Genomic DNA, 144,179 nt, shown 5'->3' with positions numbered 1-144,179 from the left:
AGATAAAGCAAAATTTGAAAAAAAAGCATATGGACTATACCTTTTTGGCTACCTTCTTTCTCGAATTGATCTTCTCACACCTAGAGTTTGTGGCTCTTCATCTTCTGATTCCTCCTCTATTGTAGAGTCTGATTCTTCCTCCTTAAGCTCAAACTCTATATTCTAAGGTTCCTTTCGTTGAACTTCATGTTTAATAACATCTTTCAACTCTCTGAACACCACATCTTGGATGTACACTACCTTCCTTGTTACTGGGTTCCAAAGCTTATAACCCTTTAAACCATCCCTATACCCAATAAAGATGCACTTTTCAGATTTACTATCCAACTTGGTTCATTTCTCCTTTGGAACATGTACATATGCATCACATCCAAATACCCTCATATGTGAAAGAGACGGTTTCTTACCAGTCCATACCTCTTGTGGAGTTTTATCCTCCAACGCTGATGAAAGTGATCTGTTGACCAGGTAACATGTTGTCTCCACCGCCTCTGCCCAGAATTCATGTCCTAACCCGGCACCACTGAGCATCCTTCTTGCCCTTTCCATCAACGTCTTGTTCATTCTTTCTACAACTCCATTTTGTTGAGGTGTATATGGAGTATTCTTCTGTCATGCTATACCACACTTCTTGCAGAATTCTTCAAATTCCTTACGACAAAACTCTCCACCGTTATTTGTCCTTAGCACCTTTATCTTCTTCTCTATCTGATTTCCACTAGAGCTTTAAATTCTTTAAACCTGTCAAAGACTTCATATTTCTTCTAAAGGAAATATATCCATGTATTCCTTGAGAAGTCATCTATAAATGATACATAGTACACAGACTTACCCAGTGATGGAACCTTCACAGGTCCAAACACATCACTGTGCACAAGCTCTAATATCTGTTTCGCCCTCTTACCAACAGAGGGGAAACTCACATGATTCTACTTCCCATATACACAATTTCACGAAAATCAAAATGCAGAGAACTATTACTCATACCTTCTACCATACCTTTGCCATGAAGTATTCGAAGGCCCTTCTCTCCAATATGTCAAGCCTTTGATGCCACAGCATGGTCTTCTCTCCAGAGACCACTAGATTTTCTACTCCATTTTCAGGAACCACAGAACTGTTGCACCCATCAACAACAGTGCTACCTTGTAGCTTGTACAGAGTTCCAATCCGAACTCCCCGCATCAATACGAGTACTCCCCGAACCATCTTGCAGGTATCCTTCTCAAACACTATTTTTACACCTGCATCATCCAACTTGCTTACAGAAATCAGATTTCTGGCCAATGCAGGAATATGCAGAACACCAAGAAGTGTTCTAACCGTTCCACCTTGCAACTTCAACTTTACTTTTCCGCAACCAACGATTCTAGCCTTCCTATCATCCCCTAAGAAGACATCACCACCATCATATTTCTCATACTCACAGAACCACTCTCTATGGGGAGTGAAGTGAAAGGATGCACCTGAGTCAATTCACCATTCCTCATGATCTACATGTGTACTTGAAGAAGCCAAGTACACATCCCCACCTTCATCTGAGGTGGTTTTCGCCTCTGCAGAAGGAGCATCATCAGATGCCTTTCCTTTATCAGGAGCTTTAGATTTACAGTCCCTTTTGTAGTGCCCTTCCTTTACGCATTTCCAGCACACCACCTTTACAGGTTTTCCTGGAGATTGAGATCTCCCTCTAGATTTAGATCTCCCACTCGATGACTTATTTTTGCTTCTATTCTGGGACCGTCCTCGTACAGACAAGGCATCACCATTCTAGCTCTCCATATTTTTCCGTTTCATCTCCTCCATTAGCAAGGATGAGACTATTTCATCAAACTGCTAGGCAGTTGCATTACTACCTATTGCAATAAGCAGACTATCCCATGAATCTGGTAGAGAACACAACAAACTGATGCACTTATCTTCATCTAAAATTTTAATATCAACAGATAATAACTGACTTACCACAGTATTAAATGCGTTCAGATGCTCTGTCACCGAGTCTCCATCTTTCATCCTCAAGTTATCCAGCTTTTTCTGCAGGAACAGTTTATTCACTAGAGACTTAGATTGGTACAAAGTCCCTAACTTCTCCCACAAAGCCTTCGTCGTAGCTTACCCTGATACATTCAACAATACAGATCATGGTTCCGACCCCCTCTATGCACTGCTCAGGGTTTCACCTACATAGAACTATGTGTCCGCTCCTCCCCCTCCTCGGCACACTGTGCAAAAAGGTTCAAATATGTTTTGGTGGGTGGAGTACACAAGAAGCACCGTTGGTGCATTGGTAAATTTGGAAAAATTGTTGAGGAGGGGTCAAGGGATCAAATCCCGCCACTCACTTTTTTTGACATGGAATGGTTCTATATTATATTAATGGGAGACTGATCCACTGGTTTAGTGGCCCGCTCCCCTAACCTCCACCACGATTTCAGTTGGTATGAGGGTGAGGTGGAAGGGTGGCAGGGTTGACAACCCGCACCCCACCACGTTTATGTGTTATAGTTGTGAGGCTTCAGGGGTGGCTGGGTCATGGCCTTCCACTCCTAATTTTAAATGTTGTTCAATGGTTGAGGGAGGGCCGGCAGGGGTCATGGCCCATTGGCCCATAATTAATATATTTTATACCAACCCCGCCACCCCAAATTATATTTTTTTGTTTCATTTAAACAAAAATTAGTCATTTTTGAAAATTCGAAAAATGACCGAAGGAGAAAAATTAAACAGGCCATAAATTCTCTCAGAATCTAGCCTAGTTTGGCCAAAATCCAATGGCCAGATTTTGTCCAAATTGTTGCCGCCTTAAGCCTACCTAGTCACCAAAGTCAACCCTGAACTTTGACTGCTCCCAACTTTCGCATACGGACTCGGTTTGACGAACCGTTCACACCACTGCAATCACGACGACAAGATCTTAAACATGAACCCACTTCGAGCACAATCCAAACACTTTGATTTTTGACCCTTCCTGAGTCCTCTTGGACTTCTGTATGTGTCTGGAGCCACCTGGATCATTGGTGATGCCCTAAGTTAAACATATGCAAGGAGACATATTTTTTATGTGTGGGTAGAATTGATGAAGCCTTAGTTCAATGATTTGATGGTGCAAAAGATTGATAAGAGCGAAGATTTGAAAGTCCTAAAGAGTAATGATGTTGGAGGAGCCATATCAGTGGTAGAGGGGAGCTTTGGTGAACACCCTAAGAGGTGATGATCTTGCATTTGACATGGCTCTTTTGACATCACGCTCTTTGGGAATTTCAAATATGCCCTCTTATCAGTGATTTTCACCATCAAATCACTGAACTAGAGCTTCATCAAATCTTCCCACACATCAATAATATGTCTCCTTGCATTTGTTGAACTTAGGGCATCACCAACAAGCCACACACAAAGGTAATGATCTTAGAGGAGCAGGAGAGTAGCTAGAAGGCATTTTGGTTAAGCCTATGTTCAGTCATCTTGGAGCAGCTGAGAGGGTTGATAGTGATAGATTGAATGAATGGAGATGCAATAATTTTGAAGTTGCAAAAGTTACAACGATCAAAAGAAGAGGAGGCAAAGTACCTACCTGATGTGTTCAAGGTACGTGGGTTGAAAGGACTGTAGTGTGCACCTTCAACGAGTAGGTCAAGTGCACTTTGTTTAGGGGCAAATTGCTAGTTATAGTTGTTGACTCCAAGACCTAGTTGTGTCTTGTATCAGGGTTATATGTAAGGGCCATGATCCTAAGTACGGGAGCCCTACATTTGTTGTATTAAGATTTGTAATATAAAAAGTTTTGGGTTAAAAATTGTCTTGTGTGCGAGATTGATTCACTGCGATATGTTTTCCCCTGTGAAAAGTGCTAGCATTGTGGCATTTAAGTGTGTTTTGGATCGTGATCTTAGACTCAAACCCAATTTTTTTAGTGCCGTGGAAAAATCAACACTCTCATCACTTTGTGCATCTTGTCACTAATCCTCATCAGTTACCCTCTACTCTGTCTCATGCTACATCATTTCATCCTAACAGCCCCTTGAATCCCCTGTACAATTGACATTAGGTAAATTTCATGCATCTACTCTGCTTGTACACTTCCCTTCTGAGGCCACCTCGTCTCATACTTGTTCTGGCATCCTTACAATTGAATGAGGAGGGAATTTCCTTTATTGATATGCATTGGGAGATACAAGGAGAGTGACAAAAGGAGGAAAAGAGACCCTCCTATGTGGCTGGTCCAAGCAGATATATGGAGTTGACTTCAACTTTTCTGTGTCGTCATGGATTTTTACTTTATTTTACATGCAACTATTTCATATTTTGATGTTAGCCTATTTTTGGGATAACACTTTATTTTTATGATGGTATATTGTTTTTGATGATGTTATATTTCATGGTGGGAACAAGGTGATATAATATGCTTGATTATACATATTATGGATGATGGATCACTTTACACATGATTATCATGATGGTGGTGTTATTGACGATGTCATATTTTATATGTTTTTTATGGAGTTACAAGGTTAATTTGAATATTTTATGGACATTGTCGGGGACCCCAACTACTTCATAAAATTAAATCACTTAAAAATGATCCCTCCTATAAGCCTTCTCCTGATAAAAAAAGGATATTTATCATAATACACAATTAGATAATAGATAGTTTTACCTTCCAACTACTTAAGGGAGGTATAAAATTGAATAGAAGGTAAGGAAGGGAAAATGGAAAATGCTAGTGAGGAGAGGTATGCATAAGTTCTGAAAGTTGTCAATTTTCCTCTGATTCATTATCTCTAGAGTACTAGAGCTTCCCTATTTTGATGACAACAGAAATGCTGTCAGGAGTGACAAGGAGAAAAGCGAGCTCATCTTATTTATGGTTCTTTCTTAAAGGTTGTCATTTATTTCTTGCATCAATTGCTACTGATTAGAAGGTCTAATATTTATTGTATATTAGTGCTAACTGGTATGATTCTGACAGAAATCATTGGTGTCCAATCTCATCAAAAGAGCCCATGTTGTCGGACATTTCATATTGCTTTATTATTTGTCATTATGGATGTCTATTGTATGAATTATGTTATATCTTATACATTTTTTAGTGATTTTTGGTTCTCGTTTTCACATAATCAAGCCAAAAAAATATGTTGTGCTCTCATTTTGTCAATAAAACCAATAATTTTTATAGTTGATATTTTTAACATATTTTCTCCAATGAATTTGTTATATATTTTTGAGTTTTTAGAGCATATTTCTCTAATATCAATAGTAGAAATATATTATTAAATTTGTATCAAATTTTACATATATACCTGTGTAGTCTTATGGCTGACATGACATGATTTTTTAGAAATCTTCCCGAAATTAATTCATTATTTTGTTGTTAGTTTGTCTTGATTTCAGTTTAACAACTTTTAGTAGTGTACATGATCACACATTCAGTTTTCTTTTCACTTATTTAATCACTATAAACAAATTTATTTATTTTATTTTATTTTTTATTATTTTAATTTTTTTGTCGGTTGTAAAAATCTACTAAATAACTTCCTCCACTTCATTGTAAAAATCCATTGTAAATAAATTGTATTATAATTTTGGGCATTAAACCTTAGGGCTAGTCCCATTATCTCACTAGCCTAGTGAGATTCGAGGGTGTCAGCAATAAAGCATAAAACTTTGCTCATTGACATACTTTTAGCAACCATATTGGGGAGCTAATTCATAGATCCCTAGTTATATCAATCTTTCTATTTACAATGACCATTCAAACTATAAATTAGCCAAATCTTCCAAACAAGTCAAATGATCAAAGGAGTATTTCACATTCATTTGTAGAAATTAGGATGTAGATTTGCAACTGCTTATTAAATTTTAATCTAAATCACAAGACATAAACCTACTCTATTGCTCTACGAAAATAAATTCACAATTTAGAACACCAATCACAAACATGCAATGGGAAATAACACATATGCACACAATATTTTTCCAGGGGAAAGCAATATGCTAAAAACCCCTTTGCTTGCTTGCATTAAGCCGATGAATAGAAATGTATTACATTTGCTTTGCTCAACTAAGTAGAACCTACGAGCGAATAACCTATCTCTCTGCTCGCTGAGAAGCTTTTGCCCATACTTAGTCAATTTCTACCTCTATTCGAGTCCCTATTTCCTTGCCCAGTTCCTGAGGAAATTGGGCCCCTATTATTTAGGAAATTCCTCCAAAATGCTTGTGCAATTCCTAAGGTTGATCATTTGACTGCATGCAACACTTGTACACTCGAGAGTAGTCTACAACTGATGTTACATTGCCTTGGAATCTCCACCATAGCTGGGGAACTTGAATTATCTGCATGCACTAGCTATTTTGGACTAATTTATCAGTTAACTGGATGATCAGCGAGTTTGACTAAAGTCCCACTGCACAATTGACCTTCCACTAGTTCCTCCAACAGTTAGAATTAGTTTAACTGAAAACAACTTGAAATAACTGACCTTGATTGCTACAAATTAGCAATCACACATGCTTAATTGAACTCTAACTCCTTCTAACTCGAATTTGCTAAGCTAACTAAGTGGCAAGAGCCATGTCACACAAATTAACTGCATCCAAGTTGTCCACTGATGTGGAAATTCAAAATTTTCCAATTTGACCAAGGCAAAATCAAATTGAGAATTTATTGCTACATTTTTCAACATCATTACTCAATTTCATTCTCAACAACGCTCACACTCTTGCTAAATAAGAACAAACTTGGTTTGTTATAGCTCGAGACATCAAATTGCAAGAAAGAAGAGTAGCCATAGAAATGCATCTTAGAGATCGTGTCAATCACAAGTAGTTGGCTTATGACTAGCGAGCCTCATGCTATGAGAAATAATTATGGATTAAGTGTTAGGCCCCTATACTACTAGTGTAACCCCTTATTGTCATTAGTACAACCCCCTTATTATATTGTTGTACCCATGTAGTCCCCATATTGTTACTATTGTGCCCCATAGAAGGCCACTATTGTTATTATTGTTATGTCGGCTCTGATTATATTATGACTCCTTAGACTCCTATATATAGAAAGGAGGTCTTGTCATTTGTATCATCGAAGAATTGTTCATTTATGTAATGTAAAGGAGGTTGTCCCCTTGAAGAGGTTGAATTCTAAAGGTGTTGATCTATCTTTTCTATCTTTTTGTGAGTTGGTTTCATAACATTTGGTATCAGAGTTTTGGATTCTAGGGTTTCTCTACTCCAAATAGGTCATCGTGGCATTTTCACTATAACTACTTCTCTCTTTTTTTTCTTTTTCTTTTTCTTTTTTTCTTTTTTTTTGCGACGTTTTAGAAGGGAGAAAAAAAAAAAAAAAACCCATTTGAGACAAAATCGCACTAAACCTCGAGTTCGAATTTCAAAGGTTTTCACGCTATATTTGCTGAGCTATGATCTGAGGAAGTTGGTCTTTCTACAGAATCCAGAATTACATTCCAAACAGGTGACCTGGGTAAAATTGTCATAACTTTATCTCTGAGCATTGAATTGAAATTTCGTAAGAAGGTACAAAAAGAGGATGGACTGTAGTTTCTTGTATATATTTTTCAGAGCCAAAGGTCGAAATAGGGACACATGGCATGTCGTACAAGTTTGCTCTACTGAACTAGTCTATAATCAAGTCACTGTGGGAGATTTGGCATAACTCTTCCTTGGAGAATCCAAATTGGATAAGACTGGTGGTATTGGAAAGAGGACACAGAGGGCTACTGTAGGTTGCAATTTCAGAACTAGAAGAACCGAAACTACAGAGTTATAGTTGTTTCAAGATCAAGCTCCTAAAATCAAGAAGAGGCGATATGAGGAAGTTTGATGGCAAGGATCCGGTAAATTAGATACTTCAGATGGAGCAATATTTTGATCTACATGGTGTACCACTGTTACAAAAGGTATGTATTGCATCTTCATATTTAGAACCGGATCAATTTTTATGGTATAAAGGGCTTTGTTCTCGTAAACAACTTGTTACGTGGTCAATTTTCACAGAGAAAATGATAGCACATTATGAGGAAACAAAGAGCAACACCTTCTTTAGAGAAACACCACAACAATTGGAAAGAGTAAAAGAGATTTGTTACATAGTGGAAAGTAAAATTATGGCAATAAGGAAGTCTACCCCTTACAACTATAATAATGGAAGTGTTGTTTCTCCTAGCCTTCCACAACCGACAAGGGTTACACCACAACAATTGGAAGAGAAAAGTGAATAGCAAATGCACTAAAGGTCATAAGTATGTTGAGAAGAAATTATTTTACATAGATTATGAAGAGGAGGAAGAAAAGGATCAAGAAACATCAAAAGGAGAGTATATACACCAGGAACCAACACCAGAGAAAGAAGAAATGAATCTGACCATATCTTGTAAAGCATTGGCAAGAATTACCACTCCTCAAACTCTCAATATAGAAGGACATATCAAGAAGAAAAAGGTTCAAGAAGTGAAATATCACGTTGAGAAAGAAGAAATGAATCCAACCATATCTTGTAATGCATTGGCTGGAATTACCACTCCTCAAATTATCAAGATAGAATGACATATCAAGAAGAAAAAGGTTCAAGAAGTGAAAGATCACATCAAGAAAGAAGAAATGAATCCAACCATATCTTGTAATGCATTGGCCGAAATTACCACTCCTCAAATTATCAATATAGAAGGACATATCAAGAAGAAAAATGTTCAAGAAGTGAAAGATCACATCGAGCATCAACAACAATTTCTCCAACTTTTAAAGGATAACACCACTTTGGTGCAAAATCGAATGAAACAAAAAGTAGATCAACATTGTAGTGAAAAATGTTTTCATGTAGGTGACTGGGTATTTTTACTGCTACATCTCAAGCAAGCTACTTATGAGAAGGAAATGTTGGAAATACTACATGCACTTAAGAAATGGCGACCTTACCGAATGGGAAGATGCTTCAAGGTAAAAATGGATCATGATAATCTTAAATACTTTTTAGAACAAATATTATCTATAGAAGAACAGAAAAAAAGGGTCACAAATATATTGGGTTATGAGTTTGACATCATCTATAGAAAAGGGAAGCAAAATTTTGTTGTAGATGCACTCTCAAGAAAGGATGAGGATGTGGAAGCATTGTTTTGTGCTATTTCTATTATCCAACCATATTGGATAAATGAAGCAAGGGATGAATGGAAGAAGGATGAAGAAGTGTGGCCACTCATTCAAAAGTTGCAGAAGATCCCAATTCAAATAATATTGCTAGAACTTGAAGAGGAAGGAAAGATCATATTGGAACCTGGAGCAGCCACAGAAACAAGAACTCGACAGCTACGAAATCAATCAATTTCAGAGTATCTCATCAAGTGGAAGAACTTACCTACTAAAGATTCCACATGGGAGGACAAGAATATGCTACAAAAGCATCAAGAACTACTCAAGCGTTGAGGACAACACTTTTTGAAGGAGAGGGGCATGTTAGGCCCCTATACTACTAGTGTAACCCCTTATTGTTATTAGTACAGCCCCCTTATTATATTGTTGTACCCATGTAGTCCCCATATTGTTACTATTGTGCCCCATAGAAGCCCACTATTGTTATTATTGTGCCCTTACATTATTATTATTATGTCGGCTCTGATTATATTATGACTCCTTAGACTCCTATATATAGAAAGGAGGTCTTGTCATTTGTATCATCGAAGAATTGTTCATTTATGTAATGTAAAGGAGGTTGCCCCCTCGAAGAGGCTGAATTCTAAGGTGTTGATCTATCTTTTCTATCTTTTTGTGAGCTGGTTTCATAACATTAAGCCACGAGTATAAACCCTTGGATGAAGCCTAATTGCAAAAGACAATCCTCGCCACCCAAGCTTGGCTTCAATTTTATCAAGAACGCAAGTGTCCTCTCGATCTACTCCCTCCTCCTCGCAGTCTTCATCAATTGCATCATCTTCTATTCAAACTGATAATCTTTATTCATCATTTAATCCAGTTCAATCAAAAACATACCCTACCAATGTAATCATTGTTGAAATATGGCAACAAGGATATTCCAATTTAATTTGTCCTTGAATTAAATTGTGAATTAAAATTGAATTTAGTCTTAACACCTACTTGGAAATAATTCATTTATTTATTTTAAATTAATTAGTTGGAGAAATTCAAGTTAGAAGTCTTTATGAAGTCATGCAAGAGTTATCCCTTAAATTAAGGAGATAAGATTGAGTTATATTTGAGTTGTAATTAGTTAACTCAGTTTACTGAGTTAAGTCCAGTTAAATTAGTTCCAAACTGTTTGAGGAACTAATAATGAGTTAATAGTCAGTTGATGCATTAATGCACTCAACTAGTGCTACTCCAGTTAACTGAAGATTCCCTCATCAGAAACACATGCATGTCTATTCTAAGAAAGACCTAGTTGAGATAAATGTTCAAGGACAATGTACTATCAATTGCATGTGTTTTCTCATGGAGAAAACTCATGCATGTAGTCAAGGATTTATCCTTGAGGATTACGCAGTTTTTGAAGGGAATCATCCACAAGGAACAACGCAAGGAAATATGAGCTTGGAGGGCAGAGAGGAAGGTTGGAGAGAAGCCAAGATTGCCTGTGAGCATCTGTGAGGATTGTACTGAGAGCAGGCTAGCTGTGAGAGCTAAGGCTTTATATAATTCCTATGTATTTCCACCATGTTTGATAATACAATAGTGTGGGGTTTTTAGCTGAGGCTTTCCCCAGAGTATTTTCATGCGTATTGTGCCATTGATTCTTCCTCTTCTGGTTATATTATTTAGCTCGATCTTTAAACTTCCACAAATTGATAGTAGAAGCAGGTTATAGTATTCTGCTTTGATTTATATTGCATTATCGAGTTAACCTATCATAGATTTTCTACATGGTATCGAAGCTGTGAACAGTATACTGAGAAGAGAATTCGAAGTTTGAAGTTCGGGGTTGCAGGTGCAAATTGAATTCATATCATACTTCAAGGTTGGCCAATGGTGTTCTATGGCTTGAGACTCGAGTATGCCTTGGAAGGTAGCTCAAATTACATAACATGGAAAGATAGAATGGAGGTTGTATTAGAAGACAATGGCTTGAAGGAATTCATTGATCAAGAAATCCCAAAGCCAGCTTCAACTAATGCACAAGAGTTGGCTAAGTGGAAAAAGTGTGTGGCGAAGGCGAGACAGATCATCCTTGAGGGAGTTCGAGACCATATTGTCTCGAGTTTCCATGGGAAGGGTACTCCATTTTCAACGTGGAAGACATTGAAGGACCTCTACCAGAACAATAGCGGCTTGAGGAAATTGGCACTCAAGGATAAGCTTCGAAGAATCAAGATGGAGAAGGGCGATACTATTTCCACATATCTGAACAAGCTCACCACCTGCAGAGATGGGCTTGGTAGTGTGGGAATAACTACTACCGATGATGATATGGTGAGCCTCACTCTCCTTGGCCTTCCAAAGAGTGGAATAGCTACTAGGACTTTGTAAATGGAAGGGAGAAACTGTTGGATTGGGAACGACTGTGGTCGGATCTTATGCAGGAGGAGATGAGGAGGAGCACATGATATAGTTCTTCATCTAAGAATGATGATGAAGAAAATATGGCCTTAACAAGTAAGGCAAGGAAAGGGAAGGGGAAGGCATCCCATTTCAAACCGAATTCTTCTCATGGAGGGAAGAAGGGTGACATGTATAAAGTAAGATGCTTTAACTGTCACAAGATGGGACATTATGCGACTAATTTCCCATTGAAGAAGTCCAAGAAGGGATCCTCGAAAGGATCGGAAGGTGAGGCATTAGCCTCTTAGTTCAAAATGGACTTTACCCTCATCGCATGCATGGTGTCATCGATGATGGGTTGTGTCTGGTATCTTGACAATGGAGCCTCATTCCACATGACCAGTGATAAAAATTTATTCAGTGCCTTGGAGGAGAAAGACCTCAAGATGCGCATAGAGATGGGTGACAACGGAAGGTATAGTGTTTCAAGAGTGGGCACGGTTGCTTTTGAGAGGGAGCATGGAGCTCCTTTCACCTTGACAGATGTGATGTATGTGCTTGGACTGAAGAAGAACTTGGTATCGGTCATGATGTTGGAGGACAAAGGCTACGATGTTGTCTTCAGTAAAGGAAAGGCATTCCTAAGACACATAGCCACGGGTCAGACCAAGAGGATAGGGATTCGAGTGAAGAATCTCTATAAACTAGAGATAGATGATTGTGTAGCATTGAATACGAAAGAAGAATTGGTGCAAAGCCAAGACATTGGCGAGTTGTGGCATAGGCGGTTGGGCCATTTGCATCATGGGGCTTTGAAGATAATGTAGCAGATATCTACAGGACTTCCCAAAGGTAAACTTGAGCAAGTTGACACATGTAAAGGTTGTACCTTGGGAAATTACACCAATTCTTCCTTTCATGATCGAGACAACCAAGCAAAGGCTATCTTAGAGCGAGTTTGTACTGATTTGTGTGGACCATTCTCGATGGCATCCACAACGAAGCAAAGGTATTATGTGATTTTCATTGATGACTATTCTCATAAATGTCGGATTTATTTCATGCAGAAGAAGGACCAAACTTTCACAAAGTTTTGTGATTTCAAAGCTTTGGTCGAGAAAGAGTTAGGGAAGAAGATCAAGGCCTTGAGAAGTGAAAACAGTGGAGAATATGTCTCTCGAGAGTTTAAGGACTTATGTGCAGCGGAAGGAATTAAACGAGAGTTGACGACACCTCATAACCCACGACAAAATGGGGTGGCCGAGAGGAACAACAGAACTATTGTAGGGGCAACATGGGCAATGTTGCATGACCAAGGCCTACCACTTCACTTGTGGGATGAGGCATGCAACACAATGGTCTATTTGCAGAATAGAAGCCCGCATTGTATACTTTGGATGAAGACACCAAAGGAAGCTTTCTCCGCTAAGAGACCAGATATGGGTCACTTCGGAATCTTTGGCTCATTGGTATATTGCCATCTGACAAAGGATGCACGGAAGAAGCTTGAGCTGACAACAGAATTGGGGATATTTGTGGGGTACACTGATACACCTCACAACTATCAGGTGTACTTGCTTACCAGTCGGAGGACAGTGGTTCACAAAGATCTCAAGTTTGATGAGCAGAAGGCCATGCGAGTTTCTCTTGAGGGGTAGCTCCAACTACAGGCTGTGGAGGAACTGTTGGTTCCTAAGGAGGAGGAGCCTCAGACTGATGCAGAGTAGTTGCATGCACAGGTTCCAGGAGTGGAGACATCCACTTAAGTAGAGTCTTCCAAAGATGGATGAAAGTGCACAAGAGAAGCTGACAGATTGTTGGAGGATGCAAGAGAGAATGTGGGAGCACCATCTTCTCAGCGCAGACAGCGGAGGTTAGGTCTGAGAGGTACACTGGATACATGGCCCTTGTTGGGAATGTGTTGAGATCGAGCCATCTTCCTTTGAGGAAGCAGTGCAACAACCAATTTGGGTTGATGCTACGATGGAGGAGTATGACTCCATAGTTCGTAACAGTGTTTGGGATGTGGTTCCAAGATCGGAGAACAAGTCAGTTGTGAGTTCCTGTTGGCTTTACAAGGTAAAGCAAGCTGCTGATGGTAGTGTGGAGAGGCATAAGGCAAGATTTGTTGCCCGTGGCTTTTCACAGGTCGAGAGGATCATGTTGTTGTAGTATATTTTGACAGAGGAGCAAGATGCTGACATTTTGACAAAGGCATTGTCAAAGTGTAAAATTGAGTTCCATAGAGACAAGATCAGGGTGGCAGATAATCTCTTTCTTGTTGAGAGGGAGTGTTGAAACATGGGAACAAGAATACTCCAATTTAATTTGTCCTTGAATTAAATTGTGAATTAAAATTGAATTTAGTCTTAACATTTACTTGGAAATAATTAATTAATTTATTTTAGATTAATTAGTTGGAGAAATTCAAGTTAGAAGTCTTTATGAAGTCATGCAAGAGTTATCCCTTAAATTAAGAAGACAAGGTTGAGTTATATTTAAGTTGTAATTAGTTAACTCAGTTTACTGAGTTAAGTCCAGTTAAATTAGTTCCAAACTGTTTGAGGAACTAATAGTGAGTTAATAGTCAGTTGATGCATTGATGCACTCAACTAGTGCTACGCTAGTTAACTGAAGATTCCCTCATCACAAACTCATGCATGCCTATTTTGAGAAAGATCTAGTTGAGATAAATGTTCAAGGAAAGTGTACTACCAGTTGCATGTGTTTTCTCATAGAGAAAACTCATGCATGCAGTCAAGGATTTATCCTTGAGGATTGTGCAGTTTTTGAAGAGAATTATCCACAAGGAACAACGCAAGGAAATAGGAGCTTGGAGGGCAGAGAGGAAGGTTGGAGAGAAGCCAAGATTGCCTGTGAGCATCTGTGAGGATTGTACTGAGCGCTGGCTAGTTGTGAGAGCTAAGGCTTTGTATAATTCCTATGTATTTGCACCATGTGTGATAATACAATAGTGTGGGGTTTTTAGCTGAGGCTTTCCCCGAAGTATTTTCATGTGTAATGTGCCATTGATTCTTCTTCTTCTAGTTATATTGTTCAGCTTTATCTTTAAGCTTCCGTAAATTGATAGTAGAAGTAGGTTATAGTATTCTGCTTTGATTTATATTGCATTATCGGGTTAACCTATCACAGATTTTCTACAATCATAAAGTACAATTATTTCAATTTGAGGAGGACCTAAATGCCACTCCTTGGCATGTGGCTTCTCCCCTAAATCTAACTACTTTCATGGATACACTTGCATTCTTGAAGACAAGTTTGTTCCATATGTAATGGACTCTCCATTTTACCATTATGTCAAAAGTCTCACTCTTATAGCACCTGATAGGATGTCTTTTAACCAAATGGAGGTGGATTACATTTCTAGTGACAAGTGGAAGCATGGTGGGTCGCCCCTTTTATAAAAGTATTAATGACCGACAATGGTGCAAATCATGTTTTTTAGGTTCACAAGAAAAAAATCCATAATGCATTATTTTTTCATGTCTTTCCTAAAAGAAGGAGGGTCCCCTTATGTTCGATAGGACCTCATAGGATGATCCAGATCTTGGGGGTGGGGGCAAGATCTGAAAAAATTTGAGCACCGAGAGAGAATAAAAACATAGACAAATAAACTTTTCCTTTTTATTAAAATAAGGGAAACAATTACAACTACATTGTGGTGGATGAATCTATCCTTTGCAAGGTGATGCATGTTATTTATAGGATTTATGGTGCCTTCTTGAGTGTAAATACCATCCCACTTTCCATTTCGACCAATTCTACCCCCTTAGAAAGCAATGGTCCCCATTGCTCAAGTCCCCTCCTAAGAATCTTTCGTTGAATATGTGCCAATGAGGAGAAGGTTTTTGTGTGGTTGAACCATAATTGTGGGTTTGTGGATGACCCAAAACCAAATGTTGTTGAAGACAAATATTTTGTGGGGTTAATCCATAACCATGGGTTTGTGGATGACTCATTACTACGATGAACAAAGGTCCGAGGATAGAGGTACCTTGTAATGTTTGTGTGTCAATTGTGATATTGATAGCGTATGGGCTAGCAAATGGAATTCAATGTTAAGTGTTTTGTGTGGTTGAATCATAACCATGGGTTTGTGGGTGACCCATAGCCATGATGAATGAAGGTTCAAGGATAGAGATACCTTGAAATTCTTGTGGGCCAACTATGAGACTGGCATTGCATGGCCTAACATATGGACTTCGAGATAATTCACTTACCGGTGTGCAAACATATGGTAGAAATCTGGTGACTTATCTTTGTAAATTCTCACTATCTATTTATATGTTGTAAAGGATTCCTCTATATACTCAAGTCTTCCTATTTCAATTCCTTAGGTTTGATCCCACCTAGTAGGCCTGCCATACTCAATGCCAAGCTCCCCGAATATGTAGTTGCATAATTTATGCATATGACAATTTAACACTTTCACCGCTGCACTTGTGTCAACACAATACTCTATATTAATAAGACAATTGGACTTCTCTTTCTGTGAAAAGGATATACATATTTCAAGCTATTCAGACATATCCTAGTTCAACTTTTCCACATGGGCAGAGGAATCATTTTTTATGGCGCAGACTCAAGAGACACACCATCATCCAACCCACAGTTGGTTTGTAGAGTAGTAAAGACAAATTGGGTACAACGTCCCCCAATTGTTGGGATTTGTATTGGGTAAAGTGGCTATGCAAGCCTCGTATATGAGTTAGTTTCAGATTTAGATATATGTGAGGGTACATGTAGTACAACATTGTGCTTATTCTTTTTGTAGACTCCATTTATTGGTAGAGTCTCCATGTTCATTTTTGGTCCTACATTGAAAGAACCTCCATGTGGAAAAGTTGAACCACGATATGTCTGAATAGCTTGAAATATGTATATCCTTGTCATAGAAAGAGAAGTCTAATTGTCTGAGTTCATTTATAGGGATTATCTTTGATATTATAGATTATAAACACATAGGATTTGCTTGATTTTCCTTCAAATTTCTTTAGAAATGCTTCAACCCCAAATTTCACATCCATATAAGATAAATTAGAGTAAAATGTGTATCAAAGAAGACTCTCTTCTTTTTCAATAACATAATTTACTACTTTATAGTTGTTATGAGACCAAAACATGCTTTCTATCCTTCATTAATCATTTTATCAACACTATAGTTCTAGTTAAGTTTGCAAAAGGTTAAACTTTAAGATACTTATACACATTAACTTCCTCTAATTGTTATATCATATACAAAATCAAGGTAGCTAGTATTATTGGATTCAAGGAGGATAAACTGTCATATCAATATTTATTGATACATTAAAACTATAATTGCTTTGTAAATTCTTAGTTTCTTGTAAAGATTAGAGAGACACTTAAAAAAAAGAACGATTTCATAAATATAAGAAAGAAAGAATGATGATAATTATTATCTCTATCGCATGTAGTAGATATTGCATTAGATTTATGGTCAAACCATATTAATTTACCTTTGACCAAAAAATCAATGCAGTTTTTCTATAGTTAAACATTGGAAATTAAAATTTATTGTTTTTTTAATAATTTAATTTATTTATGCTCAATGTATTTGAATATCAAATTGAACATGTTATTGCTCCATGCTTTGGAAATTGTGTGATGCATTTAAAACATTTATATTGAGTTGTCAGTTTGTTTTGTTGGTCCCGGTACTTGGGCTAGTGATCCTGGTACTTGGGTTGAATGCATTGAGGCTGAATGCATCTATGGATCGATTGCAATCTATGTACAAACCTTACAGACTTACTGTTCGACACCTAATCCTCAAGTCGGTTAGTGTGGAAGTCGAACGGATAAAAGGAGTCCAAGAGACCTTGGGATCTGAAACCCAACGGTCAGATATTGTACTATAAATGTATATCTCATGTTAATAAAATGGTATTGCATGTTTTATCTTTTATATCTCTTGCTGTCCATGTGAGTTTAACATGGTATCAGAGCAGGCGTATTCCTGCCCTGCAAAATTAATGTGAGCCATTTGTCTTATGGCCTTTCTGTGCAGTCATTTCTGCCATCAATTCTGCATCGAATATTTTCTCACGAATATTTCTTCAGCTAAATGTTAGCTGCTCCTGGCGTTGTCCAGCACTGTCCTTGTACCTGCGCTTCTGTTGTGCTGTCATCCTGACATTGAAACGCCTGTCCTTGTACCTGCGCTTCTGTTGTGCTGTCATCTTGACATTGAAACGCCTGAGCGTTGTCATAACCTGAGCGCTGCCCTGACATATTCATATGAATGCGCTCATACTCCAAAACCGTTTCATATTCTCTGCGCTGCTTCCCCTCTGTCCTGATGATGGCCTGTCCGAGCTCATTTCGCTCTCTGCGCTGCAAATCTCATTAAAACGCTCCTGCCATTATTCTTTGTGGTATAAGTTCATCAAATCACTGCTCCTGCTCGTGTAACTCTTATTTACTTAGCATTATTCTCTGCTGCATCCTCTCTCTGCCCTGCGTACATTAAACGTTGCGTTAACCACAACTACTCTCAAAATTCCTACTTTGAATTAAAGAATGCGACTTTCAAGAAAAACGAGAAACAAAACCCTCTCCCCATGACAAACTTGATGCTCAGTCGATTGGATTTCCATGGATTAGAAGTCTTCATTTGGTGCGGTGGTTTGAAGGTTGTGTTGGAAGATGATAACTCTGGTGCATTAAACAGTCTTGAAACTTTGTTGGTGAGTTTCTCATGGATATTCCCGATAAAGCGCTGAAAAAAATCTAAATGAATGAAGATTGTGCGTTGGTATGGACGGTTACACAGATTCATATCATATGTTACGAGTTCCTTTTTTTAATGGCGCTACATTGAACGCCGACAGAGAACCGTTGTGAACGCTGCCTGAATTGAAATTTGGAGAGAGATGGTGCACGATTGTACGTTAAATGCGCTGCGAGCTGATCAGATTTACACAACTTACAAGGAAATGGAAAGAAGGATTAGTGAAGCTCAGAAGGAGTGAAGGATTAATGATGCGGAAAATAGAGCGCTCCTATCTCTTTGCCATAATCCTCCGACGGTTTTCTCACCGACATTATTTATTATATCGGCTTTCATTCCATTAATCTTCATCGTTCCAGCTATCTGGAAAATTCCCGGCGATTTGAGGCTCCCTGTGAAGTCTGAGATTGGTAGTGCTGGTGATCGAGGCGGAATTGTTGACAATTTTCCGCTATTCAGTGAAGGATCTGGCTATTCTCGTGGCAGAGACAAGCTGTTGATTAGGTTTCGGAGGCGTATCAATATTGCAGAATTGCGTGAGCGAGAACGGTGGAACACCTAGCACTCTTCCTGGCATCTCTGTCATTTTCTTGCCTGAGCAGAAACGCCTCTATATCTCTCCAGACTTGGCAATCTTGTGCCTTGTCTGCTACAGTTGTCAACAACTTCTCTGGTCACTCGAATTTGAATACTACGGGCTCGTTCACCTGTTTCGCATTTGGTGAACCCGATGTGAAAGTTGATGAAAAACATGGTGGCGATATACCTTCTTCACGTATTTTGAAAACTTGGCGCCGTCTAGAGATCGAAGCTCGAGGCCCAGCCCGCATACAACGAAATACTCGAAAATTCTACTTTGCCGCTCACCCATTTTTCCTGCAAAGCTAAAGCTGAGAATATAAGTTTTGTCTGTTTACTGTCCACGGCTTGATGGAAAGGAAGAACAACTGCTTCTTTCCGGATCTGATCCGTGTCCCCTGTTTGCACTGCTCTTAACGTACCGACGATGGTTCTGATAGAAGTTATCAAGCTAGTAATAAACAAAAATTGGATGTTTCATATGCTTCGACACTTTTAATGTTGTATTGCAGACTTTTGAAACATTACTTTTTATGTAAGCCACCTTGCTATCCTTACTAGCCCTGTATTGCGGAGGCAGGCACTCTGTCTCATACTGGTGCACGACTTCGACAACTCTATGTGATGCAACCAGAGAAATAACTCCAATGGGGATGAAGAGCGCACCAACCAACATGAATGTTGTTATGACCCATCCTAGAGTCAAAAGTGGCTTACATGCAGGAAGCTCCTGTTGAGTGAACCTAGAATATTTTGGTTGCTTTGATTGCCTTCTGGGTGCCGCTGAATTGCTGTGGTGTTCACTTTTGTATTATGATTGCTAATGTGCTCTTTATATCTAAGTTGAAGCCCAAAGAAACGAGTTGAAGCAATCTTGGTATGTATGTTGACTCCAAGCATTGATCTATTCCCTGTGTATGTGCTTCTCATTATACGCTGAGACTCCTGATTATAAATTCCTATTGTAAGCCTCAATTATCATGTGTGGGCTGTGGTGAAAGTCGTGGAATTTTGTTGAACAGTTTAAACCTATGTTGAATGAGGCATTGAAGTGTTTGTAAGGGTGGCAAATGTGTTCCTGAATATCTCGTGTGGAAAATGTCCATGCTAAGAACGCTTTTCTAGCTACAGGAGGAACATGACCAGAGATATGTGCTCCACAATCTGAGTTTGAATTGGAATTATTCTCCATTGGTTTCTTTAACTGTACTTGCAATAGCTGGAGGTGGAAGACCTACTTCAGCTTTAGAAGGAACTGCTTGAGAGACATTGCTGCGGTTTTTGATACTCTATAAAACTTATATTCAAGAGACAGTGTTGATGAGCTAACGAAATTGGGTGCTATTACTGAGATTATATGTCTATATCAAGTGTTGAGATATAAAAGTTTTCAATAAGAACGAATCTGCATTATCTAGTTTGTTGACTCCTTGCAAATTTTGAGAAAGAAAGAATTACAGTTGCTTTCTGGTATTCCGGTTTCAGCATCTTCAAATTCTACCTGTTGCTTCTTGTTGCACACTGATCATTTGTTGCACACTTATAAGGATATTGTTGTGTACTGTGAGTGGGTATTACTTTCTGCATTAAGTAGTAGTTTTGATCAGTTTTTAACGCATAAATGGCCAGAATCAGTGAAGTATTAGAGTTCATGAAAACTCTTATACAATCTACTGTTGATGACACATTACAAATCAGCAAAGGATCTCTCTCAGAAATTCAGACATGCTTATATAATGCACAGGAAAAGATTGATTTTTTGCAGATTGAATCACAGCTACAGCAAGAAGAGCTACATCAAAATAGACATCATTCTGAACCTGTTTTTGTTCAGAACATTGAGACAACCACCCATCAGCAGCAAGTCAATAATGTTACTGTTCATTCAAATAAAGCAGCAGTTGTACATGCAGATGTAGAAACTCAGTCTGCACTTCCCAAGCCCATCATCAGACCTTGGGAACAGCTTGTCCACAACAAGCACAAAACTGGCCTTGGATATGACAAGGACTTGTCCTTTCATATTCCAGACTACGCCAAGCCCATTCAGTTTCAGAGTGCTGGATTCATTCATGACAGTTCACCTGCTCCTTATGACAGTTCAGCTTCAGCTGTTCTAGATTCTGCCCCTCTTCCACAGCAACAACAACAACAACAACAACAGATCGTGAAATGCCAACACTGTGACCGAGTTGGCCATCTGAAAGATCACTGTTTTGATCTTCATCCATGTAAGCACTGTCATAAAACCAGCCATTCTTCACACAAATGCTTAAAAAACAAACGTCCTGCAAGAAAAAAGATTCATCTTGGATGGATCGCTTCTTGGCAATGGGCATCAACAGCCAAGAAGATATTCCAAACACATGTCAGAACTTGTTCTAGAGTATTGAACAATCTTGCAGTTGAGTTTTCTCCATCATCTCACCTTGTATCTGACAGGGGGGGAAATGATGGTCATCTACAAGCTTCAAAGTCACATCAAGCGAGCCTGAGCCACAACCTGCCACACCAGTTTCAGAGTTGTAGCCAGAGACAAAGATGCCCGTGAACATGCCTTCAGTTGGCAATCTGGGACACTTCCTCTAGCAGAAGACTTCAACTTCTTGCCAGTTTTGGCTGCATTCCAGGAACAAAATTGAGAACACTTCCTCTAGCAGAAGACACCAGCTTCTTGCCAGCTTTGGAAGAGTTCCAGGAATTGCATTAAGCATTTCAGAGTTGTTGGTCATCCTTAAACCATCACAGGTTGAGACTTCCCTTTTCAGGTTGAAGTTTTACCTTTTATGCGGGGTGAGACCTCCCTTTTATGGTTGAAGGTTTCCCTCTTTAAAACAATAGGATCACTTCCTCTAGCAGAAAACTTCAGTTTCTTGCCAGCTTTGGAAGAGTTCCGGGAACTGCACTAAGCGTTCCAGTGTTGGTGGTCATCCTTAAACCACCGCCCTTTATACCAACATTTCATAGAGCACATTCAGCCTAGTGCTGCCATGCATATTTGCACATTTTGTATTACAGCTCTCTTCTTGGACTCATACATAACCCTTCGGATTAAGGGGGGGAATGTTGGACACCTAATCCTCAAGTCGGTTAGTGTGGAAGTCGAATGGATAAAAGGAGTCCAAGAGACCTTGGGATCTGAAACCCAATGGTCAGATATTGTACTATAAATGTATATCTCATGTTAATAAAATGGTATTGCATGTTTTATCTTTTATATCTCTTGCTGTCGATGTGAGTTTAACACTTACGATTTTTTTTAACCGTGCGAATTAATCACAAGTGGAACTTGGCTCTGCGCACATTTATAACAAATTGACTGGTAAGTCAGTCAGCTGGCCACCACCATTTTGTATGGGATAAGCACCTTCCAGTAATTTGAACATATCATTTTTCAAAGCAGTTTGGACATATAGTTTTTATGGTAACTGCATGTGGTTTGATTTTTTGTTTTTGATTTTGATTTTTAAATATTTAAATTATACAAAAATTTATACTTAAATTTCCTATTCAAATAAATATTTATAAAATATATTAAAAAACAAACCCTAAAACATTTAAATTACAATGATAAAAAGTATGGGTTGTTTTTACACCGAGAGTCGTCTTACATTACCAACTTTGAGATTCATATAAAACTTTGGCTCATTCATAGCATTTTCAATGTTTTATGATTCTTTTATTATTATCCGAACATAGCTCACTGCATTGCCCTTTTTAGTTGAGCTAAGAAGTAATATTTTTTTATTACTATATATTTCTTAAAAAAACAGCATTGCCTTTTATTTTTAATTTTCTATATTACAAAGATTAAATATTTTGAAATTAAAGAAGTAATATTTTTAAACACTGATGATCTATATTTAATATCTGTTATTTTAGCAAATGTTACTTATAATGCAATAAGGTATTGATTGATTTATTATTTTTATTTTTATTTTTTTAATATATGTTTTTATTTTATTTTATCTTATAGATAAGTAATTAATACTATGACTTATTAATAACACATGCCCAAAAACCATAACTCATTTTAAAATCAAAATATTTTATAAATATTTAACATAATAGTTACCATATAACAAGATTTTTGACCATGGATATTTACCCCATTTTACTATGGACACTATTAATATGTAAATAGACTTGGTTACAATACCATGGACCAGTGAACATTATTTCTTAACTTGCCATTACTAAGACCTCTATTCAAACCCTACAAGTCACCAATGTAATAGTATGAGGCTCACTAACCATATCATTGTCCCATGATATATTTGGGAGATAGTCTAATAATATTGTGTTTAAAGAAAGTTTAGAGCAAACAATAATTAATTTATTATTCTCAATTTATTGATAATTTTTAAAAATAATTCATGTAAAATATTATTGATTCTCAACAAAAAAATTCTAAATTAGTGACTAGTTGAAGTGCTTGTATTATTTAGCTTTCATCAAATTTGTAATATATCTATCTAACTAAATGATGAAATGTTTATTTCTTCATTGCTCTAGTCTAGTTTAACTATATTAAATCTAAGGAAACATGTGAATAGCTTTAGAAATTGTGCAATCAATATTATGACATCATTCATAAATATATGTTAATATAAGGTGCAAGCAATTTTCAATAGGATATGGGATGTCTAGGAATGAACATTTTACAACTATATTTAGAAAGCACAATAACTAATTCTTTTAATACATAGCACAATGATCACATAATTTTACTATCTTTTACTAAGGGGCAGAGAAAAGCTACAAGGCCACATAGAAAAGCTACTACATAACACTTGTTATACTCAAAACAATGCCAACGCATTATGCCTCTTCTAAACATACATATAACTTATCTATATAAATATTAAAAAGAATTAACATAACTAAAACAACATAATATTAAGAAAAAAATGTTTAACACTACAAAAAAATCAAATTTAATTAAACAAAACCACACAAGCAATGGTTAAAAAAGGGAAGGGAATATATATATATATATATTAAAAGAAAAACCTAAAGATTAAATATATATATATATATATATATATTTTAAAAGAAAAACCTAAAGATTAAACTTTTTTAATATGTAAATGTTGTTGTCACTCAATTTCATATTATGTATTAAGAAATTTAATCATTTTAAATATTTTATAAATTTGGGTATAAGATAAATACTTAGTTATTTTAAATGTTATTTCATATAATAATATAATAATTTAATCTTTTAGGTCACAACCATGTTAGACATAGAATTGGGTATTTGGTTTTTTTTGTTTGTGAAATAAGAAACTTGATTTTACCTAATTATTTGACTAGTAAAGTATATAAAGGTGTACATAAAACTTCATGCCACCTCTCTACAACCATTTCACTGTTAAAATATACAAAGGTGTATATACTCTACTTAAATTCCTTTAAAACAATGAAAAATCTTTTACAAGACTATACTTTGTAATAGTCGTGGTGAAAATTCCATGTAATAAAAGTTAATAAAGGCAAAATAATAATCATAGTTATGGGACACTTATTCCAAGTTGAATGTTGTGCAAGACATCCTAGTGTGGGTGTTAATTTGGTTTATTATGGCTAAGGAAATTAACAAAGACAATGACTAAGGCTTTGGAAAGACAAAATGGTATTTTTGGCAATTTATTAACGAAAATAAAAGAAATTAGGAGAAAATAAAGGTGAAAGGTCAAAGGTTGCATGTGAGGAGGAAAATGAAGGAAAATAGTGGAAAAATGAAGAAAATAGATACCACATTAACAAAAAGGCTCATGAGCATCAGTTGCTACCTTTTGTTAGTTTAATTTCAGAGTTCTCTCTCTATTCTCTCTCTCACACTCTTGGACACTTAGAGTTTTCTTAGAGCACTTCAACATTGGATCAAGGAAGGCAAAGAAGAGAAAGAGGAAGCAAAAAATCAAGCAATGAAGAACATGATTAAGCAGCTATAGCGAGATTATTTGCAGGTGTGACAATGTTCTTCATCATTGCCTTGCCATTTCTAGATGGCCATGGTGAGATGGGGTTCTCATGTTTTGGTTGATGTGGATTGTTGGATGGATTCGAAGCTAAGTGAGGTGGATCTTCGAATGAAGAACACATGGCCTAGTGATCCCTGAACTGAACTGTGGATTGAGGTAAAGCCATTGAGCTAGTGACCCCCAAACTAGACTGTGGGTTGCGATAAAACTATGTATTGTGTGCCTCGGTGGGCCTAGGAATCCTTGACCGGTGAATGACAAGATATATGGTAAAGCCTAGAGGTGGTTGCCCTTGATCAGGCCTAGGAATCCTTGCCAGTGAATGATAGGATATACGGTAAAGCCTGGAGGGTGGTGTCTCGATTATGGCCTAGTGACCCTTAGATCAGACTGTTGGTTGTGGTAAAGCCTAGAGACTAGGGGACATGAAAATTCCTCATGGTGTAGGTGAAGAAATCTAGTGGCATCCATGCTTGTTTATGGCCTAGTGATCCGGTGATGATTGCGGTAAAGCCTAACTCTATTGATGAGGGTGAGGTGTTTTAGCCTCGGGAAGCCTGACTCTATTGATGAGGGTGAGGTGGTTTAGCCTTGGGAAACTCTGGTTGGTTCTTTTCGTTGGAGTCCCACATTCATGCTTGAAATATGGCACGGGGGTGATTGGCTAAAGAGAGACTTGGCTCAGCCAATCTACGGTCGGGTGGAACGTGGTAGTCCCATACCAAGTTGGCTTTTGCATTCATCAATCATAGTTTCTTTCCTTGGTATTTTATGAGCAAATGTACTGGATTATATGTGGCATTTATGGCTATTGTATCCTCATTATTTCTGTTATTTATATGCTGTTTATGAATACGTTTTATGATAATGAAAATGTATTGTTCTCATCATATCTTGATTTGTAAGTGATTGAACAATGAATTTATGACCTAATAGACGATAATGCAACTAATGTGATAAGGAACTAATGCTTCTTAGCGATTCTCAGATAAGTATGAAATCCCTCTGCTCAGATCTGTTGTTTAAACCTGTAGAATGCATAATTATGATATGTTTGATGAAATGTTTGTCATGGCTAGTAGGGGTCCAATCTAGTCCTTGTTTAAGAATTTGCATTGGCATCATTGTCTCTATGTTTTTTTTTTTCAATTTCTGTGAATTCCATGGAGTTTTGGGCAATGGCTAGGTCCTAGCCTTGGAATTTAGCCATAAATCTCGCAGTCGTTGGCATATCACTAGTAGAAAAAAGGTTACAATCACACTCAAACAAGCTCATGGGAGCCACTGGGACTCTCAGTTGCTTGGAGGGCTTGGCAAGAGAGCGACTGGGCCTCTAGGTCCTTGAATTGTTGAGTTTCCTTAGGGGTTGGTCACCTGGAAAGGTGGGGTAGCTCCTAAAGGTTCTGTTGGATGTGTGGATGGTCAGTTTGAGCGTGTTTTGTCGGTTCCACTTCCTTAAAGTAACCCAGGAGGTTGAATCAGATCATAGTAGCTTCTCGTCACATGTTTATCCTGGTTGACCAGTTACTTGGATAGATATAAGAGAAAAGTGTTACATACTTATTATAAACTTAACATGTCACATCCAAGAATTAAACCTATATAAAAAAGATAACAATTTTTTTTCCAATCACCTAAATTACATTAGATTAACAAAACCACTTAATTATATATATCTATCTATGAACCAAATATCATAAAACAACTATCGAAACTATAAAATACCTCTATGCTCTCCATGCAAAACCACAAATCACTATTTAATATTAAAAACACCTGAAATTAAAAACCAACCTCATAACCCAACAAATCACTATTTAATATAAAAAACACCTGAAATTAAAAACCAACCTCATAACCCAAGAAAAATCAAATTTCTACTTCATGTCTAAAAAACCCAAACTCTGAGATAAAAGAACGAGCATCAAATCTCCCTTTGAACATCGACATAGTGCGTTATAAAAACTAACACCTAATTTAAATAAACATATATCCCGTTGAAAAGTTTAATAGGTAAGCGCAACCTATATGAGAGTATAGAGTGGTTTCTATTAATAGAGAGCTGAGACCAAGGTAGGGTAATTTCATCAGCAATGGCAGCACAGCAAGCTCGATCCCTTGCTCAGGTTCTCCGCCTTTCATCATCTCACACACAATGTGTATCCACCCGGGCTTCTCAGCTGCAGACAAGTCGCACGTTTTCAGCAGGTAAAGTGTGTATATATGTTTCGTTATTTTTACTCCAGGGTTTATCGTTTGTATGAATTATGCCGGTGTTCTCCGCTATTCATATGCATTCCTGAATGAACTATGGAGTTTCGCTTTGTCTCGGGATGTTTTGGAGTTGCTTCTGTAATTTGTAGGGTTTGATTAGATTTCAGATTTAGGGCACATGCAGGATCCCACAAACTTTATGTTTTAATAATATTATCAATTGATGTGAAGCGATTGAATGCTGTGTCCGTTGAATGATCCCTCTTCTATTCATGAAATGTACCTATTTGAGGGAAATAAGGCTTTAGTTCAGGGGCATTAGTCGTACTTGTTCGATAAGGCATTTCGTATAAATTGTATTAGTGTTCGGTAGGGTTACAACTTACGATACCGTGTTCACATTTTCGAATATTTATTTGTTGGATTTCTTTCATTCTATTGATTGATGGAATTGAGAGTGCTTTGAAATACAGTCATCCACTTTTGACCTGCCATTTGGCTGGGTTAGATCCCATAAAAAACGGAACTTGGTAGATTTCTTTTTAACCAGTCAACCTTACTAGTAATCCAAGGTCCTGTTGGCATTTTCAACGTGCGGGTGCAAGCACGTGTAAACCTTGAACCTTGAGGTATTGATACCCAGGCTTTCCTATTTATTCACCGCACACAATTTATCTATGTGTCAAAAGAGTACCCCAAATGATTTTTCCATGATGTTTAATATACCAAATTACCTATGATTTTTTGATTGGAGATCATTACCAGTTCTTGCGATCTATGTGGATATTGGTGGCCAGGTACCTACTAATCCACGGGCTCAAGGCACAGTTCTGTTCTCCATCTTCTCCATCTTGGCAGTTTTTCTACAGTTTAGCACAGTTCTCCATCTTCAGTTTTTCTACAGTTTTTCGGATCCATGTAGGTCCCTGCCTTATCAAAAACATCATTTAGGCCTCAAAATGGCCCAGAAGTTTAGGACCCAGAAAACCGTATAAAAAACTGCCAAGATGAAGAACCGTGCTTGGAACCAGTGGTGTAGCCTGATGGCCACAAACATTCATCTGCATCATCCTGCTGATAATGTTCCCATAAATTACTTGAATTTTTCATTTTGAGGGCAAGGTTTACATATTACATCGAGAATGGTTTGCAATTTGTTCAAATTGTTACTGAATTATAGGTGATAACTTTTTCTCGCAAGACACTAATCTAGAAGGCTATTTGTCTAGGGAATACAATAGATTTTCATTGATTGTCATAGTCACTATACTCGATTTGAGACAAGACTCGTTTTGTCTGCACAGTCAAACTTGACAGGACTTTGCCAGGCTCCTGAGTCAACCTGGCAAAGTTTCCACACAATTTCAAATCGTAAATATAGAGTTGTAAAAGCAATGGGAGATTTTTAGGATTATATGAGAGATTAAACTAGTTACAATACAAATACATCGAATGTAATGCAAAAATAACATCTCCAAAACATACCCTGGTAGAAAGGTGAAAAACAGCTGAAAAGTCAAAGTCCTAGATGCTGTTCAAAACCCTAGATGCTGTGCCATACTCGGAAAACTGAAGGAGAGGTGAGCAAGAATGTTGAAAATGACTCAGCAGGTCCACGTTGCCTCGGTAGTGCTGTGGGTTGACTCTGCGGTTCTGCAGGTTGATTCGGTGGGTCTGGGCAGGGGAATCCAGGTCTAGGTCAAACCGATCTGTTTTGACTGTTGTTTGGGAAAATTAATAGTCCCGGGTGGACTTGGTGGGCCCTGTAACTATGGTGATTGCTTAGAGCTGAAGTTGCAAGAAGAAACTATTAAAACTTTTAACTCCTGCTGACAGTTATGAGAAATGTTATTAAAATGCCCCAGATTAATTGATTTTAGGCAGTTGATATTCTGGTATATAAAGCACATTTTTCTGTAATGTGGTTGGTGTATTTTTTGGTTTCTACATTGGTTAGCTTTCGCAACTGCCACATCTCTTGTGCCTGGTAACTATGACTTAAACAGCTAGAAGAAATGGTTTTTTTTTTTAACCATAACCGTGAATCTGCATTTGGACAAGCAGAGGTACATCAAAGGAGCAACATTTGAATTTCTGGCTCTATAGACTCTCTAGTTTCATGATGAGTCAGTCATGTCACAAAATTGTCAACTATATATAATTTTACCAAACTAGAGTACCTGCAAGTGTATATTTTCCAGTATGTACCTAAAATACTTACAAAAGTTGACCTCCATGGATTATTGTGTTAAATATTTGTGCCTGTGCCTGCTGGGTTGTGCTTTATTGCTTGAGCCACTGGTTCATTCAAATCTGTCTGTCTGCCATTCTCCTTGTTCATTTAATTGTCTGTGTTGCAAGAATCGTGGTGGCCCTGAGCCAATTTCAATTGCATTTCTGCCATTTGATTTCTTATACTCCCCAATTCATCCTCCATTCGGTGCATCTGCATTTTGTGCTCAATTATCTACTTCATAACTGTGGATAAGCTAGATTTTGTGCTCAGATATCTCCTCCCCATTCATGATAATTCTCCTCATAAAATTTGGCATGTTCCTGGCACTTATGATCAATGTGTCTCCCACTGTGTTAGCCCTGAGCACTAGCCTGGGCATAACCACTCCACTCAGCCCCATATTACTTGTTTGCAACCTCTTTTTGCATTCTGCGGCTTCTCATACACTTGGTCTTAGTTCATGCATCTTAATGCCTCTAATGTGCATGCCTGACATCTTTAAGGAATAGGAAAGTATAATTTGCATTCGTTGAGCACAAGTTCACCTTGTTGCATCCTTGTTCCACAATTTGCTTGATAATCTGCCTCAGTGTTGTTCTGTCTTAGAACATGAAATACCTCATCCTTCAAATTTGTGTAATAAACCACAAATTCTCGAAAGAAGGATGTTGAGTCTAATGTCTTCAGGACGCAAACCAAGTTTGAGATGATGGATTAAAATATGGAAATCCTCCGGCATTAGTATGGGGGCAGAGCCTAGTCCCCATGAGTAAGAAACTTCTAGTTGTTCTCTAGGGTAAAAAGACCACCTCCACCTCTCCTGCCACCTCGAACAGCTAGAAAAAATGTTACTGCAAAGTCGTTGGTCATCTTCATTCAACAAAGTTCTGCCAGTACTTTTAACTGTGCATACAGGGCCCAGGCATACTTCTAAATATTTTCTTCCAAGTATTTTTAGTAACCAGACTTTTCCTCTTTATCATTGGGTGCATCTCCCATGTCTCTTGTACCTGGCAGTATGCCTACAAATACAAATGTGATCCAGAAACCAAAATTTGTCTGGTAATTTGTTTGAAGCAAAAATGTAATTTTGGGTCACTTTTTTATAAGGTAGAAGCCTCAGAGAAGTTTTCTGGAAAAATGACTCTTCCATTCAAGAAATCAATAGGCAATGATTATGCAGGAGAAATGATTGAGAAAATTTAACTCCAAGTTTTCTAGACACAATGTGAATGCAATCACTGTCAGCATTGGTTGCAAGAATCTGGCTAAAGCCAGAATTCAATGGAACCGTGTCAGAAATAATTGACCAGACCATTGCAATATTAGATACTTACCCCAAAAGTAAAGGTTACATGCACTGAAAAAATGCAACAAGAACAAAACTGTCCTTACCACTAGAAATTTTCTGTCCAATAAGTACTGGAAAACAAATTACATTGTTATTATGTTCATACTAGATGAGTTTGGTGCAGTGTCTAGTAAATATCGAAAATTTAATGATGATCAAACATGTTTTCCCACCAGTATGAGAGTATTATTTTTGATCAGTCACTAAGTGTGAGAATGTGATTGTGAACTATGGGACTATTGATGGAACATGTTGACCACTCTGTGTCAATTACCCTATAGCAGTACACATTTTCGCAAAGGAATTCCAACACATTTGAGGAGTCAGTACACATTTTCGCAAAGGAATTCCAACACGTTTGAGGAGTCAGATACCCATGAATCATCATCATCAGTTGTCAGTTTATCAGAGTTGTAAACCCATTCTGCAAAATTTTAATGTAAATGATGCTAGTAAGACCATATATGTTTGTAACAATATAGGTAAGCCTATTATTTTGGCGACAATTTTCCATATTAGGAGGTTTTTTGTCTCACTGAATCGTCTGTGTTTCTAAACAGAGATGATCGACGGAGTTTTTCCCTTTAGTCTCCAAAACTAGGGCAGAAATAATTTTATAGCAACATAAAATATTCCTTTATTTTGTTGGTTTGTTGTCCAACTGTCACAGCTGCTTTCCTCGAAATATGTTAATCTTTGGAATATCTTTCCCTGCCATGCTTATACCATAGAGCATTTTCTTAAAAATTAGAATCATCAATACATGCATCTCCATATAGCTTTTTTTTTAAAAATTTACGATGGAAGACTGTTAGCAGAGAAGAATTTTGCATCTGGCAATTAGGTTTCTAACTTCCAATTTTCAGATTCTATAATAGTTTTCTATAAATCATTTTTTTGATTTTTCCAATGTATGTGACTTGCAAGATTTCTAAGTTTGGAGTTTGATACCTCTTTCAATTGTTGCTGCAGTTTGTTTCATTGTCGATCATAATTTTATAATTCTATTTGCAGAAATAATTTTATAGCAACATAAAATATTCCTTTATTTTGTTGGTTTGTTGTCCAACTGTCACAGCTGCTTTCCTCGAAATATGTTAATCTTTGGAATATCTTTCCCTGCCATGCTTATAACATAGAGCATTTTCTTAAAAATTAGAATCATCAATACATGCATATACCATATAGCATTTTCTTAAAAATTTACGATGGAAGACTGTTAGCAGAGAATAATTTTGCATCTGGCAATTAGGTTTCTAACTTCCAATTTTCAGATTCTATAATAGTTTTCTATAAATCATTTTTTTGGTTTTTCCAATGTATGTGACTTGCAAGATTTCTAAGTTTGGAGTTTGATACCTCTTTCATTGTTGCTGCAGTTTGTTTCATTGTTGATCATAATCTTTGACACCTCTTTCATGTGCCGCAAATGGCTCAAAGATAGTTTGGCAAGAATGCTATTTTTTGTTGCTTTGGTACCTAATAAATGGCAAGAAAACGTTCTGAATGTTATTGTTTTGTAGTTAACCATTATTAGAGAGTTATAATTTCATGATATTTGATGATTGCATCCCCACATTGAAAATATTGGAAATATATCGGAATTTTTTGTTTTGCTTATACTCTCCACAGTTGACATTGTTTAGACTATGGAGTTACTACCAAGAGTATTAATATTCTTAGGTGATACTAATGGAAAAAATAAGAGAAGGGAAATAAGAAACCAGTCAGGCATTTTCAGTCCCTGCTCTTTCCAACCAGCAGCAATAGAAATCCACCTTAAGGCTGAATGCTTGCTTTTAGTTAGAAAATGTCGATTGTTCTTGGTTTCTGCCGATATCTGTTGCGAGCTGCCATTAATAGTTTACTTCAGACTATGGGAAGTGGATTGCACCAATGCTTGGCAGGGGTCTCTCTTATAAAATATTACCTAACTTGGTAAGTTTGTTTTAACTTTGTAGTTAACATTGTTTTGGAAATTTCTGTTTTCCCTGTTACCATTGTTGTATGAAAACCATCTGTATTTCATGAAATACTGAAATTCTGCAGCTAGGCGTGATAGATGCTAAAGGGATATATGCTTATGGATATGGATACAGACCAGTGTTGTGAAAAGCGCGATCGGGATTAAATCGGCGTGGGGAACGAATCGGAAAAAATTGGAAAAATCGGGAAAAAATCGGAAAAAATCGGAAAAAATTCATTTGGTACAAAAATATTCATTTTTTTTTTCATTTTTTTTCAATTTTTTTAATATCTAAACCATCTACAACATAAAATAAATACATTGACACATAAATATGATAAAGAAACTAATATATAAGATGTTTAATATCATTTCTAGCGCTAAAATCACACATAACATTGAATCATGTCCTGAATAGTAAGTCCTGACTCCTGAGTCCCAACTCAGCCTCAAAATATCAACAAAAAATATGATAATGTATCTCATCATGTCATAATGTCATATACAATAAAATGAAAGTCTAATCCTATTGATTTCCTCTGCCCCTCTTGTGAGAAAATGACACAGCTTTCCCTTTCCCTCTAGATGTAGATGCTGGTGCCCGTGCTGGTGGAAATGGCAGTGGAGTCTGATGTGCTCTAAAAGCTGAAGAACTAGAAGTAGGAGCTATAGGAGTAGACCACGTCCTCTACTGGTGGCAGTGGTAGCCCGGGCAGGTGGTTCCCATAGTCATACCAAGTTACCCATTCCAAATCAATGAAGAAATACAATTTTTTTTAAAACAATGAAAAGTTGAAAACAAAAGAAAATGGTGCCCATACCAAGTTTCCCAACAAAAAACAATGAAAAACATACAAAAACAATGTTTTTAAACAATGAAAACAAAAAAAAAATAATCCTCATACTGTTTCTATGGAGAAATCAATGGTCTCCTCTTGATTTTCTCCTCTAAGCACTTAGATTTGGCTAAATAGTAAAAACCCTCTTCTCCAAGAGCTCCTCTTCCCTCCGCGCGAGCCACTGTCCAAATGAGCAACTGAAAAACCAAAAAAAAGTTTATAAAATCGTGCTGCCCCGACCCCGCACGATTTTTTCAGCGCGATTTTTTGAAAAGAGCGCGATTTTTTTTCAGTAAAAATCGGCAAAAAAAGTAGGCGATTTTTTCGTATAAAAATCGCGATTTGATTGGCAAGCTGAAACAATCGCGATTTAATCCCGATTTTCACAACACTGATACAGACGACCTAAAAGGGCTTGGTTTGGTTTCATTTGACATATTTAGCATGGAGTATGGTTTCTGTAGCATCTAGATAATACCCTTCGGTTATGTTTAGGAATACCTTACCATCTAGGTTTAGAATCATTATTTTTTTTGTTGTCTTTAAATTTTTTATTAGTTAATTTTTTTTTTCCAAAATGGCCTTTGTAGGCATTTCTCCTTTGGGCAGGTTCAGGAATGGCGTTCTTCTCTGTTTAGATTAACAAAATCACAGAATAAAAGAGTAGCTTTGTTATCCATACCAAAAACTAGTCTGTAGCACATCATTGAAAAATTAGGTGCTCAGGAATGATTTTTGTTGGGGTATTGAACTGTAATAAAATGTCAGGGTTATTTGCTTATTTCTATTTTTGTAATTTAACTTTTTATTTATTTTTGTGTTTTTAAATATGGCTTTTGATGGCATTTAATTATTTGGTGGATCTGGAACCCTGCTCTATACTGGTTCATTTCCAATAAATCTATAATAAGAGGACCTTTACTGGATTCTCTTTAGCTGGTATTCTACTAGGGCAGCTTTTTAGTTTTTCTTCTTCTGACTTGGATCTCTCTTTTTTCTAGAGCCTTGGTTCTCTCATATGAAGTCTCTTATTCCTTTTCCTGTAAGTTTCCCTTTTGTTCCAGTCTTCTGTATTTGTGGACAACTTGTAACATGATACATAGCAATGGTATATTTTGACATTTTTAAAATTAAAAAGTTAATCCATTTGACCTTGTCCCTGCTAAGCTGTACTTATAGTTCTCATATGCCAATGCAACTACCATCTATAGGGGGAGATGTAAAAAAACAACGTTTTTGTGTGAATGCAGGAAAATAGCTACAATATTCATCTTAACATAGATATGCAGATACTTTTTACTGAAAATCAGCAGGCAGGACAATTTACTGTTGAGTTTTTAAAGGTAAACCAAATAGTTTTCCCATCCAACAAGTCGTTCCCTTGAATGAGTGTTAGCTCAAAATTGATTGGATCCAGTATGAATTTTGGAGTTTTTGAGGCCATGACTGATGATATATGTGTCAAACTTTGTTCAGACTGAACTCCTTCAATAGCACTAATAGTTCCTTGGATATCATGGTGGGCAGTTGGAACTTATGGTCTGCCATTCTCTATGAAAACACACGGACTTGACCAAGATCAACAAATACCAACCTGCATCCACTATTCAGCAATCTATGACACCAGCTTGAAACTCTCTCTTCTATCTTTCTATATAGCCATAACCAATCTGAATATTTGTAGTCATTTGATTTTAATTGAAAGTCCAAATACTTTACACCTTTGTCCGGAGGGAAGTAATTCATAGGAAAAATCTGAGCTATCAGCTGCTCCATACTTTCTTCTACGGTTCCACACCATTGAAAAGCATTGATGATTTTTGCATATTTATTCCCATGCCTGTTGCTTTACAATAAAGCTCCACGATACATTGGAATGATTCATCTCCCCAAAAGGGTTATGCCCAAATATCATGATGTGAGCAATTGATCCTGCTATCCTAATTCCTCTTATATGCCCCCTTCTCATTTATTCTTTGAAGTCAATCTACTAAATCCCTCTGCCACTAATAAAAACTAAAAGGGTGACAATGGCAACCTTGTCTTATTCCTGTTGGGGCATAAGAAAGAAGCCTGAAAGGGATTCATTTGTAGCGATGGCAAAAGAAGCTAAAAAAAGACAATCCAATCAGAGCTAAACTTGTCATATGATTGCCTAGATCAATTTTTCATTATGGCCACTAGCAATTTGTCCCATCCAAGGTTACTTGGGAGCAGGAGCGGATGGGGGGAGTGGAAGCGAGAGCAGGGAGCGGCATTTTCAAAAGCTCTAGGGTTGGGAGCGAATTCTTATATAATATATATTTTTATATATTTTGATGCATATATGTGAACAAAAACATGTAGAATGATGAATTTGATATAAAAAGCATAAAAACATTGATTAAACTATATAACATCAATCATTTAGAAGTTATAATCTTCATCAACCACGTCCACAAGTTACAAGTTCTCATTTATATAGCATGTAAGGGCGCACATAACCAAAATAGCATCGAGTGCAATCCATCTTTGAACTGAAAATATATCAACAAATAGGCTCTAGATGGCCTCTAACATCCAAAAAAATCATCAAAATCAATGCCTATTTTGGGATCTTTGTCATTAATATCACCCTCTAAGCAATTAACATAAGATAGAAAAATTGTAGCATGTCAAAGTCAAGATTTTGTTTGAGTGATGGGTACATTTTTAGTAGGGTCATAATAGAGGAGTTCGACGACCAATGTCACTAAAACATAGAGGGCGCTCTTGATTAAATACGAGTACCATACCCTAGTACATGACAAAATCTAGTGGAAACATTGCAATCCCCCCAATCCTGAAAAACTGATAAGTTTGTTGGATTTTGAGTGAGATCTAAAATTCTACTTTCTCCATATGAAATTCAATGAGGTTGGAAGTTCCAGTGTTGCACGAAATGACCCCGCTTGATCAAAACCTCGAAATGCGACCCGTATGGATCTGTGGGTGATCCGCCCCTGAAACTCGTCCCGAAAATTCTGAAATGCGGATTGGGCCTGTGGGAACCATTTGGCTTGATCCGCGTTTCGGAATTGCCGGGATGCGTTTTGGGGGGTAGATCACCTGGCCGAAACGATACGGATCGAGGTTGCTTCTTTATGGATCGTGACTGACTTTGTGGGCTGCCGACCGGTTTCGTCGTGTGGCCTCACTAAATCGCTTTTATTTTTTTATTTTTGTGGCCACACTAATTCGCTTTTTTTGTTAACTAGTGGTTGGGGGTGGGTCTAAGTTGGGTTAGGGAAGGGAATGAAGGGATTAAAAGGCTCTTTCTCCTCTCATTTGCTCACTCTTGTATTTTTGGAGAGCTTGGAGAAGAGAGGAGAAGAGAGGAGAAAGAGAGGAGAGACTTGAGGAGAGTTTGGAGGAGTGAAGAAGGAGGAACTAGGAGAAGGAGGAAGAACTTGGAGGAGTAAAGAAGGGCTTCCATCTACAAGAGCTAAAGAGGTAAGTGCAAACTCCAAACTCTTTCATTTTTTTGTCATTGTTTTTTGTATTTTCCTCCTCCCTCTCTTACTCTTTCCCATTATTTCTTCTTGCTCATGTAATTGCAGGTTGTCCACCACCTATATTCATATTCCAGGATGGTGTTTTTTTGGCGTCTATGTATCATTCCACTTTTGGTTTTCATGATGGCAAGTGAGATTAAGAATAGAAGGGAAGATGAACAAGAGGATAGTGGTCCCCATATGAGTGACCCAATGGATGATGAAGAGGAAGGGTTTGAAGAGAAAGGCGATGAACCTAAAGGCAACACTGAAACACTAGGGGGGAAAGCTGCATTGACACCCTTGTGGAACCATGTGACCAAACTTGAAGGGGGAAAAGGTGGTGGAAGCTACAAACTTTTGTGCCCTCATGGTTGTCATGGAGGAAAACCATTTAGTGGTTCATATACCCGTGTGGGGAGACATCTTTGCGGGGTGATGGACAGTGATGAGAAAAAGGCTGTTGTGGGGATACAAATTTGCCCAAACATTTCAACTGAACAAAGAAGAAAATACATACAAATAGAGGAGGTTGCACAACAAAAAAGCAAGAAACAAAATGCTCTGTCTGAATCAAGTGCAACCTCTAGATTTGGTAGCTCATCTCCTCGTGGTACTTTTGCAAGCTTTGGAGGTAGAACAATAGGGGATTTCCTTAATGTTACTGGGAGGGATGATGTGGATGGAAAGATAGTCCGATTTCTTTGTGCTTGCGGTGTACCATTCAATGTGCTTCGCTCTCCTTGTTGGCATGATATGGTTAAGGCCATCAATGAAGCCCCAAAATGACACAAAAGCCCCAACTATGAGAAATCTAGAACAATGTTATTAGAAAGAGAAAAAACAAAGGTTCAAAGAGCTTTGACACGTTTTACAAATGAGTGGGTGGATTGTGGGGTATCCATTGTATCAGATGAGTGGACAAATATTAGAAACCAACATTTGATAAATGTTCTTGGTGTTTCTTCTAGTGGTGTAGTATTTATTACATGTCATGACTCCTCCTCCATAAGTGCAACTTACCAAAACATTGCAGATCTCCTATTGCAATCAATCAAAGATGTTGGTCCTAATAATGTGGTTGAAGTGATCATTGATAATGCAACATGAAAAGTTATTGAGTGTACTCATCCACGCGTCTTTTGGTCTGGGTGCTTGGTGCACGCATTGAACTTTTTGATGCATGATATTGTGAAGTATAAAGAATGTGGATGGATTAATGAGCTTTACAAGAGAGGGAAGCAACTCATTAATTTTATCACAGGGCATACAAGGGTAAACTACTTTTACGACACTTACTCCAAGTTGCAGTTGCTTAAACTTGCAAAAACAAGATTTGCAAGTTATTACCTCACCTTAGGTGGCTAGTGAAGGTGAGACAAACTTTAACTAATATGGTGACCTCTGAATCATGGGAGGAAATTTACAATGATAGAGATGGGGCTAATGTATCCAAGGACACTATTCTTGACATGTTCTTTTGGTCACAGATTAAATATGTTTTCCAATTCACCAAACCAATTTATTACATGATCAAGTTTGCAGATTCAGATCGACCAACAATTGGGGAGGTGTATGAGCAAATGGATAACATGTTGGGGCAGATTAAAGACATTGTTGAGCCTAGAGATATCACCTTATACAATTATATTTGTTGCAGAGGTGGAAAACCGATGGGATATGCTAAACATTCCATTGCAAGCCCTAGCATATGTTCTGACACCTAAATACTCTCATCCATCATGGCTTTCAACACCAACACCTGGGGGGTGGGGAGCAAGAGAAAACCACACCTAGATCCAGAGGTTCTAGAGGCTTATATGAGAGCATTGGTTAAATTAGTCCTTGATGAGGAGGAGTCTGCCATGGTACGGAAACAGTGGAGCAATTATATGCTTAGCATTGGTCCATTTGGGAGCATGCATGCAATTAGAGATTGAGAGACTTTTTCTTCTACCGAGTAGTGGAACATGCATGGAGGTGCTACTCCACTTCTATAGACTTTGGCATTGCGGGTGCTATTACATGTGGTAAACACTTCTTTTACAGAGAGGTGTTGGAGCTCTTATTATTTCATCCACACTGTTGAAAGGAATAAGTTGAGTTTAGACCCGGTAGAGAGCTTGGTTTATGTAACCTACAACTTGTGATTGTTGTCCCATTATTGTGGTGATGCAGAGACTAATAAATACCTTAAGGTTTGGGACAAAAATATAGAGGAGCCCACTTCGGAGGATGGAGTGTTGCGATTAGAGCAATTAGAGGGTGCCCTTATCTATGATGATGATGATCGAGTTGAGATGCCACCCCCATCTAGTACCTTGGTTCCCAGGTTCCACATTTCAACACCAACAACATGGGCTTCATCTTCATCAGTTTCAGTGCCAGAACTTACACATGCACCATCTTCTTCATTGCCACCACGTGGAGGCCCACCGCCACGTACTGTTCGTGGTGGAAGGAGGAGAGATTAGTAGATATATTCACAATTTACTACTTTTGTTGTAGATTAATCATTAGACTTGTAGGCTTGTTGTGAATATGAACTTTTTTGTCTTACTCTTCCTAGTTCAGTGTGTACTTGAGTCTTGGTGATGGTCAAGCATCCCATTTTGTAAACATTATTATTTGAATTTTGGACATGACTCTTGTTGATAGTTGCTCACTTGCTAGATAAGTTACTTGAATGTTTGATGATTTTATCTTCTAAATGTTTTATGTTTTATGTTATGCTTAAAAGCTTGATGTATGTTTGTAATTGCTAGAATCTAGATGGTTGATTCTCGAATAATTAATCATTGATGTACAATGGAATCTTGGATGCCATATCTATTTTGATTTATGTAAAAATATGTGTGTTTTCATGTCTTCTACAACTAATTTGGTATTTGGGATGTCTTTTTTGAATATAAATGCAAACATATATATATATTAGATGCTTGCGAGACGCTTCACTTCCTAGATTTTTGGGAAATGACGATTATGCGTCCCTGCTTCCAAAAAACGTCCTTGGGAAATGACGATTATGCGTCCCTGTTTCCAAAAAACGTCCTTGTTTCATCCCTGCTTCTTGCAACGTTGGTTGGAACCACGCTCAAACATCCTGAGTCATTTCATGGTAATATTAAAAATTTAAGTAACTTTAGAATTTAACATTATCATAAATTGCATATCGATACTAGGGCCATAAGCTTGAATATTAGGCTGCCCTATTCAAAAACTCTTGTTTCTTTGAGCAAAATTTGTGTTTGGAACATCTCTGTGACAATTTTTTTGTGAAAAAACCAGGGAGTGATTTTTGTTTGTTTGTTTGTGCGGGAGCACTCTCCTGGTTCTCTCTCGCTCGTAGCGTGCTCTGGGTGCGATTTGAAGGGGGGGAGGGGGAGCCGCTCCCTTGCAACCCCGGTCCCATCTTGATAGTGTGCATCCCTGATTTGGTTGTCCCAAATGCATCAAGAATCTTTTTTTTAAAAAGAAAACCAAACTGGTCTCCTCGTGGGATGACTGAGTGGTTGGTTTCAAATCCCATGAGGGGACATCTTTAGTCCATTGTGAATCGTGATAAGGCTCAAGGAGTAGGCTCCTGCACCCTCGTGGAGTCTCGGCTCTTGCTAAGTCAAATTCCTGGTATAACTGGCTTATGGGATGTTGGATATACATTTGGTGTTATAGTGACATTCCCTAAGTTTTGTCTTGGGCCTTGCCCATATTACTGCAACAAGTTACTGATTCACCATGGTAAAAGAAGAAAAAAAGAAAAAAAGAAAGAAAACCAAACTTTTCATCCGTGGTAACGTTTGATAAAATGTATTTCTGGTGGTTAACTCATAACAGCTCCTCCTCCAACAGATCATAAAAGTCCAAATATAACTCAACTGTCCAGCCATCAGAACCTGGATTTTTGGCCTTCTTGAAGGAATTTGGGTCTGCTTTCAAGTCATCTTTCCACATTTCTGTTTCCAACTCCTCATTTATTCCTGGTATATCTGGCTTATGGGATTTTGGATATACATTTGGTGTTATAGTGACATTTCCTAGGTTTTATCTTAGGCCTTGCCCATATTACTCCAACAAGTTACTGATTCACCATGGCCAAAAAAGAAAAAAAGAAAAAAAGAAAGAAAACCAAACTGTTCATCCATGATAATGTTTGATAAAATGTATTTCTAGTGATTAACGCATAACAGCTCCTCCAACAGATCATAAAAGTCCAAATATAACTCAACTGTCCAGCCATCAGAGCCTGGATTTTTGGCTGCCTTGAAGGAATTTGGGTCTGCTTTCAAGTCATCTTTCCAGATTTCTGTTTCCAACTCATTTATTCCTGGTATATCTGGCTTATGGGATGTTGGATATACATTTGGTGTTATAGTGACATTCCCTAGGTTTTGTCTTGGGCCTTGCCCATATTACTCCAACAAGTTACTGATTCACCATGGTAAAAAAGGAAAAAAAGAAAAAAAAGAAAGAAAACCAAACTGTTCATCCGTGATAACGTTTGATAAAATGTATTTCTGGTGATTAACTCATAACAGCTTCTCCTCCAACAGATCATAAAAGTCCAAGTATAACTCAACTGTCCAGCCATCAGAACCTGGATTTTTGGCCTTCTTGAAGGAATTTGGGTCTGCTTTCAAGTCATCTTTCCAGATTTCTGTTTCCAAATCCTCATTTATTCTATCATCAATAAGCCAGGGAAAGAGTCTTATTACTCAAAATTTCTTCTATATTGGCCCTGTCAGGCTAATGTATGTTAATTTTTTGTTGATGCTATTGGTAACAGCTCAATCGTTTGTGCCGCATGCTACAACCTTTTATGTATGGAAGTTTGTATTTTTAAAAGGTTCTCCAGCTGAAATTTATTGTTCTTTGTTTTTCCTTTTAATTTATATGTCTATCAAAAATCTTATGTTATTTTGTTTAATATATTTGTGCAGAACATCATGGTCCACCTAAGATAAACTTTTGGGAAGATCCAATGAGCCCTTCTAAATGGAAAGAAGAGCATGTGAGTTTTTTTTTTTTTTTAATTATAGGTTTCTTTATTTTCATGTGCCTCCATTTTTCTCAGATTCAAGAATTTATAATTTGCTTAAATTGAACAAAACCTTATTGCATGGTTGTTTGGGATTCTCAATAACTTTTGTTAACTGATTAAAATGGACCTAAATTGTGTCTATAACGTTTGAGATGGTGCTATTTTGGTAAGACTAGTGTAACGTGCCTCTAAATGTCATTTCATTGCACTTTATATCTCCTATGTTAGGATGTGAATCACGAGGGAAGGTTGGGGATGTCTATATAGTTGTTTGTTTTTTCAAAAAAAAATAAAAATCACTTATATCCATTGGGAATGAATATACATGTCACGATCAGCATCAAGCAGTCCAGGCCTGTAATGTTCTTGTGGAAAACATTTACTCCACAGGTTCCTCGTCAAAAAACAAAAGTGAGGATCCTTCTGGGTTTCCTCTGTTCACCAATTGTCTGAAACAAAAATTTACATCCTTGTTTTTTTAGATCAAAAAATACAGAGTAAATGGAAAAATCAGAAATGAAACAACATAGATTCATGCTCATGTCTGTTGAGGAACTCAGTAAGCCCTAAGAAACCCACAGGAAGCTCCAGAGCTTCTTTTGAAAGTGAATCTGCTTTTGTGTTAAGCTTTATCAGGGCATGGTTGAAAGATAACCATTTGAAAGAGCACATTTGTTCCTGTATGTCCAGAAGTAATGACCGAATGGTGAAGAAAAATGTTTTGCACTTAAATATTTTTCTATGCCTAGTCAATGACAAAATTTGAGTCCCCAAATGCCTGTAGTGGTGATGTGTTTGAGAGATGCTACTGACAGGAGAGTTCTAAGAGCTATAAATTTAGCACGGTTGTTGGAGCTTTGCCCTGGAGCATATCTGATATGAAGGAAATAGGAATTGGAAATATGGAGGACAGCTCGAACTCCGCAGAAAGATGGGTGACCCCGAGCAGCGCCATTAAAATAGCCCCATGGAGTGGTCAGATAAATATTAGGGAGAACCAGCCTTACCTTTTTTTTCTTGGGATCAGTTTTGAATGCCTTACAAAGCCTTGTTGGCAGGATTGAAGTGCTGTACTGGGGTACCTTTTGATCGAAAATACTGCTGTTCTGAGCCCACCAGATCCCAAAAATGAAGAGGCACAGAAAACCTTCAAACTGTTTGGCTTTCTGCTGTTTTAGCCATTCCTTCAAACACTTATATAACACTATCTGTGACCAGTTGATCTGGATGTCAAGATCTGCCATCATGTTTGATGCAGCCTGTGCTGAATATGTACAGGAAATGAAAAGATGAGTGATATTTTCCTCAGAAACTTCTCATAATGAACAATGATTTGGACTCATCCAACCTTTTTCCCAAGTGAGTAATGCAGAGTAGCCAAAGTTTTGTATCTATGTAATTGTTTTTTGTCTTGATGTAAGAGCATGAGAGTTTTAATAGTCTTCTCTGTTTCTAGTACGTACGTAAAGTTGACAAAAGCTATGTCTAGAACATTTTGGATGGTGCTGCTTTTGGGAAAAAAATCTTTTAATGCCTCTAAATTTGAATTTGAATTTTAGTTCTCTATATTTTTCACATGTTAGGATGTGAAATATAATAATTGGGGATGTGTCTGGTATTTGTTTGTTGCTTGATGTATTTGCAATATTGCATGTAGCATAAAGTCTATTGCTGTGGCCTAACTGGTTGACATTATAATACAAAAATGAGGTTTACTTTTCAATGCAGTGCAGAGTTCTGAATTTGGAAACAAGATGGCAAGTTATTATTGCTTATCTTATTGAGCACTACTTATACTACTGATTCTATTGTACTGTCTCATGCTAAACTTTTACATTCGAAAAGTTAAAAACTTTGCCCATGTAGAACCTCATCTTGCATTTCCTTGTCGCTCCTCGTTGTCCACTAAGGCATCCTTGCAGTCCTCCAATTCAGCATGTAGAACCATACATGCACCCGTGGCCTCGGCCTTTGAGTCTTGTTCTCCTTTAATTGCATGTAGCCCTAGCCATTTTGGATCTCAGACTTTTGGCCAGATTGAATGAGCAGTACCGACTCTTGACATGTTCATGAATTGCTTAATACTATCAACCCTAGGTTCAAGAAATCTACATATCAATTTTTGCCTCCAATATTTTTGTGCTTTTGCTTTCTCAAAAAATCTTCATATTATATTCTATTCCATATAGTGCATGAGATTCCTTAGAGATTCTAAGCAAGTGCTTGGGTTTTTCTTGGGCCTCAACTAGAATATTATCCACCCACATTTGGTACTAGTGGCACCATTGATAGGTCAAGGTTATTCACCCCTGTGAGCATCACCCGATGCAATGAGTGCTAAGTGAACTATTAAAAAATCATGAGAAATTAGTCAGTTACGACTACCTCTCATGGAAATGGTCATACGTGAATGACTTACTTAACGCAGTTGAATCCCAAAATGATATCTAATATAATGCACTGCGTAAACCCCCATACTTAAATTCAAAAAAGAGTCAAGGGATCTCTACTTGAATGGTTCATGAGGCACAATACTTGCTAAGGTTTTGCAAATGGGGTAGCAAGCTAAGTGGGCTTGATTGTGGGGAAAACTCCACAGTTAAGCGCGCTTGAGCCAGAGGAGTTCTAGGATGGGTGACCTCCTGGGAAGTCCTGGTTACCGGGTGCAAGCCCCGGAAGTGATGATTGATGCTATGTGATTCATTTCACTAGTTTCAATCCCACTTCTTCACCCCTGTGAGCATCACTCGATGCAATGAGTGCTAAGTGAACTATTAAAAAATCATGAGAAATTAGTCAGTTACGACTACCTCTCATGGAAATGGTCATACGTGAATGACTTACTTAACGCAGTTGAATCCCAAAATGATATCTAATATCACTTCCTTCTGTGCCTTGACTGGTCCTTTTTAAAATGCCCCATATATTCATGGACTCTTTCTAGTTCACAGTGCGTACAACAAGTCGGGCACATTTTTGAGGCATGTCGTACATCATTTAATGTTGTTTTATCGCTGGAAAAATTTCTATTTTGGTTGTTTGCTGATTGGCACGATTTTCGACGTAGAGTTCAAGCACAAATATTGAGATAAGTTGTAATTTGTGGTTGCTGGAATTTTTATTGTGTATTTCAGTTTCTCCGTAAAAGCATTTTCAAAAATAAAGAAGAGCTCTCAAACTGGTTTTCCCCAAGAGTTGTAGGGGGTTTTTCCAGGGTCACATTGACCAAAAATCCTGTGTTATCTTTTGTGTGTGGCTGTCATAATTTTGCTGTGTTTTATTTCTGCAATTTTAGCGGTTGTGAAATCTCTAAATTTGTGTTTTCAGAAAATATTGTCATTTCCAGATTTTAGAATTTTTATCATGCTTGGATTTAAAACTAAATGCATGGAGTGATAAGGAAAACTGATAACCGGAGTGATTGTTGAAATTTCTTCATGGTATCAGAGCTTAGATGGATGAAAATTGCAGTTTGGGACAACAAAGTGAAAATTACGTTAAGTTGATTTTTACACAGAAAACAGAAACCTTTACCACAGATTTGAAAATTTCAATTTGGTAGGACAGTGAAACATGTCTTTGGGTTTGAGAGTTGAAGACAGGTTGGATGGGCAGAACAACTACAGTGCATGGAAGAAGAGAATCCAGAGCATCTTTGAGGAAGCAGAAGTCTAGGGCATTATAATAAATACCACACAAAACCCGGTAGTAGTACCTGCGGACACTGTACAGTTGACAGAGTTTAACAAAAAGAATGTGCTAAGGCAAAAAGATTGATTCTGGAATGAATCAAAGACCATGTCATTCCTCATGTGAGAGCAAAGACTTATGCACATGAGATGTGGGCAGACTTGACCAGTCTTTACTGGAGCTCAAATGAAAATAGAAAAATGGTCCTAAAGGAGAAACTAAAGGCCATTAAAATGGCTAAGACTGACAGTGTTACAACATACTTCATAAAGATCACTTCAGTGAGAGATGAGTTGGCAGTCGTAGGTGAGATCATTGCACCCACTGAGTTGGTGAGGATTGCTTTGAATAGTCTTCCCAAGACTTGGGAGAATTTTGTGGATGGCATTGTTGCACGAGAAAACCATCCCGATTGGGAGAGGTTGTGGGATGATTGCATTCAGAATGAGATCAGAAAGAAGTGTCTTGGGGCAGCCTAACAGGTGGAGGAGGATGGCAATGTGGCATTGTTAGCAAGAGGCAAGAAGGGCAGAGCAAAGAAGCAAGTTCCAACAGTGGAGGCAAAGGCAAAGGTTAAGGCAAGCAGCAGAACAAGGAGAAGGACTATTCCAAAGTCAAATGTTGGAATTGTCAAAATTTGGGACACTGTTGTTGTGTGTCCAAAGAAAAAGAACAGGAAAGGGAAAGACAAACCCATGGCAGCTTCTGCAGAGATAGAGAGCTTCTCAGAGAGCTTTGATCGAGAGTTTGGGTTCATAGCTTGTGAGGCCACTAGTGCAGGATCAACTGCCATACAGGTTCAGAAGGAGTGTGCATTCCCCGCTACTCGCAAAGCATCTTCTAGCATTTGGTATGTTGACAGTGGCACTTCCGGCCACATGACAGGAGTCATAGACTACTTCTCAGAGCTTTCAGAGGGTGATACTGATATGGAGGTTGTTGGACACAGATTGTCATTGATGTCAATATGGCAATATTCAAGGAGTGGTGGACCATGCAGGTCAAGAGGAGCACACAGAGTTATCGGAGCCAAGAGGAGGACATAGAGCCACCAGAGGATCAAACAACGCAAAGAGCAGACAGAGCCAATGGAGGCATGCAAATAAGTCATCAGAGAGCTTATATGCATGCAGGTAACAGCTATTAGGAGCCATCGGAGGAGCAATGGATGCATTTAACAGCTATCGGAGCAAGAATGTCAAAAAATGCACTATCGAGAGCTATCGACGGCCAAAAACCCATATATGTGTGCTTTAATACTATCAGCAGCCAAAAACCATATAAATATGCATTTAACGCAAATGGAGGTGGAAGACTTGGATATATATGCAAATACACCATCGGCAGCAAAATCCATGCTTATACGCGTTTAACACTATCGGAGGCGCAAACGGAGGCCACAACATATATATATATATATATAGACTTAACACTATCGGAGGCGGATTGCGGACTTGAAACCTTATACACGAGAGCGCTGAGAAATATGGGGTCTGGTATCTCATATCGCATCGCAAAAATGGAGTGGTCTGCGTTAACGCCAAGTCCTGACCCTGTGCAACTTGCGATCGCCGATAGCGATATTGCATCGGAGCTCTGCCAAGGGCAACCCCCGATTGCGATGAATGTATGCGGACCCGATGGTCCTATTAAATCACACCCTATTGTTATGTCGGATTTGCGGTAATCGCAATAAATAAAGAGCGGTCACCCCCGAACGTGCGATTGTGATTATAACACGGACCCAATGGTCCGACTGTAACACAACTTAATGCTAGATCACATCCACTGGAGGATCGGCCCGTCGGCCATCGGCGATGTCATGGGGTCGATGTATAAAGGACCACCGAGAGTCTTGAACGCCGATTGCGATTGCAAGAGTGGACCCAATGCTATATTGCGATTTGGCTTAATGTCTTATCGCGTCCATCAGCCATCGACCATAGGTTGCGACTGTCGATTGCGATTTCACTGCGAACCCACCATAGGTATAGATACGGGTGCAATGATCCTTGAAGTCCGCTCTTTAGCACTTTCACCTGTTTTTGCTCATATTTCCTGTGTAATTGATATTTGGCCTGCACAAGGTTTGGAGGTAGAAATAAAATACAATAACGCTCCCGATAGTTCAGGAGGCCTGAACTATAGTTCAAGAGGCTGAACGTCAGTTAAATGGGATGATTCAAGCCGATTGCGATTGCGATAGGACGTGGCAGGTCCATTAAATGTAAAGCTCTGTGTATGCCCACAATCATTGTTAAAGGAGCGTTGTTACAATCGTAACCAGTAAGTTGTGTTCTCCGTGGAGTTTTGGACCTCTCAAATGAATCTACGTGTCCTCAGAAAGTCAGTGAACTTGCACAGCGCAAAGGAAGTCGCAGCGACTGAGGAGGAAGCCTAAGAGGCGGTGTAGGCGGAAACGAATGGACAAAGGCATGGGAATGTATAAAACAGTAAAAACAGAGAACTGTTGGTGTTGTTGTTATGGTGAAGAACCAGAATGTGAGGTAGCAGAAGCAGCAAAGGCAAAAGAGGCAACAGAAGCAGCGGAGGCTGTAGAGGTAGCAGAAGCAACAGAGGCAGGAGAGTAGGAGTGAGAGAACCTCAGCTGAATAGAGTGTAGCAACATACCAGTTTATACCAAGGTTGGGTTGGAGCCTCAGAACTGAACAGGACTAAAGTCATTAGGGGTAGGTGCTCCTAAGTGCAGAACCACTGCAAAACAGAGTTGGTGCTCTAGAGGTTGGAGCCTCACTGAAGTCCAAGTTGGAGCTTGGCAACCATTCACAATCAGATATATACTTATATTGTATTTATTTCATTGCACTGTCTTGAGTTTTAATAAAAGCATTAATTCCAGCTGTTGATTTCTATGTCTTGTGTATACATATACATATCTATATATGCTTTTGGCAATCACTAGAACAATTAAAAAAAAAGGTAAGAAATACTGATTCACCCCAACTCTCAGTATTTCCAACAATTGGTATCAGAGCCGGCTTCTTCATACTAGCCTAACAACTTGAAGAAGGATCCGTAGCCATGATGAGAAATCACGAAGCAACAGGAAGCCCTCCTTTGTTCGATGGCACTAACTTTGGTTTCTGGAAGAAAAGAATGACCTACTACTTAATGTCCCTTGGACCTAAAGTCTGGCATTTTGTTCAAAATGAATACCGAACAACTTCCACTCTTCCAATAGACCCAGACGAGAGGATAGCCTACATTGCAAATGCAAAGGCCATGAAATCCATCACTAGTGGAATCACTAATTCCGAGTTTACAAAAGTCATGCACTGTACCTCTGCCAAAGAAATGTGGGAGAAGCTAATTGGCTTGTACGATGGAGACTCAAAAGTAAAAAAGGCAAAGCTTCAAACTCACAGAAAACAATTTGAAAGTTTGAGGATGGAAGATGAAGAAGATATTGCAGCATACCTCCTCCGAGTAACTGAAGTGGTAAATTCCCTGAAAGGATTGGATGAAAAAATTGAAGAAATTACCATTGTTCAAAAGGTATTAAGGTCTCTTCCAGACAAATTTGACTCCAAAATAAGCGCTATAGAAGAAGCAAAGGATCTAGATACCCACAAAATGGATTAACTCCATGGAATTCTCATTGCCTATAAAATGAGGAAAGGTGGCCCAAGCTCCAAAGATGCAACATTCAAGGCCTCAAAGTCAAAGAAGGGGAAAGAAAGGAATGACTATAGTGATGAGTCAGATGTGGAATCCGAATTGGCTCAATTTGTACGAAAGCTGAAGAGAGGATCTAAGCTTAAAGGCAAGTATCCTCTAATCTGTTTTAAATGTGGTAAAATAGGTCATTATGCAGCAAAATGTCCTCATAAACATGACAGTGATGATGAAGGAAATTCTAAAAGAATGGCACACAAAAAGAATGGGTTCAATACGAAAAACTTCTTCTCCAAGCAAGATGAGTATAATGAGGATGAGTTTATGGTCATCAAAAAGAAATCAAATGAGGAAAGTGATCATGATGAAAGCCAAGAAACATTATTCATGGCACTCGCAGATGATGATGACTCAGGACTGGAAGGAAATGTAGATGAACTGTTAATAAGCGCCATTGAAGAAAATGAGAAACTACGGAACAAAATCATTTCTCTCAAAGTGGAAAACGAGGAAATAAGAAGGAGAGAAGATCTCTTGGAAGCAAAGCTTAAAGAAAAAGAAGAGACTTGTGAAGAACGTGAGGCCGAAATAGTGTCTCTGAGAAAGGAGCTGGAGCAAATTAAAAAGGGTTGTAAAAGCTCTCAAATATGCGAGACTATTCTGAAAAATCAAAAACCTCAACATGACAAGTCTGGAATAGGTTTCAAAGGAGAATCCTCAAGCACTAAGAATAGTGCGAAAAGCTATGCCGATGCACTTTCCTGCAATCCAAAGAACGAGGGAGGAGTAATTCCCAGGAAGGAAATCGACTCAAACCGTGGTTGCTTCAACAAGTAAAAAACCATCTTTCTTGGACACTGCTTTCATTGTAAAAACTTCGGTCATCAAGCCAGATATTGTATGGCTTGCAGAAGTGAAAAGACAAATCTAAAGGACCGAATAATCAACTCATATGCCCCCAAAAGGCAGGGACAAATCAAAACCTTCAATTCATTTGATCCCTTGACCAAATTTGATCTGATTTGCTCTTTCTGCTACAATAATGGACACTATGAACAAGATTGCCCACTCAAAGAAAGGAAGACGAGTAGCAAGAACTCTAGCATGGATAAATGCGTCCTAGCTCTATATGCTCAAAATAATGGAAACCATTGGTTTGTGGATAGTGGGTGCTCCAGACACATGACAGGAGACAGAAGGAAGTTTGTCTCACTGAGCAAAAAGGAAGGGAATGTGTCCTTTGGAAGCGGATCTGGCAGAATTGCAAGAAAAGGAACAGTTACTCTGATCAATGGAAAAGGAAAAGCTCAATATGCTCTGCTAGTTGACGGACTCAAACACAACCTCCTGAGTGTCAGCCAAATCTGTGATCAAGGACATAAGGTTGTTTTTAGCACCAAAGACTGTGAAATAAGGAACTCTACCTCAAGGGAACTTGTGGCAAAAGGGGTGAGAACATCAGACAACATTTACATTCTGAACAAGATTCAAGAAAATAAATGCTACTTGAGTCAGACAGATGAGAGTTGGCTGTGGCACAAGCGACTTGGACATACAAGCTTCGAAAATCTGATCAATATCAGCAAGATCAAAGTTGTACGAGACATCCCAAGGCTGTTCAAACCAAATCAAGGAGTATGTGGTCCATGTCAACATGGAAAGCAGACCAGAACCAGCCACAAGACAAAGGAGCTCTCTACATCGAAGCCCTTGGAGATCATCCATGCTGATGTGTGTGGGCCAACTAGAAATCAAGCACTCCAAGGGGAAAGGTACTTTGTGTTATTTGTTGATGATTATACTAGAATGATGTGGATATATTTCATAAAGTATAGATCTGAAACTTTTGAGTGTTTTAAGAATCCGAAAGCCCTTGTAGAAAATGAAAAAGATTCAAAAATTAAGTGCCTCAGAACAGATCGAGGGGGAGAATTCACATCAAACGAATTTAGTGAGTTCTGTAATATTCATGGAATTAAAAGGGAATTCTCTGCTGCCAGAACACCTCAGCAAAATGGGGTAGTTGAAAGAAGAAATCGAACAGTCCAAGAAATGGCAAGAACAATGCTATTAGCAGCAGACTTACAACCTAGATTCTGGAGAGACGCAGTAGGGACAGCTGTCTATACACTGAATCGAACTCAATTAAGACCACATTGTGAAAAAACTCCTTATGAGCTATGGAAAGGAATACCTACTTCGGTGAAGTACTTCAAGATCTATGGAAGCAAGTGCTTCATAGAAATAAATGACGGCTCACCCAGAAAGTTTGATTCTCGGGTTGATGAAGGGATATTTCTTGGATACTCTACACGGAGCAAGGCTTACAAGTGCTACAATTATCGACTGAAGAAAATAGTGGAAAGCATTGATGTAAAGGTTGATGAAGATCTTCCAGAAAAGGAAATTGAAGAACATGAAGATGACTCTCTCATTGAAGAAGAAGAACCTAAAGAAGAAAAAATAGATAAGGAAGAAGAAGAAGAGGAAAGAGAACCACCTAATACCCCTTCAAAGATGAAGTATGTCCAAAGACATCATCTAGAAGAGCAGATCATTGGCGATAGAGATGAAGGTGTGCAGACCCGAAGAAGGATAACAATCACACCCAAGAGAAAAGTCATTGCCCTCCTATCTATGATAGAACCAGAAACATTTGCAGAAGCAAGTAAGGATCCTCATTGGGTAAAAGCCATGGAAGAAGAAATGTCCCAAATTGAGAAGAACAAGACATGGGAACTGGTTCCTCGTCCAAAGGACAAAAACATAATAGGAACCAAATGGGTGTTCAAAAATAAAATGAATGAGGAAGGACAGGTTATCAGAAACAAGGCAAGACTTGTCTGCAAAGGCTATTCACAAATTGAAGGAATTGACTTTGAAGAGACATTTGCACCAGTGGCCCATATGGAAGCTATCAGGATGTTCTTGGCATTTGCTTGCTCAAAAGGATTCAAAATCTATCAAATGGACGTGAAATCAACATTTCTAAATGGGGAACTCAAGGAGGAAGTCTACATGGAGCAGCCAGAAGGTTTTGATCTAACAACAAGAAAGGACTTAGTTTGTAAGTTGAAAAAGGCTTTATATGGGTTGAAACAAGCTCCTAGAGCTTGGTATGCAAGATTGGATCACTACCTACAACAACAAGGCTTCAAAAAGGGAGTGGCTGGAAGTAATCTATACATAAAGACAGATGAAGGTAAGTTACTAGTTGCTCTTGTTTATGTCGATGATCTGATTTTTGCTAGTAATAATGATGAAATGAGCCATGGATTTTCTCAAATCATGTCAAAAGAGTTTGAGATGTCAATGATAGGAGAGTTGTCCCACTTCCTTGGACTTCAAGTATCTCAAACCAGAGTAGGATTGTGTATATCTCAAACCAAATATCTAAAAGACATGCTCAAAAAATATGGAATGGAGGACTGTGCACCCATGAGCACACCTATGACCACAAACTGCAAACTGAGCAAAGATGATGACTCCCCTCTAGTAGATGCAACTCATTACAGGTCAATGATTGGAGCCCTTCTATACTTAACAGCTACACGACCAAACATAATGCAAGCAATAGGAATGGTGGGAAGATTTCAATCTGCTCCCAAACAATCCCATTTATTAGCTGTAAAAAGAATTCAAAGATATCTGAAGGGAACTTCTGATTTCGGTCTTTGGTACCCAAAGAACTCAACACTGATTGTAACTGCATACACCGATGCTGATTGGGCTGGAAGTATAGATGATCGGAAAAGTATTAGTGGAAATGCATTCTTCCTAGGAGACTGTTTGGTACCCTAGCTCAGCAAAAAACAATCATCCATATCATTATCCATAGCCGAAGCCGAGTATATTGTTGCAGCAGGATGTTGTACTCAGATACTATGGATGAAGGAAGCTCTAAAAGATCTCGACATATGTATAGATCAACCAATTACCGTCTATTGTGACAACACAAGTGTTATCAGTCTCAGCAAAAATCATGTGATGCACTCAAGAACCAAACACATACCAATCAAGTATGATTTCCCTCGTGAGAAAGTAGCTGAACGAAACATCGTCCTGAAATATATCAGTACTAAGGAGCAGATAGCTGATATTTTCACAAAACCTCTTCCTCGAGAAGCATTCGAACATTTGCGTCAAAAGATGGGAGTTATTTCTTTATCATCACTCAAATTCATTCATAAGGATGTAACAGGACGGGGGGAGCAAGTTGACAGGGGGAGTCCGTATGCATTCCTTCGCCATTGATGTCAAAGGGGGAGAGAGCAAAAGAATATTGCCATCAATAACAAAGGGGGAGATTGTTGGACACAGATTGTCATTGATGTCAATATGGCAATATTCAAGGAGTGGTGGCCCATGCAGGTCAAGAGGAGCACACAAAGTTATCGAAGCCAAGAGGAGGAGACAGAGCCACCAAAGGAGCAAACAGCGCAAAGAGCAGACAGAGCCAATGGAGGCATGCAAATAAGTCATCAGAGAGCTTATATGCGTGCAGGTAACAGCTATCAGGAGCCATCAGAGGAGCAATGGATGCATTTAACAGCTATCGGGAGCTATTGGAGCAAGAATGTCAAAAAATGCACTATCAAGAGCTATCGACGGCCAAAAACCCATATGTGTTCTTTAACACTATCAGCAGCCAAAAACCATATAAATATGCATTTAACACAAACGGAGGTGGAAGACTTGGTTATATATGCAAATACACCATCGGCAACAAAATCCATGCTTATACGTGTTTAACACTATCGGAGGCGCAAACGGAGGCCACAGCATATATATATAGACTTAACACTATCGGAGGCAAATTGCAGACTTGAAACCTTATACACGGGAGTGTTGAGAAATATCGGGTCTGGTATCTCATATCGCATCGCGAAAATGGAGTGGTTTGTGTTAACGCCAAGTCTTGACCCTGTGCGACTTGCGATCGCCGATAGCGATATCGCATTGGACCTCCGCCAAGGGCAACCCCCGATTGCGATGAATGTATGTGGACCTGATGGTCCTATTATATCGCACCCTATTGTTATGTCGCATCCGCAGTAATCGCAATAAATAAAGAGCGGTCATCCCCAAACATGCGATTGCGATTATAACACGAACCCGATGGTCCGACTGTAACACAACTTAATGCTAGATCGCATCCGCTGGAGGATCGGCCTGTCGGCCATCGGCGATGTCATGGGGTCGATGTATAAAGGACCACCGGAAGTCTTGAACGCCAATTGCGATTACAAGAGCGGACCCAATGCTATATTGCGATTTGGCTTAATGTCTTATCGCATCCATCGGCCATCGACCATATGCTGCAATTGCCGATTGCGATTTCACTGCGGCCCGACATAGGTATAGATACGGGTGCAATGATCCTTGAAGTCCGCCCTTTAGCAAATTCACCTGTTTTTGCTCATATTTCCTGTGTAATTGATATTTGGCCTGCGCGGGGTTTGGAGGTAGAAATGCAATACAATAACGCTCCTGATAGTTCAGGAGGCCTGAATTATAGTTCAAGAGGCTGAACGTCAGTTAAATGGGATGATTCAAGCCGATTGCGATTGCAATAGGACGTGGCAGGTCCATTAAACGTAAAGCTCTGTGTATGCCCACAATCATTGTTAAAGGAGCGTTGTTACAGTCGTAACCAGTAAGTTGTGTTCTCTGTGGAGTTTTGGACCTCTCAAATGAATCTACGTGTCCTCAGAAAGTCAGTGAACTTGCATAGCGCAGAGGAAGCCGCAGTGATTGAGGAGGAAGCCTAAGAGGCAGTGTAAGCGGAAACGAATGGACAAAGGCATGGGAATGTAAAAAACAGTAAAACAGAGAACTGTTGGTGCTGTTGTTATGGTGAAGAACCAGAATGTGAGGTAGCAGAGGCAGAAGAGGCAGCGGAGGCTGTAGAGGTAGCAGAAGCAACAGAGGCAGGAGAGTAGGAGTGAGAGAACCTCAGCTAAATAGAGTGTAGCAGCATACCAGTTTATACCAAGGTTGGGTTGGAGCCCAAGAGGTTGGAGCCTCAGAACTGAACAGGATTAAAGTCATTTGGGGTAGGTGCTCCTAAGTGCAGAACCACTGCAAAACAGAGTTGGTGCTCTGGAGGTTGCAGCCTCACTGAAGTCCAAGTTGGAGCTTGGCAACCATTCACAATCAGATATATACTTATATTGTATTTATTTCATTGCACTGTCTTGAGTTTTAATAAAAGCTTTAATTCCAGCTATTGATTTTTGTGTTCTGTGTATACATATACATATCTATATATGCTTTTGGCAATCACTAGAACAATTAAAAAAAAAGTAAGAAATACTAATTCACCCCCCCTCTCAGTATTTCCAACAGAGGTAGTATTTGGTGATGACAGCATTATTAGAGCAGTCAGTGTGGGGACATTGCCATTTGATAGGGGACCCAAACCTCCCTTGAAAGTGTCAGATGTTCTATGTGCCTGGAATGAAGAACCTGATATCTATCTCAGCACTTGAGGATAGAGGGTATGATCTGTTGTTCAGGAATGGGCAAATGCTTCTTCAGCTAGAGAGATTGGTGTGCGCCATGCCAAGGTGTACAAGTTCTCATTCCAACCCCTAATGGCATTGAGTAGCAACACCCGAGACAGGATCAACAACAGATCTAGCAATTCAAAGTTGTGTGAGATTTGGCACTGCAGGATGGGGCACATGTATCATGGGGCCTTGAGTACATTGCGGGAGATCACCACTGGTGTGCCACACTTCAGTTCTGATCACCTTGATGTATGTAGAGGATGTGCTATGGTGAAGTTTGCTAGATCCCCTTTTTCCAGCAGTGACAGCAAAGCAACCCAGATCCTTGACTTGATTCATACCGATGTGAGTGGTCAAATGTCTCATGTATCCTTGAGTGGCTATGAATACTTTGTTTTATTCATTGATGACCACTCTAGGAAGACCTGGAAGACCAACAGTGAGGTCTTCAAGCGGTTTCAAGAGTTCAAAGCTCTTGTGAAGACCCAGACAGGTAGGAAGGTCAAGGTCCTCAAGTCGAACAATGGAGGGGAGTATACCCTTGGTGAGTTTGTTGATTTTTGTGTTGAGCAAGCATTAGAAGGGAGTTCACAGTTCCTTACAACCCCCAGCAGAATGGGGTTGCAGCGAGGAAGAACGGATCTATTGCAGGGGCTGCCAAAGCCATGCTTCATGATCAAGGGTTACCTTTATTTTTGTGGGCAGAGGCCTGCACACTGCTATGTACTTGCAAAACAGGAGTCCACATCGTGCCTTGGGGAATGTGACTCCGGAGGAGGCTTTTTCTGAGAAGAACCCTGATGTTGGGCACTTTCATATCTTTGGGTGCCTTACATATTCCTATGTCCCAAGGAGAACAGGACCAAGCTAGAGCCCACCACAGGCAAGGGCATCTTTGTGGGTTATAGTGAGACCTCGAAAGCTTATCGAATTTATATTCCTACGCAGAGGGAAGTGGTTGTCAGGCGGGATGTGAAGTTCGAAGAGGAGAGAGCTTTCAGGAGGTCACGGGAGTTAGAGTATTCAGAGTCACCAGACCCTTAGGAGAAGCCAAGTCAGTGACAGGGATCCAGTGGTCAGGGATTAGGAGGTACATCGATTGTAGTGTCAGGTCCATCAGTGAGCAGTGGCTCTCAGAGTTAGGTGGGTGGTTCTTCGGGCAACATGTAGGGCAGTCTGCAGAGCAGTTCACAGGGTAGTCCACTAATGGATAGTTCGCACGGTACTTCAGCATCTACAGGCACAAATTCAGGCATGAGGTCAGTTGGCAAGCCTTCAGGAGTTCAAGCTTTTGATGATGATGAGGATTCTTTCACTCTTGAGGGAGAAGTATGCTCAAGGAAGAGGAAGCCCAAGTGGGTTCAAGATACCTTACGTGAGGCCACATCAGTTGCTGAGCCGAAGAGACAAGTTAGAGAGCGTAAACCACCTGAGAAGTTATGTAGTTACATGGCATTGGTAACAAGCATTGTTGACTCTGAGTCTTCTAGTTATGAGGAGGCAGCCAGCCAATAGGTTTGGAGAGAGGCCACGATGGAGGAGTATTCTTCTATTATGAAGAACGATGTTTGGAAGATAGTGTCGAGGCCTGAAGGTAAATGAGTTGTTACTTCCAAATGGCTCTACAAGATAAAGCATGTTGCAGATGGCAGCATCGAGAAGTTCAAGGCTCGATTTGTGGCGAGAGGGTTCTCACAGGTAGAGTTGACTATGAGGAGATATTCGCTCTCGTAGCTCAGTATACATCTATTCGTTCCATTATATCAACTGTAGCAGAGATGGGTTGGAAGATCCACCAGATGGATGTGAAGACCGCATTTCTCAATGGCTTCATTCAGGAGGAGGTTTATATTGAGCAGTCGCAGGGCTTTGGGGCGCATGGGAAGGAGTCCCATGTATGCAGATTGAAAAAGGCACTCTATGGCCTGAAGTAAGCTCCCATAGCTTGGTACTCGAGGATTGGTACATACTTGCAGCAATTGGGTGTCACAAAAAGTGAGGTTGATCTGAACCTATACTTCATTGTGGTGGGTGAGGAGCCTCTCATTCTGGTGTTGTATGATGATGACTTGATCATCATTGGTGCAGAGAGACTCATTGAGGGCTGCAAGAGAGATCTTGCTTCAGAGTTTGAGATGAAGGAGATAAATGCATTATTTTCTGGGATTGGAGGTGTAGACAAGGGAAGTACATTGTGGATATTCTTAGCAAATTTCAATGGAGGACTGCAAACCCATGTCTACACCTATGATCACTAACTGGAAGAAGCTTCACGCTTCTGATTCCGAGTTGGTGGATCGTACTCTATATAGACAGTTGATTGGTTGTTTGATGTATTTGGTCAACACTCGACCAAATATATGTTTTGCAGTTAACACTGAGTTAGTTCTTGTGTGAACCCAGGAGAGTGCACTCGGTGGCTACAAAACACATTCTTCGTTACTTGCAGGGGACTGTGGATTTTGGTCTGGATTATAAATAGGGTGATGGAGTGAGATTGGCAGGGTACACAGATTCAGATTGCGCAGGTTGTGCTTCGGAGAGGAAGAGTACTTCCAGGTGCTTTTTTGGGTTGGCTTCCGCAGTTGTGTCGTGGATCAGCCAAAAACAACAGTCAGTTGCATTGAGCTCAACTGAGGCAGAGTATATGGCTACTAGTTTGGCTAGTTGTGAGGCCATATGGCTTCGCAAGATGTTGTTTGGTCTATTTTGTCAGGCATTGAGACCTTCAACAATTTACTGAGTCGCATAAAACCCACGAAGAATCTAGTTTTTCATGACAGGTCAAAGCATATTGAGATCAAGTATCACTTCATTAGAGACTATGTCCAAAAGGGAGTTGTCAGGCTTGAGTACATTTCCACAAATGAGCAAGTAGCAGACATTTTCACCAAAGCCTTACCACAGGGCAAGCATGTCTACTTCAGAGACAAGATGGGAGTGGTAAGGAACACTTTCCTCAGTAAGAGGGAGTGTTAAAATTTGGGTACCAGAGGACAAGTGGTTCCCTAAGGCTTTGATCTTTGGCCTAGGGAAAAGTGTCCAAATTTATTTGTACTTTTCTCCTAAAGTGACTTTATAAGTGGTAAAGTCAATTTAATTTAAAAGTGACTTTATAAGTGATAAAGTTACATTCTAATTTAGAAGTGACTTTATAAGTGGTAAAGTTACATTCTAACTTAAAAGTGACTTTATAAGTGGTAAAGTTACATTGTTAAAATTGGAAACCAGGGCAAAACTTCATGTGGGTCATCTTATTCATGGCTAATAATATTTTTATTAGATTCCTCTCGTCGCGAGGTGTAGGATTGATATAAAGATCATCCAATTCTGATAAGTATTCATGGAGATATGAATTTATTTTGATTATGGAATTATTATCAAGCCGACCTACAACTCATGTAGGCTCAGAAGCCCAACAGTCGCATCTATTCACCCATCAACGTTGTGTATAAATATAAGAGGACTTTTCCTCATTTGGACTCACTCATCTCATCACATCTCTCTCTCTCTACTGCGCAGATATGAGTCTCTTCTCTACTGTGCTGAAATGGGTCTCTCTCTCTCACACATGTGAAGCCGGACACTGTTGAATTTGAAACTGCAACTGCAGAAGTAAAGATTGACTTGCGTGGCCTAGAAGATCTCCTCTTTGGAACTGCGCTGTAGGTTCATCTGAACCTCCTTTGAAAGCCGCAACTTTTGGTGGTGGAATGAAGTTAATCCGACGGACGGTTTGCAAGATATCGACTGCCCTAGTTTGAAGCCAGAAATTGCTGAAACTGAAGCTGCAACTGCAGAAGTAAAGATTGACTTGCGTGGCCTAAAAGATCTCCTCATCTGAACTGCGCTGTAGGTTCATCTGAACCTCCTCTGGAAGTCGAAACTTTTGGTGGTGGAATGAAGTCAATCCGACTGTCGGTTTGTGAGATATGGTCTGCCCTAGTTTGATAATGAAGCCGCTAATGCTGATGCTACTGATCTAGGGTTTGCTACTGCTAATATGAATCAGATTTATTGTACTATTTCTCTCTGCTGAATTATTGAAGATAAAAGAAGATTTGATCAAAGGGTTTCCCCACACATTGTGGGGTTTGTCCCTGGCTAGCCCCCACATCTTGTGTCTCTTGTCTTGGCTTGTTTTCTGTCGATCGTTTAATGTTCTATCTGCACTTTACTTTATGTACATGTGATTGCTAATCGGTGGAATATAATAAGAAAAAGAAGTAAACTGTTATAAGCATAGAACATACCATAATTTAACATGGTATCAGAGCTGAGGTGAAGACAAAGCCCGAGCAAGAGCAAGAGCAATCATTGAAGAGAAGATTGGCAAGGCTATCCTAAAAGAACTATGGGGTCCTCAACACTCTTTCCTGCCGAAGACAAGCTCCGTGAGAAAGCTGACTATCACGGATGGAAGATGTCTATCGATCTAACCCTTGAAGATCAAGGAGTGCTGGACCATGTAAGAGGCAATATTGTTGAGCCTCCATCAAATGCATCCGCTGTTGCCTGGAACAAATGAAAAAATGGAGAAGTCAAAACAATAGAAGATCATCCGGGACTCTATCGACAAGCACTTGGTGGCCTACATCTCTGAATTGGACACCTCCAAGGAAATCTACGATAGACTGGTGAGTTTATTTAAAGTTAATGCAAATCAAGTTTTGTTTCTTAGAAATAAGCTGAGGGAAATCAAGAAGGGTAAAGATGAAAGTATGCAATCATGATTCTTAAGAATCACCGAGATCAAGAACGATCTCCTATCTATTGGGGAAACTATTACTGACAGAGAAATGGCACTCACAACTCTTGGAGGATTACCATCCGAATGGTACGTGTTCATGACTACTCTTCTGAACAATCATGCAATTTTTGGTTTCAAGGAATTAATGGCTAGATGCATTCAAGAAGAAACAAGGGTAGAAGAGCAAGAAATGCCCATGCCTAAAGGTCCTCCTGCTGCCTTTCTCATGAAATAATTTCGGGACTAAATCAAAAGGAAAGATTGGACCTAAGGCTGGAAGAAATTGACGATGTTACATTTGCGATAAAGCAAGTCACTATGTATGAGATCATGAGCATCATGATGAATGAGATCATGGACATAAAGGGCATCATGAGATCATGGACATATAGGATAGCATGATGATGATGCACACTAGTTTGAGGAGCATTATGATGGATAAAATCATGGACATGGGCAGCATGATGATAATCATGATTAGAGAAGCATGGTACAGTATGCAGTGGTGCAACTCGAAATCCCTCTGATGGCAATCAAAGGAATGACAAATTCAACAACAAAGGTAAGAGGAGAGCTGGGAATCAAGGAAGAGGACAAGCATTCAAGAAGGCTAGAAATTCTAGGATGTATTAAATGCACCTGACCTCAAAAGGAACCTAGTGTCCATCTTGGCAATGGAAGACAGAGGCTTCAAGGTAACCTTCAGCAATGGCAAGGTATGTATATGGAAAAATAATGTTAAAGATGCCTTTACTCTTGGGTTTAGTGTTGATTCATTATATCAGGTCGATGGAAGTCCGCTAGGTGTCATGTCTTGTGACACAACTCTTTAGTCCGAACTTTGGCATCGGAGGTTTGCCCACCTTCATTACAAAGCTCTACCCGATGTAAGGCAGATGGTAACCTGGATGCCTGAATTCCAAGTAGAGAAAGAAGGTGTATGTCTGGGATGAGCCGAAGGAAAGCTCAAAAGGGGACCATTCCCTTCAAGTCAAAGCAAGACCTCCGATATATTACAACTAGTTCACTCAGACATATCAGGTATGATGCATGTGAACTACTTTTACAGATGATCATTCTCGAAAGACCTGGATATACTTCTTGAAAAAGAAGGATGAAGTGTTCCCTTGGTTCCGACACTTCAAAGCCCTAATCGAGAATCAAACTGAAAAGAACATCAAGATCTTAAGAACTGAAAATGTGACTGTATATGAATCTAATGAGTTCCATGATTTTTGTAAAGAGGCTGGCATCAAAAGGGAGACTACTACACCATATACTCCTGAACAAAATGGTGTGGCAGAAAGGAAGTACCGCACAATTATAGAAGTTGTCCGGGCCATGCTACATGATCAAAGTCTTCCTAAGTTTCTATGGGCTGAAGCTGCAAACACTGCCGTATATGTACAAAATTGATGCCCTCATCAAGCATTGGGTTCCAAGACTCCTGAAGAAAAATTCACCTGTAAGAAACCTGATGTTTCTCATTTTAAAATTTTTGGAAGCCCTGTATACTTTCATGTGCCGAAAGAGAAAAGAAATAAATTGGGAGCATCTGGAAAGAAGGGAATTTTCGTGGGCTATGGTGAAAATACTAAAGGCTATAGAATCTATGTAGCTGGTCAAAGAGAAGTCATAATTAGTCATGATGTCACCTTTAACGAAGATATGGCTCTCAGCAAGGTGATCAATCTTCCGACTTTGAGGAGCTCTCAAGAAGCCAACACCAGGGAACCGAAAGAAAAGGATGATGAATCAATGCCTGATGTAGAAGAACCCATGGATCCGATTGATCCTCCTCCATATGAACCTTCCTCTTCTAGGAAGAGGTCTTCATGGCTTAAGGGGTTACTTGATGATGCTGAAGGACATGCTGCACCCCGAGGAACCTTTCGTGAAAGTAAGAAACTTAACAGGTATCAGGGATACCTGACCATCATGAGCACGATCATACAAAATGAACCTTCATCATTCTCAGATGTCATCAAGCATTAACTATGGAAGGATGCTATGACCGTAGAATATGAGTCTATTATGAAGAATGATGTCTGGGAAGTAGTTCCCAGACCATGGACAAGACAATTGTTACTTCAAAATGGCTTTACAAGATAAAGCATGCAGCAAATGGAAGTATGGAAAAGTATAAGGTTCATTTTGTTGCTCATGGTTTATCCCAGAAGGGAGGTATAGACTATGATATTTGCACCTGTTGCCAAATATACAACCATCCGCTTGATCATAGCCCTTGTGGCTTCACAAGGATGGAACCTACATCAGATGGATGTCAAGACCGCGTTCTTGCATGGTTCTATCAAAGAAGAGGTCTATGTGGAGCAACCTGAAGGATTTGAGATTTATGATTGAAAATCTCATGTATGCAGGTTGAAGAAGGCTCTCTATGGGCTGAGGCAAGCACCCCGAGCATGGTATGAGAGGATTGATAGCTGCTTGATGAAGCTGGGATTCACTAGGAGTGAAGTTGATCCTAACCTTTACTTTAAGGTTGAAGATGACAAGCCTCTCATACTGGTGTTGTATGTGGATGACCTCTTTCTAACAGGTGCAAACCCTCTCATTCACAAATGTAAGAGGGAGATGGCTTCTAAATTTGAAATGAAGGACCAAGGACTAGAAGTGTGGCAGAAGCCAAGGGAAATTTTCTTATCTCAAGGAAAACATGTGGTAAATATATTGGAAAGATTCGGTATGATGGATTGCAAGCTTGTGACTACCTCGAGGATCTTATCTTTTAGAAGTTATATGGTAGTGATGTCGGACCAGACTTGGGAAATGCCTTTGAGTTTCAAAAACTCATTCGCATTGATGTTCTTGGTGACCTCCGTCCGAACATATGTTTTGCAGTTAACTTTGTGAGCTCATATTTGGTTGAGCCTCACTGGATTGATGCCAGGAATCTTCTGAGATGTCTTCAGGACACAATCTCTCATGGATTAAGATACACTGCCGGAGATGTGAGACTACTTGGATATACTAATGTTGATTGGGCAGGCAGTGTGGTGGACCGTAAGAGCACTTCTGGGTACTGTTTCACCTTGGGATCTGCTTCGATATCCTGGATGAGCAGGAAGCAAAAGTCTGTGGCTTTGAGCACCACCGAAGCAGGATATATTGTTGCTAGCATAACCTCGTGTGAGGTAGTCTGGTTGCGAAAGCTCTTCAGTGAGTTGTTTGGATTTACATTGGATACCACTGTGATTCTCTGTAACAACTAGAGGTGGGATTCGATTATTGAGGAATCCCATATTCGTCAATTGCTCCAGCAGATAGACATCATCTGGGATATGGTAAGTCGATGAGCAAGGAAGCTCCATCACATTAAGATGATGTACAGGTTGATACACCTTGTCAAAGCGCCGAGGAAAGATCTAGATTTTCCCAAATGACTTGGAGTCGGCAAGAAACCCTTGTACAAGGGTCCTGCATGTTGCATACATTGAGCTCTGAGAGCTCTGAGGGCTTGCGGTTCCTACTGGAGCAACATATGACCACAGGGTGACTCACCCTCCCCTGGTGGTGCACACTGGAACAAGATGATTCGCTCTCTTGTGGGACAGGATGATTCGCTCTCTTGTGGAACAGGATGATTCGCTCTCATGTGTAGCAGGATGATTAGTTCTCCTGTGAGGTCTGGATTGATGTGTTCTCCATGGCAGCTTGGATTGATGTGTTCTCCACGGCGATTGTAGCAGGATTGATGTGTTCTCCTGTGAGGCCTGGATTGATGTGTTCTCCATGGCAATTGTAGCAGGATTGATGTGTTCTCCTGTGAGGACAGGATTGATTAGTTCTCCTGTCGAGGCATCCTACCCATGCAGTCTGGGACTCATGGGAAGTACCTCTCATCTGATCAATGAGCAGGGAAATGAAGTTAGGGACCATAGTAGTACCGATGGACGCATCGTTGTAACTATCGTACTCCCTACGCTAGGATGACCTCCATTGATCTGAGATCAATGATACTGGTCTGGGACCAGTGGTAGGAGTTGTACCATACTATGACGCTGACTTCGGGTCGGTTGAGACTGGTCTGGGATCAGTGGTACATACTCTGAGACTGACTTTGAGTCAGTGGAGGATGATATTGGTTTGGGACCATTGGAGTTGTACTCACTATGACACTGACTTTGGGTTGGTTGAGACTGGTCTGGGACCAGTGGTACATACTCTGAGACTGACTTTGAGTCAGTATGATACATCCTCGATCATTTCTTCTTCTTCATAATTCAGAAAAAAGCAGAGTAGAACAGAACAATGCAAGAGCAGAGCAGAACAAAACAAAACAGTACAGATCAGTGCAGGGCAGAACAAGACAAAGCAGAACAGGCAAAATAGAGTAGAGCAGGGCAAGGGTCAGGCTGTACAAGGCAGTGCATTTGATGGATGAATAGTAACAACCGATAGACAGATTGCAGATGAAGTTCTCCATGGTTGAGAGGGAGTGTTAAAATTGGCAACCAGGGCAAAACTTCATGTGGGTCATCTTATTCATGGCTAATAATATTTTTATTAGATTCCTCTCGTCGAGAGGTGTAGGATTGATATAAAGATCATCCAATTCTGATAAGTATTCATGGAGATATGAATTTATTTTGATTATGGAATTATTATCAAGCCGACCTACAACTCATGTAGGCTCAGAAGCCCAACAGTCGCATCTATTCACCCACCAACGTTGTGTATAAATATAAGAGGACTTTTCCTCATTTGGACTCACTCATCTCATCACATCTCTCTCTCTCTACTGCGCAGATATGAGTCTCTTCTCTACTGTGCTGAAATGGGTCTCTCTCTCTCACACATGTGAAGCTGGAAGCTGTTGAATTTGAAACTGCAACTGCAGAAGTAAAGATTGACTTGCGTGGCCTAGAAGATCTCCTCTTTGGAACTGCGCTGTAGGTTCATTTGAACCTCCTTTGAAAGCCGCAACTTTTGGTGGTGGAATGAAGTTAATCCGACGAACGGTTTGCAAGATATCGACTGCCCTAGTTTGAAGCCAGAAACTGCTGAAACTGAAGCTGCAACTGCAGAAGTAAAGATTGACTTGCGTGGCCTAGAAGATCTCCTCATCTGAACTGCGCTGTAGGTTCATCTGAACCTCCTTTGGAAGCTGAAACTTTTGGTGGTGGAATGAAGTCAATCCGACTGTCGGTTTGTGAGATATGGTCTGCCCTAGTTTGATAATGAAGCCGCTAATGCTGATGCTACTGATCTAGGGTTTGCTACTGCTGATATGATCAGATTTATTGTACTATTTCACTCTGCTGAATTATTGAAGATAAAAGAAGATTTGATCAAAGGGTTTCCCCACACATTGTGGGGTTTGTCCCTGGCTAGCCGCCACATCTTGTGTCTCTTGTCTTGGCTTGTTTTCTGTCGATCGTTTAATGTTCTATCTGCACTTTACTTTATGTACATGTGATTGCTAATCGGTGGAATATAATAAGAAAAAGAAGTAAACTGTTATAAGCATAGAACATACCATAAAGGTGACTTTATTAAAGTCAACGAAGAATTAGAAAGTGAAAAAGTGACTATGGAAATGAAAGGCTAAGTGGGTCTTTATTTAAGTGGGTGACTTAAAAAATAGAAAGTGAGAATTAAATGCACATTTATTCTCATCCCTAAACCTAAATGAATCTCAGCCATTAGATCTTAGGGTAATCCAAAAGGTCATTTGGAGAGAAAGGAGAAGAGAAGAGAAAAAGATCAATTCATTCTTTCATGAGCATTTGAGAGAAAGAGAAGAGAGAGCAAGGAGAAAATTTATGAGCAATGAGGAAGTGAAGGAGAGCAACAAGAAAACATTTCAACAAATTTGGGCAGCGACATTTATTGGTGTGCATCCCAAGGCAAAATAATACAACAGGAGAAAGGCAGAGAAATCGAGGAAGAGGGACAACAACAATGGCATGAATTTCAAGGCAGATGTGGGCACGATTTTAGAGGCAATCGTACTACTAAAATCCGTACAGTCTATACAGCAAGTTCTAGGCACGTTTTTCGAGGGAGACCATATAGCATTTAATGTTGTTTTATTGCTGGAAAAAATTATGTTTTGGTTGTTTGCTGATTGGCATGATTTTCGAGGCGGAGTTCAAGCACGAAAATTGAGATAAGTTGTAAATTGTGGTTGCTGGAATTTTTACTGTGTATTTTAGTTTCTTTTTAAAAGCATTTTCAAAAATAAAGAAAAGCTCTCAAACTAGTTTACCCCAAGAGTTGTAGGGGGTTTTTCCAGGGTCACATTGACCAAAAATCATTGTGTTATTTTCTGTGTCGTTATCATAATTTTGTTGTGTTTTATTTCTACAATTTCAGCAGTTGTGAAATCTCTAAATTTGTGTTTTCAGAAAATATTGTCATTTCTAGATTTTAGAATTGTTATCATGCTCGGATTTAAAACCAAATGCATGGAGTGATAAGGAAATGATAACCGGAGTGGGGGTTGAAATTTCTTCATTCCCTTCTTTATTTAATAAAGTGAATTTTATTAACTAATCAAAGCCACTTGTAAACCCGGAAAATGCCTAATTCACCTCAATGATCACACTGGCCACACAAAGCCCCTTCTCATCATCCTGCCCTATAGATCTTTTCACCCTAATTCAAACAAGTTATTACACTAAGGTGTTTCTCCAAGTAATCAGCCTAAAACAACACCTTAAACATAATTAATTAAAATATACCCATTAATAACTTTGTTTTACAGAAATCGTCGAAATGTAGCAGAACCAAGATCAAACTGTGAGAAACTAATCTTGATGATCAAAAAGGGGTAAGCGATCCCCATCAACCCCCATAAAACTCCTCAAAACCCTCCACGACCGCTAATAATATAATCTTGCTCCAGTAACTTAGCTGACATAAGCTCTAAAAGCCCCTCCTAATCTCACTACAAGGTAATCCAAAAAATGGGGACACTGCACAAGCTTAAGAAAGCCTTGTATGGACTCAAACAGGCACCCAGGACTTGGTATACCAAGATCCACTGTTATCTACAAGGCATAGAATTCACTAAGAGTGACGCAGATCCCGAACTATACTTCTTGTTGGTTAGATATGAGTCTCTCATTTTGGTGTTGTATGTGGATGTTCTCAATCTCACAGGTGAAAAGAGATTGATTACAAGTTGCAAGGCCGAGATAGCGTCAGAATTTGAGATGAAGGATATCAGGTTGACCGTCGATGCATTGATTTCTGGGACTTGAAGTTTGGCAGCAATTGGGCTAGACCTTCCTCAGACAAGGGATATGTACGCTAAAGAGATCCTCAAGAGATTCACAATGGAGAATAGCAAAAAGATGGCCACTCCGATGGTGATCAACTTGAAGAATATTGATTCTTCAATTTCAGAGTTGGCAGACTCGAGATAGTACAGGCAACTCATTGGCTCATTGATGTAGCTGATCAACACTCGACCAGATATTAGCTTTGTTGTTAACACCCTCAGTCATTTCATTGTGGAACCAAGGGAAGTTCACTGGGTTGCAACAAAGCACGTGCTCATATAGGTGCAAGGCACTATATGATATGGATTGCAATACCTTGGTGGAGACGATGTGATGTTGTAAGGGTACTTAAGTTCAAACTAGGAAGGCAATGATACAAATCAAAAGAGTACCTCTGGGTGTTACATTAGTTTGGGGTCAGTGGTCTTTCCTAGTTCAGCAGGAAGCAAACCTCATTAGCACTGACTTCAGCTAAGGTAGAGTACATGGCAGCCAATGTAGTTAGTTGTGAAGCCATTTGGCTTCGCAAGCTACTCACAAGATTGTTTGGTCAGAAGCTTGAGCCAACAATGATTCACTGTGATAACCAAAGTTGTAACAAACTCTTGGAGAATCCAATGTTCCATGACAGAGCAAACTACATTGAGATCAAAAACCATTTCATCATAGAAAAGGTGCTAAAAGTAGCAATCAAACTCCAATATATTTCTACGAAGGAGCAATTGGTAAACATTTTCACTAATACCTTCCTCGCTAAGAGGAAGTGTTGGTGTTTGTAGCTCAAACAGGTATTTCCATGAAGGTGTCTACTTACGGAAATCATCATTAAAAGTATCCTATGCTTTTTCAGAAGCTCACTTTATAAATTAATTAATAAAGTGGACATTTTTTATTAAAGTGATTTATAATTAATAAAGTGACTAAAGTGGGTCATTTAATAATTTAATTAAAAGAGAGCCATTGATCTCACAGTTAAATCTCAACCATTAAAGATTAGATTTTTGGCTCTTGTCAAAGTTATAAAAGAAAGAGAGGGCAAAGGACAAAGACACACAGAGCATTCATTTCACAAGTCACATGAGTAAAGGAAAAAATCAAAGCTCTGATTTTCAGCCATTGAAGACAATTTCATCCTTATTTTAACAAGGAGAAGGAAACCAGTGTTCAACAAGGACAGACAACGTGTTAGCAATAAGGAAAAGAGTAGCCATACAACCCAACAGAGCAAGTCATACCGCCATCATATGGATTCCATACATTAGTACAAATTTGAGGGCAGGCTACCTTGATTTCCATGCAAACTATAATTTTCCAGTTTGATGTTCATTTGATCAATTTCTTAGAGCCATTTTCCCCTATAAGGGAGCTCCCGTGAGTTCTAAGGATAATTTTGAACGATGAACTAATCTAGAAGGCCAAAAATATTGTGCATTGAGTGTGATTGCTTTTCTCATTTTCCGTTGCATGCAAAAGTTAATATTACTAGCAAGTAACTAGATCTTATATGTTTGCTTAGATAGATGGTTTCAAGATATTTTAACAACAAGAGTTTCATTTAGCTTTTCTAGTTTTCAAAAGTCCTATGTTTAATTTCCCATTTGCCTTACTAGCCTCCATGATTAGCTTAAGTGGTTGTGACCTAGACATGAGAAATTTTCCATAGTTGGGGTCACAACTCAAGTATCTTGATCCCCTTGGGATTAGGGTCTATAATCAAGGCCAATGATTTACCCTAGTTAAACATCATGCATAATAGTGAAGTAATTGGAGGGTTTTCTATCAGGGGTTTTCCTTGTAAAAGTATAGTTCATGCTAATGTATATACTCGACACTGAAGAAAAAGTATCAATATTGTATATTTTAAGATCTGGTGTTGCTTCAACTAAAAGACAAGATTTTATGTATTTCATAAAGAAAACAAATATCAACAATCAAAATACCAAATATAGAAATAAGCTCACCTCCATGGTCATCTAAAACATCTAATGACAATGCACATTCTAACCATCACATCAACACATATGCTTCCATGAGGAAAATACCTTATGAAAATCCTTCTATGATTGGGAAGTCAAGCATGTACAATCATTAGCAAGAACCATGACAACCATAAAGATGAACTATTAACATATATCCAAAAACAAACAAACAAGAGGAAGCAACCCACTACAAAGACCATTGTCCACTTTGCTCCAAACCATTAGGCACATCAAACCAACAAGCTACAACTAGCTAACAAATTCTAGCAACCCGATTTACTCATAGACATGAAAAAATGGAATAAGAGTTTTGCCTTTAACACATAGGTTTTGATCATTGTTTATGGATAGAGCCCTTGACATGAAGTATAAGGTATTTTGTTTACCTTACCTTCAACCTTCAACATTTCTCATTAACCATACAATTAGTAAGCTAGCCTCAAGTAAAATAGAACATTGGAAGGAAATGCTCTGTAAAAATATCTAAATGGTGATTGTCTCAAATGCATTGAAACTACCAACTTATTGAGAATCCCCAATCTGGTGATTAAGCAAAGCTTTAGCTCCAAAACAAAATATCATTGACATTAAACTCTAACTCTTGAAAAAAGATATCAAACTTTTCTATGATCTATTAAAGTGAGATCATGAGAAGAAATCCCAATGGACCGGAAGACTTTTGCCTTACTAGTGAATCTCCAAGAACAATACTAACTATTGATTTGTCTACTCAAGGGGGCATCCCCTCTCCACATGGACATCAAATACCAAAGCCGATGTGGAGGAAAAGGTGGAGTACTCTATAAAACAAGGTTACAATGACAATTTGTTCAAGATCTACTAGACCCTACAACAAGTAATACAAGCAACTCTAAGTAAAGTAGACTACATCCCTAAAATTCAAATGTTTTATTGGGCTACACTGCATCGCAGCATCCTAGCATCAGAGAATTTAGGGGACTAGCTCTGATATGTTAAGGGAAGGAAATTTAGATTCTCTGGAATTAGAATTCGATGTTCCTTACCTAGCAAATACAATATACGAGAAACCTCATCAATAAAGCCATTCTAAAAGAGCTTATAGATCATATCCCCAAATTCTATATTTTGAAAGTTTCGTTGAAGGTATCCCTACCCATGGAAGCAGTGCATGCAATGGATTTAACACAAGAGACAAACTACGCCCCTAGGATTGGAAACATTAACTTAGCAATGTTTTAAGTGGGATAAAATAATAGATAAGGCAGTGTCTATCAAATAGATCACTCATCCCCAAGTTTAAAATAAAAAATTGGCTCAAATTCATGGATTATAGATCAAGCTTCAAGAACAAGGACTTTGACATTAGCAATTACAACAAAATCAGCATGTCCCTTTTTTTACAAAGCCTCAAAAAAGCAACCCAAGTGTGATAGGTGTGGGGATGTTCATATATGATCTTGAAGGAAATGTAAAATATGATTATAGCTACATTCTAGGGATAGCCTCCAATAATGAGACAAAATCCTTGGCTATATGTCAATGTCTATGAATATTGTGTGAATTAGTAATCAAGCATGTTTCAATACCTAGAGAATCCTCAACCATAATTAGTTCCCTCCTCAAATACATGACTTCTCAAACTCCAAGTTTTAGAAGAACTCTCAAAATTCAACGCCTTGCATAGCACTTTCATTCCATCTCCTACTTTCATATATTATGATCATTCAATCATAAGGCAAATCTAGCAAATCTTGGAACATAATTCTAGTAGGGCTAACTAAGTGCAAAAAAAGAGAGCAACCTTACATTATGCGCTCGAACTGTAAATTGTCATGGATATTCCACTGGAGGATTCATCATAACATACCCATTAAATAAATCGTAATGTATACTATGAAGGGTTAATTCCTTTCAAATTCCATATTTATTATTATTTATTTTTGTTGGTTATACATGAAATAGATAAAATAAAGAAAATAGAAAACAATAAAACACAATCCCACACCAACCATAATGAACACCAAGATATGCTCTGGGAAACCCTTAGAAGAGAAACCCAGCAGCCAATTGAATGGTGAGGTTGCTCTACACTCTTTCATCTAGAATGTGTTGATGGTGTTGGACCCACCAACAAAGGGGATCTCCCTGCTGTTTGGTGTAGGAGTCCCATCCGGTACAATGGCCCGGTTGCTATTATCTTAGAGATTTGCCTTAGCTCTTGTTGTTCTGCACGTGAGAGTGTTATGCTTGTAACTTCAAAAAGCGAGGTACGTGTGCCTGGTAAGTGCGTAATGTAACTTGTGTCCGAGTTCTCTTACTGTAAGGGGAGAGAGTAAAGTGAGCCTCTAGATGAGAGGTAGTAGTACCACCCAAGGAGAGACACACGCGAACCAACAAGGGTCTGTCCAGCATCCAGCGGAGTAGTCCACAGCAGATGCGGCAGTCATTAAAACCGAGGTGAAGGGGATAACACGTACACCACCTAGTGAAGTAGTCCACACAGATGTGACGGTCGTTGTAACCAAAAAACAAAGATATCTTGTTGAGTATCCTGCAGAGTAGTCCACAAGGATGTGACAGCAGTGATAGCCAATACACAAAGATGGTCTGTCTAGTATCCCATAGAGTAGTCCACAGGGATGAGACAGCGGTGGTAAACAATACAACACATCTTCAACAATGTAAGTACTAAAATAACCAAAGTAGTTCAATTATCTTAGCACAGGTTAAGAAAACATGCATTACAAACGTTTAAAGAATAGTCTTACAAATGGATACAAAACATGTGTGAAAATGTGTTGGCCTTAATAGGCTTCTGAATTAAGAAAAAGTTCCAAGACACATTTGTACACCATACATCACTAGTCCCAGTAGTGGGATGTTGGAGCCAATGCTCGCTCCTCAAAGAACAGACTACAGACTCTCAAGGCTATGCGGGAGGAGCCAAGGTGAAAAGTCCTTTGCTCATACAATGAGGGGGTATATATAGCCAAGGGTGATGCTTGACCCTTGTGACTCTTAGACTTCCCTCATGACCGTTCAACTTCCTATGTCTTTTCAACTAACGTGACTCTTCAAATTCATATGTGCGTTCGTTGGACTTTCACTTTACATTACATTTAATTACAAGTATGGCCCAAAATAGTGATGTGGTCGAGACTACTCATGACACAACTCGACATGACATCACTGACATGTATTGGCTCACTATGGTGTCCGTGTCAAGTTGATATGTCGCTAAGTGATGGATGTACTCTCAGTGTGTTGCATCTTCACCCCCGCATGGCAAAGTGTCGTGAGGTCATCAATGGTCTTGGTGTTGCTTGATGGTCCCATGCATGTCTTCTTTCACTTGTTGCTTGATGTGTTGTGTACGTCCATCCAACTGCAAGCAAGTCTTCTAGCATGCGCTCCTTCTTCATCTTGTTCGTCATCGCGCCATGTTCCATCAATGTACCTGTTCCTGCAATTCACTCATGACAGGACGACATCAAATCCAAAAATCTCCTAGTCTAGCATGATGCATTGTTTTTGGTTTCGGGTCCAGGTGACTGGGAGAGAGGACAAGACATTGAAACTGCACAGAGCACAGCTTAGGCCGGGATGAGGGGTTCCAGAGTATTGTAGGGAAAAAATGCGCAAAGGTGACTGGGAGGCAAAATTGCGCAACCAAGGTTAGCGAAGCCGGCTGCTAGGTGAAACCTAGCTGGGCAAAATTTGCACAATTCCTGGGAGGAAGACAAGGCAGGGTGTTCGGGGAACTGTTGGATAGTTCTACGCAATTTCTCGAGGGAGACAGAGCAGGGCAACAGGAGGCACTGGCAAGACAATCTTCGCAATTTTCCAAAGCAAGGCATGATCGAGCTTCAGGAAGCTACTGGTCACAACTATGCATTTCTGAGAGACAGTGCAGGATAGACATCCAGAGGAAATTTGTGCATTTTCATGGCTCAGTGCAAGACAGGCAACCCGAGGAACTGCTTGGCAAATCTGCGCATTTCTTAGAGATAGTGCAAGACAGGCAGCACGGGGACTACCTGCCAGTTCTATGCATTTCCTGGGCACAATGTAAGAAAAGCAGCCCGGGGAGTTGTTGGGCAAAGCTGAGCAGGGTAGCAGGAGTCATCTGGGTAACTCTGCGCAATTCTTGGGAATAGTGCAAAGCAAGACTGTAGATGACTAGCTGAGCTGCGCTACGCAGTTCTAGGGAATAGTGCAATCCCAAGTTGGAGTGCAGAGCAGATTTCCAGTAGATCAAAGGGAGGCTTGATAGCTAATCTTGCAAGATGCGCAGATTGGATCAAGCTTGGAGGTTGTTCTGGGAGACAAACAACCTACTCACTTCCAGGATTGCGTAGTGTAGCTGCTTGGGGGCAGCCTCAAGCACTACGCATTTTTGGGCAGCAGAGCAGGGTCATTGAGATCGGGGTCCAGTTGAAGGGGTTTGTCCAGTCGACAAATTTTCAGGAAAAATGGCTAAGTGTGAGAGCAAGTGAACTTGTGTAGACGTGACATTGTGATCATACACTTAGCATATTTTGACGACAAGACAACATAGACCAACAAGACAAAACATGTGCTTAGTGAAACTGTCTTAAAGCTAAGAGCGACAAGTGCGACACTTGAGATAGACCTTCGAACGACCGTGACGACACTTGCGCGATTGTGCTTGCAACTTTGTGTGTGAGTGCGACCGATGTTCATAGAGCGAAGACAACTCATGCACACAAAGACAAACCTTCAAAATCACCAAAACAAGATCGCAAGCATGACAAAGCAATTTGTATGCCAGAAGACAACTGCTGGTGCAACAAGCGAAAGGGAGCAAGACCATACTTACCCTCCAGATGGTTATGCATTCGACAGAGTTTGCATGTGGTCCCGATCTTTTATCATAACGTGGTTCCTTGGTCTTTCTCCTCAACTCCTTGAGAGTCATCTAGCATGTCATCTTTCCTTGTGGTCAATGAGATAGATCTACTTAGTTTTAGCAGGCAGTGACTGCTGCCAGGATGAGGCCTTGGGAGGCACATCTGCACAGTTTCTGAATGCAAGACAAACTGGACAGTTGGGACAATACTGCATAGTTTTGGGATGCAAGACACTGTTGCGGGATGGGGTCCTGGGAGGACAGTTCTGCGCAATTTTCCTGAGCAAGGTTGTCAAACTGCTCTGCGCATTTCTGGAGAGCAGTGTTGGTTGCCTGACTGCTCTGTGCATTTCTGGAGAGAAGTTCTGTATGCCTGTCTTCTCGGGGCATTTCTGCAGAGCAGTGTTGGTTGGGCAGCTGAGAGACAACACTGCGCATTTTTGGAGAGCAGTGTTGGTTGGGCAGCGGAGGGACAACACTGCGCAAATTCTGGAGACAGTGGGTTCCGGCTGAGGGAAGGACACTGGAGGAGACCACTGCGCAATTTTGAATGCCAAGGGAGGTTGGGGTTCCTACGCATTGTGCAGTTCCAGTAGGCAAGGAAAAAAAGCTTGAGGGTTGCAGAAGCAAAGCGTGCATTTCCGAAAAGCTGGATGAGGCTAGGTTGCTCGGGAAACTAGCTAAGTGTGAGATCAGCAAAACTAATGTAAACAGTGATAGAACTTGACTATGATCACACACTAGAACACTTAGTGATACAACATAGACCATCCAGAACATATAAAACATACTTTGCTTGATGCAATGACCTTCGTGACAAGAGTGTGTGAAGTGAGTGTGAAACATGTCTATGTAATGAGAACAACTCAAGTGCACAAAGCTTTCCCCTTGCAGCAGAACAAACTTCCCTTTGCATGACAAACAATAATCCTCGTGCCCAAAGATGACACGTTGTATAAAGATGAGAACATGGACAACTCTTAAGATCAAGGAGGGGGCTTGAGATCATCAGCTTACCAATAAGTGACCAAGGAACACTCAATCACAGGATCCATGGTAGGCTCCGAAAAAAAGCTTGAGGGTTGCAGAAGCAAAGCGTGCATTTCCGAAAAGCTGGATGAGGCTAGGTTGCTCGGGAAACTAGCTGAGTGTGAGATCAGCAAAACTAATGTAAACAGTAATAGAACTTGACTATGATCACACACTAGAACACTTAGTGATACAACATAGACCATCCAGAACATATAAAACATACTTTGCTTGATGCAATGACCTTCGTGACAAGAGTGTGTGAAGTGAGTGTGAAACATGTCTATGTAATGAGAACAACTCATGTGCACAAAGCTTTCCCCTTGCAGCAGAACAAACTTCCCTTTGCATGACAAACAATAATCCTCGTGCCCAAAGATGACACGTTGTATAAAGATGAGAACATGGACAACTCTTAAGATCAAGGAGGGGGCTTGAGATCATCAGCTTACCAATAAGTGACCAAGGAACACTCAATCACAGGATCCATGGTAGGCTCCGAAATTTGGATGCAGGCCAAAATTTTGGAGGGTGTTGGAGCCACTACAACAAAATGGAAACAATGCAAGTACAAAGGAGAAGGCACCATCTATGGAGTTACTTGAGACCATTGGCCTATCGGTTGTTACAAAACACAAACCCCCTATGTTCTACTCTCTCTCTGTATCCACTCCCAGCGATTTTGCTCTATTATTTAACAAAATGCAAGCAAATTGAATGGACCCCTTTTCCTCCTAATAGCTTAGTTCTAACACAAATCAATAGATAACTAGAGGTTAAGTTTGACTGCTTCAACTCTCAAATATGCTTACAACTTTGACCCTTCCAGAGTCTTCTTGATAGTCTTCATGTGGTTAGCCCTTTTTCCAGGAGTAATGGGGGCTACTGTGGCTTCATCTCGAATAATGATGGAAAAACAGGAAAGTCAACAATTGGGTGGCATATCTTTTGCATATAGACCTTGCTTGATGTCCTTCTTGCACCATTGGAAAGGTCTCTGAGTGTAAAACAACGCTAGGGGGGACTAGCACAAGCAAGAGTTTTTGGATCCTAAAAAAACTTCATTTAATGCCTCAAGCTGCCTCCAAAAGGTTTGAGGCCCCAATTCTCTAAACTAGGACCCCCCCCATAAAAATGGCCATGTAAGTTGATTCCTCCAACTTTTCCACTCTGACAAACAGTTAAATGATCCAATCTCAATCATACCTTTCCATTTTGGGAGGCTTTTGGTCCCCAAAAGGTTTACTGAATGAGGTGAGGAAAATTTTTCTCTACCTTCTCCCTAAAGTACCATTTAACCTTGCCAAGAAGTTGTCCTTCCAACACAATCTCCCAAAGGTCATGCTGCCCCTATCTTGTAAAATAGGACCTCGTCTACAAAATTGTATCCTTTGTCAGCTCCGCATGAACATTTAGAGTTAATCCACAACGTAAGGTACCACCAACTCCTCTTCCTAATCCAACATGGAAGGCTCAGCGTGGTTGGGATTTTCAACATTCATCACTAAGTAAATGTGCATGTATGGGGGTAGACATGCTGCCCCTATCTTGTAAAATAGGACCTCGTCTACAAAATTGTATCCTTTGTCAGCTCCGCATGAACATTTAGAGTTAATCCACAACGTAAGGTACCACCAACTCCTCTTCCTAATCCAACATGGAAGGCTCAGCGTGGTTGGGATTTTCAACATTCATCACTAAGTAAATGTGCATGTATGGGGGTAGACTAAGTCTATAAGCACTATCTCCCACCTTTTCCAGTATCTCGAAATGACCATATCATAGAGCCTCAATTTTTTTACCAAGACCTTGTAGCTTCTCCTACAACATAATACATCATTTGCTAATGTCATGAATGTAGTTAGGGCATCACATAAACGATTAAACCAAATGGCATAAGCAACCACTCATGTAAACCTTGTCTGACTTTGAAGGAAATCTTCCAAGTATCTTCTTCTCTAACTCAAACCTGGTGATAGCCTAATTTTAAATCCTACTAGGTGAAGAATTTTGCTTGTTGCATTGGTCCAACAAATCATCAATCCTGGTCCGAGGGTATCTATTCTTTAGCATAATCTTGTTTAACACTTTGTAATCGATCCACATTTGCCAAGTCCCATCCTTATTTTGCACAATTATGACAAGGGACCCACATAGTGAGGTACTTCATTAAAAAACACCCTACTCTAGTTGTTATAATTGCTTCATCACTTCACTTGATTCTAGATGGATTGTTTACACATCCTAATGTTTCACCAATGGAGAATCTGATAATAATTGGATCTCATGCTCCACTTCCCTCATGGTTGGTAGCCCTTTAGGCTCCTAGAACACTCCCCTATATGCATATAGCTACTCTTCCAGTTGTTGTCTTTGTTTCTGTACAACTCACCAAGGATGCCTTAGCCCTTATAGACTCCACAAGACTAATTTTTTCTAATAAACAGTAAAACATATTTCTTGCTAGACCTAATCATTTTCTTAGCTTGGATGGCACTTACAAGTGAAATCTTTGACTTTTCCTCGTTCACGTTGATGATGAAGGATTTTCCATCCTAAATGAGGCGGTACTAGTAGGCTCTTCGCATGAAGATTGCATCCCACATGTACATATACGGAATCCCAGATACAACTCTGCATACATTAAGTGGAACTAGATCAAATTCTAGATGATCAAAAAAAACATTGATAGCAAACTTAATTTTACATTGTTTTGTTACACATTTATCTTTGCCTCATTGTTGACCCATCTCAATGGATATGGGTTAGGATGGTATTGGACCTCCAATCCAAGTTTGTTAACCTACAACCACTACTAAGATTTCCTTATGAACCTAAGTCAAACAGAGCATCAATCTTTCTCTTCTTAGTTTGTATCTTTATATGGACAAGTTTGGTCATCTCCTCTTCATGTTGAAGGAGGTTACTAAGATTCGCCCCTTTTTGCACTGATGTGCGGGCAATCTTCTCATCCATGTCAGAGTTATTTTGCACCCAATTGCTTGAATCTTTGGCTATGAGACTTTTCCTTTTTGTATCATTCTTACAGTTCTTCAAGTTGAGCTCTGGATGTCATTTCTAGCATTTCTCCTCAATGTGACATCAATGTTGCAGTGGTTATAGTAGTTGCTAGGATCTTTGCATTGGTGTGTTGTGGTTGTTGTCTTCTTGTCCTTCCCCCCTTTCCACGTCTTCCCCTCCTTGGAAGCTTGCTAGTCTTCCTTCTACTTTGAACCACTTCAATACCCTTTCTTCTAGCCTATGTTTTCCAAGTACTACACCTGCACAAAAGCATTATCCACCATTCTAGATTTGAATAGCATCACTTGCTTTCACATATGGCTATGTAGACACCCCAAATACTTGAGTACATCTAGGTTCTTGGAGAGATACCTAGCATTATTGACATCTTACTAAATTTTGTAGTGTGCACTCTGTTGTTGTCTCTGCTTAAGTAATGCCACTAGATCCACTAGTCCTCTACGTACCCAATAGAGTAGAAAAGGGCCTGAGTGTTTTAAAATCCTCCCATCTAATTACTGGAGGACCCCCCTCAAGACTAAGTGTTTCCGTGTGGCTTTCCCACTAGGTCAAGGCATGGCTCTAAATTTCAAAAGAGCAAATGAAATTGTTTTTTCCTCATCTATAAAGTAAATCTCTAATTGCTACAACCTGAGATTAGATTTCAAAGAATCAATCTCACATTGATACAACTTGGTGTCCACCTTTGCTTCCATCTTGAAGACGAACTATGAATGGTTCACAGTGCTCGAACTGAATTACTCTTTTTTGAGTTCTTTCTTGGACTCCTCCTTTGGTTCTTCATGATCCCCCAATTTCGCCTCTATACTAACCTCTAAGTTGGAACTGTTGTCTTCTCTGATTCCAAGCTTGTTTGCTAGAGCCATCGTAAGGATGTTCATAATATGATTAATATCTACTCCTTGCACTTCCAGCCCTAATAATGTCTCCTCTACTAGATCTCAAGTGTTATTATAAACACATTCATCATCCATGATCGGGGTTTTACAACTTCCTACGCAAAGTATTTCCTATATCCCCTGCAACTTCCCACAAAATTCCCAAAGAATCCTACTATGATATCGATATGATCTATAAATTGTCGTGAATATTCCACTGGACATTTCATCACAACAAATATATGAAAATAGACCAAAATGTATATGATGAAGGTGAATCCCTTTTAGATTCTAGATTTTTTATTAGTGATTTTGTTGTTTATACATGCAATAGATAAAATGTGGGGAATAACAAACAATAGAACGCAATCACACACCAACCACAATGAACACCAAGATATGCTTTGGGAAACTCTTATGGAAGAAAACCCAGTCAAAAGGTGAGGTTGAACTACTCTCATTTTTCTAGAATGGAAATGATGTAAGTATGAAGTTCTCGAGAAGGCAATTTCTATGGAGCTACCTAAGAACTATGGCCCATAAGCTGCGATAGAACACAACCCCCTTTCTTCTGCTCTCTCTCTCTATCCACTCACACCTAATATGCTCTATTGTGGAACAAAATGCAAGCAAATAGAATGGAACCCCATTTCCTCATAATGGCTTGGTTATAACATAGACCAATAGCCAATTAGAGGTTAAGTTTGACTCCTTCAACTCTCAATTATAGTTACAATGTTGACCCTTCTAGAGTCATCTTCATAGTCTTCATGTGGCTAGCACATTCTCCATCAATAACGAGGGCTAACATGGCATCCTCTCAAACCATGGTAGAAAAAGAGGAATGTCAACTTCCAGGTGGCATAATTTTTGCACAGGGACTCCATTTGACATCTTTCTTGCACCATTGGAAAGGTCTCTGAGCATAGAACAATGCTAAGGGGTCTAGCGCAAGCAAGAGTTCTTGCACCCAAAAATAATCATTCAATGGCTCAAAATGCCTCCAAAAGGTTTTAGACCCCATTAAAACTAGGACCCACCAATAAAAATGGCCCTATAAGTTGATTCCTCTAATTTTTCCACTCTGGAAGCATCAAGATGGATAAAAAATAATATAATGATCCAATCCAGATCAGCCTTCAACTTGATTCATATTGCAAATCCCAAATTCTTATAAAGGTTTTGATAAAGCAAATGGAGGGGACAGGGTGTCTCGTTATAAGCATCTACTCCTCACTTCAAACCAGAGTATTCGACATAACGAATTCATTATTAATCTGGAATCAAGGACATGGCAAGAGTGGCATCTTTAGCAAGGGATTCTATAAGTTGCATATAAGGTTCTTCTCCATGCCATCCTTGACAGATTCATTCCAACAATGTGTGAGCTTTGATGGTGCATAAGGTGAAACAAACTTGGTGTGAAATTTCTCATTTGAAATTGTCTTTTGCATTTTCCATCTCCTCTATGGAACATTGAAGTGTGGGTTTGATGTTCAAGTGTGCTTACCAACAATGGGGAAGAGGCGACACAATGTTGAACTTGACGGTCTACAATGTATGAACTAGCAAAAATCCACAGATAGATGGGGTGTTTGAAAAAGAGCTAGTTGAGACACAATAAGATGTTATAAAGTGTCGGTTTGGTGTTTGAGTCTACTTACCAACATTAGGGAAGAGGCAACACAACGTTGAATTGGATGGTCTACGATGTGTGAGGTCCCTAGTTGCTAATTTTAACAGTCTTGAAGTGTTTTTGTGTGGGGTTCATAGTTAATGTTAGAAACTAATATGCTGTCTAATATCATTCATGTTATCAATTATCAACTGTTAAGCTTCTTATGTTTCACATATTTTTGGGCTTGGGGGACAAGCGGTGAAGCATGGACGGATGCTTGGTATGGGTTGAAGTTTCCCCAAATTTACCAGTGAATGACATAAGGGGATCGAAAAAAACTATATAAGAGAAGTAATGAAAATTCTCAAGGAAAAATCCTAAAAATAAACTAAAACAACTAGGAATTAAAAAAAACTTGAGGAATACATGATAAATAGTAAATACAACAGAGGGGTGTTTTTAAAGTAAAAAGATTAGGGCAGGTGTTTTTTTGTTCAGTATGTTTTTATTTTTTTAATTAAGTTTTGGTTGCAATGCCAAGTTGAGCCCTTTTGGACTCGTACTTGGAGGAGTAACTGCTGAAACAGGCCTATTACAGGCACAGAACATTTGGGATTTTCGCATCTGTTGAGGAACTCATGGGCATTTCTTGATAGGCCAGGAACTTCTAGATGTTCTGTTGCCTATTGAGGGAAGCCAAGACATTCCTTGAAGTCTCAGAATGTCCTACGAACAGCTCCAAATCAGGCTGGGGACTGGTTGGGTATGGTCACAAATTAGAATGCCCTTCATGTTCTCAATTCCATTTTCAGCCAAAACACAATGTCCCTTACCTGTGCTGAAATTCTCTGTGATGCTGGAACCCTGGGTATGTATCCTGTAGGGGTGGGTAAGTCTTCTAGTGCTTAAATGTAATAATGTATTTTAGGCACCCTTGTTCTCACCATGGTTTGGGATGTCTGAATTGGTTGCAATGAGAATTATATACCTCGTTAACGTGTCTAAGCACATACTCCAAACCGCACCTCTCTTTAGAATTGGATCTAAGCTTGTCAGAAAAGTTGGTGAAGGTAAAACACATTAGGTCCTTTTATATTCCCGGAAGAGAGTGTATGGCCTACCCATACATGTCTTGCATTTAATATGTACTTTTAATATTTTTAGAACTTTTGGTTCTAAACCCTTGGGAATTAATTTTCAGTTGATTTTCCATATTTGTTATACCTAATCAATGGTCTGTTAATTGCCTTCTGCATCTCAACATTTTTGTTTGTTTGCATTTGAGTCAATTATCATTTCATTGCTTCCTGCCATTTTGAATCCTATGTTTGTAACAGCTCTCTCTCTCTCCGAGGTAATACTTTAGATGCATTTCAGAAGTTGCCATTTAATCTTGTTGGAAACTTGTTTATTAATCCCTTACTATTTTTGCAGTTTGTACTCTTGTCGCTCTCTGGCTGGGGCCTACTCATTTATAGTGGCTACAAATTTTTCACTGGTGGGAAAAAGGACACAACTGCTGAGGTAATTATTTGCTTTTGAACTCATTTATTTATTTTACTTGCGTTTATACATGATAATTTGTTGGGTCCCCTGCGTACATGGGATTGAAGAGATTTTCTGTAGCTGTGCTGATTATTTACTTCTTGTGTGTGTTTCCACAGGTTGGTGCATAGGTTTAATTTAGCATTAGACATGTGCAATGAAAGAGCTTGTAGCTAATTGCAAACTAAGATGCATAAGATGCCTTTATTTCATTTTTGGTATTCTTTAACTTCGTTTCAAAATAAAATTAACCACTGCAATATTTTTTAAATTTTCATTCTTGCTATATGGTTACGGTGTGTTCTTGAAGCATCATTAGTGGGATACTTCTTTTTTCCTATTCTATTTGATATTAGTAATCACTGAAGTTCTATTGTCAGGTTAAATGGTTTGGTGTGATTAAACATGTTCTAATTCTCTATAACGTTATGCATACAAGCAATAGTTTTAATTGCTTTAAAAACCTTCCTTGTGAAATATTAATTGTTCTGTCGATATTGGACAATGTGTGAAGGTGTGCGGGGAACAATTATTATTTTTTGTTGGAATTATGCTGTGCCTTGAGGCATATTAGCATGGATTTGTTTTCAGACTTCCCTAGACTTTGGATTCTTCCCAGTCTGTAATACAAAAATTGTCGCTTACTTTACATAGTGTGCATGTGTATTGCAACATTTTTTTCAATTCCGAACTAGTTGGGGCATTCCCCATTGTTTTCTATATTTTTTGAAAATATACAAAAGATCATAGAAATTGTATCTCAGATAAATATACCAGATATGCTGAAGCAAGAGCATGTTGCAGGCTGAGTGAAATGGATCAACAGCTAACCTGGAACCATTTCATATTATTAACCATCTAGAACACCATGAATAGCAGTGACAATATCATAAAGAACCACCACAGAACTTGAGTGAAATGGATCAACAGCTAACCTGGAACAATTTCATATTATTTACCATCGAGAACTATGAATGGCAGTGGCAATCTCATAAGAACCACCACAAAACTATGCTAAATAAATGTCAAGTAAGTCATTACCTATGCTTGACCATGATAAGAAGAGCTGGCACACTATTTCTCTTTACATTGCAGACAACTGTCAAAAACCCTTAAGTTCAAAATCAAGCCAATTTAGAGGTTATTTGATTAGCACTGGCTTTGATTGCCAGATCCATAAGAACATAGAGAACTAGACTTGCAAAACTGTGTTGAGGCTTCTTGCTTTTGGTGAGTAGAGACCTCTCATTACTCAGCTCAGCAAATTCTGTAGATTTCAAAGTAGTTTCCCTTCTATGTGAAGATAGCTCACAGGAATGACAAAATGATCAGATTGCAGCCTGGAGAGGCTGTAATACTCTCCTAAACTTATGGATAGAGCAGACTAGGGTAAAAATGCCAACTGCTGCAAACATTGAGCTAACATAGCCATTATGACCATGGATGAAACAACAAAGGCAAGGATATATCTTCAGTTTCTTGGAAAACATCTACTATATTTGAAACCTTCAGAGTGTGCTTTTAGTGATTCAGGAAGTGTGTTGTTTGGGGCATTATCATATCTCACAAGGGTATGAACTATGAAACCGGATTCGTCCAAAACAGGCCACGTGTCCGAATCCCATGAATCCGACATGATTCGATGGGAATTCGAATCCTAAAATGGGACATCACGTGTCCTAATAGGACACCATCGTGTCCCAATTTTGGGATTTGAATCCCAAAAGAGTGAGGGTTTATGAGGTTTAAGAGGGAGGGTTTATGAGGTTTGTGAGGGTTTATGCAGATATTTGAATTTTGTATGTACTATACATGCTATAATGTTACTAACTTACTTTGTAAATAGTAAAACTAACATCTAGATGAAGATTTATGTTTGAAATCAATGAATTTGTATCATCAATGAGAATTTGTGCAAGATATATCTAAGTTTTAATATATATATATATATATTTTAATAAAATAATATATAACGAATCCTACGTGTCCTGTTCTGGGGGGTCAACGTGTCCGAATCTGACACTTGAATGCCCGTATTCTACTAATCCCGAATTCCCGTGTCAGGTGACTTAGGCTATGAAGGTGAGCCTTATCAAAGTTAGCATTATCATATAATGGCCATTTTCCCAAAACTTGAGGAATCTTAGGGGATTCTTAGGATCAATGGCCTATTATTGCAAGTTTGTCAAAAACTATGGTCGAATATTAGCACTGCAAACACTATTATTGAAATAGGATGGCTGCCTTTTCTTGAACTCAAAGCTTTTGAGAAACTTAAGGACGCCATTTGTATCATTCTTGCCTTCACAAGAGCCTTTATGGAGTGCAATGCAACAAGGGAGGTGCCTTGCCGCTGAAAGTCATCAACTAATGAAATAACTTATACAACAATATATGAGAAGGAAATGTTTGCCATTTGTGCAGTTAAGTAATGGTACCCATACATAATAGGAAGGCACTTTAAGATTTAAACAAATACTGATAATTTGAGATACTTCTTGGAATGGTGACTTTCTTTAGAATAACAAAAAATGGGACACAAAGATGCTAGGTTATATTTTTATACTTATCTACAAAATAGTGAAAGTAAATGTGGTATCTGATGCACTTTCATGGAATGATGGGTCATTGAGGTTTTACTGTGCTATTTCAATCTTACATGTTGATTGGAAGGAAGAAGCGAGGATAGAATGGTAGCAACACCATAATAATACATGGAGGCTTATATTGAGTCAGAAATTCCAACTCTAAGAGAAAGTTCTTTTAGAATTGCACAATTCTCTTATGGATGGACACTTGGGGATTTTTTAAAACTTGTCATTAGATAAAGAATGAAAGTTTTTGGGAAGGTCTAAAAACTAATGTTCGAAGATTTGTGGAGTGTTTTGCTTGTCAATAGAACAAAGGAGATGCCTTAGAGTGATTGGAAATGGGGTCGTTAAATATATAGATAAAGCTGAACCGAGGGGTCAGAGTTTTCCTGTGCAAAGATATGTGGAAGTGGACCTGGAGAAAGGGCTCCCAGTTGAAGTCAAATAAGCCCCAGGAGATTGGAATCACGGACAAATTTTGGACTAGGCATTGCCACGAATATGGCCACTTCGCCTGAGATTGCTCGAAGAATCCTTCAGCGTTTGGTTCTAAACATGCTTTGCCTATTGAAGGCCAATGGTAGACGTAGAAGAGAAAGGGGAATAATGGCCTTGTTGGGGAGCTAAAGCCCCAATGAATAAAGAAGATAACATGACAACCGCTTTGACAAATCCCTTTAATGTGTTGGATAAAGAGAAAGCGCTGAGTGAGAATGAGGAAGGTTGGGGAGAAGGCATAAAGACAGTTCATAGTGGGGACAACGAAGAAGAAATGGAGGAGGGATAAATGAAGGAAAGCACTCCCCCAAGGAACGATCCTTTGGTTTCGATGCCCGGAAAAGCAGTGTCGCCCAACCCGAAGACCCCTCTTTAGCAGCAAAGCCCTTCGAATATGGCTAAGGAGATTGTCGAGATTCTCACCAGACATATGGCCCAAAATCTTGTTTGGGCAAATGAAGGCTTTAACAGTCAGGAGACTGACAATTCTCTAAGGAAAGGAAGACCAAAGAATCAAACTGTAAGGGAGAAAGAGGCAGAGCAGAATAAAAAATTGGGAAGTCAGCCCATAATAACAAAGAGATTAAAAAATAAAGGGAATAAAGGCAAAATCAGAAAGGATGGCAGGTCATCACAAACCCCCACTTCGAAATGATTATTTTATCTTGAAATATTAGGGGTTCGGGGAGCCCCGTTAAATCCCTAGCTATAAAAGATCTTGTAAATCAAGAATTTTCTCGGATTATTTTTCTGCAAGACACGAAAATGGAGGAATAGGAGGTCTGCAAGCTAGCTGGAGATTTATGGAGAGAGAGTGTGGGCATTGTACAAACTACTAGAGGTGCATTTGGAGGTCTCTGTACTTACTGGTCCCCTTCCCATTTCTTCTTTGTAGAGAGTGTGAACTGTGAAGCACCCATTTTGGATATTGGTAGTATTAGACAACAAGGTAAGTGGGGAAATAATCACTGTGATAAATATTTACTCTCTCGTTCTATATGGGCAAAAGGTGGAGTTCTGGGACTCTATAGTTGAGATAAGAATGGGAGGGTGGTATCAAAATTGCATAATAGGAGGTAACTTCAACACAATGCTTAGTGCCTCAGCAAAAGAGGGGGATCCGTGGTAGTATTAGACAACAAGGTAAGTGGGAAAATTATCACTGTGATAAATATTTACGCTCTCGTTCTATATGGGTAGAAGGTGGAGTTTTGGGACTTTATAGTTGAGATAAGAATGGGAGGGAGGTATCAAAATTGCATAATAGGGGGCAACTTCAACACAATACTTAGTGCCTCAGAAAAAGAGGGGGATCCGTGGTCCAAGATCTGTTCTGAGATCGTATGGAAGAATTGATAATAGATTGGGATTTGATAGATGTGGTGCCAAATGTGGGTAAATATACCTGGACCAATAAAAGGGCTGGGGAGGCCCATATTGCGATGCGACTCGACTGGTTCCTTGGTCGAAGCAGCTGGCTCCTCAAGGGTCTCGAATGTTGTTCCTCTGTCATATCAAATGGTATTTCAGATCATCATCGAATATCCTTGCAGTTAGACAAACCGGGAAATTATGGACCAATCCCACTTCGATTTAATTTAGCATGGGTGCAAGAAGGTGTGTAGGACCTTATAATAGAAGCATAGAAAATCTCGGTCCAGGGCTCTCCATCTCATACATATGGGAATCAAAACGTCACAATGTTAAAAATGTTCTTAGGAAATGGTTGAAGGAATCATTCAAACCTCCGAGGGAAAAAAGAAAGAACTCCTTGATCAACTGGATATTCATTATAAAATGACAGAAAAGGCGACGATAAAATATTGGCACCTCTGAAAGGAAAGAGAACTAACGAAGGAAACCTTTACAACCAACGGATAAGAGGAAGCTTTGTGACGACTCAAATACAAGAGTCTTTGGCTAAAAGAAGGGGACTTGAACACTTCCTTCTTCCATAAACAAGCGAAAGCAAGGGAAGTCAGAAATAAGGTAAAATAAATTATCCTAGAAGCTAAGCTAAAAATGTCGAACTTTGAGGAAGTTAAGAAAGAAGCTTTCCAACATTTTAAAAATTTATATTCAGAAGAGCAGGTTCCTTGGATCAAGCAAATGACTTTCTAAGTGATCTCCCTTTAGTAATTTCCCATTCTGCAAATTGGATCTAATGAAGCCAATCGTGGAGGATGAGCTTCTAAGGGAAATCAGTTTGCTTAATCCAGATAAAGTACCGGGGCCTGATGGATTCCCTATTTATTTTATTGTGCCTTTTGGTCCTTAATCAAAATTGACCTCCTCAAAATGCTAAATTATGTCTGCGAGAAGAAAAAACTGAGAGGAGGCACAAATTCAGCCTTCCTTGCTCTTATTCCAAAAGATTCAAATCCAGATAATTTTTTCAGGTTCTGACCAATCTCTCTACTTGTAATGCTTTGTACAAAATCTTGACCAAAATTATGGCCAACAGACTGAAACGCCTCCTTCCATCCTTCATCTCGAAGAATCAAGGTGGTTTTGTGCAAGGTAAGAATATAATGGACAATATCATTCTAGTTCAAGAAGCAATTCACTCCGACAAAGAAGCAGGACATGAAGAAATGGTCGTCAAGCTGGATATGGCTAATGCCTTTGATCGGGTAAATCACTTTTTTCTTTTCTTTGTATTTTTCAAGCTTGGGCTTAGTCAAGATTTTGTTCTTTGGATAAAGGCGTGTATTGGACGTCCTTGGATCCTTGACTTAACCAATGGGCGTATGACCCCTTTCTTTTCGGCCTTTCGGGGCTTGAGGCAGGGTTACCCTCTATCCCCTCTCCTTTATATCATTATGGGCGAAAGCTTTAGCAAAAAACTTGAAGCAACAAGGGTGAATTGTCATCTGCCAGGGTTAAGAATAGCTAGGAATATCAAAGATACTAATCACGAGTTTGCAGATGATACACACCTCCTAGGGTTCCCATCCAAAATCATCGCCTCCCGCTTCAAAGAGGTATTGGATTGTTATTTGCGACTATCCAGGGGTCTGGTGAATAAGAAAAAAGCCTTATTCTTGGATGGAATAGTTCTGAAAGCAACTTGATTGAAATCTCGTGTTCTCGGGTTCCCATTAGTAAAGAACTGGAGATCTTTTCCATATCTTGGTCTGCCAATTTCCCTAGGGTCTTCATATGGCGGTGACTGGGAAATGGTTATTCAAAAAACCCAAAAAATAATCCATTCTTGGGGAGCAAGGTGGTTAAATGTTGTAGGGAAAACCATTCTCATAAAATTTGCCTTATCTGCTTTTCCCATATATATTGATTTAGGTCTTCTGGCTCCTAAAAGCATAATGAACAATATCAGTCGCATGATAAGAATATTTTTATAGCAAGGAGGTAGAGACAATGAGAAACAGTTCCACTTGATAAACTGGAACATAATCAAACTAACAAAAAAATTGAGGGGATTAGCAATTAAAGATGAAGAATTCATGAACCTGGCCCAAGGAGCTAAGTTGGTTTTGAGATTACTGCCAGACTCCAAGGAATGGTGGAAGCAAGCCTTACTCAGGAAAGACTTCCATAAGAATCCCCTGCTCAGACCGGAGGAAGAAAGATGGGAAGCAAAGGGAACAAAAATAAGGAAGCTTTGCAAGGCCTCAACTTTGGTGGTTCTGGAAAATCTGGGGTGGCAAGTGGGGAAGGAGCGACGTATCAAAATATGGAAATATGGTATACTCCCTAGGGAAACATTGTGGGAATCAATTGAGATAAAGGAACGGACAAGCTGGATGGAGGTGCAAGGGATACACATATTGGCAGATAACTTTGAGTGGGATAATTTTGGGCAATGGGTTGGTTGGTCCTGCCCAGATCTCCCCCTTCACTTGTTGATGTCCCGAGACAAGGTTGTTAGGGCCGTCAAAGGGTATGTGCCAATTGCCATCGACAGATTGGATCAAAGAATTTGGAAGTGAGGTAAGAGGAGGTACTATATGATAAATAATTGGTATGAAATCTTATTGAATAAACTTCCTTATCCTCAGGCATCAAGAATCTGGGTTAGAGTGCGGAACAAGGATGGCCTCCTGAAAGTAAATACCTTTTGTTGGGAGTTGATTCATGGTAAAATTTTAATAGCAGAGAACTTGTAGAAAAGGTAGATACATGGCCCATCTTGGTGTGTTCTATGTAGAAACAGAGAGGAAGAGATCACCCATGTTTCCTCCACTGCCCCTTCACTTAATGTTTGGAGGGAGGCCTTACAACCGATTTGCCAAATTTGTGCAATCCCAACGAATTGGTCGGAAATGTTCGAAAATTGGTGCTCCCATCCCTTGTGGAACTATGGTCCTTCTTCAACCATTTCTAGATGCTGGAACACTATCCCAAAATACATCTGTTGGGTAGTTTGGTTTGCTAGAAATCATGTGATCTTCAGAGGAAGAGAGCCCAATGCCCGTGCTTCAGCATGGAAAGCGTCCCAACCGCTTTTTGATGTGGTGTCGGTGAAGGGGTTTGACTCTAGTGATATGGATGGATATACAAAGGTAGAGAGAGAATGGATCAAAGTCAAAACTCAAACTGACAGAAAAGGATACTCAAACAAAGGTAAAAAGAAGTCGACATATCTCATTCGTATGCCTGGAGATTAGTTTGAGAAATGGAAGGATGCTCTGGGTCGGTATTAGTTATTCTTTGATGGAGCGGCGAAAGGGAACCCGTTGGAGGCTGGAGCGGGAGGGGTGCTCTTTTGCCTCGATGGAAAAGTTTGGAAAAAGTTTGCTTGGGGATTGGGAATAGCCACAAACAATTAAGCAAAAGCTTACAAATTATGGCAAGGGTTGAGATTGGCAATAGTCGCAAGAATATTCCAATTATCTGTCTTTGGGGACTCCTTCATTACTATTCAAGAATGCATAGATTAGGCCAAAAGCAAGGACCAAGATCTGAATCCAATTATGCAAAGAATTTTACTAAAGTTGGATAAATTTGAATTCATAGAATTTTACTATATAAGGAGGAATAATAATAGGCCCATGGATGATTAAGCAAATTGGGCTCTCTCCTTAGAACAAGGCTATCTCATGGTGGATGAGAGCGCACTAACTAAATGTCACATCCCATGAAGTTATTTAATTAGAGATCCTTGATTGGTAGGAAAAACTTGGATAAGAGCGAATTGGTTGACAAATTGATTATTTTTTTGATGAATACATTTGTACATTTGTTTTGTGGAGGAAGGACTGGAAATTTGCTGGACCCTTCATCCTCCAGATGGAAATTAATGAAGAAGTATGACAAGACCAAGGATAGCTGGAAGATTGCCGGTTGAGATTTAATGTAAAGAGGTTGAAAAGGAGTGACACCTTTTGAGCTCGAGGAAGATTGTTGCAGTTCGTTCGTGTGGGAATTTCTCTTGAAGTGAGAAGCAATGGAATTAAATCTGTCTATCGGAAGAGCATTATTGCAAAACATTGATACAGAAGTGACCTCCAACACTGTCAATTTGGAATTGATTCCGGCTATAAGGTAGTGGTTAGAGAGAGAATACATATTGTGGAATGTTGCTCACCCTCTCTGTGACAAGGCTATGACTTCTCTGTCTGGAAATAGAGCGGGAGACTCCCCAAAGAATTTTGGTGAGTTCGGGAATGCGGTGGAAGCGATGATCTCTTGGATAGGAGGGCAAATATTTAATGAAGCCAAGTCACATTTTTCCCTTGTGATGGGTCAACTAGAAGGCCTGCGTTAGGACATGGAGATTGTTTAGGCAGCTTCGCAGGTAATGATGACGAAGATTGGGAATTTAGACTAGAAGGTGGAGAACTCAGAGGAGAAATATGAAATTGCAGTAGTGTTAGTGCTGAAGCAAGCGTTTGGTGTTGGGGAAGGTGGTGACAATGAGCAAGCTGGGGGCAACCAGTGGGCTCCCTCTTTGGAAATTCAACATGTGGCTGCCTATAGTGATCCTGAGGACATAGGCCAACAAGAGGAGGTTGAAGCGACAAATATGGAAGAAGCAGAACAACACGTACCCAAAGAAGATGCTAGTTAGTATTTATATGTAGTAGTTAGTCTATATATGTAGTTTTTTGATGTTTTGCAAATATGTAAAGTTTAATGGTGTCTTTTGGCGAGCATATAAGCCAAATGTTGTTAGAAATCTAAGTCAGAAACCTTTGAAACCTCTCTTCCTCTGGTTAGAGCTATTTTGGAGGAATATAGAAATGAAACTGCAACTGAATGTATTGGTTCTGGCCAGATTCTAGCTTATTTAATAGAAAATACCTGTTTCTTTAAAAAAAATTAGAACAAAGGAGAGATGATGAAGATCTCAAATTTTCTAAAATTGCTATCTATACCAAGTTAGTTTTGGGAAGAAACCTCAATGGATTTTATCATAAATCTACCAAACTATGCAGGAAGAATGTCTTCATGGTAGTAGTGCTGGATGGACTCCCGAAGTTTGCCCATTTTAGTAGAAAATCCACGAAATTTTGATTTGCTAATATAAACTATCTGAAATGTAATTTCTTTTCATATAAACACATAATTTCTCTACTGAAAATTTGTTGCTGAATAGGAACAAAAATAAATCACAGTCACATAGTAGCAAAACACAATTGTTTTTCTAGGGAACACAACTGTGGAAACTCTCTGCTTGTTTTAGAATTTTATTGATGGGAAAAATTGAGCAATTGATCTCTTACAAAATACAACTGTTTCAATCTTAAAGATACACTTGTCTTTCCTGCTTGTTCTAAGTTTGAAACCCTTGCAAGATTGCTGATCTCTACTTCTACCAATCTGTGCACAAGCTTCTCTTGCACACTCTTCCTCTCACAAGCTCTAGACACAAACTCGAGCTTCCTATACTTGTACTCACCAAAACAATGATTAAACATGTGCCTTCGTTCCTCCTTTTAAAGGCAATTCAAATGGCGAATTAGTGAATTTTCTAATTAAAGAATGATTTTGTGGTTGATTGAGTTAACATGAGTTGACTGCTCATGCAACTCATCTTATTTCAAGTCAACCTCTTGAAAATCAATCACTTGCGTTTTTCCTCGATTAACTCACACTAGAAAATCAAGAAATCGACTTTCAATTTCAACACATCAATTAATTGCACCCTAACTCGTCATAATTTTTAGGGACTAATTCCTAAATTATAGGAACTCGTCCTAAATTATAGGGAATCTCCTAATTTTTAGGAACTCATGTCATGCACAAAAAGGAATTCGCTCCGGCTCCTATGATTAAGGCACAAATCAAGGAACCATTTTCTTGGTGATATTTTCAACACTCCCTCTTATCGAGGAAGGTGTTCTTGGAAGAGCTTTGTCCACCTAGATCTATCTTCAACTCTACCAAGTTCTCCGTTGTTGCAACAACTCTCTCTAAACTAGAAGACTTTCCTTCTTTCTTTTGCAGAACTTGCTTTGAAGAACTGTTCTTTCCCACCATGCTCCTTGAGTCCACCACTTTAGTCATAAGTGCCATGTACCTTGTGTACCTTGGTGTCTGCTTCTTGATGCCGAGAGACTTAACTCTCTTCTGATCTCCCTTAACCAAATCCTCTGCCCACTTGGATCGATCTCTCCCTATATTCGAAGTATCTGACAGTTGACTGAGTAGTTGACTCCACTCGCCCTGGGCTATGGTCACCACTATCCTGCTGGTCAGTCCCAATTGCCAACTAGCTTAGAGTAAAACTGAGAATATTGGCTAAGTCTCCATCTTGAGAGCTCTATCCTGCTCTTGCTCAACCACCACATCTTTACTCTAAGAATTGCTTGCCTTGTTGCTCAAGGCTATACTTGTCTCCACCTGTAACTACCGAAACAAGATTCTGTCTCAATCTTGGAACATAGAGAACATCTATGAGATGAAGAGGATTACCTGACTCCCTCTAAAAATTGATAATAACAACTCCTCTAGCTGCATACTGAACACCATCTCCTAGATCAATCTGAAACTGCATGTCCTTCTCCTTCAGGTGGCTGAAACTCTTCTTATTCTCGGTCATGTAGAAGGGTGCTCCTTGAACACTTTGGCAGGTCTGTTGCCTCCTCTTTTGCTCATCACTGCAACTCTGCTACTTCATATTGCTTGCATCTCTAACTATCAAATTTGCCACTATCAATCTTTATTGGTTTCTCCAAGAAGACCGAACATAAGCTACTCAAACTTCCCACTAGTTGCTCTCTTGCTCCTTCACGATCGTCAACTCTTAGGGACTTCCAGGTTGCCCACTAACAATGTCCTCTGCTGCTCCAAAGGATCACATTCTTAGGGTCTTTTTCAAACTGCCCTCATATCAATGAGACACCTCCCTGCTTTCACTGAATTAGGGCATCATGAAACTGCCTCCTAACAACCCATTAGCTCCTCAATGAACGCTGTACATGAGGTCTTCTTTCACTGCCCACTTACAACCACTTTGCTGCCTCAAGGATGATTGTCATAGAGCTCCATAATCAACCCTATTAACTGTCACAAATATGCTCTTTGATGACAATACTTAGGGCATCCAACCAACCCTCTCTCAATCTTCAATTCTGACTGATCTAGGCATTACATGAATTTTGAGGTCTAAAATGGGCCTCCTAAGAAAAATGTACAACCAAAATATATTTTATAAGAACCAATAGGATTCAAGATGATGATGTCAACCATGGGGGATGATTCACAATTTTTGGAGTAAAAAAGTAAAACAATTAAAAAAAATAAAATAATAAAACTATTTTTTCAATTCGTATTTTCAACTTATATCCCTAAAGTTTTACTCAAATTTCGAGCAGGAGTACTCGTTGGATGCAAAATTTAATTCCTCATCCAAAAAGTACCCATGTTGCATACTTTCAATGTACCCTGCTGCATGGAAAATGAGAAATACATAAAAACACATGATTGCAATCACGTTTTTCATGTATTTTGCATTTTCCGTGTAGTAGGGTCCATTGAAAGTATGCAACATGGGTACTCCTTGGATGAGGAATCAAATTATGCATCGAACGAGTGTTTCCACTCGAAACTTGAGTAAACCCATAGGGAGATAAGTTGAAAATACGAGTTGAAAAAATAGTATTTTCCTTTTTTCCCTATAAAATTTGATTATGTAATCTAATCTTATTTTATTATTTCCACTATTATTTTATAATTTCCTTAGGAGGCCCATTTTAGACCTCAAAACTCCACTAATGACTTTCTAGTCAGCCTGCTTGACTTTGATTTTTCACGTCAAGTATTGTACTCAAGGCACACATAAGACAACCCACTCAACAATACTTCAACACATCAAATCACAGTCCTTAGGGTTTATATCAACAATACATTGACTGTCCTTTTGCCACTTCAAATTGACAGTATTTAGGGCATATTTACATGCTGTCCACAACCCTATCGAAGCTGAAATCTGTGTGCTGGTCGATTTTGTTCACTACATTGATACCATGTAGAAATTCCCCGAATTTCTGATACGCTAATATGAACAATCCGAAATATAATTTATTTTCATATAAAAACATAATTTCTCTACCAAAAATTTGCAGCGAAATAGGAACAAAAATAAATCACAGTCACACAGTGGCAAAACATGTTTTCTTTTTCTTTTTCTAGGGAACCCAACTGAGAAAACCCTTTGCTTGTTCTAGAATTTTATTGATAGGAAAAACTGAGCAATTGATCTGTTACAAAATCCAAAGGACACATTTGTCTTTCTTGCTTGTTCTAAGCTTGAACCCTTCTAAGACTTCAATCTCTGCTTTCCTCTACCGATCTTTGCACAAGCTTCTCTTGCACATTGTTTTCCTCTCACAAGCTCCAGACACAAACTCGTGCTTCCTATTGCTTGGTCTTGCCAACTCGTGCCCACCAAAATAATGATTAAGTATGTGCCTTCGTTCCTCTTTTTAAAGACAATTCAAATGGCTAATTAGTGTATTTTCTAATTAAGGAATGATTTTGTGATTGATTGAGTTAGCATGAGTTAATTACTCATGCAACTCGTCCTATTTCAAGTCAACCACTTGAAAATCAATCACTTGTGTTTTTCCTCAATTAACTCACACTAGAAAATCAAGAACTCGACTTTCAATTTCAACACATCAGTCAACTGCATCCTATCTCATCCCAGTTTCTAGGCACCAATTCCTAAATTATAAGAACTCGTCTTAATTTATAGGGAATCTCCTAATTTTTAGGAACTCAAGTCATGCACAAGAAGGAACTCGCTTTGGCTCCTATGATTAAGGCACAAATCAAGGAACCATTTTCTTGCTAATATTTTCAACAATTTTTGTTTGTGTTCTCATCCTTTAAAGCAAGCACTGTAATTGTAGTGTTCATGTAAACATAAGTTGCTTGGTATAAGAAAATGGAAACACCTATCTTAAAAGGGAGCATGCTAGGAATGTTATCCCTGAAAAATTAGGAAACGAGGATATGCAATATTTATACATATATACATATACATACTAAGTTGTAATGTTAACAATTCAATGCTTTCTTAGGTTATAATGTTAAAATTATACTGAAACTTTAAAAGAAAACATTTAAGTTTTAACATTATATGTTTGTGTGTATGTGTAATATAATTACATTGAACTTCAAAAGAAAGCATTTGAGTTCTAATATTATAATTTAGAATATAAATAGAGGTTCAAGAATAAATGAGCAAGTGCTCAATTTTCCCTTTCTCAAACCTCAAATAGTGGAGAAATGACAAGGAAAACCTCTTTTATAAGATTTTACTTATTTATTTAATTATTTTGTTTAGTTAAATGTCTAGAGACTTTTAGAGATATCTAAAAAAATAACTTAAAAACATAATAGCTAATGAAAAATATTTATTTTAAACAATTATAAAGGGTGAAATTAGGCAATATCTACTTGCCATACAAGCTCACACATGTACAACCATTGACACATGCACTACATTGATACTTGTTGTATGGCGCTTGATATGCGTATCAAGATGCGGTGGTACACATATCCAAGACGTGATACATGTATCACCTGTCTTGATGGACGTATCAAGCACACTTAAATGTATTTGTATAAAAAAACGCTTGATATGGAGGTCGGGGATGTATTCATATTAAAACATTCTTGATGTGGAGGTCGGGGGCCATGTATCCAACAACATAGATTTTAACAATTCTTAAGCTATATAGGAACCCCAAGATTATTATAAGTGAAAGAGGTTCAATTTTCATTAATAAATTTTGGAATGATTTGTTTTCTTGTTTGGGTACTTGATTGGCTCACAGTTCCCCTTACCCTCTCCTTCCTAATGTGATGGAAAAATTGAGATAGTAGATAAATGTTGGTTATCTCCATTTCTTTGCATTTAATAAACAATTGCTTTGGTAGAATGGTGGTATAAGACTTCCATCCTTCATCCAAATGTCTGTGTTTATGACTTTCTATGGGTATCATCCTCCATCCATCACAACACACTTGAGAGGGAAGCTTTATGTTCAAGCTATGATACATGTATCACTTGTCTTGATACACGTGTCAAGCACATTTAAATGTATCTGTATCAAGTACGTTTGATATGGAGGTCGAGGATGTGACACCTAACACCTCTCTTGATACACGTATCAAGTGCATTTCAATGTATTAATATTAAAACATTCTTGATGTGGAGGTGGGGGGCCACGTGTCCAACAACACAAATGTAAACAATTCTTAAGCTATGTAGGAACCCCAACATTATTACAAGTGAAAGAGATTCAATTTTCATTAATAAATTTTGGGAAGACTTGTTTTCTTGTATGGGTATTTGATTGGCTCACAGTTCCTCTTACCCTCTCCTTCCTAATATGATGGAAAAATTGTGATAGGAGATAAATGTTGGGAAGGTTATCTCCATTGCTTCGCATTTAATAAATAATTGTTTTGGTCGAAAGGTGATATAAGACTTCCATCCTTCATCCAAATGTCTGTGTTTACGACACTCTATGGGTATCATCCTCCATCCATCACAACACTCTTGAGAGGGAAGCTTAATGTTCAAGCTATGGTAATCACAACTAGTAGTGATGAGAGGTTCTCCAATTGTTGAGTGGCAAAGACGTGCAAAAGAACGTTGTAGTGAAAAGCAATGTTTTAAAACTCCGACTCTGGTTCGGAAACAACCAAGGGTTGGCTCCAACACCGACTCCAACCCCGACTCTATATCGACTTGGCTGGTTTGATTAATGACTCGGTCGTTGTAAAAAATACATTAAATGTTGATTTTTTTATAAAAAAACATAATTTTAAAGATTTTTATTCATGTTTCCAAACACAAAGCTTTAGAATATAGAGAGAAGACAACCTATGATCGAAGTAGGCTCATGAATATATCCATTATATCAAAATGGCACCTAGTCCACTGTCCAATACAAAGTTCATACTTAGCCACCAATGCCAGGATTCTTTTCTGCCTTAGCCCAAGGACAATCACTAGACTACAACAACAATAATACCAATTCTTTGCAACCAATCATAGCTTCCCAAATGATAAGCCAATGAACTGATCAACAAATGTCTTCAAATTTGTGCCTTTGCTATAGGACGACCTATCTCATGCTTCTACCTAGACTGTTGGAGATGATTTCAAGAAATTTGCCCCTAATGAAGTCTCAAAACCATTGATTTAATTCTAGTAAAGCTCCAGAACAATCAGAGGTAAATATGTATCTATTAGTCCATTGCCAGAACCTTTGCTTTATTAAAAACATTGTATGGCTCAATGCATTGTTTCAGTTTTCTAATTCATGCCGCTAGGATAACCATACTTCGACCTTTTAATTTTCAAAACTTTCTTACAGTGATAGATTACTTTAGGGTCATAAATATGCAATAAACAACAACCCAACCGTTGATATGTAGGAGGCGGAACAACTTTTGGCAAATGTGCTTCAAGATTTTTTTCAAAGCGCCGAGCCAGCCAGGTTGTTACCAAGCCGGTCGGGTTGTTACTGCGCCGGTCGAGTCGATGACTGGCTCAGTCGGCTTGGTAACAAACCCAACCAATCGTTCCATTTCAGCCACCAAGCTGACCCAGCCAGGCATTGGCTCGGCCGAGTCGGATTCGGCTCGACTATTTTTTAAAACACTGGTGAAAAGTATTTTGAAGTGGGGGATTGGGTACTTTTCGATGTTGCAATTGGATAAAATGGTGTTCAGTATGTTTAAGCAACAAAAATAAGACAATAAACTAGCAGCTAAGTGTTATGGTCTCTACAAGGTGTTGTAGAGGATGGGAATTATGGCTTATAGATTGGAGTTACTTCCTTCATGTGCACATTCAATCTTCCATGCTTTTTCTTTAAAGAGACAATTAGTGACAGATCCTAGCTTAGAGTATTTTGCCATAGCTTGACGAAGAGGAAAATTCATACTAGACATTGAAACCATCATTGAAACATGTATTCAAAATCTATTGACTAGAGCAATTAGTAAGTACCTAAGAGTGGAAGAACCTACTAATGGTGGAACTGGCTAGGGAAGATGAGATCTTCATATAGAAGTATCTACATTTAATCAATAATGAAGGCAATGCTTGTTTGAAGGGGATGGATATGTTAAGCCTTTAACTATAACTCATTATTATTACATAAATTGTTGTTTTGCTCGCTTTAATGCGTTCAATCCATTGGTCTCATATATATACATTGAGGATATCTATTTGAGGCAAAGACTTAGTTGTTGACTTGGCAAGACTTTGCAAATACAAAAATACCTTAAGATATAACAAACTTTGTATTTGAATATTCATCAATATTGAAGCCATTTGTCTCATATACATTCATGTTATTTATTTGAGGCAAAGACTTCGCTGTTGACTTGGCAAGTCTTTGCAAATACAAAATGACCTTAAAATATAGCAAACTTTCTGTTGGAATATTCACCAATACTGAGAGGGGGGTGAATTAGTATTGGACACTTAACAATTTTAATCATATCATGCAAACATTAAACAATTAACAATACTATTCAACAATGCATCACATCATAAACAATACACGATATTTTTAGGTGGAAGCCCCTCCGAAAGAGAAACCATTGAATGCTTTCTAATATATGTCTTAAAGAATACATCAACAGTAAGCGCCAACTTCCAAGATTCTCCAGCAATGTCTGGAAGGAGGCTCCAACCCCCTGGTTTATTAGCTCCAAACTAAAAGGATGCGCTAACACCCTGCTTTTATAAGCTCCAATTGAAAGATGCTCCATCACCTTGATTTTTTCAGCTCCAAATGAAAGGATGTTGCAACCCCTTGCAAACTCCAACTTGCCCTAGCACCACCCTGCCACCCTACTTAGCAAGCCACCACTTGCCTTGAAGGCTCTGATCTTCAATTCACCACAATTGACCACATATCATATATTTAAGACTGGATACACTTTGCTCAATATCAATATAAACGACATCAAACCAATCTGCTAACTAGAACAAGGTCATCAGGAACAATAACAGCTTTCTCTGCTCACGAAAAGGATCAAAACCCAATAGCACTCAACACTTCCTGCTCAACAGACAAATTTGCTATTGCTCATTATGTATATCTAATGTCAAACCCTAGCAGCATAGAGATAGATCCTATAAGCAAGACTTTCTGGTTACCAAATCAACTTAGTTAACCATGGCAACTTCAATAGTAAACATCTCTTCAATAGTGTCTAGCCTTGATCTCCATCTGCAGAACAAAGTCTCTTCAAATCATAGCAATAGTAGCAAGAATCATTGGTGATCAATGTTTAAGTGTCATTTAAAACAAGATAACAAACCCTATTGTCCACAAATTTCAATAATTCGCAGCAGTACTTAGCCCTTTACTCAAAAGAAGCTCCAAACCCTAGTTTTATCAATTTTGCTATGATAAGGACTTTTCAACCAAACCTTAAGCAACAACATAAACATTTGTTTGCAAGATCCTTGTGAGAGCCTTCTTGTAGTCGGTCTCATTATTAACAACTTCTTTGTGAACCCCAGATCATTACAACTTACAAGTGCAACAAATATGTGGTCAAATTAGCAAATACTCAACAATGACATCAAGAGCATATTTTGTGATTCCTCTCATATCAACACCACTTTTATTCATCTAGACATAAACCCAAGATAAAACAATCTCTGACTGTTCAATAATACATTCTCGCAAACATCAATGCCTTCACAATATACTTGGAAATACACTTCCTTGATGAGGGCCATATTCTGATCAATTTCTCACAAATGATAGACATTTCTAGCCATAAGGCCCACAGGATTATTGACAAGAAGAAGTTAAATTTCTTACTATATTAAACAGCCAATTAATAGAGTAGGCCTGCCACCTTTTGGAATATACTTCGAGAAAAATGTAAAACTAGGCACTAAGAATAGTGCATATTGTATAAGATCAGATCCACATTTGTTTTCACAGATAATTGCTTACTAGTCTTATTGTTTTCTCTGTATGCCATTAATGTCCCATCAATTTTGCCTTTCAAATAGGCCTTAGGTTAGGCCTTGAGTTGGCCAAAGAAACAAGTTTGCTTTTTAGTCTTCAAACAGAGGTTTGAAATCATACCTCAGGTGGCCGAAGTTATGCCTTCAATCAGACCTTGAAACTATCTCAAACTTAGCCCTACATAGTCTTAATACAACCTCAGACATGACTGAGTATATTCCTTAGGTAGCTCGAACTGCCTCTAAAAAGGGGCCAATCTAAGCTTTAAATATGCCTCAGATAGCCTGAAATAATTCCTTAGAAGGGGGTCAATGATCCGGATCTCTCAGCTACTAGAATTAACCAAGATCCTTTACTTCTGTGATGTTAGCAAAATTGCATGTGAAAGAGTATGAAAAACCACATGTGCATATTTCAAAGGAGAGGAAACATAAAGGAAGCCATCAAATCAAAGAACACACACAACGTGATAATGGAGTTCACCTAGTGTGGGTTACATCTCTGAGCCTGGTGTCAATAGTAGGGAGGCCTCTTCATTAATTGCTGCAAGATGATGATGAGTACATGATGTATTCTTTGTCAATACAAGGAAAAACTCCCTTAACTAGAGCGACATGTCTCTCCATTAGACGCTCTCTCATAAAAATATTAAACTCTCACATGAAGTGGCATACAAGGATCCTCAAACAAAGTGGCAAACAAGGATCTCAAAATCAAATCATCTTAACAAAAATCAAAAGAAGACATGGGATCAATGTGTCTTATATCTCCATTTTTGGGGACGATCTCAAAATTCACAACTCCACTGAGGAAATGGACAACATGGTTGAATTCCTAGCGAAAAATCGTGAAATTTGACTGTAAACTTGACCTCTTTCTGACTCGGTCAAATTTGGGCTCTCCTCGAGAATCTCAAAGATTCCTCAAAGATTCTCTTATGTGAGCTGATTGAAATTTGGGTACTCAAACAAAGAAATCAATCACACTATCACGTTCCTTGCGAAAAATTGAGAAAAATGAGTATAAAGTTGGCCTAGTTCTGAAATTGTCATTTTCGGGCCCACTCCAAGGAATCTTTCAGATTCCTTGCAGATCCCTGTGTCAAGGTTCCAACTTCAACATTTTGCTCTCGAAAAATCTACTCCTCAGACCAAAAAATCGATCACGCCATCAGACTCCTTGTGAAATTCCGGTTAATTTGAGTATAAACTAGGAATGATTCTGCCACTGTCAAAAATCAACTCCAAGGGAATCTAAATATTCCTCCAAGATTCCAAATCAAGGTTCCACTGCCAGGTCAAGGTTCCAATGAACTGTGGTCGGTGCTCGTGGTTCCTTTGCTCTCCTCAACTGTCCATTGGGCGAATGAAAATCCCACTTTATATAAATTTCATTGAGTGATGATTCCAAAGTTGGCCCATTAGGTTGTTGGCAATTGGGTTTGCTGTTTCGGAGCTCGCCTGGGGTCAAACCCCACGACTCCCACATGCGTACCAACTTTGGTGTTGGTTTCTTTTTGGTTTATGGCGATCAACCATATTATATATGGTTATTATGTTAATGAAACCCCCACGCTGTTATGTTGCCAGTTAATATGGCTAGAATCAACCATATGATATAATAAGTTTTGACCACCACCATTTATTTCGTGGGTTTTGTTTTGGTTAAATAATAAGCATTTATAAATATGGATTCGTTCCCATATTTTTGCCCTTTTGTTCAACCATTTTTAATAACCATGGCATATGGTTATATAATAAACCTTTTTTTTAATATTTCTTTTCTAATGAAGTTTGTTTTATATGAATTTTGTTTTTTGGATTTTTTTAATATTTTTTTGTTGGTCTTTTCTGTAGGGCAAGGAGCTAATGATGGAGTGTCATGTGTCATTGGTTAATTGGCTATTCAGTTGACATATATGCTTGATGGTTTCCATTTCCTGTGTAACTTTGCGAACTTTTGACGATGATAAGTTGGTCATATGGACTCGGATTTGAGCGTTGTTTGCGCCACCAAATTCAAAACGACAATATCTATGACTTGGACTTAGTTTCATCGAGTTGTAGACTTCGAGTTGGACATGGATCAATGGAAATTCGATCTCAGAAAGGGCCGAAATAACTTCAGATTGGCCTTAGTAGTAGCCACAAACTAGGCCGAGATTGGTCACAGAACATGCCTTAAACAAACCTCAAAAACATCCAAATTTTGTCATAGATAGACTACATGTTTTGTGGATTATGCTAATAATTATTAACATCTATTTAAATGAATGTGCAGATAGATCTTTTGGGCTATTTCCTTCTGAGACTGAGCCTGAGGGTAGTGGGAGGGGCTCCACAATTGCATCTACTGATGTTATTGGGAGGTCATCATTTTTTGTTCCACGAATTGGACATGGAGCACAACCTTCTATAAAGTTAGTAATTAAAAAAAGAAGCAAGAATAGACAAAGTTATGGGGAGTTGTCTTTACTTGAGTGACTTAACTCTCAACATCACCAAAAACAATCCATTTTGGCAAACAATGTGTGATGCTATCACTGTTGTGGGCCCAAAGTACAAAAGTGCTACATGAGTAGTTGCGGGGGCCAATCCTGTAGGTAGAAAAGGACATCAAATTTAGATTGGCGGAGTTGTAACAGTGATGGGAGGTCTCTGGATGCACAGTGATGTCTAATGGATGGATTGATAGGAAGGGTAGGACCCTTCTAAATTCCTTGGTATATTGTCCTAAAGTTACCATGTTTATTAAATCAGTGGATGCATTAACACATAATAGATGCAACATTGATATGTAAGTTAGATGGGTTTGTCTAAGAGATTGGTCTACATAATGTGGTGCAAGTCATAATAGATAATGTGGCTAATTATGTGGCCATTGGCAGAATGCTTCTGGACATGCACCGCTCATTTTTTTGGACTCCATGCGCAACACATTGTATCAATTTGATGCTTGAGGATATGGGGAAACTCTCCTTCATCAAGGAGGTGATTGATATGGCTAGGAGCATCCCCAAGTTCATATATAACCATGCTTTTGTTCTTAGCCTCATGAGGAGATGCACCAGAAACATGGAGTTGCAACGTCTTGCAATCACACGTTTTTCCACCGATTTCATTACTATTCAATCTTTGCTTCAATGTTAGTTTGAGTTGAAGCCACTGTTTATTTTTGTCGAGTGGCGTGATTGTAGATATAAGAGAAGATAGGATGGGAGAGCCACTGCAAAATTGGTGTACACGGACACCTTTTCGCAAGGAGTATAAGAAGTGTGCTCAATTAGCACACGTTTTTCCACCGATTTCATTACTATTCAATCTTTGCTTCAATGTTAGTTTGAGTTGAAGCCACTGTTTGTTTTTGTCGAGTGGCGTGATTGTAGATATAAGAGAAGATAGGATGGGAGAGCCATTGCAAAATTGGTGTACACGGACACCTTTTCGCAAGGAGTATAAGAAGTGTGCTCAATTAGTGAACCTATAGTAAAGGTTTTGAGATTGGTAGAATATACAAAACATTGGCATATATTCTATTGATGAAGCCATTTGGATATCTATTTTGTGTTCTTGCAAACTTGCTTCTAGGATTTTGATAATATCCTTGATAGTCATCCTTGGCATAATCTTTGCAATCCCTAGCCTTAATGCTCAATTTCAGTACATGAAAAACAATACCCAAAAAATATATGAGTGTACCTAGATGAGATGTCTTGTCTTCATGATCTTCTGAAGACATTCTTTCTTGGAGGAGGATCAATCTTTTGTTGTTCCTTGATTACTTCAGATTTTCTTCTTGGACCAACAACACTTTCAATCTTCTTCTGTCTTTCACTTTGATTTGGCCTTTGAAGGATTTTGCTTTCAGGTTCTCTTCAGCCTTGCTCTGAGGGGGCTTGGAACTTGTGCCTTCATTGTTGAGATTTGTAGCTTGGGAGGTACTCCAAGCCCTAGAGGTCGAGGATTGGAGGTTGGAGGCTAGAACGCCATAAAATCACTTTGTGGGCTTGAAACCCAAGGTGTGGGCCTTGCACCCAAGCTTGTGAGTGTGAATCCATGAGGAGTTTTGGACATGTGATGATTTCAGGTGATAGAGGATCTCGAGAGCAACCGGGAACATCAAAAATCACTCAAATCTGAGGTCTAGAACTTGAGATAGGAATTTTTTTATTGTAGTTATGGGTTAATGTGGCACCGAAAGGAGGTCAGTTTGATGTGTTAGAGTGCCACAAGTTATGTTTGTTTACATAACATGATTTGGTATAAATATGGGAGAGATGAGAGGCATTTCTCTACATCCCAAGTACATTCAAACATAAGAAATATACTAATTTGAGGCAACGAGCTACAGAAGGATAGGACAAATTGGTTTGACGATTGTTTGTGGGTAAATTTTCTCTTTGAGGTCCGAATTTGAAATAGAGCAACCTGCATGAGTTGGTGACATTTCAAGGTTGTTTTGTGAATGTTTAATGTGGCATCTTCCTCTTCTATGAGCCATCGTCCCTATGTGGAGTAATTAGACTAACCCAAGCTCAGTTAGGGCTGTATAGGAGGGCCGTAAGGCCTATAATTTGTGCCTGGAAGAGTGCATTGGAGTCTGTGTTTTAAAATTCGGCGGGACCAAATCGGATTCGGCTGAGTCGGCCGAGCCGGAGCCCTGGTCAGGCCGGCTTGGTAAAAAAACCGATTCGGTGGTTAGTTTGTTACTGAATCGATCGAGCCATTTTGAGCTGGACCCTTGGCCAGTTTGTTAAGGTGTTGTGGTTGGTTGATGGGGAAAGATTGTCTATGGGCTTCATTTATGAGGCTATGGATCAAGCAAAGGAGCAAATAAAGGCAACATACAAGGATAGAGTGGCTAACTATGGGCCCATTTGGGAAATCATTGATCAAAGATGGAACAATCAACTCCATCACCCTATACATGCAATTGGGTTTTTTCTGAACCCAAGGTATCATTATAAAGCTCTGGAGGTAGAAGCTTCACTAGGGAGGTTAGAGATGGATTGATTGACTGGATTGATCACATGGTCCCTAAGGAGAGTGATCAACTGGAGATACACCAACCACATTGACTGCATTGACCGCATGGTCCCTCCTTGGTTATGTGTTTTTGTTTTGATCTCTATATCATGTATGTATTGGACAATGCACTGGGTGCCATTTTGATATAATGGATATATTCATGAGCCTACTTTGATCATATGTTGTCTTCTCCCTATATTCTAATGCTTTGTGTTTGGAAACATGAATGAAAATCTTTAAAATTATGTTTTATCATAAATAATAAATATTTAATGTAATTTTTACAACAATTGAGTCATTGAAATCAAATCGGTCGAGTTGATACCAAGTCGGAGTCAGTGTTTTAAAACATTGACTTTGGGATGGCAACGCATTAAAGGATGAGATTAAAGAAAGGCGACCACAACTATAGGGAGGTCTGCGTTGATGTTTAGAAAGGCTGACATGGACTTATGTCAAACCCTAACCAGATCATATAAGTTGCAGCAGTGACACATCAACCCAAGGTATGTATTGGTATATTTGAGTTGTTTGTTTGCTAGGTGCATGTAGGTCCTAAATAGGACAAATTTGGAGGACTGTTAGAAGCCCTAACCAGTGGGCAAATGCTACAATGGTGTTGGGTGCCTAGATTTGCACAATAGCTCCTCTATTGCAGAGCAAAGGGAAGATCTGCGGAGCTCTAGTTGGATGATGTTGAGCAGATCTGAAGGACGTGTTTGTTGGTGTTGTATTGGGCATTTATGGTTTGTTGGAGGCTAGCGTGATAGTGCTCAAGTTGGAGCCCGGTGTGCACCATCTTGATGGACTAAGGTGGTTGCTAGAGTGGCAGAAGAAGAGATCAAGGGATTGATAAGCTAGGAGGAGTTTTGAGTAGCCCTAGACTTGCGTGTGGAGGACATCTACAATAGAAGATGGGCAATCCTCCTAGCCCCGTGTTCATTGTGAAAGATGGACATCTTGTTGAGAAATCTATAGGGTAGTAGTTAGGATGATTTCTCTTTCTATGATAACTGCTTGTGATGTATTTTTACTTTGATTTTTTACTTATTAGCCTCTTTACTTATTATTTTGTTCATCTATCATCAAACAACTACCAAAACAAGAACAATAGTACACAAGAACACAAAATATATGCTGCAAGGCAAGGCCAAAACCTCTCCACTTGAGAGGAAAACCCGTAAATCTCCTCTTTTTATAGATTCTTCAATTGACAAAGTTTAAGAACTTTAGACCAAGACCAATACCCTCCCAGACCAAGTCCAACCTCTCCTAACGATGTGCATCCTTTATCCAAGTCAAACCCAGTGAAATCTCTAACAACAGCACAACTTCGACCCCCCGACTTCAGAATTTTGACCTCTACTGCAGGTCTGAAATTTTCGCCCCCTTGCAACTGCAATTGCATCCACACGTGTGAGGAAAATTAGCCTTCCAAAGCCTCTTAGAAACTTCGCTTGCCTTGCTTCCTTGTCTATGGCTAGTAGGTGACCTATTAGGTCCTTCCAACAACTTTGATTGTCTTACAACAGATAGAGAATTTCGACCTTAAAGAAACAAACCCTTACTTTCCTCCTTCGCATGTGTGAGAGAGAATTAGCCCAGAAACAATCTTTCTTCGTCCTCTTCCTTCTTCGCTAGCCTTTCTTGGTCTTCTCCTTTGCTTGAATGAGTGAGTGATGAGTGAGTCCAAAGGAGGTCAAGTTCCCTCCTTTATATAGGCCTCCCAAGGTGGACATGGCTCCTCAAAATAGGATGACTTCTCAACTGCCATGCCGACTTGGTCTTGAAGGGTATTTTGACACTTCTTAATATAGAAATAGTTTTCTTTACAAGTTACAATGTGCCTGATGGGGTCTTCTACTTATAACAATGACTCTTTTGACTTCTTGACCTAGGACAAACCCTAAAAGCACTCAATGGGTGCTTGACCTCTAAAATAAAAGACTTTGGCTATGAAACCCTTGCTCCAAAAATAACAATAATAATTTTTCTTTCATTCTACAAAATTCAAGAATCAAAAGTACATTTCATATTTATAAACACCGAACCTAGTTACACATTTTTTAACACATTGGAGCAGCGCAGGAAGTCTATAGTGCGCTAAAATCCCTGAGTAGCTGAGGAGCAGCATTGGGCAGATGAGAGTTGTTCACAAACAGAGTTGTAAGCAACTCAACAAGAGTTTTGATGTGTTGTGCCCTTGATCGAATAAAGCACAACTAGTGAGCAAATTGGATAGCCGAGGTTCAGTGGCCAGATGGACTTGGAGCATTGATAGAGGCCAGTGCTATAGATTGGGAGGTAAAGGACCAGGGAGGTATAGGGTACGTCCGAAAGGAGTTGTGATTGCAAGCTACGTCAGCCAGATGGTCAGAGTATCTTGTTGAGGGTGGATAGGTTGTTGATGGACTGGCATCAATCCCCAATTTTGTATCTTTGTATCAGTGGATGTATGAGGGGCATAATCCCTGGGATGGGAGGTCCTAGATTGTTGTATTATTCAGTTTGACTAATATAACAAAGGTGGGTTGAAAATTTGTCTATATTTGTGCACGTGTGATTTACTGCTGTTTATATTCTGTTGTGATACTTGGTTTGGTAGTGTCAGTGATTTAAGATTCTATCCTAGACACCAGTATTGTGGAAAAAGAACATTGATTGCACAGAGATTCACTTGCTTTCATTAGGTTGGTTCTTCAGGGAGATGATCTCTTCTTCAAGTTTTCTTTCATGTTGATTGAAATTTGCTTCAAGCATGCTTAAGTTCTAAGATCTTTCCTTGAGATGACTTGTCAAAATGCCTTCTCTCCTTCCTGCTCTTGTAGATTAATACTTAAGCAAGCCACTTCTTGTTGCTTTTCATTAATGACACGATCCTTCTTTTCAACATTTTGCAATTGCTTCTTTTTCCTTTCCTTGAGCCTGTTTGTTTCATCTAGAGCAGGTATAGGGTACATTTGAGAGGAGCTGTGATTGCAAGCTACATCAGCCAGATGGTCAGAGTATCTTGATGAGGGTGGATAGGTTGTTGATGGACTGACATCAAGCCCCAATTTTGTATCTTTGTATTAGTGGATGTATGAGGGCCATTATCCCTGGGATGGGAGGCCCTAGATTGTTGTATTATTCAGTTTGACTAATATAACAAAGTTGGGTTGAAAATTTGTCTATATTTGTGCGCGTGTGATTTACTGCTGTTTATATTTTGTTGTAATATGTTGTGATACTTGGTTTGGTAGTGTCAGCGATTTAAGATTCTATCCTAGACACCATTATTGTGGAAAAACAACATTCATTGGAGGGAGCTTCACTTGCTTTCATTAGGTTGGTTCTTCAGGGAGATGATCTCTTCTTCAAGTTTTCTTTCATGTTGATTGAAATCTACTTCAAGCATGCTCAAGTTCTAAGATCTTTCCTTGAGATGACTTGTCAAAATGCCTTCTCTCCTTCCTGCTCTTGTAGATTAATACTTAAGCAAGCCACTTCTTGTTGCTTTTCATTAATGACATGATCCTTCTTTTTGACATCTTGCAATTGCTTCTTTTGCCTTTCCTTGAGCCTGCTTATTTCATCTAGAGCTGCATCAAGTTCCTTTTGATTTTGAATAACTTCCCCCTCATACTTCTGAATAGATTTTTTTATTTGGCTTGCCAAGATTTTTTATTTCTTTTCTGCTTTTTCCACCTGAAGTCTTAGGAAAGCAACTTCTTCGAGTAAATGATTTTTCTTCTTTGTTTTTTCAGATCATTGAAGGCATTGATTAATTCTCTCTCCATTTCCTTTTCTGCTTCTTCTTCATTGTTGTTAGGTTCTTGGATTTGATTATCTGCTTTATTTGAACTACGATAATCATTATCTTCATCTTGACGTGCATCCTAAATAGAGATTTTGAAGCTTCTCCCAAAGCTTCTTGTCTAATGAGCATTGATCCACTTTGGCTTGCACAAACTCTGACAAACCACTTAGAATGACATTCATGGCTTTTGAATTGCACCTTATTGATTCATCGGTAGATGTGTCTCCACAAATAATTGAAGGGCATACATCATATCCAAGAGCTCCCAAGTAGTATTTCATTTTGTATTTCCAAAATTCATAGTATGCTTCATCGAAAAAAGGAGTTGGACCAACCTGATTTTCTTCATTCACTGTAATAGGTTTTGAAACTATTGCAATGCCAGGAACTTTCTTTAATCGTTTGGATGTGTGCTTGGCTTTCCCATCTCTATTCTCCTGAGATATATGCCTTTCAATTGTTAGGTTGCAATTGAAGGAACCAACTCTAATATCAGTATTGGGCACTTTTTAACAGTTTTAATCATATGATGTAAACATTAAACAATTAACAACACCTTTCAACATTGCATAACATCATAAATAGTACACTAGAGATTTTTAGGTGGAAACTCTTTCAAAAGAAAAACTACTAAATGATTTTTAATATATGTTTTCAAAGATTACATCATCATGAAGCTCCAACTTCCAAGAAATCGGAAATGTAACGAGTTTTGGTCTTCATAATTGTTGTACTCATTTCAATATGTATCTTATGTAACAAACAAAAGAAGAAAAGAAAAAGTTATTATTTTAAAGCATGAGTTTCATGCTCTTTATTGATGGTCTTCCATGTAAAAGCATGTTCTTCATGCTTCTAGGGTTTGTTAGGTCATAGGATATATTGTCATGGGTTAAGAGAGTCAACATCATGTTTATAAGAACCTTACAGGAAAAATATATCTTGTAAAAGTATTGTTTTGAGTGTAGAAAGTCCTGGAAACCTCCAAAGTACAAGTTGGCGTTGGCAACTTCAAGTCAACCTAAAGGAGGGAATTCAACCCCTTGGAAAGGGTGTATAAAGGAACAAATTCAACCTCATGTGGGACTCACTCACCAACAAGTGTGTTCTTCCAAGAAAAGGTTCGATCTAAGGCAAGAAGAAGCAAGGAAGGAGGATTGAAGGTCTAGAAGGCAAGAGAAATCTATGAAGAAAAAGAAATACTTGTTTTTGGGCTCTATGGTTTCTGTAGCTACATAGAAGGTTGAAGCTGCAGGGTCGAATTGCAGGAGAGTAAGTTGCAATATTAAGTCGCCACAAGAGAGAATTTTTGTCTTGACCTCGTTCACCTTGGGAGGGATTTTCTTACTCAAGGAAGGACTCTTGAAGAAGTTGGATTAGGGTTTTTGCAACGACTATAAGGCCAAAGTTGCAGGACAGATTGTAGGATGAAATTGCATGGTCGAAGTTGTAGATAGAAGGTGGTTGATGCAGGATTGAGCTGTGATAATCTGAAGGGCTGACTTGGTACTTGGAGGACTTGTTCTAGGGTTATGGTTTTTGTTGTCCCATTTGAAGCAGATTCTATAAGAAGAGAAGAGTTTCTGGGTTTCCCCTTGGAGGGGTTTTGCCCTGGCCTGGAGCCTAACTTTTGTGTCCGTTGTTATTTTGCTCTTGATATTTGTTTGATGAAGATCTAATAAAGAAACACAAGAAGAATAATAAAGTTCGCTAGAAAGTATAAAGGTTAAAGAAAATAATTGAAATTAATAGCTGCCACATTGCATTTTTTGAACATAAGAGTCTCCAACAACCACCGGAAGGAGGCTCCAACCCTTTGTTTATCAACACCAACTGAAAGGATGTTCTAACTCCCTGGTTTTTCCAGCTCCAACACCTTGGTTTTTTAAGCTCAAACGAAAAGGATGCTCCAAGCCTAACTTTTCTCACCAGTGTTAAAACCTTTCTCACCATGCCACCCTAGAGTGTTCTCAGGCTCCAACCTGAAGGAAACTACACTCTCCTCCTTGCACCACCCTGCCACTCTACTCGACAAGTCACCACTTGCTTTGAAGGCTTTGACATTTAATTAACTGCAATTGACCACGTTTCATATATTTTTAGACTGGATCCACCTCTGCTCAATATCAAAATACATGTATTTGATATCTCTAATCAGATGCATGCGTAGATCACAAGTTAGAATTAATAAAAGTCACTTCAAAAACACTGATGTTGGCATCAATGACAACACCAGTCAACACTATGTGCATAAAAAATATCGCTGAGTTTGATGGCAAGTTTGTGGTGAGTGTTAGCAACTCTGGTGAGTGGTGAGTTTCAAAGGTGAGTACTTGTCCCAGCCAAGACTTGGTAAGATTTGCATGTTTTAGTTGGGTTAAACGACACTGCATTTGATATATTGTAAGAGGAGGTTGCCTCCACGAAGAGGCTTCGTATTATTCAAACTCTTTCACTTGACTCAAAAGAGAGGCTGTGAAAAGTTTCTCTAGATGAATAAAACTTAGTACGTGGGATCTTCAATGAAATTTGACAAGCTGTAATAAGATTGCTAGCTGGATGTGATTTTGTGTGGTGATACTGGTTGGGAAGTTGCTGAAGGACACTGGTGTCAACTGTCCAACCATACATGTGTTTGACATCTCTAATAAGATGCATGTGTAGATCAAAAGTTAGAATTAATAAAAGTCACTCCAAAAAGACTGATGTTGGCATTAATGACAACACTATTCAACACTATGTGCATAAAAAATATGGCTGAGTTTGATGGCAAGTTTTTGGCGAGTGTTAGCAACTCTGGCGAGTGGTGAGTTTCAAAAGTACTTGTCCCAGCCAAGACTTGGTAGGATTTGAACGTTTTAGTTGAGTCAAACTAAACTGCATTTGATATATTGTAAGAGGAGGCTTCCTCCATGTCATTCAAACTCTTTCACTTGACTCAAAAGAGAGGCCATGAGAAGTTTCTCTAGATGAAGAAAACTTAGTACATGGAATAATGTTTCATGAGAATTGACAAGCTGTTATAAGATTGCTAGCTGGATGTGATTTTGCGTGGTGATACTGGTTGGGAAGTTGCTGAAGGACACTGGTGTGAAATGTCCAACTTTACATGTATTTGACATCACTAATCAGATGCACACGTAGATCACAAGTTTAGAATTAATAAAAGTCACTCTAAAAAGAGTGATGTTGGCATCAATGACAACACCATTCACAATATGTACAAAGTATTGCTGAGTTTGATTGCAAGTACATGGTGAGTGTTAGCAACTCTGGTGAGTGGTGAGTTTCAAAGGTACCTGTCCGAGCCAAGACTTGGTAAGATTTGCATGATTTAGTTGAGTCAAACTACACTGCATTTGATATATAGTAAGAGGAGGTTGTCTCCACAAAGAGACTTTTGATCATTCAAACACTTGAACTCAAAGAGAGGCTATGAAAAGTTTCTCTAGATGAAGAAAACTTTGTGCATGGAGTCTTTAATGGGATTTGACTAGCTGTTATAACATTGCCAGCTGGATGTGATTGTGTGGTGATACTGGTTGGGAAGTTGCTGAAGGGCACTGGTGTCAAATGTGTAACCTTAAACGTATTTGACATCTCTAATCAGATGCACGCATAGATCACAAGTTAGAATTATTAAAAGTCATTCCAAAAATAACTGAATTGGATTTTCTGGATTCTTAAATAGGATGGAGCTACATGTTTCTCTCTTTAATCAGAGACATTTACAAAAAGAATGCCTAGTCAGTTGGATGAATCACTATGACTATGATCAAGTGAAACACGCATCCGGAGCCCTGCTTTTTGATGATAGCCTTCGATTCTGTTTTGTCATTCAATGACCTTGTCTTGCTTCATATTTAAGCTGTATCTAGGGACTGCTATTTTAGTCAAATCGTTGCGTGTAAAGTATTATTTATTTTGCGTCATGTTTAGAGTATGTATATAATTGCAGACCAGAAAGAGTATCCTGTTTTCCTATTGAATGAACTTATAATCAAATATTCAATTTGTATCGAGGGATGTTATCTTAGTTAAATTGATCTGTAAAGTAAATATTTTGCATCAATTGATTTGTATTATTTATTTTGCATAATGTTTGTAGTATGTATATAACTGCGGGTCAGAAAGTAGTACCCTGTTTTCTTGTTGAATGGACTTCTCATACTCGAATCAAATATAATAATAATATTGAAACTGTATCGAGGGATGTTATCGTAGTGAAATTGATCAGTGAAGTAATATTTTTTCTACATCATGTTTGAGGCAACCGTGTTTTCTTTTCCGTGATCACAGCTACCGTTCATTTAACCAACATTATACCTCTAGTATATACTTAAGTTTTTTGTCTCAGTCAAAGAGTTAATGTTTTGGCCTTCAGCTATGTTCGCTGGCGTTCCAATTTCGAGAATCTACGAAATAGAAATTGTACATTTAATGTAATTTTGAATGTAATCGTACTGAATATCATTTTCTTTGGATGATTTGTGTCATTTACAATCTGTATTCTTTGAGATTGTTGAACATACTATCAGTGGAGCTAAATGCTTTTGTGCAAAATCTCCTGCAGAAAGTTCAAGAAGGATCTCATTAGTTTTTGGCGTTTATCTTTTGCCCGTGAAAAGAGAGGCACGCAGTTAAGAATGTGGGAAATAAGAGTCACAAAGTGTTGTAGCTAATAAATAGATATTATCTCTTAGGATCGTCACATTCTGTAGCGGCTGGACTTCTTGTAATTGTTGTTTTTGACACTACTTGTTGAAGAATCCTTTTCAAATTTTGTTGCCTTGGTGACAGTCCTGCATATATTTTGCAAGTGCCTCTGCATTTTATGGTTAAGCTTCGCCCCCTGAATAAAAATTGAGATAATGTTCCGTTTGAGTCACCATTTATCTGGAGAAACTCAAAATCTAGACGGGAAAAATAGTTACTTGTATGAAACAATATCGTCTGATTGTTTCATTGAGCAATCGTGTGATTGATATTGGTAAAAGATCATGTCTTAGTTAATTTTGTTTTCTGCACAAGTTGTGTATTTGACAGCATTTCTTAAATTATTTTCTCTGATGGTTCTTTTTTTATGCTTACAATTTTCATAGCTTGTGAGCGTTTGATACCGTTTTGAAAATGACGAGACAGATGTGTAAACATGACCCTATTTGTAGTGGATTCAATCATTGTAAAATTTCAAATGTTTATCAATGGTAGCAAATTGTGTTTGAGAGTTAGGAGCCATGCTTTTCAGACAGGGAGACTAGGAGCCTAGCCCCCTCACAATACAGCAACGTCCATATTACCACGCAGCCCCAAAAAACGCAACACAACACCCCCCACAAGAACTTGACCATACCCCAGCCCACGCAATCCCAACCGCTGTTAGGCACGCTCCAAACCACGCCTCCAGTCCAACCTGCGCTGTCCCAACCTGTGAAAACAGCAACACAAGCACCAAAAACAAAACAATAATAGTGAACCTATGTCAAAAAAAGATAATTTGGTCATAAATTTATCCAACCTTCAACTAAATGAACACATCCTAAACTTATTAAGAAAAGGATTAAATTTCTCCATCACACCATGCAAGATCCCTGTTGAAGACATTCTGTGCAATATTGAATATGGCATAATGAACCTTCCTGAAAACATAAAAGAACAAATCAGGCAAGACTGTTCCATCACTCTTAGGAAAGCAAAACCCCCCAAAAGCAATGTCAGTGAACAAGAATATCTAGCTCTCAAAACCTTGAACTCCAACCCTGATATTGTAGTGTTGAAAGCAGACAAAGGAGGAGCCACCATCATCATGAACAAAAGTGACTATAAAACAAAAATGCTAGATCATCTAAATAACAATGGCTGCTACAGAAAACTCAACAAAAACCCATTAAACAAGATCTCCAAAAAAGTATGCAACCTAATAAAAACTAGTAAGATACAAGACAACAAAAATCTCATAGTCAACAATCCATACACACCGAGAATCTATGGAGCCCCCAAGATTCATAAAGAAGACATCCCTCTCAGACCAATAGTAAACACGATTAATGGACCTACATACCATCTAGCAAAACACCTAGCCAAGAAACTAAAACCGCTAGTAGGAAACACAGACTCTTTTGTCAAAGACTCAACCCAATTCATTGAAGAAATCAAGAACATCAAACTTGATCAAAATGACATTTTGGTTAGTTTTGATGTCACCTCTCTATATACCAATATCCCCATCAATGATGCCATGGCGGTCATCTGCAAACTAACAGATCCAGACACATCTAAGCTCATAGAAATTTGCCTTAGGTAAACCTTTTTTAGCTTCATGGAAGATATTTATGAACAGACGTGTGGAGTTGCCATGGGGTCGCCCCTGTCCCCTATTATTGCCAATTTATTTATGGAGGACTTTGAAAACAAGGTCCTTATGACTGCACCCCTAAAACCCTAAACTGGGAAAAGATATGTGGATGACACATTCATCATATGGCCTCATGGAAGGGAAACTCTAGAAACCTTCAAACAACACCTACATAGTTTATCCCCTTCCATAGAATTCACTATGGAAGTTGAGATCAACAAAAGCCTCCCCTTCCTTGATATCCTCATCACTAGGAATGATGATGCCTTTATATCCCACTAGGTATATAGAAAAAAGACTCACACTGAACAATATTTATATGCGTCCTCACATCATCACCTTACCCAAAAACTAGGAGTTCTCAACACATTAGCAACCAGAGCCGTTAGAATCTCTGACAAGGAACACCTAGAAAAAGACATAGAACACCTCACTGAAGTTTTTCTAAAAAACGGATACAAGAAACATCAAGCGATCAAAGCCATAAATAAGGCTAACACTCGTCCGAACAAAAATAAAAACTTTGATAATATAAATGGAAAAGTCAACCTCCCTTACATACTAGGGACTACAGACAAAATTTGCCGCATCCTGAAAAATAATGGAATTCTAACCACTTTCAAATCCTTAAACACTATTTGCAACTGCCTTAGTCTAGTCAAAAGACAAAATTGATCCTAAATGCTATAAAGGTGTCTACTTAATTCCTTGCTCAGGCGGCAAACCCTATGTAGGTGAGACTTGGAGATCCTTTAGCACAAGAATTCAGGAACAGTCAGCGGACATTAAACACAATCGATCCAAATCCTCAGCGCTAGCTGAACATTCTGAAAAATCTAAGCACCAAATTTGGATAGAGGATACCCGAATCTTAGCTAAAAGTGATCACTACTTCATGAGGAAATTCAGAGAAGCCATAGAAATTAGCAAACACCCTAATAACTTCAATAGAGACGATGGATGGACCATAAGTGAAAACTGGATTCCAATCCTATCATCCAAATCTGCCCCTACCCAACTATAATCCTCCTCTAATTAACCTAAAAATCGCAGCGCCAACTATGATAAACCCACCAATCCAGATATGATGTGTGAACAGAGAGAGTTGGGTACCATAATCAATAGCTAGGTATGGGTAGGGAGGCATCGAATACATGTGGTGAGCTATAACAATAGTTTTTTCTTCCTACGATTTTCCCTGACTTAGCTGGGCTATCTTGGACTTGAACCAGAGACTTCGCCCGTGAAGTAAATCCTCGTACCTGCGATACTATCCCGCATTACAAGTGCGATGCTCTAACCTCTGAGCTAAGCAGGCTCGATGGAATATCACTCCCCATTAGATGGAAGTATTCTTTCGGGTCTCGACAGTGAAGTGAAACCATGAGCTTAGAGATCTATCAAGTCTTTATAGGATCTTAAATTGGAACATATGTAGAACTTCTCATTGATTCCCACGACCCTACTGCCCGGTAATCCATTCTAACTAAATTAACACGCTATGACCATGTTAAAATATAATTTAACAATAAGCATCAATTGAAAATATCTTAACCATAATAATCAAACAAAATGACTGAAGAGTTAATCAACACAATTAGAATAGGACAACACATCCTAAAACAAATTAAAAATTAAAACAAAAATGAGGAAAATCCATAACAATTAAAATTAATAATTAATTAAAATAATAAAATAAATAAATATAATGAATTAAATATAAATATAACCTCTATGTGTATTTTAATTTTAATTAATAAATAATTAAAATACATATACATATACATATTTAATTTTAATTAATTAATAAATATATATGTATTTTAATTTTAAAACTAAAAGGTTAATTAACACATTTAGAACAAGGCAACACATCCTAAGACAAATTAAAAAATTAAAACATAAACAAAAAGATCATAACAATTAAAATTAATAGTTAATTAAAATAATAAAATAAATAAATATAATAAAATAAATACTCATATATATGTATTTTAATTTTAATTAATAAATTAACTAAAATACATATACATATTTAATTTTAATTAATTAACAAATATGTATATGTACATATACATATTTAATTTTAATTAATAAATAAACATGGATATGTATTTTAAATTTAATTAATAAAATTAAAATAATTAAAAGAAATAATTAATTAAAAATAAATATAATTAAAATAATTAAAATAAATATAATAGATAGAATTAAAACATGAAATAATTAGTATTAATAAAATTAAGATAATGAAGTATCACAATAATACAATTAAATAAAACAATTAAAAATAATTTAAATATCTGTCGGCTAAGCATCTCATACATCTTTATATATTTGACAAATAAGACTCGTCTTTCAATAATTCTTTCACATTCTAAAGGTGAACCACCGTTGCTGGTTCGAAACGTCGATCTAAGAAGAAATTGAATGCGATGGATCCGGAAGAAAATCTACATAAACATGAGACTCTCAAAAACCTCAAAGATTATTATATTATTTTCTAGTTGAAGCATGGGAGCATGACGAGTCTAAGTACTTTAATATAAAATGATTCGTCTTGTCGTTAGTACGAAACAAGATTTTTTTTTTGCAAAGGGATTGGTGGCATAACATGCTATATATAAAAAAATATTTCTCTTCGTTGTCTTTTATAAAATAGGCCATCTCAATTAGTGATTTGAATATAAATCATGTTTGTACTTAATGTCGGTTGCATAAGATAGACCTTCTCAATCAATGCATTTGGAAATAAATCTCATACTTCAATTTGAGGAGGATTTATATGATAATTTGTTAACGTCTATTAATTATATTTTTTTTATAAGAAAAACAATTTAGACAAAATTTGCTCCTACAATACTTTAAAATAAGAAGATATTTATAGTTCAAGGAATGAAGGTAATATCTTTTTGTTAAGAGATTTTAATGCTAGAATTGCAATTAGCCAAATTATTTTTGAGTAGTGATTTCAATTCTAATTCTCTAGTAGTGATTTCAATTCTAATTCTCTATGGTTATTAGATGAGAGCACTATCTTTTTGTTAAGAGATTTTAATGCTAATTTTCTATGGTTTTCAGCATGACTATATATATTATATAAAATATATATTTTATATAGATGATAATATATATTTAATATCTAAAATGTTTTAAAAATATTTTATAATATATTAAAAAACGTACTTAATAATTTTTTATAATAAATTTTCAAGTTATGCAACCAAGCCACTTCAAATAATTAATAACATTTTATAATATATTTTCAAGTCATGTAACCAAGCCCATGAAAGTTGTTTAATAGTCCATTGGCCATAACCATTTGCCTTTTGCATGACCGCGACATGGTAGAAAAAGGGGAACTGACACAGAAAATAACATAAAATATTGAAAAAGGTGGTGTGTTTATATTTTTGGTTTCAATAGTTATTTTGTTTATGCATGTAGGGTATGATTGCATTGCACAAGATGGTGTGAGACCTTTGTTTTGTCACAATTGTTGACATATTTGTATGGTTGGTTCGTTGCTCAAGACTGAAATGGTGCCTTGTATCATATGTAAAGGAGAATCTTTTTGTTCATGTAGCACATTAGTTTAGTTTGTGTGGGAGAATGAATAATATTCATTTTTATGGTGGAAAAGATATAAATGAAAGATAAATATTGTGATTTGAATTAATATTAATTTATTATTAATAAAATTGGTCAAAAAGATAAAAAAGAAAGATTAATATTATTGTTGGAATTTGTCAAAAAATTAGTCAACAAAGTTACTAATCAAAGGGGAATTGTAATAACAAAAATGCGAACTCTAGTAAAAGAAACCCCAAAAAAAATATGAAAAAACAATTTGAAAATGAATAGTGTAGGAACGATTTTTATTTTTGGGTGAACCGATTTTTTTATACAAAAAATGCCTCAAAAATTGAAAGTGTTGATGCTGAAATAACGTTTTTATTTTTATTTTATTGTCTAAAAATTTCTCGGGGTAAATTTTCGACATTTTTTAGCAATGGTGTTAAAGATAAAATATCTATGACGTAGACAACTTTAAAATTCCAATGATTTTCATACACGACATGAAAGATAAAATATCATGTCTTTGAAAAGCTTTAAAATTCCAACAATTTTTAGTGATTATGTTAAAGATAAATACTTATCACTGTTTTCAACCACAATATTAAAGATAAAATATCATGATTCACAAAAACGACAATTTTTCAACTATGGAATTAAAATCAAATATCATGATTATAAAAAATCATGATATTTCTTATAATCATGATTATAAAAAATCGTGATATTTCTTGCCAAATGCATTGAGTGATAAAAAATCAATCACTGAAACAAATACCGACCTTGTCACATATCTCTAAGCCAAATACAAATCATCTAATCACACTATCATTATAATTCAACATTTCATAACATAATTAGTTCAACCTTAGTCAACACTGTCAAAAAGAGATCATCATCGAAGACTTCATTGACAGACGGATACAAACACAACACTGATCAGACATCATATACAAAAAAACCCTAGTATATGTCCACATCCCTTATGAGACACTTCCACATATGTACGTGCATTTCAAGAGGCATACTCGCGTGCAGATTTGTCTATACTGTAGAATTGATACGTGACTACCCAAAAGTCGATTCACGTATGTATGCGAACTTTCTGAAGAAAAACTGCGTATAGATATGTAACTACTAAATAGTACCTTCGTTGCACAACAGATCATCAATCAAAACCAAATCTCAAAACACACTGTTTATAACATCATCATCACAAATCTATTAACCCATAAGCAAATTATTTAGTGTGTATTCATTTCAGATCTATAATATTTGATCCATCATTACACTCCCAAGTGCACACTTTTTCAGATCAAACAATTCATCAATAAATCAAATTATGCACACTTAACACTTTTATCTCCATCTCTTTATATAGTTTAGGGCTTAGCCAATACCATGGGTCAAATCCATAGTTTTGTTGATGGTATTCCTTGACGAGATCAAATATTTGTTGTCGCGCTCATAACTATGAGCCTATGTCATGGTAAAGAGACTTGGTATTTAGAATACCATGGTGCGAAAACTGTACGTGACTTTTCTTCACCATATTTGTGCATGTATGCAGATTTACTTCTCAAAACTCGTGTATACTTCTTCAAATTTCATCTTTATCATTCCTCTGTCTCTGAACTGATATTCCTTTGTCCAATCTTTCTGTTATATCTGTACTTTTCTGAATATCCATCCTGCTACCATCATTTTGACATCTTTATTAAGTAGGTTGCCATCAAGGATAACACATTTGTCATAATGCCAACAATCTCCCCCTTTGGACTTAATGGCAACCACTTTGGTGTTTGGTCACCATCATCTGTAGATATCTGTAAACACATCGTTAAATATACCGAGTTTCTCGCCCAAGTCACCAAAACATTCCCTAAACACCAAGCTTCTCTCCCCCTTTGACATTAAGGGAAAAGGGTTGACCAATGCTGAATGAAGAATTCTCTCCCTTTGTTGACATAAGTGCTGTAGATTTGATTTGTTGAATATGAACACTGACCATGTTCCCCTTGAGCACATGTTGAATTTTCTGAAGATATATAAAGAAGTACATGACTCTATGACTCAACCAGACATGACCTTTCCTATCATCAATGACTCATGTTTACATTGATTACCCAACACAATGGGGTTAGATATTTGTCTCAACATTACACTACATGCCCAAGATGATGGGATTACATGACTTGATCATAATTCCATACATGAGTAAATTTTACAATGATCTATAACATAGGTCTTTACATGACCTTTACCTCAAGAGACAGATATGGAATTTATAACCAAAACAAAAGACCTCAGTAAGACCATGGTAGTCATCAACAACTATTATACACCATATAGGATATGCACCATAAGCATTAAGTGTGACAACGAACACTTCAACAACATGTGTCTTTAGCAACATATTGCATGGTATATACCAATCCAGAATGCTAAAAAAATCATAATGCCAACAATGCACTATTAGAAGCATAACTCCCCCCGAACTTGTGTCCATTGTTCATCGCCAGATATGATCACATTAACTTAGGACATCAAAGTATCTTCATCAATTAGAAAGTTTATCAAAGCATCAATGTCATATTGAAACAACTCATAAACCATCATGAGACAACACCACTTCTAAGTAGCACCATTTAACATCAGGACCAGAATGCCAAATAAGAACTATCTGAAGCATATCATAGCCTTTCCCTGAGTCTATCCCACTGTTTCTTCATCATAGAGAAAAATACGTCACTGTCTAGATCAAAACTTGCGTATATACGTCACTGTACTTCATAATATCTATGTACAGAAAGAAAAATGTTAAATTTTTCATAACCACAACTCCCCCTGAGCCTGTACTGTTTGTACTTGTTCACTGTTACTACATTAGATGTACTACCAGTAATATAAGCAACATGGACATCAAAACAACCATGTGAGACATCATCAAAACAACATAAATATTATTCCCCTTGAATATGAAATATCTTCAGAATAATTAATGAAGTGATGAAACTAAGACCACTTCTAGTTTCTATTTGAGATATTCCAAGGAATCATGTGGAAGAGGCTTTGTAAATATCTCTGCAACTTGTAACTATGAGGGAATATACACCAGTTTGACCTTTTGTTCATGTACATGTTCTCTTAGAAAGTGATATTTAATTGGAATTTGTTTGTTTTTTGAGTGCATGCCATGATTTTTAGAAACATTGATGTCATTACTATTTTCACACAAAATAGGTATAGGTTCAGGACAAGTGATTTGAATATCTTGTAATGTTTGCATCATCTATAGAAGTTGAGTACATCAAGATGTAACAACAACATATTCTGCTCCAGTTCTAGATGAAGCAATGGAGCTTTGTTTTTTGCTGAACCATGATACGAAGCAGGGTCCAAAATAGAATGTTCCTCCACTAGTATTTTTCCGATCATCAACATTACTTGTCCAATCTGCATCTGTGTAAACATGAAGAGAAAAATATATATGTTTGGGATACCATAGACAATAATCTTGAGTACCTTGTAGGTACTTGAATATTCTCTTGACTGCACGGAGATGAGTTTCTTTAGGATTTGCTTGAAATCATCCAACACTCCCAATTGCATGCACTATGTCTGGTCTTGTGCCTATAAGGTAGTGCAAGCTCCCGTAGATCTGTATTCTGGTTGATTTAATGGGGGAGAATCATAATGTGAATTGACTTTAAACCCTGTTACCATTGTTGTGCATACATGTTTGTGGTCTTCCATTCCATATTTCTTTCAAATCTGCTTTAGGTACTTAGTCCGTGAGAGAAAGATACCATTCTTTGTTCGCTAAACTTGAAGACCAAGAAAATATGTTAGTTCACCAAGTAATGACATTTCAAATTCTTGTTGCATAACTGAGGCACAAATTTGACTCATAGAATCTTCATTGCTTCCAAATATGATGTCATCTACGTAAACAACAACTATTAAAAGTTTACCATCATCCATTTTTATATATAGATTGCTACTTGTAGATCCCTTAGTGAAACCTTGTTGTTGAAGATATTGTCAAGGCGATAATACCATGCACGAGGAGCTTGTTGTAGCCCATATAATGCCTTCTTGAGTTTTCAAACAAGGTTTTTATCATTTCCTAGAATGAACCCTTCTAGTTGTTCAATATAAACTTCTTCTTCTAGATCCCCATTCATAAATACAGATTTAACATCCATTTGATATACTCTAAAGTTATGAAAACTTGAAAATGCAAGGAACATTCTAATTCATCTTGAAGAAATGAGAAGGTATTGTAAGAGTATTTCTTTAGCCCAATCTCATTATTTTGTTTTTCTTGCTTCTCTAGTCATGATAGTTTTATAAGAAACACATATATTAAATCACTGATGCTACTAAACCAAAAATCACAACGAAACTAATTTTCACAACAGAATATAAATAACAGTAAATCTACTAGTGCACAAAATATAGACAACTTCTTACAATTTTGTACAATAACCCAAATTTGTTATATTAATCAACTTGAGTAATACAATAGTCTAGGGCTCTTGTACTAGGGATAATGGCCCTCAAATATCCACTAGTACAAGAATATAAATTTGGGTGTTTGGTGTCAATCCATCGACAACTAATCTACCCTCAACGAGATACTTCGACCATCTGGCTAATGTAGTTGACTTCACGTCTCCCCTTGGTTGTACCCTATGCCCGCTCATTCCATTGGCTCTCGATCTACAACACTGCCTCTATCAACGATCCAAGTCCATATGGACACTAAACCTCGGCTATTTAATCTGCTAACTAGTTGTGCCTTACTGCATCAAGGGCACAAGACATCGAGACTCCTCTCGAGTTGTTCATAGCTCCACTTGTGAACAACTCTCACCTACCCACTTTTTCTCCTTAGCTACTCAAGAACTTTAGCCATTATGGTCTTCCTGCACTGCTCCAATGAATACCAACATAGGGCACGAAGGGCACAAGGCGTCGAGACTCTTGTCGAGTTGTTCACAGTGCCACTTGTGAACAACTCTCACCTACCCACTTTTTCTCCTTAGCTACTCAAGGACTTCAGCCCATTATGGTCTTCCTACACTGCTCTAATGAATACCAACATAGGGCATGAAGGGATACCACCTATCATTGAAATATGTCCATCTCCCATAATGAACACAGGCTAGGAGGACTACCCATCATTTGCTGTAGAAGTCCTTCTCCACACACAAGTTTCGGGTTACAAAAAATGCTCCTAGTTGATCATACCAATGATCTCAACAACTTCCACTCTAGAAACCACCTTGGTCCATGAAGATGGTGCACACCGGGATCCAACTTGGGCACTATCACGCTGTTGTCCACCAGGCCATAAATGCCCAATCCACATCCACACTTGTTCCACTCTCACACTGCCCTCCAACAGACCATGAGTGGCCAATCCTGATGTAGCGTCTGCTCCTAGTTAGGGCATCCAACACCTATGAAGGCCTTCCATTTGGATTCCAAGGGACTCCTCAAACTATCCAACCTGGACACACATCCATCTATCGAAACACAATCAACAAGAAGAGACCAAACATACATTTTCTATGCTCCTCTTGTCCTCAGGTCATGTGCACTTTTAAGCCTTGGTTAGGGCATCTAATAACAACCCTAATCCCTACTCCATTACTACAGTTCCCTTATCCAACTAGTCTTCCTTGCTTGTTTTCCCTCTTAGTATACATGTTCAGCCTTGGGAATCTCCACAAAACATCCTGTATGCTTGGAGTTATGAACAATAAGGGATTTGGTTTTATTACAAGGGAAACCACCCTCTACCTTCTTGACACAAATGTGCTATACTATCTGTGGTTGTGGCTAGTATAATAGGCCTTAGTTAGGCCTTCTCGACCCTTCAAACAAGGGTCACTGCATAGCTGCAACTACCCAATACTCTGTGACCAGATCAAAATAAAAAGATCCAAATATTATGCACAAAAACAATCATGTTCTCACCTTCCATCCTACGGCCTCTTTCCCTTGAATTTAGACTACAATACAGTCAAGGAAAGACACAAATCTTTCCCTCTTTCGCCGTCGCATGGAGTCCTTTCTATCTGCAGCTAGATCAGAGAATTCTTGATGATTGTTTCTCCCTTGGATGTCTCTAAATGACCTCCCAACGACTCTCATTTATACATGTATCATGTGCAACATCTAGCCCACTCTTGGGCTCTCCAACAATAAGGTTGACTTGTATTATGGTGCACAAACCCACATGTAAACTTCAAAAATTCATAACTCAACTTTGAGAACTCGGTTTTTGATGATTCTCGATACGTTGGATTCGTCTCGATATCCTCTATCATCTCTATCCATCACATGTCAAATTCTTGTCATGGTTTTTGCCTAAACATCGATGGGTGTAAAACCGCAAGATTGGGTTTCAAGCCCATAAGGCCACTTGTGGAGCTCCCTCCTCCAAACCCTCGATCCTCAAGACTTGGAGTACTTCCCAAGCTACCAAATATCAACACTTGTAGAAAATCCTATAGATTCACAAGCTAATGCAATTTTCTAAAGCAAGAGACAAGAATCTACTTCTACTCTTTGCAGCGGAAGTCCATAAACATCGAGAAAACAATAACCAATAGAGGAAGAGAATCAAAGGCACATAACACAATAAATATTCAGGGAAAGCCACAAGTCAAATCCCACTATCTGTTTTGTATTAATCCAGAAAATCAAGATGAAATTACAATGCTTGTTCTCTCTTGAACAATCCTAACACTCAACAAATTCAATCTCCAACTTATAAGCAAACTCAAGGCCAAATCTTAGCCTCTTCATAAGCTCTCCAAGTCTCTATTCCAATGTGTGATTCCTATGAAGGATAGCTTGCATTTAAAGGGAAATAAATCCTCTAAAAATTGTGCAATCCCTCAAGGGCCAGTTCCTGAATGCATGCACAATTAGTGCAACTTAGAAAAATCTAAAACAAATAGCACATTGTCCCTGCACTCTAGTCTCAACTAGGTCTTTCTCAAAATCGATGTGCATGAGTTTCTTGTGAGTAAATATTCAATTAACTAGAGTAGCACTGGTGGAGTTCATTAGTGTCACCATGGACTGTTAAGTCACCATTAGTTCTCTCAATCAGTTTAAGAACTAATTTAACTGAACTGACTCATGAAACTGAGTCTTCTATTTTACAACTCACAATTAATTCACATTGGACTCCTACAAAGTAGGGAGAACATATATATGACTTCCAACTCGAATTTCCTACGTTAAGTAAGTTTAATAAACTTAATTTAACTATTTTAAGTTGCTACGAGAATAGAATTTGAATTTAGTGCACAGTTTAATTCAAGGACAAATTAAACTGGAATTTCTTGTTGCCATTTCTCAACACTCCCTCTCAACAAGAAAGGGATTATCAATTACCACAATCTTGTCTCTCTGAAACTCGAATTTACATCTTGACAATGCCTTTGTCAAGATGTCAACATATTGCTCCTCCATGGGAATGAAATCTAACAACATGATCCGCCTCAATAAACAATCTGAGATGATGGTACCAGATATCAATATGCTTGGACCGATCATGAAAGGCTGTATTTTCAGAGAGTTTGATACAACTATGATTATCACAATAAATCACTGTCGGATCCATCTGCTGACCAAACAAACCAACCAGGATCTTCCTCATCCAGATAGCGTCACATGTTGCCTGACTTGTAGCCATGTACTCTGCTTCTCCCGAACTGAGTGCAATTGATCTCTGTTTCTTTCTGTACCAAGAAATTGTCACTGACCCAATACTAAAGATCCCTCCTAATGTGCTCTTCCTGTCGGATGGACTCCTTGCCCAATCTACATTGATGAAGCCTTGAAGCTTCACTCCCTCTGTCTGCCTGTACCATAAACCAAACTGAGTAGTGCCTCTGAGGTATCTAAATACATGCTTTGTCGCCTTCCAATATAGCTTTGTAGGCCTAACCATCGCTTGGATAAGTTGATTAACTACATATAACATATCCGGTCATGTGTTCACCAAGTACATGAGTGAATCGACAAGCTGCCTATAAACAGTAGCTTCCACTACCTCCCCTAAAGTAGCATCCTCCTTCCTCCAATTACCAACTAGAGGAGACTCCATGGGTTTACTTCTCTCCATGTAGAATCTCCTGAGTATCTCGTTGGTATACTTTCTTGGAGATACAAACAATTCTCCATCTCCATGCACTACCTCCATGCCAAGAAAGTAATGCATGAGCCCCATATCCTTCATCTCAAACTCTCTTGCAAGGTCCTCCTTGCAAGATTTGATGAGATTCTCATCACCTGTCAGTATAACATCATCTACATAAAGTACAATGATCAACAACTTACCTTCCACCACTATGTGATACAGGTTCGCATTTTCTTCACTCTTCGTGAAGCCCAACCTAGTGAAGTAGCTATCTATCCTGGTGTACCAAGCACGAGGTGCTTGCTTTAGCCCATACAACACTCTCTTAAGTTGGCACACATGTGACTCATGGTCCAAGGTTTCAAAACCTTTGGGCTGCTCTATATACATCTCTTCCTCAATCATGCCATTGAGGAAGGTGGTCTTCACATCCATTTGATGGATCTTCCAACCCATCTGTGCTGATAGTGTCAAAATAGATCTGATTGATGAGTACCTTGCAATAAGAGAAAAGGTATCATCATAGTCAATCCCGTCTACCTGTGAAAAGCCACGGGCCACAAATCTAGCCTTATGCTTCTCCACACTACCATTTGCAACTTGCTTTACCTTGTAAATCCAACGAGAGCTCATAATTGACTTGTCCTCCGATCTCGGGACCACATCCCAAACATTCTTTCGAACTATTGAATCATACTCCTCCACCATCACATCAACCCAAATCAGCTGCTGCACTACTTCCTGAAAGGAATATTGCTCTGTCACAACACATGCAACCATAAGTGCCATGTATCCAATGTACCTCTCTGGTGACCTCCTCTGTATGCGCTGAGAAGAGGGTGCTCCCACATTCTCCGTGCATCATCCAACAATCTATTAGTCTCTCTAGTGTGCTGTCTTTCCTCTCTGGAAGACTCTGTGTGAGTGGATGTCTCCACTCTCTGAACCTCTGCATGTGGTTGCTCCACATCAATTTGAGGCCCCTCAACCTTAGGAGCTAAAATCTCCTCATCCACATGTAGCTCAAGCTCCCTCTCAAGGGATACTCGCATGGCCTTCTCCTCATCAAACCTGATATCCGTGCAAACCACTATCATCTGACTGGTCAGCATGTACATGCGATTGTTGTGGGGTGTATCAATGTACTCCACAAAGATCCCCAACTCCGTTGTTGGCTCAAGCTTCTTCCGTGCATCTTTGGTCACATGGAAATAAACTGATGACCCAAAAATCCTGAGTTGACCAACCTCTGACCTCTTACCAGAATAAGCCTTCTCTGGTGTCTTCATATCAAGTATCCGATGTGGGCTACGGTTCTGAACATAAACCAATGTGTTGCGTGCCTCAACCCACAAGTGTAGTGGTAGGCCCTGATCATGAAACATCACCCTTATTGCCCCTACTATGCTCATGTTCTTCCTATCAGAAACCCCATTCTGTTGACGGTTATGGGGTGCTGTCAACTCTCGTTTAATCCTTTCCGCTACATAGAAGTTATTAAACTCATGGGAGACATACTCACCACTGTTATCACTCCGTAGAGATTTAACCTTTTTGCCAGAATATTTCTCTACCAATGCTTTGAACTCACAAAACTTTGTGAAAGTTTGATCCTTTTTTTGCATAAAAAATACCCATCATTTACGAGAATAGTTATTAACAAATATAACATAATACCTGTGTTTGACTATGGATGCTGTCGAGAATGGTCCACACACATCTGAATGGACTCTCTCTAGGACAGACTTTTCTCGACTGTCTCTGTCTCCAAAGGAAGACTTGGTGTATTTTCCCAAAGTACAACCCTTGCATGTATCAACTTGCTCAAGCGTACCTGCAATATCTTCAAAGCCCCATGGTGCAAGTGGCCCAATCGCCTGTGCTACAAATCGCCGACGTCTCGGCTCAACATATTTTTTGCTTTTGAACTCAATCAACACAATCCTCTACCTCTATATTATAGATATTCTGAACCTGAATCCATATCTTCTTTACTTGACCCGTGGCTATGTGTCGAAGGAATGCCTTTCCTTCAAAAATATCACATCATAGTCTCTATCCTCAAGCATGGAAACAGATACCAAGTTCTTCGTCAGTCCATGTACATTCATAACATTCTTCAAGGTGAGTGGAGCCACATGCTCTCTCTGAAAAGTAATAGTGGCCACACCAATAACATTATACTTACCATTATCACCCATCTCGATATGGATATTGAGATATTTCTCCTCTAGTTCACTGGATAAATCTTCGTCGTTAGTCATGTGGAATGAATCTCCACTGTCTAAGTACTAGAAACTTCCCATCACTGAAGACACCATGCATGCAATGAGGGAAAAGTCCAATTCGAATTGGGAGGCCAAAGCCTCACCCGCTGCTCCTCCTAAGGACTTCTCCTTAGACTTCTTCAATGGACAATTTGTAGCAAAGTGACCCATCTTGTGACAATGAAAGCATTTAAATTTTGTCATGTCCTTCTTCTTACCTCCATGATAAGAATCTGATTTGGAACAAGAAATTTTACCTTTCCCCTTCCTTGCCTTAATCGCTAAGGCACAATTCTCTTCATCATCAGTCTTTGATGAAGAGCCATCCCTGGTGTTCCTCCTGATCTCATCCTGCATCAAATCCGACCATAGTCGTACCCAATCTGACAGATTCTCCCAACCATTGACAGAGTCCTGATAACTATGCAAACTTTTTGGGAGTCCAGAAGAGCAAGGCTCACCATATCCTCCTTAGAAATAATGATTCCAACACTTCCAAGTTCATCTCGACATTGAGTGACCTTGGTCAAGTACTTTGGAATCGTCTCAACTTTCTCCATCTTGATTTTACGAAGCTTATCCTTCAGTGCCAATTTCCTTTGATCACTGCTATTATGATACAAGTCCGTCAATGTTTTCCACATAACATGCAGAGTTTCCTTTCCATGGAGACTCAAGATATTGTGGTCTCGAACTCCCTCAAGGATTATTTGGCTTGCCTTCACCACACACTTCTTCCATTTGGCCAAGTTATGTGCATCTGTAGTTGCTAGCTTGGGGACTTCTTGATCAATGAATTCCTTCAAGCCATTATCTTCTAGTACAACCTCCATCATGTCCCTCCAAGCTATAAAATTCAAGCTTCCTTCCAAGGGATACTCAAGCCTCAACCCATGGAACGCCATTTGTCAATCCTAAAGTATGTATTGCAAATTTGACTTTCACCTGTAACCTAGAAACTCAAAACTTCGAAATCTCCTCTAGAGAGTTGATTCTAAATCCGCGACATCTCCCTCATGCGAACTCCAATTCGGCCGATTTATTTTTTGAATTTGGGTATCTTTTCCTAAGGAATCCACATCTGCAATTTTCTTCTAAAAATTTTGTATAGGAATTCTCAGATCTTCTTTGCAAACTCTCGGCCCAAAAAACAATCTTGCTCTGATACCTTGTATAAAATCCTGTAGATTCACAAGCTAACGAAATTTGCTAAAGCAAGAGACAATAATATACTTCTACTCTTTACAGCGGAAGCCAATAAACATTAAGCAAACAATAATCAATAGAGGAAGAGAATCAAAGGAACATAACACAATAAATATCCGGGGAAAGCCACAACTCAAAACCCCACTATTTGTTTTGTATTAATCTGGAAAATCAAGATGAAATTACAATGCTTTTTCTCTCTAGAACAATCCCAACACTCAACAAATTCAATCTCCAACTCATAAGGAAGCTCAAGGCCAAAGCTTAGCCTCTTCACAAGCTCTCCAAATCTCTATTTCAGTGTGTGATTCCTATGAGGGATATCTTGTATTTAAAGGGAAATAAAGCCTCTAAAACTTGTGCAATCCCTCAAGGGTCAGTTCCTAAATGCATGCACTATTAGTGCAACTCAGAAAAATATAAAACAAATAGCACACTATCCCTGCACTTTAGTCTCAACTGGGTCTTTCTCATAATTGAAATGCATAGTTTCTGATGAGTAAATATTCAGTTAACTAGAGTAGCAATGGTGGAGTTCATTAGTGTCACCATGGATTGATGACTCACTATTAGTTCTCGTAATAAGTTTGAGAACTAATTTAACTGAATTGACTCATAAAACTGAGTCTTCTATTTTACAACTCACAAATAACTCACACTGGACTCCTAAAAAGTAGAGGTAACATATACATGACTTCCAACTCGAATTTCCTAAAGTTAAGTAAGTTTAATAAACTTAATTTAACTATATTAAGTTGTTATGAGAATAGAATTCGAATATAATTCATAGTTTAATTCAAGGACAAATTAAACTGAAATTTATTGTTTCCATTTCTCAACACACTCCCTCTTAGTGAGGGAGGTACTTCCAAGACTAGGAAGTAACCATCATCATCTCCGACGACACTAGCCCATATGGCGTCCATCACTGCTATGTACCCTGTAGAATGAAGTCGACAATGTCGGTAGTGCCTCTACCTCATCATATCTGAAATTGAAGATCCCAAAACTCCATGGGGCTACTCTCTCTGAGGCTAGACTCCCTTTGAGCCTACATGATCTCCACTGGCTCAGTCGTGCAAGAGCTCATTCTCATGGATCAAATACCACACATGAAAATCCCTCCAGTCTCAGACATGCAACATCACAATCTGATGAGGAATCTAGTCTGCCAATATATAGTCCATCATATGAATCAATCTTGATCATCCTGATCTCATCCATGCCAAAGAAGTTCTCAAGTTGTCCCAACCATCCATGACAAGACATAGGAAGTCCACAATATGCAAACTACAAAACAACGTACTGAATGTTAGGCCCCTATAATACTAATGTATTCCCTTATTAGTATTGTCATTGTAGCCCTTATTGTTATTGTTGTGAGCATGTTGTCCCCATATTGTTATTATTGTGCCCCATAGAATCCCACTATTGTTATTGTTGTGCCCTTACATTATTATTGCTATGTTGGCTTGACTATATTGTGACCCCTTAGACTCCTATATATAGAAAGGAGGTCATATCATTTGTATAATCCGAGAATTGTTCGTTTGTGTAATGTAAAGGAGGTTTCCTCCTTGAAGACGCTGATTTTGAAGTCATTTATCTATCATTTCTATATTTTTGTGAGCCAATTTCATAACAATTGGTATCAGAGCTTTGGATTCTAGGGCTTCGTTGCTTCAAACAGGTCATCTTGGAATTTTCGCTATAACTTTTTTTCTATGACGTTTCAAAAGCTAAAATTAAAACCCATTTGAGCCGAAATCTTGATGAACCTTGGGTATGAATTTCAGAGTATCTCATCAAGTGTAAGAACTTACCTGCTGAAGATTCCACATGGGAGGACGAGAATTTTATACAAAAGCATCAAGAACTACTCAAGCGTTGAGAAAAACACTTTTCTGGAGGAGAGGGGCATGTTAGGCCTCTATAATACTAGTGTATTCCCTTATTATTATTGTCATTGTAGTCCTTATTTTTATTTTTGTGCCCATGTTGTCCCCATATTGTTATTATTGTGCCCCATAGAAGTCCATTATTGTTATTGTTGTGCCCTTACATTATTATTTTTATGTTGGATTGACTATATTGTGACCCCTTAGACTCCTATATATAGAAAGGAGGTCTTGTCATTTGTATCATCCGAGAATTGTTCATTTGTGTAATGTAAAGGAGGTTGCCCCCTCGAAGAGGCTAATTTTGAAGTCGTTTCTCTATAATTTCTATCTTTTTATGAGCTGGTTTCATAACATTGAAGTGCACTAGGTTCACCACCAATCCACCAGAACTCCTAGCCCATCTCACCATGTAATCTATCAAGACCACATCTCCATGTCTTCAGTTGAACCCTCTGCGCCATGTTCTATACAATTGAAACACCCTCTGAGTTTTTTTCTATGCACACTATGACTCATTGTCCCTCAAAGGAGCTCAGACATTATTTGATACCATGTTTTTTTCCCACGACCTTGGTGTCTAGGATAGAATCTTAAATCATCGACGTTGCCAAACCAATAATCACAATGAAACTACTTTGCACAATAGAATATAAACAATAGTAAATCTACTAGCGCACATAATATAGACAAATTTTTAGAATTTTGTACAATAACCCAACTTCATTATATTAATCAAACTAAATAATACAATAGTCTAGGGCTCCCATACTAGGGATAATGGCCCTCAAATATCCACTAGTACAAGAATAAAAAACTTGGGCTTGGTGTCAATCCATCAACAACCGATCCACCCTCAAGAAGATACTCTGACCATATGACTAATGTAGTGGACTTCACATCTCCCCTCGGTCGTACCATGTTCCGACCTGGTACTTCGGCTCCCGATATGCAACAATTCATATATCAACGATCTAAGTCCATATGGCCACTAAACCCTGGATACCCAATATGCTCACTAGTTGTGCCTTAATCCATCAAGGGCACAACACATTGAGACTCTTATTGAGTTGTTCACAAATCCACTTGTGAACAACTCTCACTTGTCCACTACTGCTGCTCAGCTACTCAGGGACTTCATCCCACTATGGTCTTCCTGTAATGCTCTAGTGAAGACCAAAATAGGGCACAGAGGGTTTCCACATTTCAGTGCAATATTTCCATCTCCCATAATGAACACGAGCTAGGAGAACTGCCCATCATCTGCTATAGAATTCCTTCTCCACACACAAGTCTAGGGTTGCACAAACTGCTCCTGGTTGATCATACCCATGAGCTCAAGAGCTTCCACTCTAGCAACCAGCTAGGTCCATGAATATGGTGCACACCAGGATCCAACTTGGGCACTATCACATTTTCATCCACGAGATTACAAATGCCCAATCCACGTCCACACTTGTTCCACTCTCATGCTGCCCTCCAACAGACCTCGAGTGACCAATCCTGATGTAGCATCTACTCCTAGTTAGGGCATCCAAAACCTATGAGGCCCTTCCATTTGGCTAGCAACAAAACCCTCAAACTATCCAACCTACACCCACATAGATTGACACCCAAGGCAAGGAATAACACACCTTCATAGATCGACACCAAACCATATGGAAGAAAAAACAAGAGAAGAATGGAGAATGTGGTTTTGTGTTGTATGCTAGAAACCAATAAAACATATGGTATGTTGATAGTGGGTGTTTAAGGAACATGATAAGAGGTCGAAGAAAATTTATTAAATTAAAATAATATGGAGGTAAAGTAATACTTGGTAAGAATGCATCTGTAAGAATAGTTAGAAAAGTCACAACTGACATAAATAATGGAATAAATAAGGATAAAAATGTATTGTATGTGGAAGGACTAAAACATAATATCTTGTGTGTCATTCAAATGTGTGATCAAGGATATGATCTCACATTTTGTTCTAAATAATTTAAAATTGGAAATGCATATACAAAAAGGATAAAAATATTAGAGGAGGAAAATAGGACTTCAAGTAATGTATACATTATCGATGGAGAAAAAGGAGAAAACTATGTATGGGAAAATATATGAGAGTTGGTTATGAACAAGAGGATGGATCACATCAGCATTGGTAATCTAATAAAAAATAGTGCAACACAAACTATGAAAGACATTCAAAAGATATAAAAAACAAATAATTCCCTAAGTCATGCCAACATGGGAAGATAGCGAGGGTTTCTTGAAACTTACAGAATACTCTACATCAAAATCACTAGAACTCATCAATACAGTTCTCTGTGGACCAACGAGAAGATAACACTAAAAAGTGAAATAAATTTTATATTTTTCATTGATGATTATACAATAATGACATGGGTTAATTTCCTTAGAGAAAAATATAAGGCTTTTGAGAGATCCAAAGCATTCAAGGATTTAATTGAGAATGAAATTGATCTAAAAAAAATGCTTGAGATATTATAAAGGAGGTGAGCTTGCTTCTAATATTTCTTGTGAGAATCATGGGATAAAAAGTAAACTATCACTTGGTAGAATTCCATAGAAAAATGGAGTTGCGAAAAGAAAGAATATAACAATTGTGCAAGAAATGGAAAGAATTTTTTTTAATGAAGCCTAACTACCATACAATTTTTAGGGAAAAGAAGTTTACACAACTATCTGCATCTTGAACAAAGCACAAATCAGATTAAATAACACTAAAAAACATTATGAATTGTGGAAATATAGACCAACCACTATTAAACATTTCAAAGTATGTGGAAGTAAATTCTACATAGAATAAATGAAGAAAACTGGGGAAAATTTGACTGTAAATTGTATGAATAGATTTTCCTTAGATATGCATATAAAAAAAAGGCTACAAATGTTACAAAATAATGACACACAAGGTCGTTTAAATTATTGTTGTAATAATATATGAAATATTTCTCCAAACCCAACCATAATCAAATGAATATCAAGAAGAATGGGAAGAAGAGAATCAAAAGGACAATGAAAAGAAAGGAGGGGAACAGGAGGAAGATGTTGAGCCATGACATTCAAAAACTCCATCTAAGTATGTCCAAAAGCATAATCTAGATAACCAAATTCCTAGAGACAAAGAATCAAGAGTTTGAACTAGAAGGAAGCTTATTAAGACATCAAGCCATGCAAAAGTAGCTCTATTATCCCTAATGAAACCCTAAAATTTTTCTCAAGCCAATCAAAATAAACATTGGGTCAGGGATATGAAGGAAGAACTAGACCAAATTGAGAAGAATGAGACATGGGAGTATGCACCAATACTAAAGAAAAAAAAATGTGTGTTGGGATTATGTGGTTTTATATGAATATAGACAAACAGTTAGGAAAAAATTTGGACCTATATGTAAAGGGTATCCACAAGTAAACAACATTGAATTTGAAGAAACATTTGCTCTAGTAGCTCGACTTGAGGCAATAAGAATAATCTTGGCTTTTGTAAGCTTTAAAGGGTTTAAAGTTTATCAATGAAAAACCAACATTTCTAAATGGAGAACTATAATAATAAGTGTATATTGGGCATCTAAAAGGATTTCAACTATGAGAATACAAAGATCATTTGTGCAAATTAAAAAATAACTGTATGGTTTAAAGTAGGAACCTGACGCCTATTACTGAAGGCTGGATAAATACATTTTGCAACAAAGTTTCAAGAAAGGGGCAACATATAATAACCATTATATAAATGATGATAATACTAATTTTTTGGTCATTGTTGTCTATGTAAATGACATTATTATTTTTAAGTGTTCTTGATTTTATGAATAATTTTTTGTAACTAACATGCATAATAAGGAGTAGTAACCATTATATCAATAATGGGAATACTAATTTTTTGGTCATTTTGGTCTATGTAAATGACATTATTTTTTTTGAGTGTTCTTGATTTTATGAGTAAATTTTTGCAGCTAACATGCATAAGGAGTTTACGATGTCTATGTTGGGTAAATTGTCTTTCTTCCTTTCTTTGTAGGTTAATCAATCAAAAAGAGGCATCTTTATTTCTCAAACAAAATATCTTAAAGAAATTGTAAAGAAGTTTAGTATGGACAAATGTGCACCCGTGAGAACTCCCATGATAATAGGGTGTACACTTACAAGAATTATGGCTCTCTAGAGGCAAATCAAACAATGTACACACCCATGATTGAAAACCTTCTTTACTTAACAACTTCAATACTATATATCATGCAAGAAGTGGGAATAATGGGAAGATTCCAGTCAAGTCCAAAAGAAACTCATGTGGATGTAGTAAAAAGAATATTTAGATACATGCAAGGCACCATAAATATTGGCTTGTGGTATCCAGGGGGCACATAGCTTACTCTCAAAACTTATACATATGCATATTGGGATATTAGTATTAATAATAAGAGCATCAGTGGGGGAGCCTTCTTTTAGGAAACAATTTGGTCTCTTGGATCAACTTGAAACAAACCTCAATTTCTCTATCCATGGTTGTGGTAGAATATATCACAACAACATCAGGTCACACTCAATTCCTATGGATGAAGAAAAACATCAAGGATATTAAAGAAAATGGTGATAAGTCTGTGTCCATCATGTGTGACAATACCAGTGCTATCAATATCTCTAAAAACCATGTCATTCACTTAAAAAAAGAATATTCCTATAAAATACCATTTTCTGATAGAAAAATCACCAATTAGAGTGTCAAGTTAGAATACATTCCAACAAATAGAAATTTGTAGATATATTTATCAAACCCCTATAGAGATAAATTTTGGAAAAACTTAGAAAAGCTAGCGGTGTAATCTCTTCTTCATAAAGGGGAGTGGCCCACTGATTTTCAAATAAGAAATATGTTGGTGATAAGGGGAGTTCAAGGAAATATTATGCATCAACATAGGGGGAGTACATTCCCTTTGTCATTGATGTCAAAGGGGGATAATAAGAAAACATCAAGAGAATAAAATTCAGCAAATAAAAGCAAACATTAGGTGAAGAATAATCAACAAACATATAGGTGGATTTCTTAGCTCAAATACATTAATGAATAAATGATGTTTGGTTGTGTTGCCATTAATGAAAAAGGGGGATATTCTTGCACACGTGTTCTCATTAATGTAAAAGGTGTGTTCATTAATATACAAAGTTTTTTAATGATAAGGAGATGATTACTTTAGGGGGAGCATTTTCCTATTAAAGTATATTCACATAAAGAGACAATCTTTATGCCTGAAGAATGCAAAAGAAATTTAGATTAAGGTATAAATATGGATGCAATATAATCTAGATGAATTTGGATCAGGGTGGACATCCAAATGAAAATATGATATCTTATCCCTCAAGATATTTGGGCATCCTTTATAGATGAAAAAGAATCTAGATGAATTTTTATCAATGCCAACATTCAAATGAACTATAATATTCGACATCTTAGCACATATGGGTCGCAAGCAACAATGCAACTATAAGTTTGATTCAGATCATCGGATATCTAGATTTTGGATCAGCTAGATAACATAAGTGAGGAGGTTGACAAGTGGTATCACGATGAGGTCATCTGGAAAAGAAGATGAATTTGATGTTTTAGGGTAGGATACATGACAAGTTGAATTCACATTTTGGTTGCCCAACTAGATAATTAGTAGGTGACACATGGAAGATACTATTAGCATCAAGACATGTGACATGCGTGTGCTGAATGCGTAAGGTGTCTTGGAAAATGGAGTGGCAAGTGATTTGGAAAGTGACTAGGAAAATTATGGGTCTTGTTTCAAAGCTAAAATATTTTGAAGTAATCTGACTATTTATTCATCTACGAGTGCACTAAGTTAAAGTGTTTGGGTGTTTGATGTGAATTTTGGATTTGGAGGAGGAAGTTAAAGCAAAGTTCCACTTTGTTCAAGGTTCCGCACTAAAAAGTAAAATACAAGTCATTTGGGCATCTAGTATTTCAAATTTGAACCAAGTGTGGTGTTTAAAAAATAACCCAGATTCTTGATTCAAATGAGACCAAAGGAGATGGTCAACATTCCAATAGTTGTGATTCCACAAAAAAGAGGAAATTTTGACCTATATCTTAATTTGAGCATGGTACATTAGACCTATTCAAAACTAGATACCTAGATTTGTTTATTGTACCTTGCCTCCAACTCATTTGAGCTTCAAGCAAAGGTGCATTATATGGTTGAGGTGGATTCCCTAATATCCATATCATGCATTATTAAAATAATAATAATAAGTGAAATTTGGGTTTATCCTAAGGTCATAACACTTGGTTTCACATGGTTCATGGACATGGCTCCCGAGAGGCAAGGAGGGTTAAATTAAGTCCACTATTATGCACAAAATTAAACTAGGGAAATAATACATTAAGTGGACCCATATCTTAGATCTATTAAAACACTATTGAATATATCATGGCATGCAATCTTAGGTGCTTAAGGATTTATCCCCCAGGGGGCAACGAACCATGAAAATACAAGTCATTTGAGCCATCAAGACTAGATTTCCATCCATGAAAATAGAAAAGTAGTCTAGTTCATTTGGATTGGATCCCCATGACATGTCATGCTTGACCAAGTTCATGTTAGCTTAATGTGCTATAAGTATCTTAAGGTGAGAAGTTTGAGGGTGTGAAAAAAGGTGTGAGACTGTGTGTGATAATAAATAATATAATAAAGAAATATGAGTTTTGAAGGACAAATGCAAGGGAATTTTAAGAATGAAGTGTAAGGAAGATTTGTGACTTAAACAATGAAGTTGGTCAATCAAATCCTAAATAAATGATGAGGAATCCAAAAGAATAATGCTTTTGTAATATGCAAGGATGCTTCATGCATTATGAGAACATGGTTGTGAAGAAAGAAAATGACTTGTAGTATGCAAGCCTAATATACACATTTTGAAAATAGGGTTGTGGATAATAGGAACAAGGTCCAATGTGAAAGAGATAATAAATAGTATCTTGTGCAATATTGCACAATACATGTGATTATATCTGTAAAGGAGAATGGTGTCTTCTTTTAGTTGGTGTTAGTAAATCATTTTAGGGGATTGGTGTCTCCTTTTGGTTGTTGCCAATAAATTATTTCTAGGGATTCGTGTCTCCTTATGGTTGGTGCTATTAAATAAATGCAATAGTAGGTTAGTGTCTATAATATCGTTTATAATAATAAGAAAAGTCATACATATCTGGTGTATCCTTAAGTTACTAATGTGGTTGAAATTGCATATGCATGGAAATGTTTTTACTAGATGAAAATTGGTCATTATATCACACCACCACCCCCCCTTAGTATAATCATTATTCCAACTTTAAGTTCAAACATGGTAAAATCTCGTACAATAATTTTGCTTGTGTTCAACATGGTTAACAGTGGTCAATCATGGATAAGTGGTCAATCATGGATAACATGGTCGAACATGGTCAACCAAAGTAAACATGGACATTACAATCATGGATAAGTGGTCAATCATGGATAACGTGGTCGAACATGGTCAACCATAGTAAACATGGACATTATGGTCAATGATGGTTGACCGTAGTCATCTATAATTAAATGTGAACAACCATAATGAACCATGTGCACCCATAGTCAACCATATGGTAACAAAAGTCAACCATGTTTAACCAAGTTCAATTGTGGTCAAGCATGGTTAAATAAGCTCAACCATTATCAAACACAATCAAACATTATTGTCATTGTTATCCATTGCAACTGTAGTCAACCCTATTCAAACCTAGTCAATCATGGTAGATGGAGAAAGTGATGTCATAATACCAAAAAATAGAAATGGCATTACAATGTTATTAACAGTAAATGATGATGCAATGTGATGACCAACAAACAACATTGCAATGTGACAAAGAATATATGTCATCGCATTGTGATGAATAACAAACATCGTGGCATTCTAGCAAACAACAAATGTTGTCAGCGTGTCAAATAAGAAATGTTGTAATGTGATGATGCATTCTAGAAGTTGACAAATAAGAAATGTTGTAATGTGATGATCCAAGTATCAACACAACACAATTGGATATCGTAATGCTAAAAACAAAACCATTACTAAGAATTTTTAATTAAGTCAATCATAAAAACAAAACCATTACTAAGAATTTTAACTAAGTCAATCATGATTAACCCTTAGGTTGACCATATTCAAACATAGTTAAAAAACAAAACCATTACTAAGAATTTTAACTAAGTCAATCATGATTAACCCTTAGGTTGACCATATTCAAACATAGTTAACCATGGTCATCCTTAGTGAAGCATAGTCATGGGTAACCATGGTTAACTAAGGTTAAGCATCGTTAAACCATTTTCAATATTAATATGTGGTTGTGGTCATCCTTGGTGAAGGAGAGTCTTGGGCAACCATGGTTAACTAAGGTTAAGCATGGTTAAACCAATTTCAATATTCATCTTTGTGGTCAATAAGTTTAACTATGGTCAACGTCAACATGGACATTATGGTCAACTATGGGTGACTAAAGTTACCCTAATAAACTATGTGGTCAAACATTGTTAGACATGGTCAACCATAATCAACCATGTTTGACCAAGCTATGAGCAAATAAACTCAACTATAAAAAATGTTTAAACATTATCAATGTGCTATGAGAAAAACACATTATTAACTCAACTATAAAAAATGTTTAAACATTATCAATGTGCTATGAGAAAAACACATTATTAATGTGTTCACCAAGCTATTTAAACTGACCAAGCTATGAGAAACTCAACTATTGTAAAAAATGGTTGAGAAACTCAACTATTGTAAAAAATGGTTAAAAATTATGAGAAAATGAAGTGTTCAAACTGACCAAGCTACGAGAAACTCAACTAGCTATGAGAAACTCAACTATTGTAAAAAACTGACCAAGCTATGAGAAACTCAACTATTGTAAAAAAACTGACCAAGCTATGAGAAACTCAACTATTGTAAAAAATGGTTAAAAATTAGCTATGAGAAACTCAACTAGCTATGAGAAACTCAACTATTGTAAAAAACTGACCAAGCTTTTAGAAACTCAACTATTGTAAAAAAACTGACCAAGCTATTTAAACTGACCAAGCTATGAGAAACTCAACTATTGTAAAAAATGGTTAAAAATTATGAGAAAATGGTGTTCAAACTGACCAAGCTATGAGAAACTCAACTATTGTAAAAAATGGTTAAAAATTATGAGAAAATGAACTCAAATATCATAAAAAATGGTTAAACATTATCCATGTGTTAAACATTATTAATGTGTTCAAATTGACCAAGCTATGAGCAAAGAAACTCAACTCAACTATTGTAAAAAATGGTTAAACATTATCAATGTAAAAAATGGTTAAAAATTATCAAACATTGTGCTATGAGCAAAGAAACTCAAACTCAACTATTGTAAAGAATGGTTAAACATTTTCAATGTAAAAAATGGTTAAAAATTGTCAAACATTGTGCTATGAGCAAAGAAACTCAACTATTGTAAAAAATGGTTAAAAATTATCAAACATTGTCACATGTTCAGCTATAGTCAACCACAATTAAACCATAATTAACTAACCACAATCACAATTGAACCATAATTAACTAATCGCAATTGAACCATAATTAACTATTGTCAATAATAGTCATGCATGGTCAACCTCACCATCCCTCTTAACTATTCGTACAACCATTATTGTAACATAATATAATATTGACATTAATATTAATGTAACATCAACCATGGACTATGGTAAACATATGTAACAATGATCAACCATGACAAACATTTTTAACCATAATTATGCAACATAATTTTTTTTATCAATAAACTTATATGAACTGAATGCAAATGACAGAATAATACAATTGAGATATAGATAATACATTTATTAATATCGCAATTGAGATTTAATATACAAAGACACTGTGAATTCCTGAATTATTTAAATTGATCATATAACTTTGATGTTGGTTTCTGAACAGCTTTTTAACTTCCATCATAAAAATGAAGGAACACCATGTAATAAAGAATGGACGATTAAAAAGAAACTCCACTGTGAAGTACGGGTCTCTAATTTGAACCCTGTAAATGCACTAACAATCCATCAATTGCAAACATGTTTTTACACGACGACGGTGGCGACGATCAGGTTGCACGCCTAGGTGTCAAAGATCCCGCGAGTGGCCCGTGAAGTGTGGCGGGCAACCATAGGCGGATCTCTGGAATTATCCTCTCGACCAGATCTCGATACCAAGGCAGCAATCGAACCTGTTCATGATACTCCAAAATGAAAAGAATGCATACGTGCATCAACAGTTTGCAATTATACTTCTCAGCAAATTCATAGACAGATGCAACCTTCTCTACGACGATGTGTTCACGGGCAATAGAATACTCGCAGACAGACGTCAGCGAATGCAAGCCATAGAAATCAGCAGCTTCCAAAATGGCATAAACGTCGTCGACATGACAATATTGCAGACGGCCTGTATAGATGAATTGCATCACTGATACAAATGTCGAATGCTTTATATTGCGGACCTCCACAAATCCTTCTGCAGATTCTTTGAAGGAATTCT

The 144,179-nt window shown here is 38.2% G+C and overlaps 1 protein-coding gene across 2 annotated transcripts; it reads left to right on the top strand.

Moving 5' to 3' along the window:
• Positions 1–26,802: 26,802 nt before the first annotated feature.
• LOC149209687 (uncharacterized) lies at positions 26,803–115,207 on the top strand. 2 transcript variants are annotated; one of them, XM_089396468.1, is made up of 4 exons: positions 26,803–27,051; positions 41,899–41,969; positions 82,670–82,759; positions 82,900–83,429. In XM_089396468.1, exons 1-4 carry the CDS (start codon positions 26,937–26,939, stop codon positions 82,909–82,911), a joined length of 288 nt encoding a protein of 95 aa, XP_089252594.1. In that variant the 5' UTR covers positions 26,803–26,936; the 3' UTR covers positions 82,912–83,429. The 2 variants fall into 2 exon arrangements, with proteins under 2 accessions (XP_089252594.1, XP_089252593.1); XM_089396467.1 differs by lacking the exon at positions 82,900–83,429 and adding an exon at positions 114,697–115,207 and having other exon boundaries at positions 26,805–27,051.
• The last annotated feature ends 28,972 nt before the right edge of the window (positions 115,208–144,179 follow it).

Source organism: Pinus tabuliformis, chromosome 1_2, assembly GCF_031772625.1.
Source record: "Pinus tabuliformis cultivar Carrire ecotype Pingquan chromosome 1_2, CPIR1, whole genome shotgun sequence".
In the NCBI taxonomy this organism is placed as follows: domain Eukaryota; kingdom Viridiplantae; phylum Streptophyta; class Pinopsida; order Pinales; family Pinaceae; genus Pinus; species Pinus tabuliformis.
Note: the sequence above shows the minus strand (reverse complement) of the source record. Positions and strands in the feature narration are given on the sequence as shown.

What these genes read in the sequence shown, in the direction of transcription:
- LOC149209687 (XM_089396467.1), top strand. Translation starts at nt 26,937, where the DNA reads ATGGCAGCACAGCAAGCTCGATCCCTTGCTCAGGTTCTCCGCCTTTCA. An exon ending in AAGTCGCACGTTTTCAGCAG is followed by an intron (nt 27,052 to 41,898) that starts GTAAAGTGTGTA and finishes ATATTTGTGCAG; the next exon opens with AACATCATGGTCCACCTAAG. An exon ending in AAAAGGACACAACTGCTGAG is followed by an intron (nt 82,760 to 114,696) that starts GTAATTATTTGC and finishes AATCTCCTGCAG; the next exon opens with AAAGTTCAAGAAGGATCTCA.